The sequence below is a fragment of the Equus przewalskii genome, chromosome 1 (genome assembly GCF_037783145.1).
Source record: "Equus przewalskii isolate Varuska chromosome 1, EquPr2, whole genome shotgun sequence".
NCBI lineage: Eukaryota > Metazoa > Chordata > Mammalia > Perissodactyla > Equidae > Equus > Equus przewalskii.
The window spans coordinates 34,210,596-34,332,583 of NC_091831.1; the positions used below are offsets into that span (position 1 = coordinate 34,210,596).

General features: G+C 36.8%; 1 protein-coding gene across 2 annotated transcripts; it reads left to right on the forward strand.

Moving 5' to 3' along the window:
• The first annotated feature begins 37,080 nt into the window (after positions 1–37,080).
• On the forward strand, positions 37,081–74,066 carry LOC103559687 (cytochrome P450 2C19-like). 2 transcript variants are annotated; one of them, XM_070561412.1, is made up of 9 exons: positions 37,081–37,340; positions 38,836–38,998; positions 39,172–39,321; positions 45,524–45,684; positions 46,868–47,044; positions 60,624–60,765; positions 63,619–63,806; positions 70,540–70,681; positions 71,489–74,066. In XM_070561412.1, the coding sequence occupies exons 1-9, from the start codon at positions 37,173–37,175 to the stop codon at positions 71,602–71,604; spliced, it is 1,407 nt and encodes a 468-aa protein (XP_070417513.1). In that variant the 5' UTR covers positions 37,081–37,172; the 3' UTR covers positions 71,605–74,066. The 2 variants fall into 2 exon arrangements, with proteins under 2 accessions (XP_070417513.1, XP_008531624.1); XM_008533402.2 differs by having other exon boundaries at positions 37,091–37,340; positions 72,342–74,066.
• The last annotated feature ends 47,922 nt before the right edge of the window (positions 74,067–121,988 follow it).

Genomic DNA, 121,988 nt, shown 5'->3' on the forward strand with positions numbered 1-121,988 from the left:
CTGTGGTATCCACTGCAATTTCTCCTCTTTCATTTCCAATTTTATTTTTTGAGCTTTCTCTCTTTTTTTCTTTGAGAGTCTGGCTAAGTGTTTGTCAATTTCTTTATCTTCTCAAAGGACCAGCTCTTTGTTTCATTGATCTTTTCTACTGTCTTTTTGTTCTAATTGCATTTCTTTCAGCTCTGAGTTTTATTATTTCCCTCTGTCTGTTAACTTTGGGCTTTGTTTATTCTTCTTTTTTAATTCTGTTAGGTGTATTTTGAGATTGCTTATTTGAGATTTTTCTTGTTTGTTAAGGTGAGCCTCTATTGAGATGAATTTTCCCCTTATGACCACTTTTGCTGCGTCCCATATGAGTTGGTATGGTATGTTTTTGTTTTCATTTGTCTCAAGATTTTTTTAAATTTCTGCTTTAATTTCTCCAATGATCTATTGATCTTTCAGTAGCATGTTGTTTAGTCTCCACATCTTTGTCCGTTTCTCAGTTTTTTCTTGTAGTTTATTTCTAGTTTCATAGCATTATGGTCAGAAAAGATGCTTGTTATTATTCCAATCTTCTTAAATTTATTGAGGCTTGACTTGTTTCCCATATTATGATCTATCCTTGAGAATATGCACACTCCATGTACACTTGAGAAGAATATGTACTCTGCTGTTTTGGGATTGAGTGTTCTTTATCTATCTATAGAGTCCATCTGGTCTAGTTTTTCATGTAATTCCGCTGTTTCCTTATTGACTTTCTGTCTGGATGATCTGTCCCTTGATCTGAGTGGATTGTTGAGGTCCCCTACTATTACTGTGTTGTTGTTATTCTCTCCTTTTAGGTTTGTTAATAGTTGCTTTATGTACTTTGCTGTTCCTGTGTTGGGTGCATAGATATTTATGTGTTACGTCTTCTTGGTGGAGTGTCTGTTTTATCATTATATACTGTCCCTCTTTGTCTCTCTTTATCTGTTTTATCTTGAAGTCTACTTTGTCTGCTATAAGTATGGCAACATCTACTTTTTTTGTTTGTCATTAGCTTGGAGTATTATCTTCCATCCCTTCACTCTGAGCCTGTGGTTGTTGTTGGAGCTGAGATGTGTTTCCTGGCATATTTTTGGGTCTTGTTTTTTAGTCCATGTTACCACTCTGTGTATTTTGGTTGGACAATTCAACCCATTTACATTTGGAGTGATTGTTGATAGATGAGGGCTTAATGCTGCCGTTTTTTCACTCATTTTCTGGTTCTCCTGTATTTTCTTTGTTTCTCTTCCCTTGGATTTTGGACTACCAATTTGGTTACATAGTTTGTTTTATTCTGGTTTTCTCCTTATTTATTATTTGTATTTCTGTTCTACTTCTTTGTTTAGAGGTTAACATGGAGTTTGTATGCAAAATCTTGTAGATGAGATAGTCTATTTTCTGATAACCTCTTATTTCCTTAGACTAAGCCATTTTGGTCCCTTTCCTCTTCCCCTTCTAAGTCATTCTTGTCACATCTTATTCCTTGTTGTGTTGTGAGTTTGTGTTTAGAATAACAAAATTATATTTGGTTTTGATGTTTTCCTTCCCTTTATCTTTAAAGTTATGCTTGAGTGCTTGCTAACCTGTTCTGATGTATATCTACAATTTTTTAATTTTGTCTACCTATTAATCTCCTTACTCAGGGCTTTGTAATCCCTTTCTTCTTCTTCTTTTTTTTTCAGGTATGAGGACCTTCTTGAGGATTTCTTCTACTAGGTCAGGTCTTGTGGCAATGAATTCCCTTAGTTTTTGTTTATCTGGGAAAGTTTTTATTTCTCCTTTATATCTGAAGAATATTTTCACTGAATAGAGTATTCTTGGCTAAAACTTTTGTCTTTCAAAGATTTGAATATATATTCCACTCTCTCCTAACCTGTAAGATTTCTGCTGAGAAATCCACTGAAAGCCTGATAGGGGTTCCTTTGTAAGTTATTTTCTTCTGCCTTGCTGCCCCTAGTATTTTTTCTTTGTCATTGACTTTTGCCAACTTCACTGCTATATCCTACTATATACGTTTTATATATACTATATTTGTTTATATTTTATATATACCATATAAAAGTAGGTCTTTTTACCTTGATATAGTTAGGAGATCTGTTGACTTATTTCACTTGCATTTCCATTTTTCCCCCCAGGTTTTGGAACTTCTCTGCTGTTCTTTTTTTGAGCAAGCTTTCTGCTCCATTCTCCTGCTCTTTTCCCTCTGGAATACTTATATTCCTTATTTTGCATTTCCTAATTGAGTCAGACATTTCTTGGAGAATTTCTTCATTTCTGTTTAGTCTTAGTTCTCTCTCCTCCTCCATGTGAAGCATTTCTATATTCTGTCCTCAATATTGCTGATTTGTTCCTCCATAATATCAGCTCTATTGTTCAGAGAATCCATATTTTTCTTTATCTCATCCATTGTATTTTTCACATTTAATATTTCTGATTGGTTCTTTATAGTTCCAATCTCTTTTGAAGTAGGTCCTGAATTCATTGAACTGTATCTGCATCTTCTTGTAAGCTGTTGGATTTTTTTTATGATAGCTATTTTGAATTCTATGTCATTTAGATTATAGATTTCTGTGCCTTTAGGATTGATTTCTGGGTACTTGTCATTTTCTGTCTGGTCTGGAGATTTAATATTTTTTTTCATAATGGTATAAATCTTGGCTTTGAGTTTCCACATTGTGGTAATGTTTGATTGCTGCTTCCACATGGTGCCACAGGGTTGGTGCCAAGAGCTGTGTGTTATGAGCATGCTGAAATCCATGGCACAGCTCCCAGGTGCTGAACTGGGGCCCTGGGGAGGGAGGTGCTTTTTTTCTCCTGTGTGATCTTGGGGCTTCTTCACTCTACCCTCACTGTCTGCTCCCCTCAGGTGTTAGGTTGATGAAGATACCACCACGATAGCTAGTCACCTCTGTGTGGGGCTTTCCCCAAAACCCAAGGCTGTGAGGGATGTCAGAGATTGATGATATTCCCAAGGGGAGCCACCACCCTCTCCCTGCTTTCCTCTCAGAGCTTTTTGTGGTCTCTGGGTCACTGCCCTTTGGGGAGGAAGAGAAGCTTTCTCATACCTCATTCCATTCCAGCACCTCCACCTTCTGACATATGGCTGCCTGAGTCTTGCAGATGTTTTTCATGTTCTGTGGATTTCTTCTGTTGGAATATGAATGTCTTTTTCATTGTATTTTATAGGGGAGATTTTATGGGAAGAGCTTACGCTGCCATGAGGCAATATGATTCTCCCAGAAGAGGTCATTTTTAATTACACTTACTGCTATTTCAAAGAAACTCTATGATCATATTCCAAGAAATCCTAACTTTTTCAAGAACCGTAAGAAACTTCCACATAAAACTATAATCTACATATGAGACATATGAAAGCTTGCATGATGAAATAAAGCAGGAGGTAGGAACAGACCCCAGTGTCCAAACTTGGTGACAAGGAAAAGGGATTCAAAAGTTCTGGCACTTACATACTCGGTTGTATTAATCAGCTCAGGCTGTTGTAACAAAATACCATAGATTGGGTGGCTTAAACAACAAACACTTATTTCTCAAAGTTCTGGAGCCTGGGAAGTCCAAGATCAATGTGCTGGCAGATTCAGTTCTTGGTCACTACCTTCTTTCTGGCTTGCAAGTTGCTGCCTTCTAGTTGTGTCCTCACATGGTGGAATGGGGTGGTTGGCAGAGCATTCTATTCTGTCTCCATATATGTACTAATCCCATCATGAAGGCCTCACCCTCACAAACCTAATTAGTTCCCAAACTCCACACCTCCAAATACCATCACATTAAGGGTTAGGGCTTCAAAATATGAACTTTGAGGGAACACTAACAGTCGTCCTATAACATCACTACTTCAACTGCTGTAGGTGGTCACTTTGCTAAGATCATTGCCACTGACATCAAACACATCCTTGTTTATTACTTTGTCTATCTGGCTGGAAATGTTATTACATTCTTTGGACTTGGGTTTTCTCACATACAGATCAAGAGATTGGACTAAGTGACTTCCAAAGTTTCTTCTAGTTCTATAACTTCTTTATAACTCAGTTTATCTTTGTCTGTTCATGTCAGAGCATGACCATTTGCCATCTCTGACTTCTGTGCTACATGATGACAAATAATTCCCCAAAATAGAGATGCTTGACTCTGACCACTTCCTAGATGAGAGTGGCAATTTTAAGAAGAGCCATTACTTCATGCCTTTCTCAGCAGGTAATAAAAAGTCATTTTCATCTGTACATCAAGGGATAAGATACCATTATGGGATCAGTTGGAACTTGAATACTGCCTAATCTGGGACTGATAAAATTGTTCTTTGTACAAGATCAGTAGGACCACTCCCAAAACCCACGTGCTTTCCCACCTCAAGGTATAGCCTCATTTTGGAGCCATATCAGTGAGGCCATGCAAAACTGACCCAGTTGGTCTAAAGTAAATCTAGAGAATGAGTTGATTACATTTGTCTCCAGATACATCACTGCACTACCCAGCAGTTTTCAAAGATAGCAAAACTCATTTAAACTTTTCTCACATGCCCTTAGAAAAGTATCTAATGCCACAACTTTATTGAATACCTTCTATGTGGTGCCCCCACATTCTTGTACTGAGCTCTGGGGCACAAGTATCCATAACCACAGCAACTAGAAAAGAAAAAGAAATAAAGTCATCCAAATTGGAAAGGAATAATTAAATCTATATTTATTTGCAGACCATATGGTCATATATTTTCTATAAATCCTGAAGACTCTATGAAAATTTACTCTAATAAGAAATTTTAGCAAAGTTGCAGGGTACAAGATTAACAAGCAAAAATCAATTGTGTTTCTATACAGCAGAATGAACAATCCAAAATGGAATTAAAGAAGTAATTCCATTTACATCAGAATATAGAGAATGAAATACCTAGGACTCAATTTAACCAAGGTGGTGAAGACTTTCCTGAAAACTGCTAAACATTACTGAAAGATTTTAAAGAAGACCTGTATGAAAGGGAAGATGTCTCATGTTCTTGGGTAAGAAGGCTTATTTTGTTAAGATGTGAATACTACCAAGACAACCTACAGATTCAATGCAATATCTACCAAAATACCAACAGAATTTGTAGCAGAAATAAAAAAGTCAATATTCAAGTTCATATGGAATTGCAAATCAACCTGAATAGCCAAAAAATTTTGAAAAAGCAGCACAAAGTCAGAGACCTTACTCTTCTCAATTTAAAAGCTTGCTATAACTCTGCAGTAATCATAATAGTATAGTACTGACATAAAGAAAGATATAAAGACCAATGGAGTAGAATTGAGAGTCCAGAAATTAATCCACACATTTATTGCAGATTGATTATTGTCAAATGTGCAAAATCCATTCAGTGGGAAAGGACAGTTTCTTCAACAAATGGTGCTGGTAAATCTGGATTTATATATGCAAAATAATGAATTTAGACCATATGTCACACTATATAAAAATGAATCAATGACCTAAGTATCACCTAAAATAATGTAAACATAAATACTAAAATCATTAAAAAATTGGAAAAACATAAACTTTAGTTTTCATGATCATTGATTTAGTAATGAATTCCTAGATATAACTCCAAAATCATGAGCAACAAAAGAAAAAATATATAAATTGGACTTCATCAAAATTAAAAACTTTTGGCCATCAAAGAACATTATTAAAAAGATGAAAAAACTGCAGAATGGGAGATAATACTTCCAAAACATATATCTAATAAGGGTTTAATATATAAAGTACATAAATCACTCCTAAAGTCAATAACAAAAAGACAAACAACCCAATGAAAAAATGGATGAAATACTGGAACAGATTGTTTTCCAAAGAAGATATACAAATGAGCAATAAACAGACAAACAGATACTTAAGATCATTAGTCACCGGGGAAATGCAAATCACAATCACAATGAAATACTTCCTCACACCTCCCTGGATGGCTACAGTTTTCTTTAAAAAAATGGAAAAAAGAACATGTGTTAGGAATGATGTGGAGAAATTTGAAGCCTTGTACAACAGTGTTGGAAAGTAAAGCAAAGAAGCAAATGTGGAAAACAACTTGTTCATTCCTCAAAAAATCTAAACATAGAATTACCATATGACCCAGCAATTGCACTTTTGGGTATATACACAAAAGAATTGAAAACAGGGACCAAAACACATACTTGTACACCAATGTCCATTGTAGCATTATTCCTAATAGCCCAAAGATGTAAGGAATCCAGTGTCTATCAAAAGATAGATGTATAAAAAAATATGGTCTATACAAATTTTAGAATATTATTCAGCCATAAAAGGAATGATGTGCTAATACATGCTACAACATGAATGAATCTTAAAAACATTATGCTGAGTGAAATGAGCCAGGACAACATGAAAAATATTATAAGATTTCACTTATATGAGATATCTAGAATAGGAAAATTCATAGAGGTAGCAGACAGATTATTGATTATTAGGGTCTGGGAGAACAGGGACTTATAGCTTAATTGTTACTGAATTTCTTTTTGTGGTGATGGAAAGTTTCATCAATCAAAGGTGGTGATGGATAGACAGCATTGTGAATTCAATTAATATCATTGAATTGCATAGTCAAAAATTGTTAAAATGGACATTTTTGTAACATATTTTTCCACAATGAAAATTTCACAAAAAGAGAGAGGAAGGCAAAATCATGGCATATCAAACTGTGAAATGAATATGAAGGATCAGGTCATATAAATTGGAATTTATTACATAAGATAGGCACAGAGAGCCATTTAAAGTTTTAAAGTGAAGACGTCACATTTGCTTTTGAAACTGCATTAGGAAGAATATCTTTGCCTAATTTTTTCAGAGACAGAAAGGGAGTCTCCCTGTCTCAGTTATTTCTCTTTCAACCCACTGAGAATGTGGGTCTGTTCCTGGAATAAAACAAATCAAATGATGGAAACCTAAAAAGTCAAAAGAGTAGGTATAAGGTGGGATTCTTAACAAAATGATTGGCATAGAGCTGATATTCAATAAATATTTTTGAATGAATGGTGCTAGTTAAATTATTAGATGGATAGCAAATATGTCCATCCATTTATCCAACCATACTTCCAGCCATCCTGCCTTCCAGAAATGCTGTCTTTCATCTGTACATCTATGCAATCATTTTTCGAGTAATTGCTCTGTATTTCTTCTGTGATAGTTCAGAAACACATGTTCACGGAGTGTCTACCCTCTGTTATTTTCAGGGAAATGAATTTATGTGGTAGAGGCCATGGCCCACATGGACATGTTTTTATTCTTGACCTCCATTTTACAGAAATTTACCCTGAAATCTCTGGTTAACCCAAAGGACATGGACATCATCCAGGTTACCAAATTGTTTCTTGCCACCCTTCCACCAGCTCTGCTTCATTCCTGCATGATCATTCATCTGCTGCTGTGTTGTCCTCTGCTACTCCTTCTCTTTGGGGTATCAATCACCTCTTTCCCACTTCAACCCCTTCCCAGGAATGCCTTCTTTGACTTCTCCTCTCCTCATTACCCCATTTTCTGAAGACCCAACCTCCGCTAAATGAGACTTTCCTGAGTCATTGAAAAAAATATATCTGCTGTTCTCTATACTCTGCAACAATTGTAGTGGCCACCAAATATGTAAATACTTATGTAATCTGAATTATTGCTATGTTACCACTATGAAACAGAGCAAACAATGATTAGTATATAACACAGCCATTTCTCATCCGTGTGTTCAAAACAAAAAGCATTATTATTTTCTAGGTCAGTTCTCAGACTTTCCGTCTTTTATACATAATACAGGAAATAAAAGATAATAGAGTCGAAAGAGGCCATTTAGTTTTCATAATGATAAGCACAGAGACAGACAAAGAGGAAGAGGATAGAAAATCTCTCCTAGCTGAATGCCGCCTAAAGCTACTCAGGTCTGGATTTGAGTGAGAAAAATTGTGTCCAGAAGCAGCTCCAATCTGTAAGGAAATATTGAGAGGTTCAGTGAAAGGGAGGAATGAACTTAAGTGTTAGAATTCATGCTCCTACTTTGCTGTTAACACAAAATAAAGACTTGAAATATTTTTGTTACTTCATGTTTCCAACTTAAAGCATATATTCACACAGAATATTTTATGTATACTTATGCACACATTCATATGGAGTTAAAGTGAAGTATGAATATATGCTTTCATATTTCTAATCATGTGTTCTGAGTGCTATTCTATTCTCCCCAATAAAAACAAAGTCATTGAAGCAATTACCAGGTTTTATTCTTTTTCAGTTTATATTACATCATTTTACACTTAACATCAGTGTGATGGTAATTTGATGGTATGGTCCTGAAATCATTAGCCTTATGTCATCTGCAAAGTATAGACAATAAAACATATTTTACACATCAAATTGTAGTCATCTTTTCCCCTTTCTTCTCCTTGTAGTGTATATAATGAGAAATGACATCATTCATCATCCTCTCCCAACTCCTCTCCTATGGAAGCTACTTACACTTCTGTGTACATTTTTAATATAATATAAAGGGTAGAGACACACATTTATAGTACATGGGGGACTGCTTCCAGGATCTCTGCAGATACTCAAATCCATGGATGCTCAAGTCCCTTATATAAAATGGCTGAGTATTTGCATACCGCCTATGCATATCCTCCCATATACTTTAAGTCATCTCTAGATTACTTATAATGCCTAATACAATGTAAAGCCTATGCCAATATTTGTTATACTGGTTTATTTTAGAAATAACAACAGAAAAAAATCTCTGTGCTTGTTCAGTACACTCGTAGGCTTTTCCATCCACCCTTGGTTGAATTCATGGATGTGGAACCCACAGATACTGAGGGCTTACTGTATCTGTAAAAATATATGTACAGAAGGATACATTCACGCATAATATGCCATGTATATTTATGCATACATGCGTAAGCAGTTAAAAGTAGTTCTTTACTGATGTCATATTCAGCTCACGCTATACATACTTTTCTAAAACTTTTTGTATTTCCACTAAACAATATGCCAGGAAAACCTCTAACATAAGAGGTTTTTCTCATAAGCAAATGATTCAAATAGACAGATTACAGAAGAGGAAATAGAAAAGGCTTTTACATATAGGAAAAAGTCTAAAAAATAAAACTACATTACATGCCTTTTAAACCTACTTGATTGGAAAATGAAAATGTAAAAATAAGAGTGTTGGCAAATGTGTCAGCCAGTAGGCAATCTATACATATATTTAAAGTCAGCTTCTCAAGGAAACCTACCCTGATATCTTGCTGAGACTTTTAGTTTCCCTTCCATCACCACTTTCTACCATGGCTCGACATTTTGTTCCCCTTACACTGTTTTTGGCACGTTGAATGTTTTAAGTTACTTAATATTTCTCTTAAGTCTGTGAGGTACTCAATATTTGTATTAGTTTAGTATTTTGCCATAACAAATTTCCACAAATGTACTGCTTAAAAGAACACAAGTTTATTATCTTATAGTTCTGGAGATCAAAAGTCCAAAATCAGTCTCACATTGCTAAAGTCAGGGAGTTAGCAATGCTTATTTCTTCTGGAGGCTTTAAGTGAGAATCTGTTATCCCTGCCTTTTTCAGCTTGTAATGGCTACCTGCATTCCTCTTTTCATGAATCCTTCCTTGAATCACTCCAAATCATTGTTTCTGTTGTTGCATCTCTATCACTGACATTTATCCTCTTATTTCCTTCTTATAAAGACCCTTTACATTGACCCCACCTACACAATACAGAATAATCTCCTCACATCAATATCTTTAATCTGATTTGCAATATCCCTTTTATCAGGTAAAGTAACATATTCTCAGGTTCACAGGTTCTGAGGACTAAAACGTAGACATTATTCAGCCTAATACATGATTATTATACTCATTTTAACAACCAATCAACTGAATATTTTATACACATCAAATTATGTATATTATTGATGCTCTGCTAAGTACATTGTTCAAGATTGCACAGCTTTTTTTGGGAGGGTGGGAAGATTAGCCCTGAGCTAACATCTGCCACCTATCCTCCTCTTTTTTGCTGAGGAAGACTGGCCCTGAGCTAACATCCATTCCCATCTTCCTCTACTTTATATTTGTTACACCTGCCTCAGCATGGTTTGAAAAGTAGTGCGTAGGTCCGCACCCAGGATCCAAACTGAAGAACCCTAGGCTGTCAAAGCAGAATGTGCAAACTTAACCATTGCACCACCAGGCCAGCCCCTTGATCACACAGCTTTTAAGTGGCAGAATGAATTGAACCAGGGCCATATGTCTGGAAAGTAGAGGTTGCCAATCACTTTGCTAATTTATCTTATGTTTATTTTTATTATCTGTTTTCATCCACTAAAATACATGGTCTATATGAGCAAGGATCTTTGTTTTGCTCACTGATGAATATCAATCACCTAGAGCAGTGCCTGTCTCATATCGACTCAATAAATATTTGATAAATGAATGACTACTTGAATAAATGTAAGAATGAGGTGATTTTTTGCGGGAAGGTGAATTGATGCATTCACTTTGAAGGACAATTTGACTATATCTATTAAAATGTAAATTCACATACCTATCCTTCAAGCAATCCCACTTCTTAGGTATTTATTTCATAGATATCCTTGAATGTGTGCATTAGTCAATATATGTCCATGTTCATTTCATGATTATTCATAATAAATTTGAAAAAATCCTACAAGAGATGTTGAATAAATTATGGCACATCTTTACAATGGACAAGTATACAATACTCAAAAATGATTTTCACAATTATGTTATGTGGCAAACAGTATTCTAATCTTACAAAAACTTTAATTAATTCATTCCTTATAATTAAGTGAAGTTAGTACAATTAGGACCAACTAAAATAAGGACGTGAAGACATAAACATGTTTATTACAATGTCCAAAATCACAAGGCCATTAAATAATGAAGCTGGAGTAATAACAGAAGGTCTGGTTCCAGACTCTGGGCTCTCAAACTCTTCAGTGTTCTGGGTTCATTTCTCTGGAGTCTCCTCAATGTAATATTCCTGGGTTGTGGGTCTGAGAGGCATGTCCTCCCTTCTTTTACCTAAAAACATCCTGATGTCCACACCCCCTTTTCCCTTTTTCTTCTCTGCTATTCCAGAATCTGGGCAGAAAAGCCCTAGCCTCTCAGTCCTCAATACTAACTTTCTCCAATTTGGACTTCCTATGTCAAGATAAGCACATTTTTCTCCAAAAGTCTTAGAGAGAGGAGAGATTGGGTATCTTATGTTAGGTTTTTCCAGACCATCTGTGGCTTTTCTGCCCATTACTTCAGATATGAGACTCCTACATCTCTTTCAGGCTTTGGGTAATTTTTGAGTCCTTTTAGATTTTGAGGCAGTAATGTCCTTTGTTGTTGTGTTGTCTGTTATATTCTGTTTTCATGTTCACAAGAGATTTTCTGTGTTTTGGATGTTTTTTCCAATGATGTTATAGATTTTAAAATAAACATAGGTGCATCTGTGTTTGTATTTGGACATATATTTGTATACATAAATATTGTGTCATGCCTAGAAATCTATGGCAAGAAAAGGAGGCTATGATATGTTCAGTCCACCACATCAAAGATAAATCTGGAAGCAATACAGAAGAAATAACTTAGATATCACAACGGATCATAATGTCAAGAGATGGACTGGCCATTCTACTACACTTAGAAGCAAGCCTTAAAAGGAAAACGTCTTGCTCCTTGATCAGAAAGCTCCATTGGAAGAATCAAGTCAATTAGTAACAGGCAAGGTCAAGAGTAGACCCAGAACTGTAGATCTCTTTCAAATCCTGACCTCTATAGACAACCATATGTCAGCATTCCAACTACTGCTCTTCTCTTGTGTAATGCAGAGTTTGAAAAACTCTGATTCTACTGTGCAAGTGGGATACTCAAGGGCATGGGACAAAGAGTCTCATCCTGTGGAAGAGGTAGTTTCTGAAATAAATGCCGTGGTTCATGGTCTGGGCAGTCTGTGGAGGATGTCAATATATCTCTTGATCTTGTGTACAACATAATACTCATAGCATACTGCTCCTGTCCTGCATGTAGGGGCTCCAGTGTTTGACAATCACACAGTCAATCTCTTCATGGACATTAGCTAGCAGGGCACAAGTGAGAACTTATGAGAAAAGGAGAAAAAAATAATACATTGCTGGAGGAGATTCTGAAACTTGACTCAATGCTGCTAAAGCAAAATATGGATATCTCTCACTCTTTATGAGGAAAGGAGCACTGTAGTTTGTCTTTTTATGTAAACTTGGAGTTCATAAGAGCTATGAAAATCTCAAATTCTAAAAGCACAAAATTTAGTTTTTTGAAGCATAAAAGAGCGAGGGATAAAATCTTTGATATATGGAATGCTATGAAATTGGTGTGAATAAATTTTAAACAATGATTACATAATATATTTACACATACTTATATTAATATATACAGTAAGCATGTGTTTAAATATTTAAATCAGCAAAGCTCAACACAAGTGACACATATTTTAGTTACCAAGTTAGTGCACTCAAAGATAAAAGCAGAAATAGAGAAGTAGAATATGAACAAGATGAGTTTATTTTTAGGTTATAATTATAAAGAAAAAATATCTCCAAACGAATATTTGAAAAGGAGTTTGGTATCTTGAATGAAATTTCTGTTTGGAGTGACTTTTTTTGAAAAGAACAAACACACACCAGAAATAGAAGATATTTCTTTGTAAATATCTTTGTATCTTCTTTGTAAAGTTTTACTAAACTTTAAAAACCTTGAGAATTTATTGGCCTAGGAATTTTTCAAGACATTCAGTCTAAAATGTCAGACCAAACAAAGCTTTTTAGAGACAAAATATTACAATCTGAGTTTAAATCTCTACTCTAGTTTCCAGGCAATATGGAAAATTACACTATGAGGCTGCAATTACCCTTCTGCCTGAAACAAACAAACAAAAAAAAACTACAAAATATATGAAACCATTTTCAAGCACTGAACAGCAGCTGGAATGAGACAGTAGTCCCAGAGAGAGAATAAACAAAGAAGATGAGACCCATACTTGCCTCAACTTACAGCCTACAGAGAGTTTCCAAGCAGAGAGTTTGAACTGTGGTAGAACTTGGTGGTTCTCCCGAGCTGATGAAATTAAGGAGCTGGGAATCTTGGGAGGAAGCTAGAGTTCACAGGGAAGATTTCAGGAGCATAGAAAATTTCACAAAGAGAGAATTCCAAAGTTCTTCTGAGGCTGCCTTTAAGTCTTCAGCTGAGTATTGATCAGCTTATGTGTGTGAGGAAACTGAGATCAAAGAAATAACCACCTGAAAGGAGAACAGGGAACAATTCTTGAGCTAGATTGTTCCTTTAGCCAATATCAGAGTGAACAACCTCAAATTCATGAGACATCAGGTAGAGTACTCAGGAGGATATTGCCTCAGCAGTGGGACAAAATAAGCCTTAGGCTCACTGCTGCTCTGATACCCACTAATAAAGCTTAAACACAACCCTGAGAGGGATAAAACTATTTTCAAGTAATTTAACTATAGCTCCAAAGAAAGTATAGAAAAACTTGTAAGAATATACAAATATTCTGTAGTCTTAAGCTAAAACTACAATGTTTGGCATTCAAACAAAAATTACAAGGCATGTAAATAAGCAAAAAGACATGATCCAAAATGAGGAGAAAAAGTAATCAACAGCAGACTGAATTAACAGCAGACACATGATTGAGTTTGTGACAAGGACAGTAAGGCAGTTAGAACACTTATATTCCATATGTTTAGGAAAGCAGAGAAAAGATTGAGTATACTTAGAGAAAGGGAATATATGAAATAGACACAAATTGTAATTCTAGCAATGAAAACTACAGCGTCTGAAATGGAAAATATTCTAGATAGTCTTATCCGCAGATTAGAAACTGCAGAACAGACTAGTAAACTTGAAGACTGAACAATTGAAACTCTCCCAGATGAAATAGAGAGAGAAAAAGAGACCAAAATAAAATGACTAGAGAATAAATGAGCTATAGGACAATGTCCAGTGGCCTACAATATTTGTAATTATACTCCCCAAATGAGGGTGGGGGAAAATAAATATTTGAAGAATAATGGCGATAATTTCTCTACATTTGGTGAAAAGTAGAAGCCCACAGTTTCAAGAAGCTCAACAAACCCTAAGCACAAGACATATGAAAAAAAAAACTGCAGTAATGCACCCTATAGTTGATTTACTTAAAACCAGTCATAAGATCATCTTAAAACAATCGAGGAAAACAAAAACTGATTACTTTCATTGGAACAAAAATGACTTGAGAGAAGACTTCTTGTTGGAAATATTGCAACTGTGAGGAAAATGGAGAAACATCTTCAAGCACTTAAAGAAAAGAGAAAAGAATCAAACTAGAATTCTATATGGGATGAGAACATTTTTTAAAACCAAAGGTGAGATAAAGAGTTTTTCAGTCATGCAAAAGCTGAAAGAGAACAGCAGACCTTTGCTACAGCTGCCTTCCCTAAGAAATATTCAATGAAGTCCTTCAGACAGAAGAAAAATCATACCAGATGGAAATACGGATCTACACAAAACACTAAAATGGTAAATATGCGAGTGAATATAAATGAATTTTTCTTGTTTTAAAAATATCTTTAAAAGACAATTTATTACTTATTGCCAAAACAATTACAATGTGTTAGATATTGTGTGATCTATAACACATGGAGGCATAGAATATACAATAGTATAAATGTTGGTGCAAGAAAATTTAACTATATCACGACAAGGTCCTTATAATATTTGGGAAGTAGTGTAATATTATCTGAAGGAAGATTGTGATAAATTAAAGATATTTATAATAATCTCTCTAGTAACCTCTGTAAAAATTGCCACAAATGTAACAGGTCAAAGTAGCACAAATTTATTATTTTACAAGTCTGCTGGTCAGAAGTCTTACACAGGCCTCAGTGGGTTAAAATTCATGGTACTGGCAAGGCTGCATTCCTTTATGGAGGCTCTAGGGGAGAATAAGTTCTCTTGCCTTTTTCAGCTTCCAGAGGCTTCCCACATTCCTTGGCTTGTGGCCACGTTTATCCATCTACAAATCTAGCAATGGCAGAACAAGTCCTTCTCAAATTACATGTTTGTGACCCTTCTTCCATCATCTTTATCTGTCTACCCAGTGCCAGGAAAGAGTCTCTGCTTCTAAGGACTCATGTGATTTGATTATATTATCCTGTATAATCCAAGATAAACTCCCTGTCTCAACATCTATAACCTTAATCACATCTGCAAAATCCTTTTTGCTGCATAAGTTAACATATGTAGGTTCTGGGGATTAGAGTGTGAACTTCTTTGGGCGTCTTTATTATGCCCACCACAGAGTTGTAACTAAAAGCCAACAAATGAAATAAATGGGAAAGGATAGAAGGAATAATGGAAAACTATTCCTTACGTTAGAATGCCAACTATTGTATGTAGGAGAATTGATAGTGTTAGAAAATTGCCATTTTTCCACCATTAGACTAATAATCAATTTAAGCAAATATCTTTAATACCTCTTAAAATCAAGAAAAAAATTTCATGAGATATTTCATGAGATGCAAGATATTGATGGAATCTCAAATCCTCTCCTCATTAATCCCTAATTAATTCTTGTATTCATTATCTATTGCTGCATAACAAATTGCCTTAAACAGTGGTTTAATAGAACACATTTAATATTTCACAGCTTTGATGAACAGGAGTCCAGGCACACACAGCTGGGTCTTCTGTTCACTGACTTACAAAGCTACAATCAAAGCATTTGCTCAGGTTTGTTGTTGTATGGAGGCTGTCCTGGGGAAGAATATGTTTCTAAAGACATTCAGGTTGTTAGTAGAATTTGTTTCCTTGAGTCTATACAAATAAGGTTCCCAGGTTTTTGCTGGCTATAGGATGGAGGTTGCTCCCAGATGCCCACAGTTCCTTTAACCTACCTACAGTTCCTTTCAACTTGGGTTTCTCCAACTTGACCACTTAATTATGCAGGTACAGCAGGAGAGTGTAAGTAAATCTTCTATTAATACAGAGTCTTATATAATGTAATATGGTCATGGAAGTGACATGCCATCACCTTTCCCATATAAGCTATCAGCAAATTACAGATTCTGTCCACATTCAATATAAAGGCATGAATACTGGGAGTCAAGGATTATTGAAGGTCACCTTGCTGTCTGTCCGCCACAATTACAAAGAGTAGAATGGTAATCACATGGGTGAAATTTTGTAGACAGAACCTTAACTAAGTGATCAAAGTGAACATCACCCATAGTGAAGCAAATTTAAATCAAGTGCTTCCTCATACAAAGTGCTAGGGCCACTAGATAACTTACACAGTATTCCTGTCAAAAACGTATTCCTGGGAAATGCCATCATCATGGCACCGTGAGAAGGTCTCATTATCTCTCCCCTTCAATATACAACAAGTGAAACATCCGTTACTCAACAAAGGCTGCATTGCCCAACACACCAACACACTAGAGAGATCTCCCCAGAATGTGTCACCACCTTTCAGAAGAATTTACTTGTATGCAGCACTTCCAGTTTTGTACACATTTTGAAGGTATCAGGGACACTGTAAAGCCTCTTCATTATTTCCAGTGTAAGGAGGGCTCCAAGTCCTCTCATATATGAATTACTGGTGGATATCTCCCCAATACTATATTTAAATATAACTTCATTGTTCTTGGCAACTTTATTTTATTTTGATTATAGCTTAATTTTGATAGTCCAGGTGTAAGAAACCAATTAATCTCCCAATACACATGAACAGGTGAGTGTATTCACAGGAACGTGGACTATTGTTTCTCTATTTTGGGCAAATAATTTGTCAAATAATTGCATCTAATCACTCCTGGGGAAAATATAACATAATCTATGCTAAAAAATTTACCAATGACAACATGATAATGATTATATCTGATTTGTCTGGTGCTGAGATAAAATTATTGAACCCCACCCTGAGATTTGGACTTTTTCTTCTGTTGAAACATCCTTAGAGCACAGGTTTAATAATGAGGAGGATGAAATAGAATATATTATAATAGAATTCAGGAGTGGAAAGACATGTATAGCCCTCACCTTCATTCATTTGCTTTAAAAAGTTTCATGATCATTAAATTTATGTGTGCTTGGCTGTTCTCTTTTCAAATTTAGCAGCAGGACTGGAGAGAGGAAATAACACAAGGAGGAGAATGATAGGAAAAAGTGAAAGGCAGAGCGTGCAGTAGGAAATGTGATAATTTTCTCAACTATGTGCAGAATCCCAATTTCATGGGACTGATTTGGGGCAGGGACAGTCATCCTGAGTGTTCTTAGGTGTGAGGTTTTTTTTTTTCTTAAGTGGTGGCCACTTGTTTATCAATGTGCATTCTTTCAGAATTCATTCTGTATACTGAAATGTTCAGAGGAGTGTTCCAGTGCTGGAATTGGGTTATGGATGCTCAACTCTCAGTGACCGAAGAATGAAATAAATTCTAGAATTCTGTATGAAATAGTCTCAGAATATTTTGCAGTCTGAGAAGCATTCTAAAAGTGCTATTGGGGAGAAGGGAATTGCTATGAGTGACAAAAGATGTAGCTAAAGAAAATGATTCTGGTTATGTGCTTACCTTTACCAGCTTTCTGTATATTTTTGTGTATTCTCATGCTACTTACTATCATCCTTTCATTTCCATTTGAAGAACTCCTTTCAGCATTTCTTGTAAGGCAGAATTAGTAGTGATAAATTCCCTCAACTTTTGTTTATTTGGGAAGGTCTTTATCTCACCTTCTTTGCTGAGCGATAACTTTGCTGGCTACAGTATTCTTTATTTACAGATTCTTTCTTTCAGCACTCTGGATATATCATCCCATTCTTTCCTGGTCTGTAGGGTCTCTGTTTGAGAAATAGCCTAATAATCTTACGGGGGCTTCTTTTTATGAGAGAAATATGTTTTCTCTTTCAGCTTTAAAATTCTCTTTTGGTCTTTAATTTTAAACAACTCTAGTATATGTGTTTTGGAGGAGATGGTTTGGGGTTGAAATTTTGGGGTGAGCTGTTAGTTTCATGAACTTGGATGCTCAAATCTCTTTCCAGATTTGGGAAGTTGTCAACAATTATTTCTTTAAATTAGCCTTCTAGCCCATTTCCCCTCTCTTCTCCTGAAACTCCAGTGATACATTAATTATTCCTCTTGATGGTGTCCAATAAGTCCTTTTCATTATTTTGGGTTTTTTCGCTCCTCTGAAATTATAATTTTAATTGATCTGTCTTCTATCTTGCTAATTCTTTCCTCTTCTTGTTCAAATCTGTTCTTGAAATCCTGTATAGAATTATTCAGCTCAGTCATTCTATTCTTCAGCTCTAAAATTTCTGTTTGATTCTTTTTTTGTTTTCTATCTCTCTCCTGAACTTCTCATTTTCTTATTTTATTTTTTCCTGATATCAGTGAGTTGTTTATCGATGTTCACTTGTAGCTCTCTGAGCATCTTTAGAACAATTATTTATAATTCTTTGTTGGGATATTCCTTGATCTCCATTTCTTTGGGGAAGTTACTGGAGATTTACTGTAGTCTTTTAGTGTAGTCAATTTTCCCTGATTTTTCATGACCCTGGAGGCATGCATATGTGTCTGCACATTTGAAAAAAGTCACCTCTTCCAGTCTTAATCGACTGACTTCAGTAAGAGAAGACTTCACCTGTGGGTGGGGGCATGCTGGAGTATGCTGTGACCACAAATCAAGTAATGCAGGGTGCTAAGTGTGGGAGTGTGCAGCAGCACATTGGGGTGGAGAGTGTGACTTCTTGGCAGATTATGCCACAGGGGTCCACAGTATTGACAACTGTGTGAAACTTGGTGAGCACTGCCAGTGTCTGAAGTGACTGCAAAGGCTACAGGGATCCTCAAGGTTGCCTCCAGGACTGGTGGCTAGGGACCAAGGCAGGCTCAGGGGTGGCCGGAGCCAGTGGTGTACATACACACAGTTGTAGGGGTGAGCTGCAGGACCTATGACAGGTGTAGACACACATGTAGTGTAGGGGCCAGTGTAGGTTGTAAGGGTAAGGGTAAGGAAAACTAAGGGCTCACTGGCAGTTGCAGGGGTACTGGCTGTTAGCATCTCTTCCATGGGTGCACACTCTCGCCCAGGCTTGTGCAGCCCTGTGAAGTTTGGTGATGGGTATTAATACAGGGGTGTGCAGGAGCACAGCTGGAGGGGCTAGGTCCAGTGTGTGCCCAGCAGTGGATGTGTTCTGAGAAGTCTCTGTTGGTGTCTTTCACTCACACAGCAGCAGAGGCCTGAGCTGGCTTCCAGTTTGGGTTTTCAGACACTAGCCAAAGTTGGGGGCAAGGATCATAGAACAACTCCAGCAGCTGACATCACCAAATATGAGTACCTGTGGGACAAATGTTGGTGTAACCTGCAGTACATCTAAGATGGCTGTGAGGTCTGTTGGTTTCCTCAATGGCAAAGTCTGCTAGGATTGTCTGCTGAGCAGGTCACTGTCAGCTTCAATCACTTCCACTGTGTGGCTGCTATTAGTAGCCCCTGAAATTCTTCCTTTCTCCTACCCGTCTCTATGTATGTGAGATTTGCCAATCTGGGTGGGGTGACACCCAAACAGGACCTTTGTGCAGTGACCCCAAAGGCTAGAGACTCTATTTGCTCACTCACTCTTCCTTTCCTGGTGAGTAAAACTCTTTCTAGCTAGGAAGTACCCTCTTGACACTGAACAATGTCAGCTTAAGGGACGGGATGATCTTTGACACTCACTTATGCCTGTTCTCTACCTACCCACATATTAGAATCCCGGCCAGGGAACCTGAAAGGAGATTCTGTACTCTAATATTCCTATATATTTTTTATTAAGGATTTTGATGACGACCAAGGGCAAAAGGCAGGAGAATATGTCTTAGATTAATGGCTGAGTTTCTTTTTGAACCCTGATTGAGGGTTTCAGGTAAAAGAATTCTTCTCCCTAAACTTTGATGTCCCTACCATCTGGGGTAAGATAGGTTATCACAAAATTTCAGCTGTCTCATGTATGTATACAAAGGAGTTAAAATTTAAAAGCAAGTATTTCCTATGTTCAATGTTATGTTTAAAATTCCTTCAGATTCGGATCATTAAAGAAATCTCATATTTGAGGGAACAAAGACCCTTCAACTAGCTGCTTTGATATAAACCTACTGTGTGACTATATGCAAAGGTATTTGCCTCTCTGAGCCATTACTTCATTGCTTTTAAAACCAGAGAGTAAGGACTTTCATTAGATGATGTCTAAGATCTATTCCAGCTCAATTATTTCTATGTTTCCTTTCTTCTATGAAGAGTAAAATGGCAAGGCATATGAGCCACCAGAAAGATTGCATAGGCAGAACTAAGACACAAGTTCCTCAGGCAAAGGTATTGTTCTGAAGAGAGACACTGAGAGAGAGAGACAGAGAGTGTATGTGAGACAGAGATAGAAAATGTTTACATGTATATAGTTGTTTTACAATCTGCTCTTCTTCCAGGACCAGAAATGTCATGAGGCAGGGTACATCAGATATGGGATTGGGTAGCTAATAACTGCATTTCTGTGAAATCTAGTTCTTGAATCTTTGAACACTGACTTCCTGGTGTTCTAAAGATTGGAAAGGGACAAACTTTGCTGAACCTTCGTTTTTATTTACCCATGGTGAAATTATTGACTCAGTAACAAACAAATTGTTTAATGCCAAAGTGAGACTGCAAGATATGTAATAATTACTCAACACATGTTTGTGGAAGGTAATTGAACTGAAATACTTTCCAGTGCAGAGTTCACAAGTTAGAAAATCAGAGTTGGAGTCTTTATCCTGTCTTAGAAGTGGAAATTTTGGTGAATCCCTTCACCAAAACCCTCCCTGAGCCAACATCTGTGCCTATCCTCCTCTATTTTTTGTAGGTGGGACACCTCCACAGTGTGGGTGGTGAGTGGAGCAGGTCTGTGCCCAGGATCTGAACCCACAAACATGGGCTACCGAAGTGGAGTGCACAGAATTTTAACCACTTGCCATGGGGTTGGACACACAAAGAACTATATTAAAATGACTTTATTAATAAAGTAACACAACTATGAATATTATAAAAATAAGAAAATAGATTCCATCAAACTTCATTTTCTTCAAAGAACAGATCTGTCTATGAAAAATAGCACTTGGGTTCTTGTAAATGGTTTCTTCTTACTATTATACTTATTCTCTTTATTTCGTGTGTCTGATTTAAGCCTGTATGTTTTAGAATTAGACTTTTGTTCCTGGTTCCTTTAAGGTGTTATTTTCTAATTTTACCCATGATTATGATTATATGTTGGGACCTAGAATATTGAGAATAGTCTAAGATTAATGAGTAGTCACAATGAAATTGATCTGCATTTAAGATATTTTTTGATTTCTCTTTTATCTTCTTCTCTGACCCACTGGTTATTCAGTAGCATGTTATTTAGTCCCCACCTACTTTTGAATTTTCTAGTTTTCTTCTGTAATTGACTTCTGGTTTTATACCATTTGGCTTGATATATTTTCAATCCACCTAAATATATGAGATTAATTTTGTGGACTAACATATGACCTATCCTGTAGAAAGTTCCATGTGTGCTTGAGAAGAATATGTATTCTGCTGTCTTTGATGGAATGTTCTGTAAATGTCTATTAAATCCATCTGGTGTAACTTGTCATTTAAGGTCAAAATGTCTTTATTAATTTTCTGTCTGGATGATCTAGCCATTGAGGAAAGTAGGATTTTGAGATTCCTACTAATATTGTATTGCTATCTATTTATCCCTTTAGATGCGTTAATATTTGCTTTATACATTTAGGTGCTGCTATGCTGGACACATCTTTTTTGCCCTTTTTTTTGCTCTAACTGACTAATCTCAATTGTCTCACCTTCAAGTTTGTTGATTATTTTTTCTGCCTGATCCAGTCTGCCTTGAAACTTTCTGTTGCAATTTTAAGTTTAGTCATTGCATTCTTCAACTCCAGGATTTCTTTTTGGTTCGTTTTGATAATTTCTACTTCTTTATTAAACTTCTTATTTTGTTCATGTATTGTTTTCCTGATTTTGTTTAGTTGTCTATATGTGTTCTTTTGCATTTCATTGGGATTATTTAAAATGCTTATTTTGAATTTTTTTCAGACAATTCATAGATCTCTATGTGTTTTGACTGGTTATTGGAGCTTTAATAGTTTCCTTTGATGGTGTTATGTTTGCCTGATCTTCATGATCTGTGTCTCTTTGTGTTTGTGTCTGTGCATTTGAGTACAAACATATTCTAGTCTTTACATGTTGGATTCAACAGGGCAAAGTCGTCTTCTATTTGGTCCCTAGGCTGGTGGGGTTGCCTCTGTGATCTCAGGTGAATGGGGTTGGGGCTAATTATTGTGGTTACTGCTGGGTCTGTGCTGGGACCTATGATTTGTTACCAGGTACTCAGGGGTATGTGTACCTGCTTGGTCCCTAGGCATATGTGACTGCCTCCAAGAGCTTGGTCAGTGGGGCTGGTGTTAGGATAAAGGTCTGCTTCAGGTTCCACTCTTGATGATGTGTCTATTACCACATGCAAGGACAGGGGTGGCTCCTGTTGGTTCCTTGGGAACTTGGGCTCTTGCTGAGTCACTAGGTGGATCCCTTGGCAACACTACTCCCAAAACTGTGACTGAGAGGGACTGGAAACAAGTTACGGGGCTTCTTGAGGACCTGTCGTTGGACTAAGGTGGGTGGGCCAACATCTGGGAGCACAGATGGGTGTATCTCTTTCCAGATCAGTAGGTGGGCAGGAATGCTCCAGGACCATGACTGAAAGGGGCTGGAGGTGCATCATAGCCTACTTTGGGTCCACAGTTGAGCCCAATGTTGGATGGCCTGCTACCTAAAGCAAGGGCACACAAGTAGCCCACAAAGGGGTCACTCCTGGATCATTTGGATTGGTGACAAAAGGGAAGCACACTACTGGGCCTCAAAAGGCATCATCTCTTTTTTAAAAAAAAATTTTTGTTGAGTTAATGCTAAGTTACAATCTTGTGACATTTCAGTTGTACATTATTGTTTGTCAGTCATGTTGTAGGTGCACCCCTTCACCCTTTGTGCCCAACCCCCAGCCCACCTTTCCCCCGGTAGCCACTAATCTGTTCTCTTTGTCTACATTTTTAGATTCCTCATATAAGTGGAGTCATACAGAGATTGTCCTTCTCTATCTGGCTTATTTCACTTAACATAATTCCCTCAAGGTCCATCCATGTTGTTACAAATGGGATGATTTTGTTCTTTTTTATGGCTGAGTAGTATTCCATTGTATATATATACCACATCTTCTTTATCCAATCATCAGTTGATGGGCACTTAGGTTGCTTCCACATCTTGTCTATTGTAAATAATGCTGCAATGAACATTGGGGTGCATGGGACTTTTGGAATTGCTGACTTCAAGTTCTTCGGATAGATACCCAGTAGTGGGTTAGCTGGGTCGTATGGTAGTTCTGTTTTTAATTTTTTGAAGAGCCTCCATACTGTTTTCCACAGTGGCTGCATGAGTTTGCATTCCCACCAGCAGTGTATGAGGGTTCCTTTTTCTCCACAACCTCTCCAACATTTGTTACTGTTAGTTTTAGATATTTTTGTCATTCTAATGGGTGTGAAGTGATATCTTACTGTAGTTTTGATTTGCATTTCCCTGATGATCAGTGATGATGAACATCTTTTCATGTGCCTATTGGCCATCCATATATCTTCTTTGGAAATGTCTGTTCATGTCTCCTGCCCATTTTTTGATTGGGTTGTTTGATTTTTGGTTGTTGAGTTGTGTGAGTTCTTTACATATTATGGATATTAAGCCTTTGTCAGATATATGACTTGCAAATATTTTTTCCCAGTTAGTGCTTTGTTTTTTTTTCAATCCTGTTTTCATTTGCCTTGAAGAAGCTCTTTAGTCTGATGAAGTCCCGTTTGTTTATTCTTTCTGTTGTTTCCCTTCTCTGGGAAGTCACGGTGTCCAAAAAGATCCTTATAATACTGATGTCAAAGAGTGTACTGCCTACACTTTCTTCTAGAAGCCTTATGGTTTTAGGTCTCACCTTTAGGTCTTTGATCCATTTTGAGTTTATTTTGGTGAATGGTGAGAAAGAATGGTCAATTTTCATTCTTTTACATGTGGCTTTCCTGTTTCCCCAGCACCATTTGTTGAAAAGACTTTCTTTTCTCCATTGTATGCCCTTAGCTCCTTTGTCAAAGATTAGCTGTCCATAGATGTGTGGTTTTATTTCTGGGCTTTCAATTCTGTTCCATTGATCTGTGCACCTGTTTTTGTACCAGTACCATGCTGTTTTATTCTTCCAATCCATGTACATGGGATGTCTTTCCATCTCTTTATGTCACCATCTATTTCTTTCAGAAAAGGCTTGTAATTCTCATTGTATAGGTCTTTCACTTCCTTAGTTTAATTCACCCCCAGGTATTTTATTCATTTTGTGGTGATTGTGAATGGTATTGTGTTCTTGAGTTCTTTTTCTGTTAGTTCCTTATTAGAGTATAGAAATGCTACTGATTTATGCAAATTGATTTTATACCCTACAACTTTGCTGTAGTTGTTGATTATTTCTAAAACTTTTCCAATGGATTCTTTGGGGTTTTCTATATATCAGATCATGTCACCTGCAAACAGCAAGAGTTTCACTTCTTCCCTCCCTATTTGGATTCCTTTTATTCCTTTTTCTTGCCCAATTACTCTGGCAGGACCTCCAGTACTATATTAAATAAGAGTGGCAATAGAGGGCATTCTTGTCTCATTCCTGTTTTCAGGAGGATGGCACTCAGTTTTTGCCCATTGAGTATGATGTTGGCTGTGGGTTTGTCATATATGGCCTTTATTAGTTATATTATATTATTATTATTAAGATAGTTCCCGTCTATCTCCATTTTGTTCAGAGTTTTTATCATAAATGGCTTTTGGATCTTTTCAAATGCTTTCTCTGCATCTATTGAGATGATCATGTGGTTTTTATTCCTCAGTTTGTTTTTGTGGTGTATCACGTTGATTGATTTTCAGATGTTGAACCATCCCTGTGTCCCTAGTATGAATCCCACTTGATCATGATGTATGATCCTTTTGATGAATTGCTGAATTCGGGTTGCCAAGATTTTCTTGAGAATTTTTCATCTATGTTCATCAGCGATATCGGCCTGTAGTTCTCTTTTTTCGTGCTGTCCTTGTCAGGCTTTGGTATCAGCGTGATGTTGGCCTCATAGAATGTGTTAGGAAGTGTTCCATCCTCCCTAATTTTTTGGAATAGCTTGAAAAGGATAGGTATTAAATCCTCTCTGAAAGTTTGGTAGGATTCCCCAGGAAAGCCATCTAGTCCTGGGGTTTTATTCTTTGGGATGCTTTTGATTGCTGTTTCAATCTCTTTCCTTGTGATTGGTCTGTTCAAATTATCTGCCTCTTCTTGAGTGAGCTTTGGGAGATTGTAGGAGTCCAAGAATTTGTCCATTTCCTCTAGGTTATCCATTTTGTTGGCATAGAGTTTTTCATAGTATTCTCTTATAATCCCTTGTATTTCTGCAGAGTCTGTTGTTATTTCTCCTCTTTCATTTCTGATTTTGTTTATTTGAGCTTTCTCCCTTTTTTTCTTTGTCAGTCTGGCTAGTGGTTTGTCAATTATATTTATCTTCTCAAAGAACCAGCTCTTTGTGTCATTGATCCTTTCTACTGCCTTTTTTGTTTCAATAGCATTTATTTCTCCTCTGATTTTTATTATTTCTCTCCTTCTGCTGACTTTGGGCTTTGTTTGTTCTTCTTTCTCTAATTCAGTTAGGTGTAGTTTGACTGCGTATTTGGGATTTTTCTTGTTTTTTAAGATGTGTCTGTAGTGCGATGAATTTACCTCTTAATACAGCTTTTGCTGTATCCCATGTGAGTTGATATGGCATGTTATAATTTTCATTTTTCTCCAGGTATTTTTTGATTTCTTCTTTAATTTCTTCAATGATCCATTACTTATTCAATAGCATATTGTTTAGTTTCCACATCCTTGTGCCTTTCTCAGCTTTTTTCTTGTAATTAATTTCTAGCTTTACAGTATTATGATTGGAGAAGATGCTTGTTATTATTTCAATTTTTATAAATTGTAGAGGCTTGCCTTGTTTCCCAACATATGGTCTATCCTTGAGAATGTTCCATGCGCACTTGAGAAGAATGTGTATTCTGCTGTTTTTGGATGAAGTGTTCTATATATGTCTATTAAGTCCAATTGTTTTAGCTTTTCATTTAGCTCCACTGTCTCCCTGTTGATTTTCTGTCTGGATGATCTGTCCATTGATGTGAGTGGGGTGTTGAGGTCCCCTACTATTATTGTGTTATTTTTAATATCTTCTTTTAGGTTTGTTAATAGTTGCTTAATGATCTTTGGTGCTCCTGTGTTGGGTGCGTAGATATTTATAAGCATTATTTCTTCTTGATGAAGTGTCCTTTTGACCATTATATAATGTCCCTCTATGTCTCTCTTTACCTGCCTTATTTTGAAGTCTGTTTTGTCTGATATAAGAATTGCTACACCTGCTTTCTTTTGTTTGCTATTAGCTTGGAGTATTGTCTTCCACCCCTTCACTCTGAGCCTGTGTTTGTCCTTGGAGCTGAGGTGTGTTTCCTGGAGGCAACAAATTGTTAGATCTTGTTCTTTAATCCATTTTGTCACTCTGTGTCTTTTTATTGGAGAGTTCAATCCGTTTACAGTGAGGGTGATTATTGATGCATGAGGGCTTAATGCTGTCATTCTGTTGCTCATTTTCCAGTTTTCCTGTGTTACCTTTGTTTCTTGTCCTGTGTGTTTTAGCCTAACCATTGACTTCTGCAATTTCTTATGCTGGGTTTCTTAGATTTTTCCTTATTTATGTTTTGTGTCTTTGTTCTGTTTTTTAGTTTAGTGGCTACCCTGAAGTTTGTATTCAGGATATCCTGTATAATATAGTCCATTTTCTGGTGGTCTCATACTTACTTGGCCTAGACTGATTCAGTCCCTTTCCTCTTCCCCTCCTAAATTATTATTTTCATCTCTTATTCCAACTCATGTTGTGAGTTTGTGGTTAGAGTGATAAGATCGTTTTTGCTTTGGTGGTATCCTTCCCTTTATCCTAATTCTATAGTTGAATATTTGCTATCCTATTCTGATTCTATCTGTTTGTCTCCCTACTCTGTGATTTGTGACCCCTTTCTCCCTTTTTTTCTTTTTTCAGGTAGGAGAGCCTTCTTGAGGATTTCTTGTAGTGGAGGTCTTTTGGATACAAAGTCCCTTAGCTTTTGTTTGTCTGGAAAAGACTTAATTTCTCCATCATATCTGAAGGATATTTTTGCTGGATAAAGTATTCTTGGCTGTAGATTTTTATCCATTAAAGTTTTGAATATGTCATTTCAATGTCTCCTAGCTTGCAAGCTTTCTGTAGAAAAATCCACTGAAATTCTGATAGGAGTTCCTTTGTAGGTTATTTTCTTCTGCCTTGCTGCCCTGAGTATTCTTTCTTTGTCATTCATTTTTGCCATTTTTACTACTATATGCCTTGCAGTAGGTCTTTTTACATTGACAAATCTAGGAGATCTGAAAGTTTCCTCAACACACATTTTCCCTCAATCCCTAGATTTGGGAAATATTCTTCAATTATTTCTTTGAGCACTCCTTCTGTTCCATTTTCCTTTTCCATGCCCTCAGGGATTCTGATAATTCTTAAATTGGATTTCCTCATTGAATCCACTATTTCTCTGAGATTTTCTTCATTCTTTTTAATTCTTAGTTCTCTTTCTTCCTCTGTCTGGAGCCATTCAGTCTGTCTATCTTCAATTATGCTAATTTTCTCCTGTATGGTATCTACACGTGCATTCAGGGAATCTGTGTTCTGTTTTATCTGATCCATTTGATTTTTCATCTGTGATACTTCTGATTGATTCTTCTTTATCGTTTCAATCTCTTTTGTGAAGTAACTCCAGGACTCGTTGACTTGTTTCTCTATATTTACATTTACCTCATTGAGTTTTTTGATGATAGCTACTCTGAACTCATTTTCACTTAGTTTACCTATTTCCAAGTCCTCAGGGCTTAATTCTGTGTTTTTATTGTTTTCCTTCTGGTCTGGAGCTTTTATAAATTGCTGGATGGTAGAGGAGTGGTTTTTGCACATGTTGCTATTATTCAATGGCAGTTACAACCTGTCGCCACTAGACGAGGGTCAAGAGCAGCACAATCTGAGCCCTCCACCTTCAGCTGCAATGGTGGCACGCAGCATGGTTTGTGGAAGGAGGGGCACTTTCTCTCTCCCACAGACCTGGATTCTGATCAGCTCTCACTCTCTGGTTTCCCAGGGCCATGGCTTGATGGGGTCCCCACACGCAAAAGCTTTCCCTCATGAGTGGGTTTCTGCTGCATGGGCGGTGGGAGTCCTGGATGAACCTGGATGTGCAGCACCTCCCCCGCTCATTTCTTCACCTGCAGCAGCAATCCCAGTCTCTAGGGGAGGCAGCGAAGTTCTCTCCTACCCCATTCCAGATCCCCCAAGGGCGGCTCCAGCCTCTCTGCCCTCCATGTTTGGCTGCTGTGGGTCTCTGACAGTCCGTGCTTTATTAGAATTATTGGTTGAAATTCAGTGGTTTGTTTTTTGGTTGTACTTTGGAGGGGAGAGAGTCTCGGGTGAGCTCACTCCGCAATGTCACTGACATCACCCTCAAAAGGCATCTCTTACATAAGCCAACTTCTCCAAGATCAGGAGACATAGCCGACTCACCTAATACATAGATATAAGCACAGATAAAGAGGCATAATGAAGAACCAAAGGAATACATTTTGAGCAAGGGAACAGGACAAAACCCCCCAAAAAGGACTAAAAGAAGCAGAAATGAGCAACCTACTTGACAAAGAGTTGAAACAAAATCTCATAAGGATGCTCACAGATATTGGGAGAAGACTGGATGAACACAGTGAGCTCATCAACAAAGAACTGGAAAATATAAAAAAGAACCAATCAGAAATGAAGAATACAATACTGGAAATGAAAAAGTCACTAGAGGGACTCAATAGCAGAGTAGAAGATACAGAAGAATGGATCAGCGAGATAGATGAAAGACTAGATGAAATCACCCAAGCTGAACAGAAAAAAGAAAAAAGAATTAGACATAATGAGAACAGTCTAAGGGAACTCTGAGACAATATGAAGTACACTAACATTCATATTATAGGTGTCCCAGAAGGGGAAGAGAGAGACAAAGGGGCGGAAAACTTATTTGAAGAAATAATAGGGGAAAATTTTCCTAAGCTATGGAAGGAAACAGACATCCAAGTACAGGAAGCACAGAGAGCTCCAAAGACGATAAACCCAAAGACGCCCACACAAAGACATATTATAATTTAAATGTCCAAAATTAAAGATAAAGAGAGAATCCTAAAAGAAGCAAGAGAAGGGCAACAAGTGACATACAAAGGAAAGCCCATAAGGCTATCAGCAGACTTCTCAGCCGCAATCCTAAAGGTGAGAAGAGAATGCCATGACATATTTAAAGTGGTAAAAGAAAAAACCTACAGCCAAGAATAATCTCTCCATCAAGGTGCCATTTAGATTGGAAGGAGAGATAAAGAGTTTCCCAGACGAGCAAAATTTAAAGGAGTTTGTCACCAAGAAACCAGTTCAACAAGAAATGTGGAGGGGAGTAGTTTAAGTGGGAAAGCAATAAGTACAAATGGGGATGAAAAAATTATCAACCCCCCCCCAAAACACCAATCAATAAAATCACTGGTAAAGGTAAAAATATAGTAAAAGTAGCAGACCAACCACCTGTGAAGATAAGATGAAGATTAAAAGACAAAAGTACTAGAATTACCTGTTTCAATGAAAAGAGGGTAATGGATAGACACACAAAAACAAGAGATTAGATATGATTTCAAAAACGTAAAATGTGGGAGGAGGGGAGTGAAAAAGTAGAGCTTTCAGAAAGAGGTCAAGCTAAAGAGTCTAACAACTCAATATAGACTGTTTATATATATATATATATATATATATATATATATATATATATATATATATATATAGAATGTTATACAGGATCCTCATGGTAATCACAAATCAGAAACATATTACCAGTAAGCAAATAAGACAAAAGAAATCAAACATATTACTAAAGAAAGTCGTCAAACCATAAGAGAAGAGAGCAAGAAAAAAAGAAAGGAACATAAAAGAACTACTAAAACACGCAGAAAAAAAGGAACAAAATGATAATAAATACATATTTATCATTAGCTACTTTAAATATCAATGGACTAAATGCTCCAATCAAAATGCATGGGGTGGCCAATTGGATAAAAAAACAAGACTCACATATGTGCGGCATACAAGAGAAACACTTCAGACCTAAGGACACTCACAAACTGAAAGTTAAAGGATGGAAAAAGATAGTCCATGCAAATGACAAAGAAAAGAAAGTGGGGGTAGCAATACCTATATCAGACAAAATATACTTTAAAACAAACATTGTAACAAGAATCAAAGAAGGGTACTACATAATGATAAAGGGAACAATCCAACAAGAAGATATAACACTGGTAAATATCTATGCATCCTAACATAGGAGCACCTAATATCTAAAGCAATTATTAACAGACAAAAAAGGAGAAATAGACAGTAACACAATAATAATAGAGAACTTTAACACTCCACTTACACCAATGCACAGATCATCCAAAGATAAGATCAAGAAGGAAACACTGGCCTTAAATGACACATTTGACCAGATGGACTTAGTGGAAGTATATAGACTATTCCATCCAAAAACCACAGAGTACACATTCTTTTCAAGTGTACATGGAACATTCTCCAGGATTAGTCACATATTAGGCCACAAAATAAGTCTCAATAAATTTAAGAACATCGAAATAATACCATGCATCTTGTCTGACCACAAATGTATGAAACTAGAAAAGAACTACAGGAAGAAAACCAGAAAAGCCACAAAAATGTGAAAATTATACAAAATGCTACTGAAAAACTATTGGATCAATGAAGAAATCACAGGAGAAATAAAAAAATTCCTGGAGACAAATGAAAATACGACATGCCAAAAATCTATGGGATACATCAAAAGTGGTTCTAAGAGGGAAGTTTATAGAAATTCAGGTCTAACTCAACAAAGAAGAAAATTCCCAAATAGACAATCTAACAGTGCATCTAAAGGTACTGGAAAAAGAACAAAGCCCAAAATCAGCAGAAGCAAGGAAATAATAAAAATCAGAGCAGAAATAAATGAAATAGAGACTAAAAAAATATATAAAAAATTAATGAAACCAAGAGATGGTTCTTTGAAAAGATAAACAAAATTGACAAACCCTTAGCTAGACTCACCAAGAAAAACAGAGAGAAGGCTCAAAGCAATAAAATCAGAAATGAAAGAGGAGAAATTGCGACAGACACCTCAGAAATACAAAAGATAATAAGAGAATACTATGAAAAGCTATATGCCAACTAATTGGATAATCTGGAAGAAATGGATAAATTCTTAGAAATATACAACCTTCCAAAACTGGACCAAGAAGAAGTAGAGAAGTTGAACAGACCAATCTCCAGCAAGGAGATCAAAACAGCAATCAAAAACTTCCCAAAAAATAAAAGTCCGGGACCAGATGGCTTCCCTGGTGAATTCTACCAAACATTCACAGAAGACTTAATACCTATCCTTCTCAACTGTTCCAAAAAGTTGAAGAGGAGGGGAGGCTTCCTAACTCATTCTACAAAGTCAACGTTATCCTGATACCAAAACCAGACAAGGAAAGCACAACAAAAGAAAATTACAGGACAATATCACTGATGAACATCGATGCAAAAATCCTCAACAACATATTAACAAATCAAATACAACAATACGTGAAAAAGATCATACATCATGATCAAGTTGGTTTCCTTCAAGGGAGGCAGGGATGGTTCAACATCTTCAAATCTATCAACGTGATACACCACATTAACAAAATGAAGAATAAAAATCACATGATCATCTCAATAGATGCAGAGAAAGCATTTGACCAGATACGGCATCCATTTATGATAAAATCTCTAAATAAAATGGGTATAGAAGGAAAATATCTCAAGAAAATAAAGGCCATATATGACAAAACCACAGCAAATATCATTCTCTATGGAGAAAAATTGACAGCTATCCCTCTAAGAACAGGAACCAGACAACGATGCCCACTTTCACCACTCTTGTTTAACATAACATTGGAAGTCCCAGCCAGAGTAATCAGGCAAGAAAAAGAAATAAAGGAGATCCATGTTGGACAAGAAGAAGTGAAACTCTCACTCTTTGCAGACGACATGACTTTATATATAAAAAACCCTAAAGAATCCACTAAAACACTTTTGAGAAATAATCAACATCACTAACTATCAGGGAAATGCAAATCAAAACTACAAGGAGATATCACCCCTTCAGGTCAGAATGGCCACAATTAACAAGACAGGAAGCAACAAGTGTTGGAGAAGATGTGGAGATAAGGGAACCCTCAAACGCTTCTCGTGGGGGTGCACACTGGTGCAGACACTATTGAAAGCAATATGGAGTAGCCTCAGAAAATGAAGAATAGATCTACCATACGATCCAGCTATTCCACTGGTGGGTATTTATCCAAGAAACATGAAAACACAAATGCATAAATATACATGCACCTCTATGTTCATTGCAGCATTATTCACAATAGCCAAGACTTGGAAGCAACCTAGGTGCCCATCAAGGGATGAACGGATAAAGATGTGGTTGTTTGTTTTTTGTTGTTGTTGAGTTGTATGAGTTCTTTATATATTTTGGATATTAACCCCTTGTTGGATATATGATTTGTAAATATTTTCTCTCAGTTGGTGGGTTGCCTTTTGTTTTTGTTGATTGTTTCCTTTGGCTTGCAGAAGCTTTTTAGTCTGATGTAGTCCCATTTGTTTATTTTTTCTTTTGTTTTCCTTGCCTTAGTAGACATGGTGTTTGAAAAGATGCTGCTATGACTGATGTCAAAGAGTGTGCTGCCTATATTTTCTTCTAGGAGCTTTATAGTTTCAGGTCTTACATTCAAGTCTTTAATCCATTTTGAGTTAATGTTTTAGTATAGTGCAAGAAAATCTACTTTCACTCTTTGCATGGGGCTGTCAAGTTTTCCCCACACCATTTATTAAAGAGACTTTCTTTTATCCATTTTATGTTCTTGGCTCTTTTGTCGAAGATTAGCTGTCCATAGATGTGTGCTTTTATTTCCGGGCTTTCAATTCTGTCCCACTGATCTGTGTTTCTGTTTTTGTACCAATCTCATGCTTTTTTGATTGGTATAGCTTTGTAGTATGTTTTTAAGTCAGATATTGTGATGTCTCCAGCTTTATTCTTTGTTTTTCAGGGTTGCTTTGGCTTTCAAGGTCTTTTGTTGTGCCACATAATTTTTAACATTCTTTGTTCCATTTCTGTGAAGAATATTTTTGGGATTCTGATTGAGATTGCATTGAATCTGTAGATTGCTTTAAGGAATATGGACATCTTAAACTATGTATATTCTTCCAATCCATGTGCATGGAATATCTTTCCATTTCTTTATGTCTTCATCAAATTCTTTCAATAATGTCTTATGCTTTTCAGTATATAGGTCTTTCACCTCTTTGGTTAAGTTTATTCCTAGATATTTTACTCTTTATGTTATGATTGCAAATGGGATTACATTCTTGAATTCTCTTTCTACTAGTTTGTTATTACTGTATAGAAATGCAATTGATTTTTGTAAGCTGACTTTGTACACTGCAAACTTGCTGTAGTTGATTATTTTATAATAGCTTCTGATGGATTTTTCAGGGTTTTCTATATATATATAATCATGTCATTTGCAAATAGCAAGAGTTTCATTACTTCCTTTCCAGTTTGGATTCCTTTTTCTTGTGTAATTGCTCTGGTCAAAACATCCAGTACTGTGTTGAATAGGAGTGGGGAGAGTGGGCACCTGTTCCTGTTTCTAGAGTGGTGGAGTTTAGCTTTTCACTGTTAAGTCTGATATTGGCTATGGGTTTGTCATATTTGGCCTTTAATATATGATGTATTTTCCTTCTATACCCACTTTATTGAGAATTTTTATCATAATGGGATGTTGAATCTTGTCAAATGCTTGCTCTGCATCTATTAAGAGGATCATGTGATTTTTATTCCTCATTCTGTTAATGTGGTGTATCACATTGATTGATTCGCAGATGTTAAACCTTCCATGTGCCCCTGGTGTAAATCCCACTTGATCATGGTGTATGATCCTATTAATGTATTGCTTTATTCAGTATGCCAAATTTTGTTGAGGATTTTTGTATCTATGTTTATCAATGATATTGGCCTGTAATTCTCATTAATTTTGTTGTCCTTGTCTGGTTTTGCTATCAGAGTAATGACCTCATAGAATGAGTTAGGAAGGGTTCAGTCTTTCTCAATCTTTTCGAATAGTTTCAGGAGGATAGACATTAAATCTTGATTGAATATGTGGTAGAATTCTCCGGAGAAGCCATCTCATCCTGGACATTTTTTTCGGTGGGAGGTTGATTACTGTTTCAATCTCTACTTGTGATTGGTCTACTCAGATTCTCTATTCCTTCTTTATTCAGTTTTGGGAGGTTGCAAGAATCTAAGAATTTATCCATTTCTTCTAGTATGTACAATTTGTGGACATATGGTTTTTCACTGTGATTCTTTTTTTTTCACTTATTTTTTTCACTTATGATTCTTTGTATTTCTGCAGTATCTATTGTAGTTTCTTCTCTTTCATTATTTATTTATTTATTTATTTTGCTTGAGACTTCTCTCTTTTTTCTGGTAAAAATCTGGCTAAGGGTTTGTCAATTTTGTTTACCTTATCAAAGAATCCAATCTTACTTTCCTTGATATTTCTATTGTTTTTTAGTCTCCATTTCATTTATTTCTGTTCTAATTTTTATTATTTCACTCCTTCTGCTGACTTTGGGCTTTGTTTATTCTTCTTTTTCTTCTTCTCTTAGAACTAGATTACTTATTAGGTGTTGTGTAAGATTTCTTATTTGAGATTTGTCTTGTTTGTTGTAGTGGGCCTCTACTGCTATGGATTTCCCTCTTAGAACATGTTTTGTTGTTTCCCATAAAAGTTTGTATGTTATAGTTTCATTTCTGTTTGTCTCCCGGTATTTTTCAATTTCTCCTTTGGTTTCTTCATTGATTCAATGGTTGCTCATTAACACGTTGTTTGTCTCCACATATTTGTGACTTTCCCAGCTTTTCTCTTGTAGTTGATTTGCAGTTTCATAGCATTATGGTCAGAAAAGATGCTTGATATGATTTCAATCTTCTTAAGTTTATTGAGGCTTGCCTGGTTTCCCAGCATATGGTATATCTTTGAGAATGTTCTACGTGCACTTGTGAAGAGTGTTTATTCTGTTGTTTGGGGATGAAATGCTCTCTGTATCTATCAAGTCCATATGATCAAATTATTTAAATCCGCTATTTCCTTGTTGACTTTCTGTCTGGATGATCTACCCATTTATGGAAGAGGGGTGTTGGGGTCCCCTATTATTACTGTGTCCTGTTAATTTCTCCCTTTGGTTTGTTACTAGTCACTTTATATACTTTGGTGCTCCTGTGTTAGGTACATACATGTGCAAACGTCTACAAAGCTTTGAGCAAGGAGATAAATAGATAGACAAAAATCACAAAACTGTAGGTCTTTTTCAGAACAGGAGGAAATAATTATAACTTAAAAATAAAGGGAAGGAAAACATATAAAGTAACTATAAACATTTCAATTTAGTCACAAACTTATGACACAAAACAGAATAATTTGTAACAACAATGACTAAGAAGGGGAAGAGGTAGGAGATAGGACCTGCTTAGGCTAATGGAGATAAGAGGCTATTAGAAAAGGGACTACCTCATCTATGAGATCTTTTATACAAACCTCAAGGTAACCACTGACAAAAATCAGAGCAGGGCCACAATTCAGAAAAAAAAGAAAACTGAGAAAACCTCCAAAACAAAAGGATATTCAGACATGCAAAGGATGAGAAGCAATGAAAAAGTAGAACAACCAGAAAACAAGGGATAACATGGCAGTATTAAGCCCTCATATATCAATAACACTCTAAATGTAAACAGACACAGAACAGCTGGATATATTAAAAAACAAGATCCAACAATATGCTGCCTCCAAGAAACACATCTCTGTTCTAAAGATAAACATAGTCTCAGAGTGAAGTGATGGAAGATGATACTCCAAACAAATGGCATACAAAAGAAAGCAGGTATTGCTACACTTATATCAGACAAAGTAGACTTCAAGATAAAAAGGACAATGAGAGATGAAGAGGGACAGTATATAATGATGAAAAGGACTTCCCTTTAGTCATTTTAAAAATAAAATATAATAAACTCTTTTCTCCTGTGATTGTTAGGGGGTTAATGATAAAAGCTGTGTTTATTTCCTCAGTTATTTACTTGATATAGATATCTATCTGTCTATCATCTATCTATCCATCTATCTATCTATCTATCTATCTATCTATCTATACGTATGGTCATTCGAGAACTGAATTATGGTAGCTATTTTGTTTGAGTGGCTATAATGTTAGCACAGTGCATTAAAATATTTAAAAGCTTTCCATTTTCAAGGAGAAAGTATCTTAGTGTTTGATAAAACATTAAAAGATGAACATTTTTACATATAAGAGATGGAACATGCTGATTTCCCCTGAAGTCATAAATTTCCAACTGGTCATCACTCTGAGAATCCAGAATGTTTAGAAATATTTTGGAAGAAATCATTTACTTCAGTGATTCTTATCTTGGCTGAACTTGAAAGTACCTGAGGATTTTGTTTCTTTGTATTTTGATTACAACTTCCTGGCCCTATCCCAGTACAACTAAACCAGAATTTCAAGGATAAGAGATTGGAGAGAAGAGTAAGGCTAAAGAACACTTTGTTTTATCTTTATCAGTGGGCCAAAAGTCCACTCAGAAGAGATTAGAGTTGATTTACCTGGTTGATTGGTCACTTTATATGTCAGAGGCAGATATTGAATTGGCAACAAGTGTTATAAAAGCTTTGGATTTCAGGTCACAGTTGTCTAAGTAAAAAGAGACCATGGATCTGGTTGTGTTCCTGGGGCTCTGTCTCTCCTGCTTGCTTCTCCTTTCACTCTGGAAACGGAGATCCAGGAAAGGGAAGCTCCCACCTGGTCCCACTCCTCTCCCTATTATTGGAAATATCCTGCAGTTAGATGTTAAGAACATCAGCAAATCCTTAAGCAAAGTATGTATGTTTTAAGTTGGCTATGGCTTACAAAAAGTAAGTAAATTAATCTTTACTATTAAATAAAATGTATTCCCAGTGGCAAATGATTAAAATAGATCATTGTACAGAAAATACTCACTCTGGTGGGCTGGGTCGTGGCTGAGTGGTTAAGTTAGCACACTCCACTTTGGCGGCATGGGGTTTTGCCAGTACAAATCCTGGATTTGGAGCTACCACTGCTGGTCAGGCCATGCTGAGAAGGCATCCTACATAGCACAACCAGAATGACCTACAGCTAGAATATACAACTAGGTACTGGGGACTTCAGGGAGAAGAAGAAAAAAAAAGATTCCAGGCTCTGAACTCAGACAGTCTGGAATTTCATATTTAAAAAAAAAAAATACTCTGCATTTCCATGTTTTCATTGTTTGTTTTTTAGTTTGTTCTTGTCAGATAGTGGAATGAAGTGTTGCATTTTGGAGGAAGAGAAACATTTAAATTATCATAAGATAGACTCATAAAGTGGAAAAGTCTGTAGTGCTGCTGCTTGAAATTGTTTCATAGTCATTCATTGTGATTTTTATGCCTTCAGGCAAAAAGAGATTACAGATTTTATTCAAGATGTTACTTTCTTTACAAGCTATGGGTTTTGTTCATATTAGTTGTGAAAATTAAACTTCTCTGAAGAAGAAAATTATGTCTAATGTCAAGAAATAGCTATGGGCTCAGGATCAGCAATCTCGAGTGAAAGAAATAATCATTGAGGATCCACTGGGTGGTAACAGAGTCCTTTTGGATTCTGCACAAAGTTGCTGTCTATACCCTATGAATGATGCAGGATAGAAGAAATTGTTCTTCCATGAGACGCTGCATGTTCTGGCACTGCCTCTGTAATGCTTTCTCTCCTTCTGTATTAGCAATATCAGTGGTTTCAAACTGGAGTAGGTGTTAGACCATCTGGGTTCATTAAAAAAAAAAAAACAGATTTCTAGTATTCATTACAGGGCTACTAAATCAAAATTCCCATGAGAAGAATTCCACAAGTGATCCTGAAGCAATCAGCCTCATATTGTTCCAAAGATGGGAGGCATTGTGGACTGATAAATTGCTCAAGCATCAGATGTTGACAAAACATAAGTTCAAATTTGGATCTTTTATTTATTAGCCATCATGCACTGCAAAAGAATTTGTAATTCTTTGTCTTCAATTTCTTTATTTGCAAAACAGGGCAAATAAACTTGCTGAATGTGTTGATGTGAGGATTATATTTAATATGTGTGCCAATTGCCCAGGTCATTCCATGGCACATCGTAGGCCATCCATATGTGGCAGCTATAATAATCATCATATTTATGAATAAAATTCAGAAGTACTTAGAGCAATGATGACAATAAAAATATAAAATGCATCATGATAATATCAGTCTGAATCGTACAAATTATAGACTAAATTGTGACTTCTTTTGCTAAGAATATTTTGCTAAGAATATTTGAATTATCTTTCCGCTTTCCAGCTCTCAAAACTCTATGGCCCTGTGTTCACTGTGTATTTGGGCTTGAAGCCCACTGTGGTGCTGCATGGATATGAAGCAGTGAAGGAAGCCCTGATTGATCTGGGAGAGGAGTTTTCTGGAAGAGGCAGTGTCCCACTTCTTGAAAGATCTAATAAAGGATACGGTAGGTGTGTGTGTGCAAGTTCAGCATTGGTAATGGCAATGAGAAGATAAAAAACAGAGACTTAAAGAGCTCCTTAATTGAGTTTAGCCCATCCACAAGCCTACCACGTGTCGTGTCAGTTTCCTCTTCGTTACTGAGAACCTCCCTTACAGTTTCTGTTTACCCTCTGATAGGATTAGTGTTCAGCAGTGGAAAGAGATGGAAGGAGATCCGGCGCTTTTCCCTCATGACCCTGAGGAATTTTGGCATGGGAAAGAGGAGCATTGAAGAATGTGTTCAACAGGAAGCCCACTGCCTTGTGGAGGAGTTGAGAAAAACCAATGGTGAGTGATTCTATACTCTGTAAGTCTGACATTAACAGGCTGTTCTCTTTTCCAATAACATCCTTGAAAGTACTTTAGGAGTGGACAAATCTTTCATGTGGGTCATGGCTACCAGCCCTCAGGTGCAAAAAGAAGGGTGTGAAGCAGAAAGCCAAGGAAGCTCCAGTGTATGTCTGCTTGTTGTGTGTGTACACTCATGATTGTGCATACAGTCTGGGTATACAAGTTCATTTAATCTTATTCTGTCCCAGCTTTATTTGTTTATTGTCAAATCATTATATTACAAAAGTAGAAAGTTGAGTCTAATTTTTTAAAAGTTAAAGAGTATTGTTTGTCCCATAGAGTAATCATGGGTTACTTCTTCCAGAACATCTTGCCAGGGAACACTTGTCAAGCGTAAGTAACCTTTCACACACTTATGTTGCTGAACCAAGTGACATGTGCTCTCACTTAATTGGACTGTGTTTGTGCCATCATCCCCACTGACAAGCCTGAGGGTTTTTTTGCAATGTCCCTTCCTACAGTTCCCATCAATAATGTTGCTGTATATGATTTTTAATTAAACATACGGTTTTAATTGTTGTGGCATATCTTTGTGCAATTCTCCTCAATTATAATTTTCATATAAAAAGCATGATTTAAAAACTCTCAGCATGAATTCTCATATTACCCACTTCTTAACATATTGAGTTACATATTTCATGAATGTATATGCTACAGCATAATTCTGCAAAACACACAAGTGCCAAGTAGTATAATTATTTAACTAGACTTCAACTATTATTAATCCCCCTCCCTAACTATAATTGGCTCTGTTTTTGGTTTTGCTTATTTTCCTCCCTCTTTTATTGGATTTTGGATTAAAACTAAATGGTAATTATTTACCTCCCACTACCAACTCTAGTAACCTGTGAAGTGCTTTTCAGAATGACTCTGATTTTCCGTTTGGATTCCCAGTTGCCCTGTTTTAAAATTTATCTCCAAATGAAATGAAAGCACAGACTGAAAATTTGATTTTACATGTGGCTCTGTCTCTATAAATCTATGTGAATCCATCTCACACACATATCTTCTAGGTGTTGCAAATTACTGTACACCTCCTTAGCTAAAATAAAGCTCTTTTTCTGAAAGTTTAGAACGCTGGAATGTGTAAAGGAGCCTGGCATAGAAACAGATAACTCAATAGGTCTCCTATTATTCAATGCCCTGTTGTTTCTTCACATTATTTGTGATTCAAGTCACCTTTAATTAAATCTACAAAAGTGAGTTTGGGAGGATTTTGCATATAAAGTTTATTGGTCATTTTATTACAATTTCATTTTACAGATCACCACCAAGAAGAAGACCTTTCCTCTACTTTAATTTCTTTACCTACAAAATGATAGAATTAATAAAATGATGGTAAACTTGAAAATTTACTAAAATACACTATTCTGTTGATGACTATGCAGAATAATATCTCAGAGGTCCACAAGAGAGTGGTTTTGCACAAATAAATTAAATTTGGGAACTAATTGGAGACAGTGGATTCTGCTTCCTAATGTAGAAAATTATTTTTGTTTTCTATATATGAAATGAAGAAATAAAAGGACTCCATTTATCAATTTAAACTCTTTTGTTTGCCTTACCTGGGATTCAGTTTTAAATTAAAATTTCTCATTTTAATTTTATTTAAAGCAAATAAATCTAACATTAATTTTTAAAAATTATTTTATTGAGGATTCATTGGATGTAATGTTGTATAAATATCAGGAGTATATTATTATATTTCAGTTTTTTATGAACTACAATGTGTTCACCATCAACAGTCTAGCTGTTATCCATGACCATACATATGTACCCCTTTACCTCTCTTGCCCTCCCCTAACCCCCTTTTCCTCTGGAAAGCACTAATCTGTACTCCTTTATCTATGTTTTTGTTTATCTTCTACATATGAGTGAAATCACATGATATTGGTCTTTCTCTGTCTGACTTATTTTGCTTAACATAATACCCTTCAGATCCATCCATGTTGTCACAAATGGCACAATTTTTCCTTTTTGATGTCTGAGTAGTATTCCATTATATATATATACACACACATCTTCTTTATCCATTCATATACTGATGGGCACCTGGGTTGCTTCTAAGTCTTGGCTATTGTAAATAATGCTATGATGAACATAGGGGTGCATAAATAATTTTGAGTTATAGATTCTTTTGGATAAATTACCCAGTAATGGAAAAACTGGATGATATAGTATTCTTATTTTTTTTCCAGGCCAATTGCTGTGTAATCCTTATTTTTTTTCAGTTACTTTATTGATGTCATAATGGTTTACAACATTGTGAAATTTCAGGTGTACGTAATTATTTATCGCTTTCTTTATAGACTGCACCCTGCTCACCATCAGTAATCTAATTTTTATCTGTCACCATATATATGTACTCCTTTACCCCTTTTGCCCAACCCCCTTCTCCTCTGTTAATCATTGATCTGTTCTCTTTATCCATGTTTATTCAGCTTCCACATGTGAGTGAAATCATGCAGTATTTATGTTTCTATGTCTGGCTTATTTTGCCTAACATCATACCCTCAAAGTCCATCCATGTTTTTGCAAATGAGACTATTCTATTTTTTATGGCTGAGTAGTATTCCATTGTGTATATATACCACATCTCCCCTATCCATTCATCCATAGGAGGGCCCTTGGGTTGCTTCTACATCTGGGCTATTGTGAGTAATGTTGCAATGAACATAGGGGTGCATAAATACTTTCAATTGTTGATTTCAAATACTTTGGATAAATACCCAGTAGTATGATAGCTGGATTGTATGATATTTCTAATTTTAATTTTTTGAGAAATCTCCCTACTGTTTTCCATAGTAGCTGCATCAGTTTGCATTCCCACCAGGAGTATATGAGGGTTCCCTTTTCTCCATATCCTCTAAAAAGCTTGATATTTCTCATCTTGTAAATTATGGCCACTCTGATGAGTATAAGGTGCTATCTAATTATAGGGGTTTTTTCGTTTTTTGAGAAAGATTAGCCCTGAGCTAACTGCTGCCAATCCTCCTCTTTTTGCTGAGGAAGACTGGCCCAGAGCTAACATCCGTACCCATCTTCCTCTACTTTATATGAGGGATGCCTACCACAGCATGGTGTGCCAAGTGGTGCCATGTCCACACCCAGGATCTGAACCGATGAACCCCGCTCCGCCAAAGCAGAATGTGGGAACTTAACCGCTGTGCCACCCGACCGACCCCTAATTATAGTTTTGATTTGCATATCCCTAATAATTAGTGACGTTGAACATCTTTTCACATGCCTTATGGCCATCTGTGTGTCTTCTTTGGAACAAAGTCTGTTCATACCCTCTACCCATTTTTGATCAGGTGTTCATTTTTTTGTTGTTGAGTTGTATGAGTTCTTTACATATTTTGGATACTAATCACTTGTTGTATATATTTTCAAATATTTTCTTCCACTAGTGGGTTGTTTTTTCATTTTTTTGATGGTTTCTTTTCCTTGCAGAAGTTTTCTAATCTGCTGTACTCCCATTTGTTTATTCTTTCTTTTGTCTCCCTTGTCTAAGCAGACAATATATTTGCTAAGACCTATGTCAAATAGTATACTATCTATATTTTCTTCTAGGATTTTTGTGGTTTCATGTCTTATATTCAAGTCTTTAATCCATTTTCAGTCAATTTTTATTTATGATATAGGATAATGGTCTACTTTCATTCTTTTGTATGAGGCTGTCCAGTTTTCCCAACACCACTTATAAGAGAGACGTTCCTTTCTCCATTGTATGTTCTTTGCTCCTTTTTCAGACATTAGTATCCATAAATGTGTGGTTTTATTTCTGAGCTTTCAATTCTATTCCATTGATTTTTGACTGTCATGTAGCAGTACCACACTGTCTTGATTACTATAGTTTTGTAGTATATTTTGAATTCAGGGAGTGTGATACCTCCAAATTTGTTCTTTTTTCTCAAGATTGCTTTAGCTATTCAGAGTCTTTTGTTGTTTTATATAAATTTCAGTATTCTTTGTTCTGTTTCCATGAAAAATGTCATTGGGGTTGTGATTGGGATTGCATTACATTTGTAGATGTCTTTAGGTAATATGGACATTTTAGCTATGTTTATTCTTCCAATCTATGAGCACAAAAAATCTTTCCATTACTTCATGTCTTCTTTGATTTCTTTCAATAATGTTTTACTGTTTTCAGTGTGTAGGCCTTTCACCTCTTTGGTTAAATTTATTCCTAGGTATTTTATTCTTTTTGTTGCTATTGTAAATGTGATTGTATACTTGATTTCTGTTTCTTTCTGTTAGTTTGTTGTTAGTGTATAGAAATGAAATTTATTTTTTATGTGGACTTTGTACCCTGAAACTCGACAGTATTTATTTCTAGTAATATTTTGGCGGCTTCTTTAGGGTTTTCTATATATAGAATCATGTCATCTGCAAGTAGTGACAGTTTTACTTCTTCCTTTACTATTTGGATCCTTTTACTTGTTTTGCTTTTCCGCTTGTTCTTTCTGAAACTTCCAGTACTATGTTGAATAGGAGTGGATAGAGTTGGCATCCTTGTCTTGTTCCTGTTCTCAGAAGAATAGCTTTCAGTTTTCCACCATTGAGTATGATGTTGGCTGTGAGTTTGTCATATATGGCCATTATTATGTTGAGGTACTTTCCTTATATACTCATTTTATTGAGAGTTCTTTACCATAAGTGAATGCTGTATCTTATTAAATGCTTTCTCTTCATCTGTTGAGATTACCATGTGATTTTTATTGTTCATTTTGTTAATGTGATATATCACATTGACTGATATGTGGATATTGAACCATCCCTGCATCCCTGGATTAAATCCTACTTAATAGTGATATATGATCCTTTTTAATGTATTGTTGGATTAAATTAGTTAATATGTTGTTCAGGACTTTTGCATCTATGTGTTGTGTTGTCTTTGTCTTGTTTTGGTATTAGGATAATGGTGGCCTCATAGAATGAGTTAGGAAACTTCCCCTCCTCTTAAATTTTTTGCAAGAGTTTGAGAGGGATAGTTATTAAGCTTTTTTTGGATGTTTGGTAGCACTCACTGAGGAAGCCCCCTGGTACTGAACTTTTGGTTTTGGAGAAGTGTTTGATTAATGTTTCAATCCCTTTGACTGTGATTAGTCTATTCAGATTTTCTATTTCTTCTTGATTTTTGGAGAGGTTGTATGATTCTAAGAATTTATCCGTTTCTTCTATGTTACCCAGTTTGTTGGCATATGGCTTTTATTAGTATTCTCTTATAATCCTTTGTATTTCTGTGATGTCTGTTGTAATTTCTCCTCTTTTATTTTTGATGTTATTTATCAGAGTCTTCTCTCTTTTTTCTTAGTGAGTCTGGTTAAGGGTCTGTCAATTCTGTTTATCCTTTCAAAGTACCAGCTCTTAGTTTTATCGTTCATTTTTATTGTTTTTGTCTCTATTTCATTAATTTCTGCTCTGATTTTTATTATTTCCTTCCTTCTACCTACTTTAGGCTTCATTCTTTTCTGTGTTCTTTTAAGTATAGTGTAAGATTATTTGAGACTTTTATTTTCATTGAGGTTTTTATTGTTCTTGTATTTTAATTTTTTCAAAGAAATTATTAGTACATTCTCCATTTTTACATATGTTCCTTCAAATATACAAATTCACTCCTAATCTCTGTCTCTTTAGTCATCCCTTCTACTGTTGTATAAACAGTTCTTTCTACTATTCATTAAATACAAAAATTTGGAAGTCTCTAACAATTTTTTCTTCCTTTGTCAGTCCTTAATTGTTTATAGGCTTTAAAGATAGATGTATTCTGCACTGATATATTATTTGGTGTCTCAAAAAGAGGCCTCTTTGAATGTATTCTATATCCCTCCAAAATAAGAGGTACCTTGGGTTAGAATGATGTTAAAAAAGGTGGAGATATGAATAGAATATTGGGGAAACCATTATTTAACTAGCTAGGATATAATGGTCAACTCAGGCTTAACATAAAAGTGATATGTTGATTTTATGCATGATGAATTTTTCTTGTTACGGGAAGATGTTGTTTTAAAGTTTCTGAAATTAATTTTCTCTGATACCTCAAAGACAAACACTTTTATTTATATATATATATATAATGTATATGTATATATATATATAACGTAATGTTATTATTTAAATGTTTCCATTTCTTTAGCTTCACCTTGCGATCCCATTTTTATCCTGGGCTGTGCTCCCTGCAATGTGATCTGCTCCATTATTTTCCAGAATCATTTTGATTACACAGATCAGAATCTTCTTAGCTTGCTCAAATTAATGAATGAAAACGTCAATATTCTGAACTCCCCATGGGTACAGGTGAGAATACATCCTTTATTTCTGAAAAACCAGTGATACTCTTTTCTCTGGCAAGGCCTAAATTCCATATGGACTAAACTGTGAAGTGAATGTTTGAATAGGACAGTCCTACACAGAGCTTAGTGTTATGGAGCAAACTTCTGGGAAAGATGGCCAAGTTCTTTATTTTACACACAAGAAAATAAATGCCCAAATACAGTTCTTGAATTCAAGTCCATTTGCTCCCTGTCCAGTGGTTTTTCCACTAAATTTCAAAGCCAAGTTCCCATAAATTGTTTTAATGATTGTCCAAAAAGTACAGCTATAGCAATCAATGGGCATCCAAGCCCTTGCTGAAAGGCTTCTGCTACCCAGAAGTATTGCCTTCCAATCGATACGTTAAGGCATCCTCATCACATTACTTGGCAGAAATATCCCAATTAGGGTGTCAAGGAGGGAGAATATTTGGGAATACAGATGCTGCTGAGAAACTCTGAAGAGGGAGAGGATGTTTGATGCTTCAGCTGGGATCCTTGTTGATGAGATAACTAGGTTAGGAATGACAAAATGATTGAGTTTTATGGTGTATGAACCCTAAACAAACACAATTTCACCCAATGCTGAGCTGGCATGTGCTGTAATCTGTTTAAAAGATAATTGTTTGATTTTAGAGAAGTCACTTAACTGCTCTTGTACACAGTTATTTTATGCATAAAATGGATTTCATGGTATTTGAAAGACCCTCTCTATTCTAAAACATTGATTCTGTTTGTGAGTCTGCTTGATACAAGTGAGAAACAGTAAATACTAGCTGATGCTTCTTGTCAGGTTACTCAAACTCCCTTAACCTTCGTTCTCATCTACAAATTGGGAATCATAGGAATTCATGCCACTCTATATTTCCAGGTTGTAGGAAAGTGTTGATGTAAAATAATGAGAGATTTGATATAAATATGTTTAAAAAAATTTTTAATAATGATATGCGTGTAGGAAATGATTAGCATCTTTATCCTCTGGTCATAGTTCTCTCCCTGAAATCTTTGTAAGCATAGGGAATTACAATATATGTGCAGTGAAAATTCCTTCCTAAAGATAGGCACCGTATTTTATTGATTTTTATACTAAAAATTTCTAACCAGGACTTTGCATATGATATACATGTCTTCTTTAACTTTTTCTTATTTAATAATTTTTTCTCTTTCAGGTCTGCAATATTTTCCCTGTTTTCATGGATTATTTCCCAGGGATTCAAAACAAATACTTAAAAAATTCTGATAACATAAAAAGTTATCTTTTGGAGAAAATAAAAGAACACCAAGAATCCCTAGACATTAACAATCCTCGGGACTTCATTGACCATTTTCTGATCAAAGTGAAACAGGTAATAAAAGCTCAATTATTTGATTGTTTGTGCACTTTGTGGTTCATTAATGAATTCTGTAGTTACTAGAGATGTTTACATGGTCAGGCAGGAAATGCTTGGCAACCACTTTCAGTACTTATTGTGAGGATGGATCTGAACTAAGCATCAGGGGAAATTCAAAATTGAATTATTAAATGACTAGAACACATGGACCGTGTCCTTGGGTGCTAATAGTATTCTTGAGGAAGGACAGGATGTGCAACTCAGGTGAAATGGATAATTACAAAAAAGTTACAAAATACAAAATGTTGAGCCATAAAATGAAGATGGAAATGATCATTTGTACTCAGTGTATGGAAGAATGAGAAGGAAGACTTGACCAAGGTGGGCTTCCTGAATATTCTGAGGTTTGAGTAGATCTTGAAATTTTTTCAGTGAAGGGTAAGGGAGGGAATTTCAGGTGGGTTGAATGATGAATGCAGATGTTCAAAGGTGTGATTTGGCAGAAAAGATTAGTTAGGTTAAAAAGCAAACCTTTAACTGAGAGTAACCAAACAGGAATTTGGACAGATAAAGAGTTGGAAGTTGGTGTTTACCAAGTAATTGGTAAGCATGAATGCTGGCATGGAAAATTTTGATTTGATCAGGAAGAAATGTGAGATGGGAAAAGAATGGAATTCAGATAATTATTAGGAAAAATTATCCTGCACTTCCTGTAGAGAGATCTGTATGATGAAAACGGAGCTCAAAGACTAGCCTGGAGATTTTTAATTTCTTTAAACTGATGACTTGATGGTAGATTGGGTCATAGAAGTTCAGAGGAGTCTCAAGCAAAATCAAGGTTGTCCATCTTATCGTTTACTCAGAGATCTAGGAAGACAATCAGTTAGGCTGTGCCACAGAAGTCAAAGCAGAAGCAATAGGGATGGCTCAGTGGCATAGTTCTTAAGTTTGTGCACTCTGCTTAGGTGGCCTGGGTTCTGTGTGTTTGGATCCCAGGTTTGGACCTACACATTACTCATCAAGCCATGCTGTGGTGGCATCCCATATACAAAACAAGGGAAGATTGGCATAGACATTATTTCAGGGAAAGTCTTCCTCACCAAAAAAAAAAAAACAAAAAACAAAGAAAAAAACAAAAAAGGAGAAGCAATATTTTAGAAGTAACTTAACAGATAAAAAAACTGGAAAATGAAGAATGTTCTCCCTGGGAACATCCTTGGATTTGAGTAGACTTTGTGTCAGGAGTTCTATAGAGAGTGGTTTTAGTAGAGAAGGAAGGATGGGAGTCATATTTCAGGATCTTGTGTAGTAAATTTTAGAGATGAGACCAAACGTCCCCTATGGTAAGTTCAACCAAGATGGGAAAGATTTGAATGGTGAATTTAAATCGTGGAAGAGTCAAGTTGAGAAACTGAGTAAAAAAGCTAATATGTGTCATGGAGACACTTGTGTTGGTACAAGGTACTCATTGATGGGAAGTGAGGTAGACTCCAGAATAATTTGAAAGAAAAGCTAAGTTTAGAGAAGAAACTTCTTTCCCCCGAGGTCACCATTACCTTATTCAACCACTTTGTAGCACTAGCAAGATACGAAAAATCAGTTATTAGGGTAAGATGTGAAATCAAAGATGCTGAAGGAGATGATATTCAAAGTATTACCCATAGAATTTGAGCTAGACCTTCAAATCATGTGTTCTAGATGGAATAAAGTGAGAAGGTAAAATGATTTGAATAAATTGGAAGAGGTAAAAGGCAAATTTTTTAACTCTGTATTCTCTTCTTTTAGAGCAATGACTCATTCTTTTTGGGGTCCTGTTAATTTGAGAATCTGATTTAATATGTGAACACTTTTCCAGAAGAATGCACCTACATGAGTTCAGCATATTTTTACACAATTATTGGGGTTTCCTTGGTGCTGTGAAGCCTCTTCAGTAATCTCAGGTCAGGGAGAGCTCTAAGATCTTTGGTATTTATATTTCAAGTAGCTATTTCCTGAGTACTATATTTAAAAACAATGTTGTTTCTCTGGACTCACAATGTGTTTAAGGTTCTGGTTAACTTATTTTTTGTAAGAGCTGTATTGAGATATCATTCACATATCATAGCACTTACCAATTGGAAATGCACAATCTAATGGTTTTTAGTATATTTCTGGAGTTATGAAACCATCATCATAATCAATTTAAGAACGTTTTCATCACTCTAGAAAGAAACTCCATACTCTTTAGCAGTCATCCCCCATTTTGTCCCAAATGTCCCAGCCCTAGGAAACCACCAATCTACTTTCAGTCTCTAGTATCTGCCTATTCTGAATGTTTTGTATAAGTCAAATTTACAATATGTGGTCTTTTCTGACTGGCTTCTTTCACTTAGCATAACTGAAAGCAGAGCTTTCAATTAGCATGTTTTCAATATTTATTATCATTGTAGCATGTATCAGGACTTCATTCCTTTTTATAGATTAATATTCCATTGTATGAGTATACCTTATTTTATTTATTCATTCATCAATTAATGGACATTTCACTTTTTCCATTTTTTGCTGTTATGAATAATGCTTCTATAAACATTCATGCACAAGCTTTTGTGTAGACATATGTTTTTATTTCTTTTGAATATATACCTAGAAGTGGAAATCCTGGGTCAAATCAAAACTTTATTTTTAACCTTTTGAGGAATTGTGGCTGGAACAAAAATCTAAATGGAAGAGCTAAACTTGTAAAAGTCTTAGAACAAAACACAGGCAGAAATGCAGCTGCAGCATGCTCATATTCCCAGTGTATAATGGTTCTAATTTCTCCATGTCCACATCAACACTTATTACCTGTAGTTTTGATTATAGCAATCCTAATGAATGTGAAATGATCTCTCATTTTAGTTTTGCTTTGCATTTTTCCTGGTGGTTAATGATGTTGAGCATCTTTTCGTGGTTTTATTAGCCACTTGAACATACACTTTGGTGTCATATCTCTTCAGATTATTTGCTTGCTTACTCCGAGGTTATTTATTTTTATTGTTAACTTGTAAGGGTTCTTATGTATTCTAGATAGAAATCCCTTATCAGATATTTTGCCAATATTTTATCCATTTTATGGGTTATATTTGGTTTCTTGGTGTTGTCATTTGAAGTGTCAAATTTTTAAATTTTGATGAAGTCCACTTTACCTGTTTTTTCTTTGGTTGCTTGTGGTTTTGGTGTCATATAAAAAAATACCTAATATAAGATCACAAAGACTTATGCCTGTATTTTCTTCTAACAACTGTATAGTTTAAGCTCTGTCATTTAGGCCTACAATCCATTTTAAACTGATTATGTATATGGGAGGAGTTTCAAGATGGTGGCATAGGAAGATCTTGAACTCACTTCCTAACCTAGACACCAAATCTACAACTGCATTTGGAATAATTCCCTCTGAAATGGACCTGAATATTGGATGAACAGAGCCTCCACAACAAATGATAAAAGGACTGAGTCAAGATAAGTACAAGAGGCAGAGTCATGGGCTTGCCAAAGAACAACACCACAACCACAGCAATCCACAATCAGAGAGATCTCAAAAGTATGAAATGTTTCCCTGAGGAGCAAGGGGTTCAAGCTCCACGTCAGTCACCACAATCTTTAGATTCTACATAGGACAAGTTCCCCAAACACTGGGCTTTGAAAATCAATGGGAATTATGTCCAGGGAAATCATAAAACTATAAGAAATGTAAAACTCACTTTTAAAGTGCTGGCATGGAAATTCACTTAACCTGGAAAAAAGTACAAAAACACTAGTTTGAAATGCACAGAACATAGGTAAAAAAGACTCATTTCTGACTTTAAAGCTTTGGCCACAGAGGCACAAATCAGCTGAGACTCCCTTCCAGGGACTGAGACACTAGTAGGAGCCATCTTTGTGATTTCAGTATATCTTTCTAATACCAGCATTGCTGGGTGCCATTTTTCAACTCTCCCTCTAATCTGCTAGTGCAAGTGAGTGCATCCCACTGAAAATCCCACCTGCCAAATCACTGCTGCAGTAAAAGACATGCCTCTCAGACAGGCAAGGAGCCAGTCCTTCCCACAAATGCGTTGTAGCAGTCACTGATGCACCTGGCAGATGGCCATGGGCTATCCCCATCAACCAACATGCCAAAATAGTCACATAGGCACCTAGCAGCAGGCATGGGGCCAACCCCACTTGCCAATGTGCTGGAGCAGATATGGGTGCAACTAGAAGCTGGGTCAGGGGCCTGTCCTGCCTACCAATGCATCACGGTGGTTGCAACTCCACCCTGAAGTGAACTGAGACCAGACCCGTGATCAACATGCCACAGTCAAGGCCCAGACACAACAGGAAGCTCATGCCTTGAATGCCTGGAACAGATGGTCAGGGAAGACTGTGCTTCAGTATCCCATAGGAAATCTATATAAGGACACTCCTTCAAGACTGGGAGAGGTAGGTGATTTAGCTAATATATAGAAAAAAAAACTCAGTGAGTTGGGCAAAGTGAGGAGACAGAGGAATATGTCCCAAACAAAAGAACAAGACAAAACATCAGAAAAAGAACTAAGCAAAATGGAGATAAGCAATCTATCTTATAAAGAGTTCAAAGTAATGGTCATCAGAATGCTCACTGAACTTGGGAGGAGAATGAATGAATACAGTAGGAGCTTCTACATAGAGATAGTAAATATAAGAAAGAACCAGTCAGAGCTGAAAAATAAGATAACTGAAATGAAAAACACACCAGATGGAATCAACAATAGACTAGATGATACAGAAGAATAGATCAGTGACCTTGAAGACAAGGTAGTATAAATTAATCAGAATAGAAAAGAGAAAAAAGGATTAAGAAAAATAAGAATAGTCTAGGAACCTATGGGGCAACATCAAGTATACCAACATTCACATTCTATAATTGGTTCCAAATGAGAACAGAAAGAGAAAGGGGCAGAAAAGCTATTTGAAGAAATAATGGTGAAAAAGTTCTCTAACCTGTGGAAGGAAACAGAAACCCAAGCACAGGAACCACAGAGAGTCCCAAACAAGACAAACCCAAAGAGATCTACACCAAAACAAATTATAATTAAAACATCTAAAGTTAAAAATAATCTTAAAAGCAGCAAGAGAAAAACAAATAGTTACATACAAGGAAACCCCCATAAGACCATCAGCAGGTTTTTCAGCAGAAACTTTACAGGCCAAAATGGAATGGCATGACTTATTGAAAGCACTGAAAGGAAAACCTTACAACCCAGAATACTTTACCTGGCAAGGTTATCATTCAGAATTGAAGGAGAGATAAAGAGTTTCCCAGATAAGCAAAAGCTGAAGGATTCATCACCACTGAATAACCTTACAAGAAATGTTAAAGGGACTTCTTTAAGTGAAGAAGAAAAGACCGTAACTTGAAATAAGAAAATATGTGAAAGAGAAAATCTTGCTGATAAAGGCAAATATAGAGGAAAGGTAATGGGTAAATCACTTATAAAGTTAGTAGGAAGGAGGAAAGACAAAACTGGTAAAATCAATAATAGCTACAATAATTAGTTAATGGACACAAAAAAAGAAAAATATGTACAGTATGACATCAAAAAAGACATGGGGAGAGTAAAAATGTAGAGCTTTTAGGATGAATTTGAACATAAGCTACCTCCACTTTAACATAGACTGCCACATATATAGGTTGTTATATGTGAACCTCATGGTAATCACAAACCAAAAACCTATAATGGATACACAAAACCAAAGAGAAAGAACTCCAAATAAAACTAAAGGAACTAAAGAAGGTCATCGACCCACAAGAGAAAAGAGCAAGAGAAGAATAAAGGAATAGAGAAGAACTACAAAAACAACCAGAAAACAATTAGCAAAATGTCAGTAAGCACATACCTATCAATAATCATGTTAAACGTAAATGGACTAAATGTTCCAATCAAAAGACATAGGGTGGCTGAATGGATAAAAGAACAAGACTCATCTATATGCTACCTACAAGAGACTCACTTCCAATCTAAGAACACACAGATGAAAAGTGAAGGGATGGAAAAAAGATACTTCATTCAAATGGAAATGATAGGAAAGCAAGGATAGCAATATTTATATAAGAAAAAATAGAATTTAAAACAGAGACTGTAACAAAAGACAAAGAAGGGCATGCCATGATAAGAAAGGAGTCAATCTAACAAGAGAATATAACATTTATAAACAGTTATGCATTCAAAGTAGGAGCACCTAAAAATGTAAAGCAAACAGCCAACATAAGATAGAAATTGACACTAATACAATAATACTAGAGGATTTTAATACCATACTTACATCAACAGATAGATGATTGAGATACAAAATCAATGAAGAAATGGTGACTTTAAATGACACATTAGACTTAACAGATGGATTTAACAGGTCTGTACAGAATATTCCATCCCAAAACTGCACATACATACTTTTTCCAAGTGCACATGGAACATTCTCCACGTTAGACCACATGTTTGGCTACAAAACAAGTCTCAAGAAATTTAAGAAAATTAAAATTACATCAAGCATCTTTTCTGTCACAATGGTATGAAACAAGACATCAATTACAAGAAGAAAACTGGAAAACATACAACATGTGAAGACTAAACAACATGTTACTGAACTACCAATAGGTCAAAGAAGAAATTAAAAAATACATTAAGACAAATGAAAATGGAAACAAACCTTTCCAAAATTTAGAAGATGCAACAAAAGTAGTTCTAAGAGGGATATTTTTAGTGATACAGGACTACCTGAAGAAACAAGAAAAATCTCAATCTAACCTTACACCTAAAGGAACAAGAATAAGAACAAACAAAGCCCAAAGTTAGTAGAAGGAAGAAAATAATAAAGATCTGAGTGAAAATAAATAAAATAGAGACTAAGAAAACAATAGAAAAGATCAATGAAACTAAGAGCTGACTGTTTGAAAAAATAGTGTTGATAAACTTTTAGCTAAACTCATCAAGAAAAGAAGAGAGGCCCTACATTAGTAAAAAGCAAACGAAAGGGGAGAAGTTACAACTGATACCACAGGAAAACAAAGGATCATAAGACACTACTATTTGACAATTATATGCCAACAAATTGGACAGCCTGGAAGAAGTGGATAAATTCCGAGAAACATGCAATCTCCCAAAACAAAATCAGGAAGAAATAGAAAATCTGAACAGAGTGATTATTAGCAATGAAATTGAATCAAAAAGTTCCCAACAAATAAAAGTCTAGGCCCAGATTGCTTCACAGGTGAATTCCACCATACATTTCAAGAGGATTTAATACCTATCCTTCTCAAATTATTCCAAAAAATTGAAGAAGCAATACTTCCAAATACATGTTTTTGTTGAGTTCGTGATAGTTTACATCATTGTGAAATTTCAATTGTACATTGTTTCTTGTCCATCACCATAAAAGTGCCCCCATCACTCCTTGTCCCCACCCCCCAACCCCCTCCCTTGGTAATCAATGAACTGTTCTCTTTGCCCATGTGTTTAGCTACCACATATGAGTGAAATCATATGATGTTTGTCTTTCTCATTATGGCTTATTTTGCTTAACGCAATACCCTCCAGGTCTATCCATGTTATTACAAATGGGATTATTTTTGTCTTTTTTATGGCTGAATAATATTCCATTGTGTGTTTGTGTGTGTGTGTGTGTGTGTGTGTGTATACCGCATCTTTATCCCATCATCAGTTGATGGGCATTTGGATTGCTTCCATGTCTTGGCTAATGTGAATAGTGCTGCAATAAACATAGAGGTACATAGGTTACTTTGGATTGTTGATTTCAAGTTGTTTGGATAGATATCCAGTAGCGGGATAGCTGGATCATATGGTATTTCTATTTTTAGATTTTCAGGAATCTCCATACTGTTTTCCATAGTGGCTGCACCAGTTTGCATTCCCACCAGCAGTGTATGAGGGTTCACTTTTCTCCACACCTTTCCAACATTTGTTATTTTTAGTCTTAGTGATTATAGCCATTTTAACAGGTGTAAGGTGGTATCTTAGTGTATTTTTATTTGCATTTCCCTGATGATTAGTGATGTTAAACATCTTTTTATGTCCTTATTGGCCATCTGTATATCTTCATGGGAAAACTGTCTGCTCATATCCTCTGCCCGTTTTTTGATCAGGCTGTTTGGTTTTTTTGTTGCTCAGTTGTGTGAGTTCTTTATATATTATGGAGATTAACCCCCTGTTGGAAGTATGATTTGCAAATATTTTCTCCCAATTGGTGGGTTGTCTTTTTGTTTTGATCTTAGTTTCCTTTGCCTTGCAGAAGCTGTTTAGTCTGATGAAGTCCCACTTGTTTATTTTTTCTTTTGTTTCCCTTGTCTGAGAAGACATGGCATTTGAAAAGATCCTTTTAAATTCAATGTCAAAGAGTGTACTATCTATAATTTCTTCCAGAATCTTTGTGGTTTCAGGTTTTATCTTTAAGTCTTTGATCCGTTTGGAGTTTATTTTTGTGTATGGCATGAGATAATGGTCTACTTTGATTCGTTTGCAAGTGGTTATCCAGATTTCCCAGAACCATTTATTGAAGAGACTATCTTTTCTCCATTGTATGTTAAATATATTTTACAAACCAGTATTACACTGATACCAATACCAGACAAAACACTATTAAAAAATAAAAGAAAATTAAAAGCCAATATCCTTGACGAATATGGATGTAAAAATCCTCAACAAAATTTTGGAATATCGAATTCAACAATAATTAATTGATAATTGACAATTAAAATGAACATACACTATAGTCAATTGGGATTCATTCCAAGAATGCAAGGAGGGTTCAACATCTGCAAATCAATCAATGTGATACACCACATTAACAAAATGAAGGACAAAATGCTTATGATCATCTCAAAGGATTCAGAAAATGCATTTTGCAAAATTCAGCATACATTTATGATAAAGGCTTTCAACAACATGGGTATAAAGAAAACATACTTAACATAATTAAGGCTCTATATGACAAACCCACAGCAAATATTGTACTCAACAATGAAAAGCTGAAAGTCTTTCCTGTAAGTCCTGTAAGATCAAGAACAAGAGAAAGATGCCAACTCATGTCACTTTTATTCTACATAGTTTTACAAGTCCTGGCCAGAGCATTTTTGCAAGGAAAAGAAATAAGAGGAATTTATTTTGTAAAGTAAAAAGTAAGGCTGTCACTATTTGCATATGACATGATACCATATAAAGAAAACCCTAAGAAATCAGCCAAAAAACTATTAGAACTAAGAAATTAATTCAGTAAACTTGCAGGACATAAAAATAACATACAGAAATCTGTTGCATTTTATACAATAATAGCAAACTGTCAGAAGGAAAAATTAAGAAAAGAATCCCATTTACAATTGCAACAAAAAGAATAAAAGACCTAGAAACAAATTTAACTAAAGAAGTGAAAGAACTGTACTTTTAAAACTACAAGACATTGATGAAAGAAATTGAAGATGACACAAATAAATAGAAAGATTTACCATGTTCATGGATTGGAAGAATGAAGATTGTTAAAATGTTCATACTACCCAAAGCAATTTACAGATTTAGTGCAATCACTGTCAAAATACCAATGGCATTTTTCACAGTAATAGAACAAATAATTCTAAAATTTATATGGAACCACAAGAGACCCTGAACAGCAGAGGCAATTCTGAGAAACAATAACAAACCTGGAGTTATCACACTACTTTATTTCAAAATATGCTACAAAGCTATAGCAATCAAACAGTATGGTACTGGAAAAAAATCAGACACATAGATCAACGACACAGAATAGAGAACCTAAAAATAAATCCACACGTGTATAATCAACTAATCTTTGACAAAGGAGGCAAGAATATATGATTGGCAAAAGACAGTCTCTTCAATAAATGGTGTTGTGAAAACTGGGTAGCCACATACAAATAATGAAACAATCTTACACCATCTACAAAAATGAAATGAATTAAAGACCCAGATGGCCTATAATTATGTCTCATTATTTTTTCTTGAGCCTGTGCCCCTGACTGTGAACTTCACCAGAACTTCTCAGTTTTTCTTCTCTCTCCTTAGGTGGAATAGAATGGATAGATGAGACTGGGATTGTGTATTTCTTTTCTCTCTTGTGGAAGCCTATAGCCAGCTGGAGTTGGGTATTCCCTCTCCCAAAGTATAATAGGCTCTGATAAAACCCAAGCAGATGAGGCTGTGGTGAAGCAGTTTATTCTGAAAGCAGACCTTGTGAAGAACAACAGAATGCTCTGGCATATTTCAAAATGGTTCCTTTTCTCTTCTTGCCAGAAATGAGAGGATACTTTTCCCTACTATACTTTTAGAGTTCCTGAAAGTAAAACTGACAGAAATGTGGGTCCTTATATGATTGGGTTCCCCCGGAGTTTTTAACTCTCAGACTTGTCCACACTAAACCTCCAGCAATTTGTAATTGCAGTTTAGGTTTTGCAGTTTAGGTTTTCCTACCCTTGTGCTGGTTCCCACAGAGGTTTTGGCTCATGGGTTTCTGTTCTGCTAAGTCATGGTTCTTTGTATCTTCTTGTCTGTCCCTCCAATTTTGGAAGCAGTGGTTTTCCCTCTGATTTCGCTTATCTGATGGATCTAAAAAGAGTTGTTTATTTCCCAGTTTGTACAGATTTTTATTTGTTGTTAGGATGGAGTGGCAATTTCTAAGCTCCTTACATGCCAGGACAGAAATTGGAATCTTATTAATATTTTTGATGATCCTTTGACATGATAAGTCATTTTTCTGTTGCTGCCTTAAATATATTTTTCCCTCTGTCTTCCGGCCTCCACTGTTTCTGATGAGAAATCAGCTCTTATGGTTTTTATGATCTTTTGTACATGATAAGAAAATTTCTCTTTCTGCTTTCAGAATGCTTTGTGCATGTTGTTATTTCTCATGGTATCTCTTAATCTCTGTTCATTATTCTTCATTCTTTTGTCTTTATGCTATTCCAACTGGGTAATTCCAGTTTCACTGTCTTTACGTTTGTTGTTTCTTTCTTCTACCTGCTTAAATCAGCTGTTGAACCATTCTAGTGAATTTTTAAAAGTTGTTCAGCTATTATACATTTTATCTCTAGAATTTATATATGTATTTATATTTATATTTTCTATCTCTTTATTCACATATTCTACTTGCTCATTAACATTCTCCTAGTTTCCTTTAGCTCCTCTCCCATGGTTTCTCTCAGCTCTTTGAGCATATTTAAGACATTTAATTTAAGGTTTTTATCCAGTAAATCCAATATACAGGCTTCCTCAGGGATGATTTCTATTTTTTTCCCAGTTACTGGGGCATACTTGCCTATTTCTTTGAATGCCTTGTGATTTTGGTTGAGAACAGAGCATTTGCAATATTGTAATATGGTAACTTTGGAAATGAGATTCTTTCTGCTCCCAGGGATTGCTGTTACTTGATGAAGTCTTCGGTAATCTATTTCTTTAGTGATTTTTCTAAACAGTTTTTCTCATCTTATGTGGTCACTGAAGTCTCTGATCTGTGAGTTCCACAGTCAGTGACCTGGCAGAGATTTTCTTAAATGCCTGAATCTAATACAAATAGAAAACAAATTCTCTCCATTTAAATTATCTTAGCCAATGTCACAGAGGCAGTTTGTTCAACCTGTGGGAATTTGTACAATGGCCAGCCTCTGTGCTGGCCCCTCAGTGATCAAAAGCAAGCAATCAACACATACTCCTGATTTTTGTAAGACAAGGTCCTTATTGTCCACACTAGGACTAGCAACCTGCAACAGTTTTGTGGGCCACTGTCCTCAGGGCTGCCTGCAGGGGAGCTGGTGTGTGAAGAATAGTAGTTGGTATGCCAGATACTGAAATTTATCAACTTCATTCTGATCAAGCACTCTCATGCATTCTGTAAGTGTTCAACTAGACTCCAGATTCCCAAAATAGTTTTTTCAGACAGTTCATACAAGGTCCATGGTTGGTTCGGTGGAAGGAACAATTCTTGGTGCTTACTACTCTGCCATCTTTGTGGCATTACTCTAGTAAATCCAACTTAACAATAATAAGTGTTTTGATTCATGACATGGAATTTGTTTCTATTATTTAGGTCTTCTCTGATTTCTTTCAACATTGCTTTATATATTCTAGCTTACTTTTGATTGGATATGTGCACATAGCCATTAAATACCCAAATTCACATCAACAGATAAAACATTAATATTGGTTTATGAGTACTCTGCTCTTCTTACTGATTTTAATGTAGTTTAGATTTGACAAGCTTAGAAAAGTGTGGAAAGCCAATGTTAATAAGGGAGGTGACTGTCTATGTCTAGGAAGTACACCTGTTCAGAAGGTTAAGTCTTTCTTACTGATGTTGATTACATAATATTAGACATTCCACAGGTCACCTGGAGATTATAAGCACAACATCAAATTAATGCTGACATAGGGTCTGATTAGAATATATATAAGAGAGAGAGGGAGACAGAGAGATAGATTTTTTGACCGTCTAGTCAAAATTTAAAATTAACCCTTTGTTGTCAGTTCTGTGTCACATAATCCCATTAGTCCTAAACCAAACTTAGTTGTCCTTATCAGGTGCTTTCCCTCTTCCAAAAACCAGTTAATGAGAACTCCATTTAGTCAGTTCCTTGTCCTGCTCTACCTTTACCCTCAATTTCATCTCTTCTGAGAAATTAATGCCCAAACTCTCTGTCTTCATGTTTGTGGTGTTCCTTGTATTTTTAATTCCTATGCATTCCTGCACCTATTTCCTGGAACAAATTGCCTATCACCTCACAGATGAAATATAATGGTGGTCAGCCCCTTCTTGTCTTTGTGAATCCGTTCTCTTTGCCTATAATCTGCCTTAAGATGTGCTGCCATATTAGCTTTGGCACAATTTCAACTTCATAATGAGTCTGTAGGTAATACTGAGTCCAATTAAATTCTTAACAGAGAAGAGAATTGCATACTTTTGATTTATTCTTATTACATCTTCCATGGTATGGCCTTAATTGAGCCATTTATCTCAAATAATATTATGTTTGTTTGCAAATAAGAGAAAATTCAACTAATAATGTCTTAAACAAATAGCTTGTTTATTTATCTTACCTAAAAGGAGTCTTGTGGTCAGCCAGTATAAGGTTAGTGCAGTAGCCCTGAAACATCACAGACTCAGACACTTTACATTTTCCTTCGCCATACTTAGTATACAGGCCTTCATCTTTATGCTTAAATACTGCTGTAGCAAGATGTTGTCTACCTCACCTCCACTTTCACATCTGTATTTTGAGTAAGAAGCAGGAAAGAGAAGTGGCTCCTCCAGGCTTTTGCATAATCTCACTCACAAGAAACATATATTACCTGGCTGACCAACTGCAAAAAGGATGGTGAATATAATTTTTAGGCAAGAAAGCAGCAAGGGGGTAAGAAATGAAGACTGGCTCTACTATTCTGCAGTCTATGATACCATACAGCAGCTTTTTATAATACTTCACTATTCAGCTTCAATCATGGCTTGATTTTATAACAATCTAAGTTATTTTATATTCATTGTAAATAAATATGCTGGCAAACTAATTTGTCAAATAATTGTACTAAATCATTCCTAGGAAAAGCACAATCTACATTCTGAGTTTACTATTGAAAATTTGTTATACACTGCAAGTGATTTATTTGCTGCTGGGATACATACAACAGCAACCACCTTGAGATATGGACTCCTGCTTCTAATAAAGCACCCAGAGGTAACAGGTATGGCTACACGTGATGAACAGGGAGAACTTCAGAATAGAAATCTGGCAAGGCACTGTTAGTGTCCTCTATCTTATTTCTCTTAGAGAAGCTTCATTATTGAAATTTCTATGCAACTTTTTGTAATTTGTCCAAATTGAATGAAGAGACAAAAATGACGCAACTTTGCACAACAGAGGATGGTGACTGAGAGAAGTGAAGGACAGTGTAGGTAGTAGGAAATCAATAAAGTTTTGGTGAACTGCCTGGATTCCATTGGCGGGGGGTGATTTGTGTCAGGCAACAGCCATCATGAATTGGCCTAACATTACATATTAGTTTTCTTAAGAAGAGGCCACTTTGAATGGTAGATATGTTCTTGAAGAACTCTTTCCTTATTCTGAAAATACAGTGTTCTGATGCTTGGGTAGGGAAGATGGAATCTCTTTTTATAGAAGCATAAGTGGAAATTCTAGAAATCGATTGAACTTGGGAAAATTTGTACAGTCTGAAAATATTCTAAAAGTTTAGATAAATAAGAAAAGTGTTATTATTTAGGGAGAAGGCACACCCAAAGGAATTTTTTTATTTCAGAAGTCTGTTTCCAGGAAACTGGGCTTGACAAAATAAGAATTTTAGGGAGCAAATAATTTTATCTTTTATGAACAATGTTATTTTACAAATTTACCTCAAAGGAGTTCTAGTCGTGCATAGTAGACTAGAAGCATCCATTATCTTTTCTTGTGTCAGGATCTCATTGAAATGATTATAAACTAGTTACAAATGAGAATTAATTAGTCCATTGAAGGTGGAGAAGAGGAGTACAAAAGCAGCCAACAAGTCTTCAACGAATTTCTGAAACACAGAGAGCAGAAGGGAGGATGATTACTCCAGCAGAGATGATGAAATGGTAACTTAAATGTCAGAAGAAGATTTATCAACAGGGAAAACCTAATTTTTGTCCCTAAAATCCCCAAAATTTTCACTATTTGGAAATACCAAGTGTCTAATAAATTAGGGGAGAATGAGCCAGAAGGTAAGAGGCTTCCCTCTACAATGTGAACAGGTTTGTACAATTGTACAGGTTCTCTCTACAATTTTTTTGAGCAAGTAATTGTTTTCCTCTCACAGGAAAGAGAGACTTTCCAAAGGAAAGACCTACATTTTCTACCATTGAGATAGAACATTTTCTCCAAGTGTTCAGCAGAGTAAACAAAATAAATCATTGGGCCAGCCTGGTGGCACAGTGGTTAAGTGTAAACATGTTGCTTTGGTGGCCCAGGGTTCACTGGTTCAGATCCCGGGTGCAGACATGGCACCGCGTGGCAAGCCACGCTGTGGTAGGCGTCCCACATATAAAGTAGAGGAGGATGGGCACGGATGTTAGCTCAGGGCCAGTCTTCCTCAGAAAAAAAGAGGAAGATTGGCAGATGTTAGCTGAGGGCTAATCTTCCTCAGAAAAAAAAAAAAAGTTTCAAAAAGAAATAAATCATGAATCCCAAGAGACAGGGTCATGAAATTTCAGAACATCAGTGAAAAGTTAAAATCATGAAAATTTTCAGAGATAAATCAGGTTCTCTATATATAAATGATTAGGAATCTGAATGGTATCAGAATTCTCAAGTGCAACTATCATCTTGTGTGTTAATAGAAAAGGATAATTTCAGATGCGCATGTTTGCCAAAAATTTAACTCCCTTTTTCCACTTTCTCAGAAAGATGCTGGAAGATATGCTCTGTCTAAATATTAGAAACCAAGTCTGTCATAGTCATGGGCTCCAGGAATCAGAAGACCTCATGTAGGAGGATGGAATTTTCAGGGAGGGTACTCAGGCCCAGACCTGGGAAACAACCAGTTTACATTGTACTAGATAGACAAGAAGGTGTGAGAGAAGTTAAGTTAATAAAAGCGAAGTGACTGATAATGTGAGGTTTGAGTATTTGGAAAATCATTACTAGGAGTTTAAAACCTCTGCCTGAACATTTGAAAATAATTCTAAATAGTCAACTAGAAATTTAGGAATTGATATAAATTGTTCAAAGATAAGTTTAAAAATATGTAGAATGAATAATAATCATGATTATCTTACCAGTGAAGAATATTTATGTGGCTATAGTGGTGTAAACAATGCACATTGATATAATCAAAATTATGATCAAAATATATAGACAAGAGTGGATTGAAGGGAATTGTGTGTCTGTGTGTGTTTGTGTGTGTGTGTGTATCTCTTCATGTGTATTTTGCATGGACTGGAAGTAGAGATGTATATCCTCATCTCTCATACCAGGACTTCATTAAATATTGCCTAAAATTAGATAAATGAATAAATAGAGGCAGAAATGGAGTCATTATTTAGAAATACGTATATGAATTTGAGAAGAAACTGTAAGAATGATTTAAAGAGGCTGAACCTGGGGAGTTGGAGGTTGAAGGGGGTACCACTGCAAGTTGCATACACACACATGCAAGCAGGCATACACAAAGAAATACATATATGTAGATCAATTAGTAGAATTTAATGTATTATTTTGACATAAATTAACATTTATTTCTATTTTTCCTTATGTAGTGACAGTAATTTCTTGAGTTAATTATGTGATAAGTGTTCATATTTTGAAAAATTTAATCATTTCTGTTTGTATTAATTATACTTCATGGTATTATATAGGTATGTAGAGATATATATAATACCTAGATTGTAGGAGAGTTATATGTTTCTATATTATAACAATTCTCTATGTCTAGTTGCACTTCTGGACATATATGTTTATAATGATGTTCGGACACCTTCGTAATTCTTAATGTAACACTGAATTGCTGTGGCAAGTGTGTCATTTTACTCCTTTTCCATCAGTCTTCCTTGTATCTTATCAGCTAAAGTCCAGGAAGAGATTGACCGTGTGATTGGCAGACACCGAAGCCCCTGCATGCAGGACAGGAGCCACATGCCCTACATGGATGCTGTGGTGCATGAGATACAGAGATACATTGACCTCGTTCCCACCAACTTGCCTCATGCAGTGACACGTGATGTAAAGTTCAGAAACTACCTCATCCCCAAGGTAAGATTTCTTTCTCTTATATTGACCTCACTGCTCCTGAAGTTCCCATAGCCACAACATGGTTCCACTCTTCTACCAATACAAGGTGAGAGAAACGCAAAAATCATACATTTGGCAGGTTGAAGGACTTTGTGTTGTATCCACTGGGCTATAAAGCTTTATAACAGGTCTTGGTAGCTGGCAGTGTAAGTCTTCCAAATTTCTTCTGCTTCTTCATTATTCTTTTGCTTACTCTTAGCTGTTTACGTTTCCAAATACATTTTAGTTTCAGTTTGCGAATTTCGCAAAACACTTTCCTGGGATTTTATCAGGGTGACATTAAATCTACAGATCAGTTTGAAAAGAATTGGCATCTTGAAAATAATTGACATGTTGAATCTTTCAATTCATGAATATGGCATGTGCTTCCAACTTATTTGAGCTTTCTTATTTTTTTCAATAATGTTTCCTTTTCTGTGCAACAGCTTGCACATCTTCTGTTAGTTTTTTTCCCAGGAATTAACATTTTTGACACTATTATCAATTCTATAATTTTAAAAAATGCATTTTCTATTTCTTCACATCTAGTATACAGAAATGTAATAAATTTTATTGTTTTGATGACCTTTCCTGTAATAACCTTGCTAAATTGACTAATCACTGCTAAGAATTTGTGTGTAGATTCATCTGGAATTTCTATGTACACAATCCTGCTGGCTGGGTTAGTACTTTTTTAATTGCGGTATAATTGACATACAACATTATATGAGGTTCAGGTGTACAACATAATGATTCAATACTTGTATACACTGTAAAACCATCACCACAATAAATCTAGTTACCAACTGTCACCATAAAAAGTTAACAAATTTTTTTTCCTGTGATGAGAGTTTTAAGATTTACTCTTTTAGCAATTTTCAAATATGCAATTCAATATTATTGACTATAGTCACCATGCTGTGTATTTTATCCACACGAGTTATTTATTATATAACTGGAAGTTTGTACCTTTTGACCCCCTTCACCCATCTCACCCACCCCACAGGCCCCCTACCCTTTGGCAACCACCAATCTGTTCTCTGTATCTATGAGTTTTGTTTGCTCATTGGTTTTGTTTCATTTCATATTTTCTAGTACTCATGATTTTAATTCCTTTTTATTGAATTACTACATTGGCTAGAATTTCCAGGATAGTGTCCAAAAAGTGGTGCTCGTGGACCTCCTTATTTCAATTTTGAATTCCAGGAGGTGGTGGAGGTTTAACACTGCACGATAGATAATAACGTATTATATACATTGTGGTAGATATTCTGTATATAATAAGAAACTTCACTTCTCTCATTTTTGCATGACATTTTGTCCTGAATGTGTGTACAATTCTGTCAGATGGACTCTGTGTCTATTGATATATTCTGTATTTTGGCCTCCCTTTCTCCACTACATATGCATATTCTAACTATAAGCACATAGCTTGATTTAATCTGCTATATTTTGTTCTGGACTTTTATATTTATATTCATAAGACAGATTAGCCTGCAATTTTGCTTTCTCAAAATTTCCTTCTGAGACTTCTGATATGAAAGTAATGCTGGCCTCAAAAAATGAGGTGGGAAATATTACCTAGTTTGAGTCTGTTTTTATTGCCGTCTCCTCTCACTTTTCTTTTTCTAGCCACTAGTTGCATCCTTGGAATGCCTAATAAATTTTGGTTGAATACAAAATACCATATAGGAAAAAATGGAGTGTTTCAAGGATGTTTATCTTCTTCTAGAAAGAGCTCTTCTCTCCTTCACTAAGCAGTCAAAATGATGTAATGCTTCCGGCTCTGATTCAGAATTGAAAATGAAGACAGTCTAAAATCGACTATGGGTGTCAGCTGACTTCTCTGAGGTTGTCTCCTCTCTGGAATTTTGAGGACACTTTTCATCTTAACAGCTTTCCAATGCCTTCTAACACGTGGTTTTTATATTTATCCAGACTTTATAGTTGCTGCGCTGCAAGCTACTTCATTCCACTTGAAGCTAGAACATATTACTAATAAAATGAAAAATAACATAACTAAAAATTCTATTTCCATGAGGGAAAAAGAGCTGTAAATTTGGTAAGGTTGCAATTACTATCACTATCTTCTGGGGAAGAGGGACTTGAGGACTTTACCAGGAAGTAGTGGGGCTTGCCCTGAGGGTCACAGATCTGATGCAAAGGTTAGGACTTCAACTCCAGTGTTTTATCAACCAACAACAACAACAACAAAAAACGCTACCAGGCAAAGGCTTTTCTTTTTTAATATTGGAACATGAGGGTAAAAATTAATAAAGTTTGTTTCTCCTCCTATTACTAACGAAATGAGAAATAGACTCAGGAATCAGATAAGGATTGCCAGCCTCCCCCATCTACTGTAATATTTGTGGACCTGCTTGAGGGGAGCATCGCATCTGCTGAGCACACCCATCAATTTCTCTGCGGAGCAGATCACCTTGTGCCTGGTGGCTTTTGAGCCTGCACAGCCGAGAGCCCAAAGGAATGACCCATTCCATTCTGCATGGGGCAGCCCAGTATAAAAATATGTAACACTGAGAATCTGATTCTATCTACCCTCTTTCTAATCAGATAAATGATTTCTTCTACCATGGAATGGAGTTACTGAACTAAGTAGAGATAATGGTCTAAGACAGGAGTTGGAAAACATTTTCTGTAGTGGGCTAGATAGTAAATATCAGGGCATTGGGTCTCTGTCGCCACTACTTAACTCTGCCATTGTAACACAAAAGCAGTCATAGATTGTACATAAACGAAATAAGATTATGTGTTCCAATATTTATGGACAGTGATACTTAAATTTCTTGTAATATTTACCTGTCACAAAATATTGTTCCTTTCTTAATTTTTTTCAATTTTAAAATTCTTGGTTAATGGGCTGTACAAACACAAGTGGCAGGCTGGATTTGAATGGGCTGTGCTTTACTGACAACTTGCCTAAGACAGCCCTGTCCAACAGAACTTTCTGCAGTGATGGAAATGTTCTATATCTGTGCTATCCAATACAGTAGCCAGTAATCACATATACCTATTGAGGCCTGTAACGTGATTAATGCAATTGAGGAGCTAAATTTTTAATTTTATTGACTTTTAATTAATTTAACATAAATGTTAAGAACAGTGTGTAGCATGTAGCTTCAGCATTGGGTAGCATGGATCTAAAATTTTTTCCTAATACCAAGTTAGACATCCTTCATCCTCAACTTTGCAATACTGAAAGTCCTGAAAATACAAATAAAATGTAAGTTTGGTGCGATATCACTGGGTAGTCAAAACCTGGCTTGAATTGAAGTGAACTATTTATATGCTTACTTATCACACTTTGTGTAAATATTCATATTTTGCTTAAAAAGTATGAATATGTTTAATTATATGGTATTAATCTACAATCTTTTGGGAGTATTGTAAATTATACAGTGTATACATCATAATCCTTTGTAAAATGTCAAACAATTCCAAAATTTGAAATACATTAGGATCCATCAGTTTTACTTCCAGGATTGTGTATTTATACCTTGAGGGAAGACAAATGTTCAAATTTAATGGGCTGAAGCAGAAAAATAGGAAGAAGATAAAATTATCTGCCTAGAGGTAATTTTATGATGGATGATGAAGCATTTTGGGGGAAGGATAACTTCCCCTGAGTTGTAGAAAGTCCACTTGTATTTCATGTGCCAAACTTATACCTCTTTCATTTTTTTTTCTTTTTTTTTTTTTTTGAGGAAGATTAGCCCTGAGCAAACATCTGCCACCAATCCTCCTCTTTTTGCTTAGGAAGACTGTTCCTGAGCTAACATCCGTGCCCATCTTCCTCTACTTTATATGTGGGATGCTTACCACAGCATGTTTGCCAGGCAGTGCCATGTCCACACCCGGGATCTGAACCGGCAAACCCTAGGCTGCGGAAGCAGAATGTGCAAACTTAACCACTGCACCACCAGGCCGGCCCCCCTCCTTAATTTTTTAAGTTCTTATTTCTCAGCCAGGAAAATGCATGATCAGAATTATTATTTTTTTCTTTTTGGTGAGGAAGATTGGCCCTGAGCTAACATCTGTGTCAATCTTCTGCTATTTTGCATGTGGGACGCCTCCACAGTATGGGTTGATGAGCAGTGTGTAGGTCTGCACCTCGGATCCAAACCCCTGAACCCTGGGACATTGAAGTGGGGCACACGAACCTAACCACTATACCACTGGGCTGGCCCTGAGAATCACTGTTATTTTTGCATGTAACAACAGTTCCTTCCCTTTTATTGCTGAGTTGTATTCTGTTATGTGGAATACCACAAATTGATGATCCATTCACCAGTAGTGGATATTTTAGTTGTGTCAGTTTTTTGGCTAGCTGAATAAAAGTACTATGTTCATCTGAATACTTATCATTCACATAGTATGAACATTGACATGCAGATATTTGTATGTACATATATTATCATTTCTTTTGGGTAAATCCCAAAAAGTGGAATTGTTGCATAAGTGTTTAAATTTATACAAAACTGATAAACTGTTTTCTATTGTGGTTTTGCCATTTTACATTCCCACCAGCAATGTATGAGCATTCCACTTGCTCAACATATACTCTATCACTTGCCGTGGATAGTCTTTGTAAATTTTAGCTACTGTAGTGGTTGTGTAGTGATATCACATTTTGCTTTAACATCCCATTCCTTGATGAGTAATAATGTACAGCTTCTTTTCATGTCCTTATTGGCCATCTTGTATCTTCTTTGTTAAAGTGTCTGCTCAAATTATATGCCTATTTTCTATGGTATTGATTTTTTGTTGTTGTTGAATTGTTGTAACTCCTTATATATTCTGAATATGAGTCCTTTATCAGACATGTGCTTTAAAATGTTTACTCCCAGTCTGTGGCTTTTTCTTCTTTCAGTCTCTTAAGATCATCCTTCAAGGAGTAGAAGTTTTTACTTTTAATGGAGTCCAACTAATCAATTATTTCTTTGATTATTCTTGCTTTTGTGTGCTATCTAAAAAATACTTGCCAGCAAAAATTCTCAAATACTTACCCCTATCATTTTCTAGAAATTTTATACTTTTAATTGGTGTATTTAGATCAGTGATCCATTTCAAGTTAATTTTTACTTAAATTATAAGGTTATAGTCATGCATCATTTCCTTTTTTAGTAAATGTCCAATTGTTCTAGCACTATTCATGGAAAATATATTTACTATTGAAACTTCAAGAAGCATTTTCACATAGTAATTGTGTGAAAACATAGAAGGGAAAACTTAAAATCAAAGTTATAGACTTTATATATGATAAACTCAGGGGATGGAATTTTGCCCAAGTTTATATTTAAAAAAATTAAAACTATATAAAATTTTAAAAGATATGTGTACATATATATGTGTTATATATATGAAAGTGCATATATGTCTACTTTTATGTCTAGATGTCTATCTATCCCATTTAACGCCTCAATACTTCAGTATGTATCTCTTAAAAAGAACTTTCTCCTACATAACAAAAATATCATTCACATTCAAGGAATTATTATTGGTTATAATATTATCTATTACACAGCCTATATTTAAAGTTTCCCAGTTTTAAAAAAAAGTTCTTTATACTTTTTGTTCTTTTCAAATATAGTTTTCTGTCAAGGAAGAATCATATAATTTGATTTTCTTATCTCTTTAGTTCCCTGTAATCAAGAATGGTTCTCTTTCCTTTGTTTGTTACTTCCCTTTCAATACAATGACATTTTTGAAGAGTCCGGGCCAGTTGTCATATAAAATGTTCCTCAGTCTAGTTCTGTGTGATTGTCTTCTAGAGATTATATTCCAGTTATGATTTTGGCAAGAAAACTACATAGTTAGTGCATACGTCCCATTGAATTACACTGAGGAGGCCGGAGCCCATAATGTCGCTTATCCCATTATTGGCGATGCCATGTTCAGCACTTAATATAATTGTGTCTGCAAGATCTCTCCATTGCAGAGGTTCTGTTTTAATATGTAATTAATAAAAATCTACAACCTGGTATTTTAAGACCTTGTGAATATACAGCTTCCCAAATCATTCACCCAACAGTTTGAGCATTAACTGTAGATATTTATTGTTGAAAAATGATAATTTTTCTAATTTATCATCCCTTCTACCTTTTCTCCTTTTTTTCCCCTCTGGGAATCATCTATAAATAAGAGTTCCTCAACATTTTTAAATGAAAAGAAACAAATTTCACGTCAATGATAAACACTCAATGTTTGTTGTTGCGCTTGTTGTTATCATCCCAGAAGAGATCATTTCTAATTAGATCAGACCTCTGTTTTAAAACTCCCTATGAAAAGATACCTAAATGGTATTTCAAGAAGCTAAAGAGATAACCGCTTTAAACCATAATTCACATATAAGATGTGTAAAAACAGGAATTATTAAGTAGAGCAGCAAGTGGGGACATACACCACTGTCCAAATGTGATGTAAGGAATGTAGATGGGGTTCAGAAGGCTTGACATTCAATTCCCCAAGTACATAGTACTTCAAATGTAATTGGAGGCTACTTAGCAAGATCATTGGTACTGACCTTAAAATTATACCTGTTTATTGCTTGTTATGTCTGCCTGGAAATGTCATTGCTCTTCTTTGGACCCAAGTCTGCTGCTCTATAGATCATAAGGTTGAACTAAGTAATGTCCAACATTTCTTCTCGCTCCATGACTTCTTTATTATTCAGTTCATCTTCCTCTGTTCATTCCAGGGAACAACCATATTAACATCCCTGACGTCTGTGCTTCATGATGATAAAGAATTCCCCAACCCAGGGGTGTTTGACCCTGGCCACTTCCTGGACGAGAGCGGTAACTTTAAGAAAAGTGACTACTTCATGGCTTTCTCAGCAGGTAATAAAAATTTATTTCTTTCAGTATATCAAGGGACAGTTACCTTCACAGGATCTGTTAAAATTTCAGTGTCTACTCTTGGGTTCATAGGATTTCTTTTTGTATGTGATCAGGAGTACCACTCCCAATGCCCATGCACTTTCCCACCTTTTGCTACTGCTCATTATTGGCCCAGATTAGTGTGATTTAAAGAGGTGACCTAGTTCTTCCAAAGAAAGAAAGATATAGAATGGTTTGACTGAGTTCCACCTCAAGATACATCACTGTGCCACCCAGAATTATTTCTAGAAAGTTAACCTCATCTAGACTGTCATCACATGCCCTAAGGAAGATATCTAACTTCACAACTTTTAGTATCTCCTAGGTAGTTCCTCTCACCGCTAGGTTGAGTTCTAGGGATACAAGTACTCACAAGCACAGAATGGACACCCAAAGATTTTACACCCCAGTTGGTGATGTAGATGAATACACAGATAATTATAATCCGGTGTGACTAATGATGTGAGTTAAGGAAAGACAGGCTGTTTGTGGAGGAAGGATGGGGTGAGGAAGAAGCTGCTCCCTCATACCACACGCAAAGTGAGGCACAACATGGATTAAGTGACCTTCTAATAGAAGAAAGGACATTTGAGCTGCCTCATGAGAGACACAGGAAAGGGAAAGAAGAGAGGCAGGACATTTTAACAGAGGTAATGGATCACAGGAGCAGGAAATTTGCTCTAGTTTGAGGATGTGAGAGCCCCCTGCCAGTAAATATGGGTCAAGAAAAACTTGAGAATGTGACAGATTATCCTTTAATGATTCCAGATCACCTTGCTCTTCCTAAAATCAAGGTCTCACCTTTGGATATTGGAACCTCTGCACCAGAACTTGTGCTGAGTTTCTGGACATGGTGTTGCCTTCATTCGTTCTTTGGTGTTTGATGCCTACTTTTGGGTCTGGCATTATACATACTAAGATGATAAGAACTGAGACCTCCTTTCAAGAATTCATATTTTAGCAAGCTATAAAAATAGAGAATTATGATTCAAGTTGACCTATGCTTAATTGGAAACATGAATGTGATGCTGAGGAAACCCAGAGAGTGAGAAAACACCTCCTGAAGGAATCACTAAGATTGCAATGAGGAATTGAAATTTGACCTAGTTTTGAAGAGAAATATAAGTTAACTGCATCTTAGCCAAAAGGGACATATCAGGTAAATCTTGAAACTTCATAGTATGTTGAAGATTAATGAAGTGTGGATGTAGACAGAACTGAGAATAAAAAGTGTGAAGAATGCAAGAAAGATCATGGAACATCAGCCTGGGAACAGGGAACACAAGCTGTATGGGTGTGTTTCTAGGAAAAGATTGATGGAACCCCTAATGTCAGAATAGCAGTTATAAACTGGGGATATTTAGTGAAATGCTTGGCATACAGCTGATACTCAGTAAAAATTTGTTGATTGAAGGGTGCCTCCTAAGAGAAGATGTTAAGGTGGATAACATGAGTCCATCTTTTATCCATCTGTCTATCTAACCATCATTCCAGCCATCCTGCCTTCTGTCCATCCATCCAATCAATCTTTCCTCAAATTGCTACTGTTTATTCTTTGTTCTTTTTGTGCCAATCAGAAATATACTGTCCAAGGACTGTATACTCTCTGTGTTTTTTTCAGGAAAACGGATGTGTGTGGGAGAGGGACTGGCTCGCATGGAGCTGTTTTTATTCCTGACCATCATTTTACAGAAATTTACCCTGAAATCTGTGGTTGAGCCAAAGGACATCAATATCACTCCAGCTACCAGTGGGTTGACTTCTCTGCCACCTTCTTACCAGATCTGCTTCATTCCTGTCTGAAGAAGGGCAGACCATCTGGCTGCTGATGTGCCATTGTCTGCAATTTCCCCTTCTCTGGAATATCATTCACCTCTTTCCCTCTTCATCCCTTTCCCAGGGATGCCTTCTCTATCCTCTCATCTCTGTATTACCCCATTCCCTCAACATTCAGTGAACATCCAGCCTCATTAAGGAGAGTGTCTTGATTTTCACGGCATGAATATATTTCGCCTATTTCTCACACTGGGTAGCACTTATATTGGCCACTACATACGTTAAAACTTATATGAATTATTACTATGTTATCAATATTAAACAGTAAAATGATTTTAGCCAGCTTTATTGAGATTTATTTGGCATATAATATTGTGTAAGTTTAAGATATACAACATGATGATTTGATATATGTATGTATTGCAAATAGTTTACCACAATAAGGTTGGTTAACATATCTATCACCTCACATAGTTACCTTTTTTGGGTGGTGAGAATGTTTAACATCTATTATCAGCAACTTTCAAGTATATGATATACTATTGTTAACTATAGCCACTCTGCTATATGTTAGATCCCCATATATTATGCATCTTACATTAGACCTCCTTGAAGTTTGCATTGGATCAACATCTCCCCATTTCCTCCACCTCTTCTAACTCCTGCCCATCTCCAATCTAATCTCTCTTTCTGTGAGTTTGGCTTTTTTAGATTCCACATTTAAGTGTGAATATATAGGACTTGTCTTTCTCTCTCTGACATTTAACATAGCGTATGTCTTTAGAGTTCATCCATGTGGTTTCAAATGGCAGAATTTCCTTCTCTTTATGGCTGAATGATATTCCTTTGTATATACATATCACATTTTACTTACCCATTCATCCATTTATAGACATCAATAGATGATGTCCTTAAGTTGCTTCCACATCTTGACTATTGTGAATAATACTGCAGTGGCATTGGGATGCAGTTATCTCTTCCGGATAGTGATTTCACATCCTTTTGATATATTCCCAGAGGTGAAATTGATGGATTATATGGTAGTTCTATTTTAACTTTTTGAGGAACTTCCATTCTGTTTTCCAAAGTGGCTGTACCAATTTACTTTCCCACCAACAGTGCATAAGGGTTCCATTTTCTCCAAAATCTTTTTAGCTCTCTCTCTCTCTTTTTTTTTTTGGTCATAACCACTCTAACAAGTGTGAGAAGATACCTCATTGTGAATTTGATTCGCATTTCCCAGATGATTAGTGGTATTGAGGACCTCTTCCTATACTTCTCTGCCATTTGTATGTCTTCACTAGAAAAATGTCTATTCAGGTCCTTTGCCTATTTTTAATCATGTTATAGTAGTTCCCTCCTATCTGTGAGTGATATGTTCCAAGACTCCCCACTGTATGCCTGAAACTGCATATAGTACTAAACCTTATGTATACTATGTTTTTTCCTATACATACCTATGATGAAGTTTGATTTATGAATTAGGCACAGTAAGAGATTAACAACAGTACCTAATAATAAAATAGAACAATTATAACAATATACTGTAATAAAAGTTATGTGAATGTGGTCTCTATCTCAAAATATTTTTTTGTACAAATGTAATGCCTTTTCTTTCTTAACTAAGCACTTATGACACTGTGGCTCTAACTTTTGAAGTTTGAGGTGTGACAGCAAAACTAACATGAATTTCTTTTTCCTTCTTCACAATTTCGTGGATAGAAGATTGTTTTTTACCATAGATCTTAGCAACCTCAGTATACCACTTATTTTCTTTCCTTAAGTCAAGAACTTTCACCTTTTCATTTAAAGGAGGCAATTTATGGCTTCTCCTCAGCATATTCAAATTGCCAGCATCACTACTCTTGTGTTTTGGGGCCATTTTTAAGTAAAATATGGGTTACTTGATCACAAGCACTGCAATACCACAACAATCAATCTGATAACCAAGACAGCTATTAATTGAATAACAGGCAGGTTGTGTATACAGCATGGATATGCTGGACAAAAGAATGATTTATGTGCCAGGAGAGATGGAGCAAGATGGAACAAGATTTCACCACACTACTCAGAACACTGCACAGTTTAAAATATATGGATTGTTTATTTCTGGAATTTCCAATTTAATATTTCTGGACCACAATTGTTTGCAGGTAACTGAAACTACAGGAAGTGAAACCATGCATAATGTGGGAACTACTGTAATTGATTTATTTCTATTGAGTTTTGTGACCTCCTTATATATTTTGGATATTAACCTCTTATTGGACTTATGGTTTGCAAAGATTTTCTCCCATTTTGTAGGTTGCTTTTTCATTTTCTGAATCATTTTATTTGCTGTGCAGAATCTTTTTAGTTTGACTTAGTACTGATGTGGAAGGTCATCAGGAAGACATGATTGCCAGTTTGGCCCATGAGTTGGACCCAAGCAATCGGAGGCTCCTCTCACCCTCCCCGTCCTTGGAATTTGATCTTTGCTTGCCTTCCTCGTGCTTGAAATAGTAGTGTGGTGTTGAAGGCATCTGGACTAGGTACATGACTAAACCCAGTTAAGGCCTTTCTGTAAACTTTTAAGATTTGGAGGGTGGGTGCAGAAAATTACTCATCTTGTGTCCACCCTAGACAAGCCTAATAAGTGAGTTCCCTTCCTTATTGAACTTGCCACCTATAACAACGAGTGGTCTGCCTTTTTCTTCAGTCTCTCCTTGCCCTCCATGTACAGAGGCCAGTTTCAGATTACATCTGGGAAGCTCCCAGGCAGGTTGTGTACCAACAAATCCCTCTTGTTTATTTTTGCTTTTGTCACTTGTGCTTTTGGTGTCATACCTAAAAAGTCACTGCAAAGAACAATGCCAAGGAGTTTTCTCCCCATGTTTTCTTCCAGGAGTTTTATGGTTTCAGGTCTTAAATTTAAGTCTTTAATCCATTTTAAATTAATTTTTGTGAGTGGTATAAAATAAAGATCCAATTTCATTCTTTTGCATGTGATTCTCCAGTTTTTCCAACATCGTTTATTGAAGAATTTTCTTTTTCCTATTGAGTATTCTCAGCTCCCTTGTCAAATTATAATTGACTGTATACGGGCTTTCTGGGCTCTCAATTCTGTTCCATGGTCTTTGCATCTGTTTTTATACCGGCACCATAATGTTTTGATTACTATAGCTTTGTAATAGAGTTTGAAATCAGGAAGTATGAGGCCTCCAATTTTTTTCTTCTTTCTCAACATATCTTTGATATCCAGGGTCTTTTGTGGTTCCCAACAAATTTTAGGATTTCTTTTTCTTTTTCTGTGGATACTGCCATTGGAATTTTGATAGGGATTGCAATTAATCTATAGCTTACTTTGGATATTATGGACATCATAACAATATTAATTTTTCGAATCCCTGAACATGAGGTATCTTTCAATTTATTTGTGTCTTCTTCCATTTGTTCCATCATTCTTTTACAGTTTTCCATATACAGATCTTTCCTTTCACCTCCTTGGTTAAAGTTAATCCTAAATACTTGATTATTTTTGCTGTTATTGTAAATGGGATTGTTTTTTTCATTTCCTTTTCAGGTATTTCATTGTTAGTGACTAGAAATGCAACTGATTCCTGTAGGTTGCTTTTGTATCTGCAACTTTACTAAACTCATTGATTAGTTCTAACAGTTTCCTTGTGGAGGCCCTAGGGTTTTATATGTATAAGATCATGTCATCTACAAAGAAAGTTTTACTTTTTCATCTCTAATTTGGAAATTTCTGATTTCTTTTTCTTGCTGAATTGCTCTGGCTATGACTCCACTAATATCTTGAATAGGAATGGTGAGAGTTGGCACTCTTGTCTTGTTCCTGATGTTTCACCAATAAATGTGATGTTAGCTGTATGTTTGTCACATATGGTCTTTATTATACTGAAATATAATCCTTCTAAATTGGATTTGTTGAGAGTTTTTATCATGAAAGGGTGTTGAATATTGTCAAATGTTTTTTCTGCATCTATTGAGAGGCTCATATAATTTTTATCCTTATTTATGTTAATGTGGTGTAATGTCATTTTTGGATTTGTGTCTATTCTTGCAGCCTAGGAATAAATCCTTCATGATCCTGGTTTGTAGATGATGTTTTTAGTGTCCTGTTGAATTCAGCTTGCTAATACTTGCTTGATAATATTTGCATCTGTATTCACCAGAGATAATGGTCTCTCATTTTCTCTTCTTGTAGTGTCCTTATTTGTCTTTGGTACCAGGATAATGTTGTCCTTGTAAAATGAATATGGGAATGTGTCTTCCTTTTCAATTTTTTTGATGATTTTGATAAGGATTGACAGTAATTCACTCTTTAAAGTTTTGGTAGAATTCACCAATGAAACCAGCTTCTCCTGGGGGTTTTTTCTGTTGTTGTTGGGAGGTTTTGATTATGGCTTCAATTGCCTTAGTCATTATTAGTCTGTTCAGTTTTTCTATTTCTTCATGATTCAGTTGTGGTATGATGTGTGTTTCTAGGAATTTATCCATCTCTTCTAGCTTATTCACTTTGTCAGCATGTAATTATTCAGACTACTCTCTTATGATCCTTTGTAGTTCTATAGTATCAGTGGAATGAGCCTCTTTATTTCCATATGCTTGAGTTTTATTTCTTTTTTCATGGTTAGTCTAGCTAAAAGTTTATCAATTTTATCTTTCCCAAAAAACAACTCTTAATTTCATTGATTTTTTTTTCTATTGTTTTTCTGGTCTCCATTTATTTATGCTCAAATAGTTATTATTTCCTTCCTCCTGCTAACTTTGGGTTTAGTTTATTCTTTTCTTTCTAGTTCCTTCTGTTACAAAATTAGCTTATTTCTTTGAGACCTTTCTTTTTTCTTAATGCAGGCATTTATTGTTGTAAATTTTCTGTTAGAAGTGCTTCTGCTGCATCCCATAAGTTTGGCTGTGTTGTGTCTTTGTTTTCACTTTTTTTGAGATATTTTATGATTTTCCTTTTGATTTCTTCCTTGACCTATTAGTTGTTCATGAATGTGTTATTTAATTTCCTCAATTTGATGATTTTCCTGGTTTCCTCTGGTTATTCATTTCTAATTTCATATCATTGTGGTCATAAAAGATACTTGAAATGTTTTCAATGCTTAATTCCTATCTCTTTCTCTTTTGTGTATGTACCATAGTATTTTTTCTTTGTAGTTACCATGAGGCTTACAAAAAACATCTCTTAGTTACAATAGTCTATTTAAAGCTGCTATGAACTTACCTTCAATGGCATACAAAAGCTCTACACTTTTACTTCCTCTCGTCCCACATGTTATGCTACTGATGTCACACTATAAATCTTTTTATATTATGCATTCATTTGTATATCATTGTAACTATAATTATTTTTAATACAAGTATCTTTAAAATTTTATATTAGAGATAAAATTGATTAACGCACCAGCAACAGTTTTAAGGCATTTTGAATTTAACTATATATTTATCTTTACCAGTGAGATTCATGCTTTCGTATGTTTTCATGTTGTTACATAACATACTTCTGTTTCAACTTGAAGAATTCCCTTTAGCATTTCTTTTTCTAGTTCTAGTTCTTGTTCTAGTTTAGCATGTCTAGTTCTGATGAACTCCCTTAGCATTTGCTTGTGTGGGAATATCCTTATCTCTCCTTCATTCTTCAGGCCAGTTTTCATGGGTATAGTATTCTTGGTTGGCATTTTTTTCCCTCAGCACATTGCATATGTCATCCCACTCCTTCCTGGCCTTTGTATCTCTACCAAGAAATCAATTGATAGCATTATGGGGGTTCCATTGTATGTACTAAGTTATTTTTCTCTTGCTCCTTTCAAACTCCCGCCTCTATTTCTGACTTTTAATATTTTGATTATAATGTGTCTCAGGATAATCTTTGCGTTGATCTTGCCTGGGTTCCTTTGAGCTTCCAAATGTGGATGTCCATATTTCTCCCATGATTTTGTAAGTTTTTGGGCATTATTTCTTTAATAAAATTTTTGATCCTTTCTTTCTCTCTTCTCTTTCTAGGACTCCCATAATGAGTATATTAGTTCCTTGAAGTTGTCCTGTAATTCATACAGGCTTTTTTCACTCTTTTATATTCTTTTCTTTTTGATCCTCTGACTAATTTCACACAACTTCTCTTCCTGTTCGCTTATTCTTTCTTCTGTATAATTGAGTCTGCTTTTGAAGTTCTGTGTTGAATTTTTCAATTCCAGTCTTTGTAGTCTGATTTCAACAGGTAAATACCTTCTGCTATTGGTTCCTCAGGCTTATGGAATTATCTCTAGAATCACAGTTGTATAGGGTAGAACCTGTTTATAAGCCTATTTCTGGGTCTGCAGTGGATTCTGTAGTTGTTGGGTTTGTTGCTAGGGACTCAGGCAGGCATGGAATCTGTCTGGTCCTCAGGGGTATGGGACCACTTCCAGGAACTTGTTCAGTATAGTGATGATGAAACAAGGGTCTGCTTCAAGGTCCACAGTCAGGTCCTCTGACAGGGGGATTCTTATCAGATGCATGGGTGGGCGTGGGGCCTGCCAAACCTGCCAAACAGAAGGAAGTGGTTCTGCCAAGTGCCTGGGAGGGTCACTGAGATTTTTCCTGGGTGAGGAGGGCTGACTTTGGATTGTGGCTGAGAGAGGCTGGAACTGAGTCTCAGGGCTGCTTTAGGATCTACAGAAAAGATTATAGTCTCCAGATATGGTTCTGGAGGCATGGATAAGCATGTCTTCCTCCAGGACCCTGGGCAGGTTGGACCATTCCTTTACCGTGGCTGGAGCAGTTGAAACTTACTATAGGGCCCTTTTAGGATCTCGGTGGGGAACAAACAGAAGCATCTCCTGCTGGGTCCCTTGGCAGTCTGGTTTTCTCTCTTACCATAGATGGAGGGACTGGAGCAAAGTATAAGGCCCTTTTAGGGTATCTGTGGGCACAGGTAGTTCTTTTCTGGATCTGTATGCTTTCAGGACTTGACTAAGAGAGGCTAGAGCTCATCTTTAGGGCTGTTTCATAATCTACACTCAGATTGGGTTTGATGGGCTCAAATCCAGGGTCTTCAAGTTTGGAGCCAAGATGAGCTAAAGCTGGTTCATGGGCCACTTCAGCATTCACAGCCAGGACAAGGGTCTGTGTGCCTATCACTTAAGGCATGGGTAGACATGACTGTTGCAAGGTCCATTGGCATATGGTGCTGGTGACAGGATCAAGGCTAAGTAAGGCTGTAGCCAAATTCTTGAGGCATGGAGCTGTTTTTGTGTCTGTAGCTATGACCATAGTCAGGCAACTAACCTCCTGGGTATGGAATTGCCTTCTCGAAATGGCTTTTCTCAATCTTGGATTCCACCAGTGTTTTACAGTCTCCTAGCTAGACCCCAAACTTCACACAAAGGGCCTTTTATCTGTGGATAAAGTTATTGTTGCCAAATTATTGTTGCTGAGGGAGGATATGAAGAGGAGACTTCATATTCCATCATCTTACTGATATCCATCATCTTACTGACATAACTCTATCAATATACTCCAATTCACAGTCATTTCTCCTCTGCATGTTCTAAAGAAAAAGTGTTATTATTTTCTGGGTCAGCTCTCAGACATTCCCTCTTCTGTATATGATGAAGGTTAAAAAATTGAAGAGGAGGATTGGCAGTAGTTAGCTCAGGGCTAATCTTCTTCAAAATAAATAAATAAATAAATAAATAAATAAATAAATAAACTGTGGTTGGTAACTTCCCCAAACTTGGGAGAGATTTAGACATGTAAGACCATAAAGCTAACAAGTTATCCCACTTTTTTCAATCCAAAATAATCTTTTCCATGCCATACTATAATAAAACTGTCACAAATAAAAACAAAGAGAAAATTCTAAAGGCAGCAAGAGAAGAGAAAATTGTAACCTAAAAAGAGCCCCCATCAGAATATCGGTAAATGTCTCAGCAGAAACTTTGGGTTAGGAGAGAGTGTGATAATATTTTCAAATTGGTCAGAAAAAAAAATGTCACTGTGAATACTCTATCTGCCAATGTCATCTTTCAGAAATTATGGAGAAATAAAGATTTTTCAGACAAACAAAAGCTGAGAGAATTCATCACCACTAGATCTGCCTTACAAGAAATATTGAAAGGAGTTCTTCAAACTAAAATGAAAGGATGCTAACTAGTAACATAAAAGCATGAAAATACACAACACAGTGATAAAGGCAAATATATAGTCAAATTCAGCAAACTCTAATACTGTAATATGATAGTGTGTTAACCACTAAACTGTAATATAATGGTTAAAATGGAAGAGTATCAAAAATAACTATAGTACTATAATCTGTGAAAGAATGCATAATATAAAAAGAGGTAAATAGTGACATTAAAAAAAGAGGGAACTAAAAGGGTAGACTTTTTGTATGCAACCAAAGTAAAGTTGTTATCAGCATTAAAAGAATATTGTATCTATAAGATATTTTATGTAAGTCTTATGGTAACCACAAAGAAAACACCTATAGTAGAGTCACAAAAGATAAAGACAAGGGAATCAGAGCATACCACCATAGAAAATCACCACTTCAGAAAGGAAGACAGCAAGAAAGTTAAAAAGGAACAAGAAAACTACAAAACAATTAGAAAACAATTAATAGGATGGGATTAGTAAGTCCCTACATATCTATAATTACTCTAAAGGTAAATGGATTGAACTCAGCAATCAAAAGGCAAAGAGCTGCTGGATTAACTTTACAAAAACAAGACTCAAGTATATACTGCCTATAGGAGACTCACTTCAGCTTTTAGTACACCCACAGGCTCAAAGTGAACGGATGGAAAATATTTCAGGCAAGCATGAAACAAAGGAGAGCAAGATTTTTTATACTTCTATCAGATACAAGTTAAGCCAAAAGTGATAATGAGAGACAAAGAAGGCAATTATATAATGATACAGAGGTAAATTCATCAAGAAGATATATAACCTCATCACACTCAAAAAAATTATTAATATGGGTGGTGATGGATGCTAACTGACTTAGTGTGATGCATTTTAAAATATCTGCAAGGGGTCAGCCCCATGACCAAGTGGTTAAGTTCACGTGCTCCACTGCAGGCAGCCCGGTGTTTCATCGGTTGGAATCCTGGGTGCGGACATGGTACCACTCATCAAGCCACACTGGGGCGGCATCCCACATGCCACAACTAGAAGGACCCACAACTAAGAATATACAACTATGTACCAGGGGGCTTTGGGGAGAAAAAGGAAAAAAATAAAACCTTTAAAATATATGCAAATATCAGCTCATTATGTTATACAACTGAAACCAATATAATGTTATATGTCAATTATATCTCTATAAAAAAGAAGCTATAACAATCATAAATATATACTCACTCAACATTGGAGCAGCAACATCTATTAAGCAAATACTAATAGACCTGAAGAGAGAAATAAACAACAGTACAGTAATAGAAGGGGACTTCCATACTCCACTTTGAGCAATGGATAAATCATCCAGACTCAAAATGACAAGAAAACATTGAACTTGAACCATACGTTAGACCAAATGGACCTAAGAGACATACAGGACACTCTATCCAAAAGCAGGAGAAGACACATTTTTCTCAGTTATACACAGAATATTTTGTTGGATAGATCATATGAGTCTCAAAATGAGTCAGTCAATTTAAGAAGATTGAAATCATATCAAGTATCTTTTCTGAACACAATGGTGTGAAACCTGAAATCAACGACAAGAAGAATCCTGGAAAATCTACAAGTAGTTGGAAATTAGACAACACATTTCTGAACAACAAATGGGTCAAGGAAGGAATCAAAATGAAAATAAAAAAATTTCTTGAAACAAGTGAAAATGGAAACACAACATACCAAAAGTTGTGGGGTAGTGAAAAATAGTTCTAAGAGCAAAGTTTCTGGAGAAAAATTACTATGTTAAGAAATAAGAAAAATTTCAAACAAGCTAACTTTGAACCTCAGGAATTAGAAAAAGAAGAACAAATTAAGAACAAATTTAGCAGAAGGAAGGAGAAAACAAAGGTCAGAGAATAAAAAAGATGAAATAGAGAACAGAAAAAGTAATAGAAAAGATCAATGAAACTAAGAATTGTTTTTTTGAAAAAATAAACAAAATTGACATACCTGTACCCAGACTAAGAAAAAGAGAAGATTCAAATAAATAAAAACAGAAACAAAAGAGGAGATATTACAACTGATGACATAAATACATAGGATCATAATAGACCACCATATACAATTATGTGCCAAAAAATTGGATAACCTAGAAGAAATGGATAAATTCCTAGAAACATACAATGTACCAAGACTGAATCAGAACAAAATTGAATATATGAACAGACCAATAATGGGTAAGGAGATTGAATCACTGTAGTATATGCACCTGACATGAAGCTATTGATTGCTGAGGCATCCATTTCAAGATCCATCCATTCAGAACATATTGCTGGCTATATGACACAGGTACTGGCAAAACAACCAGTACCTCATGATCATGATCATTGGTTGAATGCTCAAGTGGCTGAAAGCATCCTCATGATCTCCAGACAGAAGGCTGCAGACGAAAAATAGACAATCACCTAAATAACAATTAATCGTGAGCTTCCACAACTGGATCCTCAGGCATTTGATGATTATGGGGGGGGGGGGGGCATTTGTCAGTAAGCATTGTTTCCTTATCTCTCTGTAGAAAATGCTGCTTCCCCTGGACAGGAGGATTCCTTGCCTCTCTCCTCAGACTCTCCCCTTGGCTACCAAGATCCTTCTCCTCCTCCATTCCCCACATACATTTCCCATGGATCTAAGGAGAGTTCCTGGCAAGAGGATGTGATATATTCCTCAGTTCCCCAAGAAGCCTGGGTGCATCCGTGTGGACCTGTGTCCCAACCAAGGGGTCCTTGCCCTCCTTTGGTCCTTTGGACCTGAGTTTTTCCACGTACACCCTTTCCAGAAAATGGTAAAGAGGCACCTCTAAAATTCACTCAGCCGGACTTCACCTAGTCATCAAAATCCTGAAATAAACCGAGCACCTAAATCAATAGGTATCTACTTCATGAAACATTAGTGAAAGATATTAACTTTCAATTACAATTCTTTTTATGTGAGTTGTTTTCCTTTTGCTCATTTTGCATCTTGATAGAATTGTTAATAAGCAACAGGCTCATTCTGCTTGCTGTGAGACTAGCCAATAAGTCAGGAGGAAGGTCAGTGGAATAGAAAGGGTTTATTCATGTTTACAAGCAAAAACAGAAGACAGCGGACTAGCATCCTCAAAGCCCATCTCTTCAGAATAAAGACTACAGGCCAGTTATATAGGGGAGAGGACACACTGGCATACTCAAATCTATTTTTGGAATGCAGTTTTTTTAGACATCTGGTTTCCAGGTGGGCCTCCAAGGTCTGGTCTTGATACCGACTGACTCTTATATCAGTTTCCCCACATTAAACCCAGCATGTATGAGGTTAAAACCAAAACACTCTGTCCCTGCTTACTCTCTGGCTTCCTGGTTCCAGAATACACTATCCTCCTTGGAGACAGACACCACCAAGGACAAGCACCTGGATTCACTATCTCCTCCCTGCCAAGGAGATACAGGCTGGTGGGAAACCTGCTGACCAGCAAGGTCATAGGCTCCCTCTTCTCTGCATGTAGTCTCAAGGCCAAAGACAGACTGGTGGGAAAGCTCCAACCAGCAAGGCCATATGCTCCCCCTCCCCTACCTAAAATCCCAAATAAAAACCCTTCATTTTAGCTTTTCGGGGAGTTTGGGATTTCAGTGTTAGCTCCCCTCTCTCCTTGCTCAGTGCTGCGCAATAATAAAATTCCTACTTTCTTCTACCATACCCAGTGTCAGAGATTGGCTTGCTGTGCAATAGGCGAGCAAACTCACCTCAGGTTCAATATCAGTCTTATTTCCTGATGCTCTGTTTTTCCTCCTCTGTGACAAATGATCCTGTTTTTGAGGGACCAGGCGTGTGTCCGAGGCCGGTTCAATGCCATACAATCTGATTTAGTTTAAAGAAAATAAGAACAAAAGCTTTAATATGTATAGTAAAGATTACCGCTTTCATGTGTTGCACCAACAGTATTATAATTTTCTGGCTAGTTTTACTAAATAAACCTCATTTAAGTTATTCTCATTCTATCCTACATACTAGATAATATAAGTGGTAAATTTTAATTTGAGGAGCCTGTACACTCCTCCCTAGGCAGTTCAGCCACTAGAATTATTTGAAATATCAAAGCATGCTTCCCTCTTATCCTGTTTTCTGTACCACTAAGAGAAAGCAGAAGGTACTTCTGGGTTTTCATACATGGCAATTGATTTAAAGATTTAAAGTCTTTGAATTGTTGATTTCAAGTTCTTGGGATAAAACCCAGTAGTGGGATAGTTAGGTCATATGGCATTTCCATCTTTAATTTTTTGAGAAAACTTCGTGCTGTTTTCCATAGTGGCTACCCCAGTTTTCATTGCCATCAGCAGTGTATGAGGATTCCCTTTTCTCCACACTCTCTCCAACATTTGTTACTTTTAATCTTAGTGATTATAGCCAATTTAATAGCGATTAGGTGGTATCTTAGTCTAATTTTGATTTGCATTTCCCTGATGATTAGTGACACTGAACATCTTTTCATATGCTTATTGTCCATCTGTATATCTTCTTTGGAAAAATGTCCGTTCATATCCTCTGCCTATTTTTTGATAGGATCACTTGTTTTGTTGTTTTTTGGTTGTGTGAGTTCTTTGTATATTACAAGATAATGGTCTACTTTCATTCTTTTGCATGTGGCTGTCCTGTTTTCCAGACACCATTTATTGAATTGACTTTCCTTTCTCCATTGTATATTCTTAGCTCCTTTGTCGAAGATTAGCTGTCTGTAGATGTGTGGTTTTATTTCTGGGCTTTCAAATCTCTTCCATTGATCTGTGTGCCTGTTTTTGTGCCAGTACCATGCTGTTTTGATTACTATAGCTTTGTAATACATTTTGAAGTTAGAGATTGTGATGCCTCCAGCTTTGTTCTTTGTTCTCAGAATCGCTTTAGTTATTTAGGGTCTTTTGTTGCCCATATGAATTTTAGGATTCTTTATTCTATTTCTGTGAGGAATGACACCAGGATTCTGGTTGGGATTGCATTGAACCTGTAGATAGCTCTAGGTAGTATGGACATTTTAACTACGTTTGTTCTTCCAATCCATTTACATGGAATATCTTTCCATTTCTTTGTCATCATCAATTTCTTTCAGTAATATCTTATACTTTTCATTGTACAGGTCTTTCACCTTCTTGGTTAAATTTATTCCTAGATATTTTATTCCTTTTGTTGCTATTTTAAATGGGATTGTATTCTTGAGTTCTCTTTCTGTTAGTTTGTTATTAGAGTATAGAAATGCAACTGATTTTCATATGTTGATTTTGTACCCTGCAACTTTGCTGCAGTAGTTGATTATTTCTAATAGTTTTCCAATGTATTCCTTATGGATTCTATACATAAAATCATGTCGTCTGCAAAGAGCAAGTGTGCCACTTCTTCCTTGCCCATTTGATTTCTGTTTATGTCTTTTTCCTGCCTAATTGCTCTGGCCAAAACCTCCAGTATAATGTTGAATAAGAATGGTGAGGGAGGGCACCCTTGTGTTGTTCGTGTTCTCAGAGAGATGGCTTTCAGTTTTTCCCCATTGAGTATGATGTTGGGTATGGGCTTTTCATATACGGTCTTTATTAATTTGAGGTGCTTTCATTCTATACACATTTAATTGATAGTTTTTGTCATAAATGGATGTTGGGTCTTCTCAAATTCTTTCTCTGAGTCTATTGAAAGGATCATGTTGTTTTTATTCCACATTTTGTAAATGTGGTATATCACATTGATTGATTTTCAGATGATGAACCATTTCTGTGTCCCTGGTATATATCCTACTTAATCATGTTGTATGATCTTTTAATCTATTGCTGTATTTGATTTCCCAATATTTGTTGAGGATTTTTGCATCTATGTTTATCAGCGATATTGGCCTGTAATTTTCCTTCTTTGTGTTGTCCTTGTCAGGCTTTGGTATCACAGTGATGTTGGCCTCATAGAATGTGTTAGGGTGTACTCTGTCTTCCTCAATGTGTTTTGTAATACTTTGAGAAAGATAGGTAATAAATCTTCTTTGAATGTTTAGTGGAATTCATGAGAGAAGCTGTCTCGTACTGGACTTAAATTTTAGGGGAGGTTTTTGATTACTGTTTCAATCTCTTTGCTTGTGCTTGGTCTATTCAGATTTTCTATTCTTGATTCAGTTTGAGAACTTGTAAGAATCTAAGAGTTTATTTCTTCTAGATTGTCCAATTTGTTGGCATATAGTGTTTCATACTATTCTCTTATAATCTTTTGTATTTCTGTGTTATCCATTGTAATTTCTCCTCTTTCATTTCTAATTTTATTTATTTGAGACCTCTCTTTTTTCTTAGTGATTCCAGCTAACGGTTTGTCACTTTTGTTTATCTTCTTGAAGAATCAGCTCTTTTTTTGTTGATCTTTTCTCCTGTCTTTTTTGTTTCAGTTTCATTTATTTCTGCTCTAATTTTTATTCTTTCCCTCCTTCTACTGATTTGGAGCTTTGTTTGCTCTTCTTATTATAATTCTTTTAGGTGTAGCTTAAGATTGCTTATTTGAGATTTTTCTTGTTTATTAGGATGGGCCTGTATTGCTATGAATTTCCCTCTTAGGACCACTTTTACTGTCTCTCATATAAGTTGATATGGTGTGTTTTCACTTTCATTTCTCCCAGGATATTTTTTTATTTCTCTTTTCTTTTTTTTTTGGTGATTCACTGGTGGTTCAGTAGCATGTTGTTTAGTCTCCATAACTTTGTGACTTTCCCAGCTTTTTTCTTGAAGTTGATTTCTAGTTTCATAACATTATGGGTGGAAACGATGCTTGATATGATTTCAATCTTCTTAAATTTATTGAGTCTTGCTATGTTTCCCAACAAATGGTCTCTCTGTGAGAATGTTCCATGCACACTTGAAAAGAATGTGCATTCTGCTGTTTTTGGATGGACTGTTCTATATATATCTATTAAGTCCATCTGGTCAAGTTTTTTCATTTAATTCCACTATTTCGTTGTTAACTGTCTGTCTGGATGATCTACCCATTGATGTAAGTGGGGTGTTGAAGTCCCCTACTATTATTGTGTTGTTGTTAATAGCTCCTTTTAGGTTTGTTAATAGTTGCCTTACATACTTTTGTGCTCCTGTGTTGGGTGCATCGATATTTATATGTGTTATGTCTTCTTGTTGGAGTGACTCTTTCATCACTTTATACTGCCTTCTTTGTCTCTCTTTACCTGTTGTATCTTGAAGTCTACTTTGTCTGCTATAAGTATGGCAACATCTGCTTTCTTTTGTTTGCCATTTTCTTGGAGTATTGTCTTACACCCCTTCACTCTAAGCCTGTGTTTGTTGTTGGAGCTGAGATCTGTTCCCTGGAGGCAGCATATTATTGGTTCTTGTTTTTTAATCTATTCAGCCACACTGTGTATTTTGGTTGGTGAATTCAATTCATTTACATTAAAAGTGATTATTTATATCTGAGGGCTTAATGCTGCCATTTTATCACTTGTTTTCCAGTTTTTCTTCATTTCACTTTGTTTCTTGTACTGTGTATTTTGGACTACCGGTTCAGTTACATAGTTTTCTGTGATGGTTTACTTAGCTTCTCCTTATTTATCATTTGTATCTCTTTTTTAATTATTATTTTACTAGTTACCACTAGGTTTGTATAAAAATCTTGTAGATGAGATAGCCCAATTTTTGATAGCCTCTTAATTCCTTAGACTAAGCTGATTCCATCCTCTTCCTCTTTCCCTCCTAATTTATTATTGTCTCCTCTCATTCCATCTTGTGTTGTGAGTTTGTGGTTAAAATGATGAGATTATATTTATTTTTGGTGTTTTCTTTTGTTTTATCTTTAATGTTATAATTAAGTGTTTAGTCACCTGTCTTGATAGAGAGCTGCAATTTTCTGACTTTGCCTACCTATTTATCTCCTTGTTCAGAGCTTTGTAACCACTTTCTTTTTTTTCCCCCGGTATAGGGGCCTTCATGAGGATTTCTTGTACAGGGATCTTATGGTGATGAACTCTCTTAGTTTTTGTTTATCTGGGAGAGATTTTATTTCTCTATCATATCTGAAGGATATTTTCAGTGGATAGAGTATAATAGAGTATTCTTGGTTGAAAGTTTCAGTCTTTCAGAATTTTGAATATATCATTTCACTCTCTCTCTCTTATCCTGTAGGATTTCTGCTGAGAAATATGCTGAAAACCTAATAAGGGTTCTTTTATAGGTTATTTTCTTCTGCCTTGCTGCCCTAAGTATTTTTGCTTTGTCATTGATTTTTGCCAGCTTTACTACTCTACGCCTTGGAGGAGGTCTTTTTATAGTGATATAGTTAGGAGATCTATTGGCTTCTTTCACTTGTAGTTCCACCTCCCCAGACAGTTTTGGGAAGTTCTCAGCTGTTATTTCTTTGAACAAGTTTTCTGCTCCATTCTCCTTCTCTTCTCCCTCTGAAAAACCTATAATCCTTATGTGGCATTTCCTAATAGAGTAAGGTATTTCTTGGAGAATTTCTTCATTTCATTTTAGCCTTAGTTCTCTCTCTTCCTCCATTTGAAGCATTTCTATATGTCTGTGGTCAAGGACGCTGACTCATTCCTCCATAATATCTTAGAATATAATGGACTCCCTATTGTTTAGGGAGTCCAGATTTTTCTTTATCTCAACCTTAATGTTTTTCATCTCCAACATTTCTGATTGTTTCTTCTTTATAGTTTCAATCTCTTTTGTGAAGAAGTTCCTGATTTCATTGAACTATCTATCTGTATTTTCTTGTAACTCATTGAGTAATTTTGTGATACCTATTTTGAATTCTCTGTCATTTAGATTATAAATTTCTGTGCCTTCAGGATTGATTTACGGGTACTTGTCATTTCCCCTCTGGTCTGGAGATAATATATTTTTTTCATACTGCTTGACAGCATAGATTTGTGTCTCTGCATAGTGATTGTATCTGGTCACAGCTTCCACCTGTTGCCACTGAGTGGGGGTCAAAAGCTGTGTATTCTGAGCCTGCCATGGCCCACAACTCCCTTGCTTTAGCTACTGGGTGCTGTCTGTGCAGTGCTCTGGACAACTGGCTGAGCTGGAATACCAGGCAGAGGAAGCAGTGGTTTCTTTTGTCTGTGAAATCCCAGGGATGTTCTCACTGGGCCCTCACTGTCTGCTCTCCTAGGATGCCAGCTTGATGAAGACACCCCCATGATAGCTTAGTTGCCTCTGTTATCCACAGGCTGTGAGGGAATTTAGAGAGCAATGGTGTTCACATGGAGGGCCACTCATCCCTGTTTTTCCTCTCAGAGCTGCACACAATCCTAGGGTCACTGCTGTCTTTTGGGAGGGAGAGACGATTCCCCTTACCTCCTTTCACTTCCTCTTGGGGGTCCAGCACCTTCACCTTCAGGCATATGACTGTGTGGGTCTCTCAGACATCTTTTGTATTGTGTCCTCTATTGGTATATGAATGTCTTTTGGGTTATATCTTAGAAATAAGAGTCTAAGGAGGGATCTCACTCTGCCATGATGCTGACATCACCCATACACTGCTTATTTTTAAGAAACAAAAGACCCAGAAAGTTTATCTTTTTATCTTCCCCATAACTACCTAAAAGAATTCAGATTAAAAAAAAAACTGTCTCAGGAAGGGAGCTATTATCTTAGCATAACATGAACTAGGTAGACAGGGAGAAATCTAGAAAGCTGGTTTTTGGGCTGCTCTCTATGTCATTCTGTTTCTGTGTGGCAAAACAAGTGCTTGTTTTCCAAAAGTTTGCTTCTTTTCATCTCCCTGTGAATTGTCTTCCTTCCTTTTGAAGTCCCTGACTTTCTCCACCCCTAACATCTTGTTTTGTCTTTAGCTGAAAATGATATTTAAGGTGAGAGCTTTGGCCATTTTGGTGGGTTACTTGTTTTTCCTGGGTTTGTATCATGTGTACGTGTCATTAAATTTGTTTTTGTTTTCCTCCTGTTAATCTCTCTCACGTCAATTTAATTCTTAGACCAGCCAGAAAAACCTAGAAAGGAAGAGGAAAATTTCTTTCTCTTCTACAATACCTACAGACACACATGGTATGACCTACTACATACCTAGGCTATATGGTATTCATCTTGTGAAACTACTATAACATATATGGTCTATCAACCAAAACATTGTTATGTGGCATGTGACTGTACAAACACAGTAAAGGTTGAGAATCCCAGTGAACTGAATGCTCCCTTGGAAGGAAGCCTACAAGACTCAGGGTACACTGGGTCCAACTGCAGAAATACCATTTGCAGACACTATAACATTGGGCATGGTGCTGAATTTCCAAGGCTCAGCTGTTTCATCATTAAAATGGGAATAATTTTAACTTAGGCAAAGATAATGGAGGGAATCAAAAGACGTAAGATGAGTGTGGAAATTCTGTGTAAAATGCAACTCTCCCTGTAAGCATGAGAGATAAACATTTTGTACCTGAGGTCTTGACAAAAACTTAATTTTTCCCTTAATACTTTAAAAGTAACCTTACCAATCAACTTGGAATAAACATGATGATATCTTTCAGGACACGCCTCTGTACAATCATTATTATTATAAATCAAGTAATTTACCTCATTCCAGAGATGTTCATATCCTCATGACTACTACATATTGTCTCCTGTTCAGGTCTGCATGTTGTAGTGATTCTGTGCTGTGTATCTGTTTCATGAAGTCCCTGCCTTCCATCCTGCACTGCTTTCATACCTGTTGTTCTGTCTATAATCTCTCTTCCCTGTTGTGCATACATTATTCACCTATTTCTGACAATGATAGGCCAAAAAAGTAACATAAGGTACTGTGTCTGGAGGTGACTGGGAGGTGGAGGAAGTCATCTGTTTTTCTTTATTTTGAGAACCTAATGCCCTTTTATCCTTAGAATGAGGTAAGGGACATCTACTTCATATGAAGCCTGTGGCTTTGTGAAGAGTCAGTGAGAGTATACATTCAGAGTAAACAGTGTTTGAGGAGTTTCTTTTGTTTTCCTAAAATTGTTCTGAAGCAGCTATGGTGTGCGCCATTGTGTGCCACAATAGGCATCAGGAGGTCTCCATTCTAATGTCAGTTCTGCCACTTGTGAGTTGTGTGATACTAGACAGATCTCCCATTTTCCTAGAGTCTCCCTTTCCCCATTTGAAAAATAAACAATAATAATCTCTGCTTTCTAGTGTTTTAGTCTGCTTTTTGTGTGATTATTTTCTTGAGATTATATTCCAGTTGGATATTTTTTTACAAGAAAATCACATAGGTGATGTTGTGTATTTCCCATTGCATGGCATTGGGGAGGTGGGGGAACATAATGTCAAGTTATCTCTATACTGGTGATATCGAGTTTCTTGCTTATTAAAGAGAATGCTCCAGAAACCTCCATTGTAGGGATACGATTTTTCACACGTAATCAATTTTTAAATCTATGGCATGGTACTCTAAGCCTTGTGAATATTTTGATTTCCAAATAATTTACCCAATAGTTTTAGCATTAATTAATGATAGCTGCCTGAATTTATGATCTTTGCCAGAACTACTGTAAAATGATGATTTTTCCAATTTTACCATTCCTTACTTTTTAATCTTTTTGTTGTTGTTGTTGCTGCGAAATATTTGCTCTGAGCTAACATGTGTTGCTAATATTCCTCTTTTTTTCCTCCCCTGAGCCCTGGTACATAGTTGCATTCTCCAGCTGTAAATCCATCTATTTCTAGTATGTGAGCTGCCACCACAGCATGGTTACATCAAGAAGACCCCACTCTCATGAGCTTATATAAACATATTTACTTCCCAAACACCACATCTCCAAATACACTCACATGGGGATTTAGGGATTCAAAATACGAATTTTGAGGGGACACACACATTCAGCCCATAATATCACTACTTCAACTGCTATAGGAGCCCACTTTGGTAAGATTGTTGGCACTGACATCAAACATATCACTGTTTATTACCTGGTCTGTCTGGCTGGGAAAGTTATTACCTTCTTTGGACTTGCATTTTCTCATATACAAATCAAAGAGATTGGATTAAGTGACTTCCAAAATTTCTTCCAGTTCTATAACTTCTTTATATCTCAGTTTATTTTTGTCTGATCATGTTAGGGCACAACAGGGCATTTTGCTATGTCTGAATTCTGTGCTATATGATGAAAACTAATTCCCCAATCCACAACATTTGACCCTGGACACATCTTGGATGAGAGTGGCCATTTTAAAAAGAGTGATTACTTCATGCTTTTCTCAGCAGGTAATGAAAGTCATTTCCAGCTGTACTTCAAGGGACAAGATACCATTATGGGATCAGTTGGAACTTGGTGCCTAATCTAAGACTGACAAAATCATTTTTATACATGATTAATAGAACCACTCCCAGTGTGATGAAGTGCTTTCCCACCTCATGATATATCCTCATTATTGGGCCAGATCAGTGAGGCCGCGGGGAATTGACCCAGGGTCTAAAGTCAGAAAGCTATGGGATGAGATGATTGGATTAGTCTCCAGATACATCACTGCACAACCCTGAACTCTTGATAGTCAAATTCATTTAGACTTTTCTTGCACGCCCTTAGAAAAGTATCTAATGCCACAACTTTACTGAATATCTCCTATGTGGTGCCCCAACACCCCCAGACTGAGCTCTGAAGCACAAGTATCTATAATCACAGAATGGGCACTGAAGCAGCTCACACTCTAGTTAAGAAAGTCGATGAGTGAACAGATCATTATAATTCATTATGACTAGTGCTGTAAAAGGGGGAAGCACAGGCTGCTCTGTAGCCTAAGAGAGTGAAGCTGTCTACTTCTGTTCATTTATACCCCCACAGTGAGGCACAAAATGGAATAAGCAACATTATAATAGAATAAATACCTTTGAGGAGCCTCACAAAAGGCTACAAGTAAGGAAAGAAGAGAGAGAAGGGCACATTTACAGAGGTGTTGGGATAGTAGCAAGACATTTCTCTAGATTGAGTAGGTCAGAAAACCTGCCAAGGGACCTGTAGGAATGCGACAAACCCTGAAATGATTACAGAGTACTCTGGTCTCCTAAAATAACAGTTCTTTGTCTTTGACATCAGGCTCTCCACACCTGTAGTGTGTGCTGAATCTCTTGCAAAGTAGTCACCTTTATTTATCCTCTGGATTTTTATGCCTGATTTTGGCCTACAGTTTAAATACTCAGATGACAAGGACTAGGCACTCTCTTCAGAACTCACATTTTAGCCAACTAGAAAAATGAACAGAGAATTATGACTGAAAGTGTTCTGTCCTTCAGTGGAAGCATAAATATTATGAATATGATGCTGAGGAAACCAGAATGAGATTCTACTGAGGGAATTACAAATATTTAAAGAGAAAATGATATTTGACCTAAGTCCTTGTTCATAAATTATTCTGTATGTTCTAATATCTCTGAGTGCTACTTAAAGAACTGACACAGAGTGTTCATCTATGTTCTAACCACTCACAACTCAGGCTGGAAAGTTGGTAGGACTGCTCAAAGACATTGTGATCTAATTAACTTCAAACATCTGGGGCAAAAGATTACGGGCAAAACATACAGTAGACCACATAGGGCTCATCCTTTTTCTCAATGAAAGTCTGGCCAAGTGTTAAAAGAATAAACCAGGAAAGAGTTTTTCTGCAAAGACTGGGAGAGATGAGGGTTTTTTGTTGTTTGTTTCATTTGCCTTGTTTTTGTTTCTTTAAATTCTTGGCATTCAAGGAAATCTCTCTGTTAAAACATTAGCTGAGCACAAGGTAAGAAAGGGAGACCTTCATGACTATATACAACAAGGAATATAATCACTGCAAAATGGTTTGCAAAAGTCACTAAAAAGACTGCTAAAGCCTTTAACAATCAATAAAACAACAAATCCTGGTGAAGGGAAAGAATATGATTTCCACGAGAACATTATGATATTAAAATGTTCAGTTTTCAATAAAAAATCACAGGGCATGCTGACAGAGAAGAAAGAGGATGGTATGGTCCTTTGAAAAGATGAAAGTAAGTTAATAGTAACTGTCCCTGAGGAAGTCTAGCCATCAGAAATACAAGACAAAAGCTTTAAAATAACTGACTTAAATGTGCTCAAAGAGGTAAATGATAACATGGGCAAAGAACTAAACTAAATCAGAAAAACTACATATGAACAGAATGAGAATATCAACAAAGAGAAACTATAAAAGGGTACTAAGAAATCTGAAGCTGAAAAGTGCAATAACTGAAATAAAACATTACTGAGGGGTTCAACAACAGATTTGATCAGGCAGAAGAAAGAATCAGAGAAGTTGTAGATAGAAAAATTAAAGTTATTGAGTCTGAAACAGAAAATAAATTTTTTAAAAAGTGAACACAGTCTAATACCCCTATGGAATACCATGAAATGGACCAAGATATATGTCACGGGAGTCCCAAACATTAAAAAGAGAGAGAAATAGGCAGAAGGAATCTTTGAAGAAATAATGACCAGGATCTTCCCTAATTAAATGAAATTCATGAATACAAAACCAAGAAGCTCAACAAATGCCAAATGGTACAAACTCAAAGAGATCTACACTGATCCACATTATAATCAAACTATTGAAAGACACAGACAAACAGAAAATCATGAAAACAGTGAGAAAAAAGTGACTCATCCTGGACAAGATCAACATGGAATTTCTTTTCACAAACCGCAGAGGCAAGAAGGCAGTGTGAGGATACATTTAAAATACTGAAATAAAATAAAAACTTATGAAACAAGAGTTTTATATTTGATGAACCTCTTCTTCAAATATAAGGGAGAACTTACATTCTCAGATAAACAAAAGTGAAGAAGCTCATTACTACTAGAATTGCCCTAAATAAATGCTAAAGGGAGTCCTTCAAGTTGAATAAAAGGGCACTAGATATCAACTCAAAGCCATATGAAGAAATTAAGATGCCCATTCCTTGTAAATACATGGGTAATTTTTTTGTCTTTTGTTTTATTTTATTTATTTTTGTTTTGGTGAGGATGATTTTCCCTGAGCTAACATCTGTGCCGGTCTTCCTCTACTTTTTCTATGGGATACCTCCACAGCATGATTGATGAGTGGAGTAGGTCTGCACCCAAGATCTGAATTCGTGAATCCCAGGCCACTGAAGAGAGCATGGAACTTTAACCACTTGGCCACGGGGCCAGCCCCAATACATTGGTAAGTTTTAAAAACGAATGCTATTTTATTTTTAGCCTGTATCTTCACTTTTATTATTTAAAAAGTTAAGGCACAAATGGATAAAAACAATTATATGTCTATGTTTCTGGACATACAATGTATAAAGACATAATTTGTGACAAAAACAACATAAAGAGAAGGATGGAGCTGTAAAGGAGAAGAGTTATTGAAACTAAATTGGTGCCAATTCCAAATAGACAGTTATAGATTTCTGATGCTAAATGTAATCCCCATGGTAAACACAAAGCTTATAGTGAAATATATATACAAAAGGAAATTAGGAGGGAATTAAAACAGTTCACTACAAAAAACAACTAAACGCAAAAGAAGACAGTAACTAAGAAAATGGAGAAAAAAATGAATGAAATATACAGAAACCAAATAGTAAAATGGCAGAAGTAAGATCTTTCTTACCTGTATATTAATTTAAATATAAAGAGTTAAACTTTCCAGTCAAAAGCAGAGACTGGAGAAACAGATACATTTTTTAAAACACGATCCAGCTAAATGCTGTCTACAAGACACTAACTTTAACATCAAGATGCATTATAATCAAATTGCCAAAAGTCAAAGATAAAGAGAGAATATAGAAAGCAGCAAGAAAATGTGACATGTCACATACAATGGCATCCTCATAACACTGTCAGCAGATTTCTCAGCAGAAACTTTGCAGGCCAGGAGAGAGTGGGATGATACATTGAAAGTGCCGAAAGACAAAAACTGCCAAACAAGAACATTATACTGGGCTAAATGATCCTCATAAATGAAGGAGAGAGAAAGACTCTCCCAGACAACCAAGTTGAGGGAGATCATCACTACTAGACCTATCTTACAAGTAAAAGCTAGGAGAAGTTCTTCAAACTGAAAAGAAAGGATGCTAAATAGCAGCATGAAAAAATATGAAAGTAAAAAACTCATTGGTAAATGTAACTATAGAGTTGAATACAGAATAATGGAATACTGTAATGGTGGTATGTAAATCAATTTAAGCTGTAGTATAAAAGTTGAAAGACAACAGTATTAAAAATAACCATAATTACAATCATGTGATAGAGGACACACAACATAAGAAGGTATAAATTGTGACATCAACAACATAAAGTGTAGAGGGGAGGAAGAAGTAAAATTGCAGAGATTTTGTATCTGATTGAATTCAAGTTATCAGCTTAAAATAGAGTTATAAATGTTTTTTGATATAAGCCTAATAGTACACATAAATAATAAACTTGTAGTAGATACAAAATATATAAAGGAATAAAAGCATGTCACCACAGAAAATTCATCAAATTGCAACAGAAGAAAGGAAGAAAAGAAGAAAAGAAAAAAGGAACAAAAAAAAACAGTGAGATAGCCACTTTTTTGAACAGTGACAGTAAGTTTTCAGCTATCAATACTTACTTTAAGTGTACATAGATTAAAATCCCCACTCAAAAGACCTACATTGGTGAAAGGATAACAAGATACTACCATATGCTGCCTATAAGAGACTACTTTAGCTAAAGCTAAAAAAGGACACATATAGGCTGTAATTGAAGGAATGGAAAAAGATATTCCATGCAAATAGCAATCAAAAGAGAGCCAGAAAGGCTTTTCTTACATCATACAAAACAGACTTTAATTCAAAAACTGTTACAAGAGACAAAGAAGGTCGTTATAGAGTGGTAAAAGGATCAATTCATCCAGAGGATAGAACAATTGTAAATATATATGCACCCAACGTCAGAGCACAAATACATTAAGTAAATATTCACAATTGTGAAGGAATAAATAGAAAGCAAACCACACCAGTTAGGGAGTTCAATACCACACAATCAACAATGGACACATCATCCAGACATAAAATGAGTAATATTCCATCTTGATAGTAGTAGAATATACATTCTTCTCAAGCGCAAACAGAACATTCTTCAGAGTAAATCATACATTAGGACATGAAACGAGTTTTAACAAATTTAATAAGATTGAAGTTTATCAAGTATCTTTTCCAAACACATTGGTATGAAACTAGAAGTCAATAACAAGAGAAAAATTGGAAACTTCACAAATATGTGGAAATTAAACAACACACCCCTGAACAACCAATGGATCAAAGAAGAAATCAAAAGAGAAGCAAAAAGTATCTTGAGACAATGACAATAGAAATGCAGCACTCCAAAATTATTAGGATGCAGCAAAAGCAGTTTTAAGAGGAAAGTTTATAGCAACAAATTCCTACAATAAGAAAAAAGATAGATGATGTCATCAAGATGGCAACATAGGTTGTGCCCAACTACAGTTGGCCTCACAAGAAGGCCAACTAGCAACTATCCGTAGACAAGAAACCATAGTGAAAATCCCAGAACCCAAGAGTGAGGCTGAAGCACATCCCTGGACCACAGAGGCTGAGAAGAACTGCACTAGAAGGTAAAGAGGGGCAGTTTCAGTTTGGCCCTCCATAAGACCAGCACAATGCTGCACCAACAGGACCTTTAGTTTCTCCAGTGGGAAAAAGATGCCCCAAGCGGACAACCAACACACCCAGCCTTGTGAGACACTTCCCAGGAGGCCCACTTGGGTCTAAACTCACAGGGATCTCTGGGGAATCTGCAGGGTTGGCACACTGGGGATAAGACAGAGATGAATAAGGAGCTGGGCTTGCAGTAACTAATGCTCAGATCTTGGCGGACCACTTTTCTGCCTGAAACAGAGCCCAGGCAGAAATCTAAGCTAGGGGGTCTGCCCATCTGTAGAGCCAAGCTGGTTGTTCAATTTGGCCAGGGATATGGGTTGGCATTTCTGCCTTGTTTGGGTCCCAGCCATGGGATATACCAGCCATTGTGTTAGCCCCAATCAGGTAGGAAGGCAAGTTCACAATCACGCCCCACTGGGAAGCCTGGCCATAGACACCCAGCAGCTACACAGCATATCCTATGGCCTGCCTTGGTAAGAAGCAAATTTGCAGCCACATCCAAAGCAAAGAAAAATGTCCAGTTCCACCCCACTGAGAAGTGTGGACACAGGTGTCCAGCAACCTCAGAACACATGCTACTGTCCATCCAGGCAGGGAAGCAAGCTCACTGCCCCACCCAACTACACAGGATACTTGCCAGTCATGCTCTACCAGGAATCCTAGCCACAGGTACCCAGCAGCTGCAGAGCACATCCTATGGCCCACTCAGGCAGGGAAGCCAGTTCAAAGCCCTGCTCAACTGCTAACCATAGCCTCCAGTCCCACCCAACTGCGAAGCCTGTCTACCAATGCCCAGAAACCTCAGAGCACACTCTATGGCCTGCCTAGTCAGGAAAGCAAGTCAGTAGCTCCACCCAACCGCCTAGCACAGCCTCTAGTACATGTATATCAAAACAGTATTTTGTACACTTTAAATGACAAAATTTTTATGTGTCAAATTATGCCTTAATAAAGTTTGGAAACAATTATTTTTCTTTTAATTGTACTGGAAGATTTAGTCAGAGAAACTAGGCAAAAAACAAAAGAAAGAAAAGGCATCCAACTTGGATAGGAAGAAGTAAAACCACGTCTATTTTTAGATAACATGAATCTGTTATACAAAATCCTTCAGAATCCACAAAAAATTTCTAGAGATAATAAATTAATTCAACACAATTGCACGATTCAAGACCAATGGAAAAATCAGTTGTGTCTCTATTCAACAGCAATGAAGCACAAATATCAGTGTGTCTCTATACCAGCAATGAACATCTCAAAATGAAATGAAGGAAATAATTCCATTTACAGTATCATCAAAAAGCATAAGTAACTAATAGTCTTTTAAAAAGGAGGTGAAAGTCTTGTACACTGAAAACTAAAAACCATAGCCAAATGAATTAAAATATACCTAAATAAATGGAAGACTATCCCATATGCAAGTATTGGAAGATCTAATATTGTTAAGATGGCAATACTTCCTAAAGCAATCTAACAGTTTAATTTTATATCTTCCATAATGCTTAGAGTAGATTCATGCATACAATGTGTATTTAAAATGCTTGTCAGCATTACTTGCCTGACCATTGAAACATCCCTGGTAAATAGAGAACTATTTAATGAACCACAAAATGCACAAAACATCAAATAATTGAGTTGTGGTTAACATTTTACCTGGTCCTTTTTGATCAGGAAACAATCAATAAAGTCCCAAGGATTGTTAATGTCCAGAGATGCTTGGTGTTCCTTCACTTTCTCCAAAATATAACTTCTTACATAAGCAACATTTTTAAGTAATTTGTCTTGACTCCCTAGGAAATAATCAAGGAGAACAGAGAAATTATTGCAGATCTAGAAGAGAAAGCAATAGCTTATTAAATAAAAGACATTTAATGAAGACATATACCATATGCCAAGCCCTGGTTAGAAACTGCACTATAAATATTAATAAAATATTGTCTCTGTCTTGAAGGGAAATTTTTATTTGACAAATACATAATTGTCTATGCTGATAGATGCATTTGAGGGAGAAAATTCTGCCGAGAGGATCAAAGATGATAAATATTTCCTATACTCATACATCATGTTTACAGTATAAAAACATCTTTATTTCAATTCTCTCTTTTTGCATAAATTCTTCCCTGAAATCTTTGCATGCAATACTTGATTCACATTTTGCAGATGCCACACACAACTCAACATTTTCTGTATAACGTAACTGTGCGCCAGAGCAGTCAAATGACTTCTCTAAGATCACACCATTTTCTTTTAGGCAGAATGCATAACATGTCAGCTCAGTCTAACTAAAATTGTGATGTTTGTTTATGAATAGAAAACAATAGTTTGTTAAATAGAAGACATTTCATGAAGACTTATATACCATATGCCAATCCCTGTTTAAAAATTGTATGTAAATACTAATAAAGTGTGGTCTCTGTCTTGCAGTGAAATTTTCATTTAATAAATACATAATGTCCTATGCTGATAGATGCATTTGAGGGAGAAAATTCTGACCAGAGGATCAAAGATGATAAATATTTGCTCAGACATCATGTTTATAACATAAAAACATCTGTATATCAATTGTCTCACTTTTTACATCAATTCTTGCTCCCAATCTTGAAAGATGGAATGACAAAATATTACAATTCACATTTTGTAGACGACAACACAAGTTAAGGGAGTTTGGGCAACCTGATATAGAACACAAAGCTAGTCCCTGCTGTTTCTATTTCTAGAAGCCTCAAACAAAGACTTGGCATTCTAAAATGAAATACAACACTACAGATTATGTATAAAGTAACTGTACACCAGCGCAGTTAAGTGACTTCTCTAAGATCACACCATTACCTTTTAGGCAGGATGCAGAACATGTCACTTAAACACAGGTAAAATTGTGATGTTTATGATTCATATACCATAAAATCAATCATTTTGTCATCCCCAAAGCAATTACCTTGTCAGTTAGGATGCCAGCTGAAGCATCAAACAATCCTGCTCTAGTCAGTGTTCCCTGGCAACATCTGTGGTCCCAACATTCTCCCTCTTTGAAGAAGACATTCTCTTCCTTCCTAAATGCAGGTATTTCTGCCAACTAATATGTTGAAGAAGTCACTAAGTGTTGATTGAATGACAATACTTGTGTGTAATGGAAGCCTTTCAAGAAGGGCCTGGAAGTCCATTTAGTGCCTTGGACATGATTTGGGGAAGTTATCAAAGTACTTTATGGAAACTGGGCTTTGGAGTTTAGTGGAAAAACCATTGATCAGGGTAACAGGATTGAATTCCAGTTCTGAATTCTGGGCTTGTATTTTCCTGTCTGACATTAAAGATCAGCCATCTTCCTCAGATATTCACTCTATGGCACTAAGCTCTGGGCAGGACTGTGGCATTCACACATTCACTTCACAGTTTGGCGTATATAGATATTTGAACCTCTTGGAGAAAAAGAGCATAAATTATTCCTCAGGAAGAAAGAATCTTGTCCTCATCTGCATCCACGGAGAGCTACTAATCCTGGTGTTTTCATCAACATTTTTCATTATGTTTAGAAAATTCTGATCTGTATAATCAAAACAATTCTGGAAAATAATGGAGCAGATCACATTACAGGGAGCACAGCCCAGGATAAACATAAGATCACAGGGTGAAGCTAAAGAATCAGAAAAAAATTGAAAACACCTTTAGAAAATATATGTGGAACACTTTGTCTGTGAGATAACAGATAAAGATAATTGAGAAACTCTAAAGCAATATCTTACCTACAATTTCCCTTAACAGCAAAATATTCAACATGCATAAAATCAATGCATCACTTTTACCTTAACCTGTGCAGACAATTTCAAACTAGCTAGTTAAACAACATTTTTTATTAACGTTCAATTCACATCCACTGTCTTTATTGGTACGCTTTCACCCAAGATACCTGATAATTTAGAGGAAAAAAGAAAAAAATAAATAAAGAGACCATTTTTAATATCACTTAATAATTAAAGTTATCAGCGCTGAATATTATCCATTTGCAAAGCCTGTAGAAAATTAAGCACTGATATGGAAACAGAGAGAATAGTTAGGAACCTGAAAATGTTTTATACATCATGAACAGTTGAAAGAATCATGTGTAGAGAGACTGTGGGTGAATTCATGCATTTGAAGGAATAAGCGTTAAAAAGCAGGAAACATCCATGTTGTATGAGAAGAAAAACTAATACAAATGAACAACAATTATAACACAGACTTTTTTGTCTAAAATAAAATGAGAAATTTTAAGTCAAAAATAAACCCCAGGGGGCCTGGCCCCGTGGCCGAGTGGTTAAGTTCGCGCGCTCCGCTGCAGGCGGCCCAGTGTTTTGTTGGTTCGAATCCTGGGCGCGGACATGACACTGCTCATCAAACCACGCTGAGGCAGCGTCCCACATACCACAACTAGAAGGACCCACAACGAAGAATATACAACTATGTACCGGGGGGCTTTGGGGAGAAAAAAAGGAAAAAATAAAATCTTAAAAAAAAAAAAAAAAACCCCAGGAAAACAAACAAGAAAAGGTAAATTGATAAAAGCAGTTCTTAAATTTTTTTCATTTCAATATTCAAGAAAAAATCCTCCGTAGGATGTAAATGTCCATCATTTCCAAACACCACGAAAAATTAATTTATTTGGGCAAAGCTGCCCCACACAGACTTCTTGTGTATTGTTCTGTATAGCCTTCAACAGAATAGTATGTCTTAATACATTTTAATTTTTTTCCATCATTTAAAGCAAGGTTATCATATTTCTGGTAAAGAAATTTCATTAGAGGAAAACTTTTCTTCCTTGGTAGAGAACCTGTAAAATGAAATCATTGCGATCAAATGATCAATTAAAGATCATTACATGTAAAAAGATTCAAAATTCACATGCATAGATGTAATTAAGGATGACTTGAGTCAACAATATTGTGGCAGAGTGACATCAAGAAGATAATGGAATAGGAAATCCATCCCTTGTTCCTCCATAGAAACTCTTATTTGGCAATGATATATCAACTAAAATTCCTCTATGAGATTTTCAGAATCCAGTAAAGAAGTTGCAGTACCAGAGGGGAGCACAAAGCTGGGAACAGCTACATTAAAACTAGTAAGAAAAACAATGTCACTTTACCTGCATCAGCACCTCCCCCAAGATGGTACAACTAAATGCTGGTGGAGAATGCCCCAGATTGTGTTTACTCCATCACAGGAAAGAGAAGCATGAAGCATGCATTCCATGTACCAGCCTGAAGGGCTGATGTCTGTCTTACCTCACTTGGAGTTCAGACAGAACTGGCATAGTCTGGATGCCTGAGACCACTGAGAATAAAGGAGAGCAGGGAGTAGTGGCTTGCTGTGGCCAGCATGACATGGTAAGATCTGCAGATGATCCACAACTTGAGGCTCTTCCTTCAAGGGGAAAAGGAGAGGAGTGGAGCATGCATCTGGTGTTCTGGCTTTTTGGAGGGCTACTCAAGAGATAGGTATCTATCTCCCCTGACTCAGGGCACATGGGGGAGCCTATGAACTTTGGATGCCACTGAGATAAAGGAGAGTGGGGTATCTTGCTTCTCTTGAACCTGGGAACTTTCAGTACTACAAACATATACCAAAAAAGGAACAAAATATTAGTAGCTCCTGATAAAGAAACTGGCAAGTCTCTCTAATCATGAACTTGTATGCACAGGCCCAGAGAAGTTGCATCCACCAAAAGGAAAAGGCTTCAGAGTCCCCCAGAATCTCTAGCCAGGATAACTGGTGAGGGTTTTGCCCTATACAAAGCCAATCCATAAAGACTGGGAGAGGTGTCTATTTTTTCAAATTAATGAATTCCAACGCAAAGTCATGAAACACACAAAGAAGCAGATAACATGGATCAAACAAAGGTAGAAAATGAGTCTCCAGAAACTAATCACAAAGAAATGGAGTAACATCACTTCTCTGAACAAAGAATTTTTAAAAAGTGATAATGATGCTTTATGAGCCCAAGATCTTCCTATTTGTGCACAAAGTAAAGCAGAGACTTTAATGCAAGCCTTGTTTTGGACCATGTACCCTACCAGCTAATTCAAAACAATACATAAGCTTTTGTCCATTAAACTACAGGCATGGTCAGTGTCCCATAAAAGTAAGAACAAGAAAAAAGGATTTAGTGACTAGTTATACATAAAAGTCAGTATGTGAGTTCCAATAATTTGCATAAAAACAATAACACCAAGACCATTTTTTCCCCATACAACGTAACACAGACGTATCTGTAAGACTAGCGCTCCAAAGTGTTCAAGTCATTCTTTAGTGGATTTAAATAATCTTACTACTAATGAAAGTATTATTTATGATTGTCCACTCATAAAAGCTGCATTATCTCTGACTGTGTTCTAGTAAATATTTTACATGTCATTAATACTTGCAATGGCCTTGACAACATTCTCCATGTGAGGCTTGAGTTAGGAACACTTCCACTGACCATCACACTCACCTTAGTTTTAAATTTTCAAAGTCTCTTGTCTAGATTGGATCTCTGCAAAGTGTCTAAATCAATGTGATTTCGTGGACAAAAAGAGTAAGCTGGAAACTTCAGAGTTCTGAGGTTTTATTGGTGTCATCTGGGACTTTAGTGGAACTTTAATCTTGCAACTTTTCGGTGTCTATATCTTTGAAACAGGACTAAACCTTGTTTTCTAAATAATGAATTTGTTCTACTTCTCTATTAATCCAAGTACTGTGGTCATCTCATCGTGCAAAAAGTGTTTGTTTCCCTGACTTGGTCAGAGATGAAAGGCTCTGCCAGATACAGAGAGCACAGAAGTCAGGGTCAGATAGAGCTGGCTTTGTTTCCAGGGTCCATCATGCACTAATTGTGACCTTAGTCAAACACTTCACCTCTTCAAGCTCCAATTTGCTCATTTACAGAATAGAGACAACAATGGTCTTGCAGGGAAATGATGGGAACTAAATAAAATAATCTAAGCAAAATGCCTGGGGTAAGAGATCTCAGGAAATAGTTTTCCTCCCTACTCCATCATGTAAAATGTTATTATCAACAGTTTCTCATGATTTTGAGAAAAAATTTCTCCTGTTTCATGGGGATATTTCAATAACATATGAAAGATTGCTGCTTTCTTGGCTCATATATAGCAAATAGAGCAATTCTTCTTCTTCTTTCCTGTATTCCTTCTGTTCACCCTTTTATTCATTTATTCACCAGACATATATTGATTGCCCAATATAGGAAAATTTGAGAAAAACTGATGTAGGGATATAAGAGGGGCTGGTTGTAGGATTGGGGGATTTAGCTTTTTCTTTATTAAATAAATATGAAAGTAAATATAAAATCTAAATGTCTAGGAAACACTGGCAAAAGTCTGGGCAGGTGACCTGGATAGCAGAGAGGGATGCATTAGTTTAAATCCCTCACTTTCAAGAATGAGTTTTATTACCTTTAATCAGTTATCAGTGTCGTCTGACTTCTTGGTTAGTGGGAGATTTTTTTTAAAAAGTGGTGGGAGCAAAGAGTAGACAGGGCAATTCTTCTTATTTTCACTCTAGTAGGTGCCAAAGTTAATGATTAGGATGGTAACTTCATACAATCCCTAGGTCGTCATTAGAATAAACATGATCCCTCCATATATGGTTCCATGTCATTTAATTTATTAATTAATACTTTTGAATGTTGTTGAGCCATTTTCAGGATGACCCCACTGAAATTGGTGAAGGCCTGTTTTGGGAGAATGGCTGAAATTGTCAATGAGAAACAAAAGAAGTCACCAGTGTGCACAGGGAAAACTGGTCCTTAGCTGCACATCTATGATTACTATTCCTGAGTTTTGGAAATGTTCTAACAGTTAGAACAAACCCTAGGGACTAGAAGGGATATAATTTTACTCTTTATTCATTGCTGTCCTATCAAATTGGGCAATGTCTGTCATGGTTTTTAGGTCAAGGAAGAGCCAGCAATGGCTTTGCTTAAGCCTTTAAGAATGTTCTGCCATCCGTCTTTTGCATTCTGAAGAAACAGCTTCAAGCCACCTCTGTTTAAAGGACAGATTGGTTCTTCCATAACTGAGAACATGTTCAAGACCATTCATGTCACAGGGCCAATTTTGGCTGAGATGTGAGACCAAACAGTCCTCTTTGTGGGAAACTGTTCTGTTGTACTTCTTGCCTTTTAAGGTCATTAATATGGGGGCCAGCCTAGTGGCTTAGTGATTAAGTTCTCACACTCTGCTTCAGCAGCCTGGGGTTCACCAGTTAGGATCCTGGGCATGGACCTACACACCGTTCATCAAGCCATGCTGTGGCAGCATCCCACATAGAAGAACCAGAAGGACTTACAACTAGAATATACAACTGTGTACTTTGGCTTTGGGGAGAAAAAAAAAGAGGAATATTGGCAACAGATGTTAGCTCAGGGCCAATCTTCCTAAAGTAAGTTGTTAATAGCACACTAAGCAATTTGGAACATCCTCCTAGTGATTCAGCTAGGTTTCACTATTTTGTTTACTTAGCTCCTTATCTTCAGCTTCTTCATATTTGTACTATTTAAAAGTCTTCTTCCTAAAAATTTAGACACTTCAGTTCCATATAAGCAACCTACAAAATATTTCCTCAATTTGGGTAAGATCCATCTGACCATTTGTTAATATTCTTGCCTATCTGTAAATGGGCATTTTTCTGTATGTTGGGTCACACCCACACTCCACGGGAGCTGGAGGTTGATCACTCCAAAAGCAGACGTACATTGTGTTAGACATGACAGGAAACCTGGGAAAGTGTCCACAACCTTCAAAGTTTTGATATCTGTCTTTGTCTCTTGAGTGTTAGGATCTATCAAAATCAAGTGGGGACAAACTGGCTGGGGATGAGTGATGCTGAGAAATACAAGTCTGAGTGGAAAAAATAGGATTTAAGTCTTACAGACTAGAGGCCCTGGAGCACTGTCACTAATTATCAATTGAATTGGAACACATCATCTCTGGGGTTCAGTGTCCTCATGTGATGAGAGAATTGGTCTAGATCAGGGGTCAACCAACTATGGACTGGGGGCCAAATTAGCCCACCACACGTTATTGTAAGTCAAGTTGTATCAGCACACAGCCATGCCAATTGCTTAGGTATTTTCTATGTCTGCTGTCCCACAACAAAGGCAGAGGTGAGTAGCCACAACAGAGACCTTATGGCCTGCAAAGCCCAAAATATTTACTCTCTGGTCCTTTACTTGAAAAGTTTGTTCAACCTCGGTCGAAAGGATTTCTATTATTCAAGCTCTAAACTCTGTAATTCCTCTGTATCTTGAACTAATCTTTTTGTCTAAGCACACTATGGGGAGTACATATTTCTCTGTGTCTTATGAATTGGATAAGTATTTATTTTCACTCTGAAGGCCAAGACACATGCACTTGATAAGAAGTGGAACTGGAAAGTAAAGAATCAGATCCTCGAGGAAAAGGGAAACAAGATGGAAGACGATGGGAAACATGAGGACTTGGAGGAGTTTTGTGGGATGGGGAGGAGGCTCTGCACACACTGGGCTGTGTTACAGTTGCATAACGAAGACATTCCTACTCAACAATGGTAATGGAATGAGGCTGGATTAGCTGGTTGGTGGAGGGGGTTCCCTTTTGGGAGATGCTACTGTGATTCACACATGTGGGTTGCCTGGAAAGAAGTTCTGAATTGAGCGGGAAGAGGGAAAAGATAAAAAGAGAGAGGAAGGGAGGGAAGAAAGAGATAGCAAGTTAAGACACCAAGATGCAGGCAGCATTTATCATGACCAGTGCTTTGTGCTAGGCACCGTAAGGAACACAAAGGAGATGGGTCATAAACCCCACACTGGGAAGCTTAGCTTTAAACCAGGGGCTTAAAGACAAGGACAACAGTTTCTGGTGGAACAAAAAAAGGACCATAAGAAGGGCAGAGCAAGATGGATGGAATTCATTTTTAAGAAAAATACATAGGAAAATGTTTAGACCATCCAAGTCCCACATGTTTTATTTAAACCCTAGCGAGGCTTGGAAATATTAATGATAAAAATTTATGCTGAAAATAGGCACATTTCTCCACACTTCTCAGCCCAGTAAACAAGGTCCTTCATGATCTGTTCATTTCTGACCTCTCCAGCTTCATCACTCTTCTGTGAACCATTCCTGGTCCATGTCCCCGCTGCTCTGAGCTTTTCCATTTCCTCTAATACGGCACATTGGCTCTTGCCTCCGGGTCTTTGTTGTGCTGATCCCTTTGAGGAGAGTTCCCTCCATGCTGGGTCAGCCCTGCCTACTCCTACTCAACAAGCTCTACAGACCTCATGCAATCCCTGCATCATCTCTGACCCCCAGGTGAGGTCAGCATCCCTTCTTATATGATATCTCAATATTAGGTATTTTCCCTATCACACTGCCTGGTAATTTCCTGTTTATTTTTAAAATTAGTTTCAGTTCCCTCAGAAGCAGACCCTGAGACCAGGATTTGAGTGCATATAGTTTAGTTGGGAGGTAATCCTAGATAAAACTAAAAACCAAAATTTTAGGGGAGTAGGGAAGTGGGACAAAAAAAGGAAAGCGGAAAATAAAGGAGTGTTTATGAAGGAAGTTATCACTGTGGGTAACAGAAACCTGATCCCTCTGGGGGATCTGAGGGCCAGTTTAGAACATGCGGCATGGAGTCATCTCACCTGAGGGTGAGGGAGCTCGGGTACTTATATACCATGTGCATTGGCCATGGATAGAGGCCTTCTCTCAGTGCCGGGCATGGAATGAGTTCCTTGGCACCTCTGGCCTGCTGAGTGTGAATGTAAGGTGAGCTTTGGGGATCAGAGAAAGCCCCCTAGTGAGGAAATGCAGATGCTGGCAGTTGCAAGTAAGGTTGATGTGCTCTGAAGTGGGAAGCCAAGAAGTTGTGGGAGGGGCACTGAAACGGTGACATTTTTCATGTCTTCTATTGGACTCTCAGATTTGAAAGGAGCTGGGGCTGGACCAGCTGTGGGTGGGGAGAGAGTTGCAGAAGCAGCTGAAGGCTGGCGGTACATCTCCCCTTTGTGGAGTTTTACTTCGAATCTCTCCACGTGATCTCTCCACCTAGGCTAGTTTGGGCTTTCTCTCCCAGGGTGGCTTCACAGCCCTCAGCCTCTTATCTGGATGACCAGAGATTCAAAGGCAAGTGTCCCAAGAGAACCAGGAGGAAGCTGTGTTGCTTTTTGTAATCTAGCCTCTGAAGTCACATGGCATTGCTTCCCCTGTAGTGGCCAGATTCAGGGGGAAGGAACACAGACCCCACTTCTCTGTGGAAGGAGGATCAAAATCATATGTTAAGAAGAAAAAGGGGCAAGGGATGTATAATTGTGTCTGTCTCTAAAAATACGTTCTGCCACATCAGTGTTTCAGTAACATTTAATAGATACATTGTAAAGAGTTTCTTCAGTGTAAAACTATACTGTCTCTGGGTACCTCTGAGTATTCCTGGGGCTCTTAACACTCAGGATCTTTGTTCTAATTCTGGCAGAAATCCCATGCCTTCTTCTGCCAAAGCTATTTCATACATTTAGAGCTGAGCCTAGCATCTGAATTGACTTAGGGTAAATATTAGCTCATATTCCATCTGTGAGATATACCAGAAAATAAGCCACCTCAGTCAATAGTTTAGCAAATGTCACCAATGGTAGAAACCATAGAAAAAAAAAAGAATGATGACTTTGACTAAAGTAAGATTAAAACTTCAGCACATCAAAAATATACAAACCAAATTGAGAAAAATTAAAACTGAGAAATGTTTACAACTTTACTAAAGACAAATAATTGGTATTCTAAACACATGAATAACTTTTACAACTAAATTAGAAAAGATAAATAGTTTAACAGGAAAAAACTTGGCATGTAAATAGCTAAAACTCAAAGAAGAAACAAAAATTATGAAAAATGTTTAGCTTTTCTAATAATTTCTTTAATAAAAGTAATGCTCACCATTTTATATTTGCCTATTAAATAAAAACAAGACACCATTTTATTTCTGCCTATCAAAATGGTGAAGATTTAAAAGAATTATAATACCAGGCTTGGCCAGAAAATGGGGAAATGTTCACACTCTGCTGGAGGGAAGATGGATTGGCAGAATTTTTCTAGAAGGCAATTTGGCAATAGGCGTGGAAAGCCTTTGAAAAGATATGCTTTTGATCCAGCAGTTCCTTTTGTGGGAGTTTATCCTACGAAAATGCATCGACAGGAATATTATCTCCAAGGCTGTTTATATTAGAAAATTTTGGAATTGACGGTGGTGGGTAATAACAGAATACTCTGCCACCTTAAAAATGATTATGTATATATAAATTAATAAATGGAAAGAAGTTCGTACAATATTTTTAAGTGAAAATGCATAAGGTGGTTCAAAGAGTAAAAATAATGTAATTTTATATATATATATGTATGTGTGTATGTATATATCTCTGGACGATATCTCCATTTGTGTATATATCTCCAGGAAAAAGAAAAGGATGAAATGCTATACATCCAAGTACTATCAGATGTTACCTCTGAAAAGTATGATTATGAGTGGACTATAATAGAGTCTTTTTATCAGTGTATCCTAAAGTTTCTTTAAAATGAACATATTCATACCATTTGTTTTTAAATTCTAATGTAAATGTGACATTTAACCTTTTAAAAATGCATTTTAGATTATACAAGAAAACATGGATATATTCTAATTGTAAAACTTCAAGTAATATAGTAAATACAAGTAAAAAGTATAAATAGAAATATATAATGTATATAATTATATAATCTGTGTAATATAAACATGTAATACAAAGTAAAATCCCCCTTCACTATTAAATTATTTTCCAAAGAAAAAATTAGGCACCATTCCCTCGCTCACCTTCATAAACATCATCCAGATGAGATTAACCACCCACACCAATGGACTTAGGATCTGAACACAACTTAATAACCATCTGTTACCTCAGTTTAATGAGCCCAAATACAATTCAGGAAACCACATAGTAACAGAAGCAGGCCTGGCTCACTCCGACCAGCGTGAGAAGCACCTAGAAGCGTGGCTGGTCACATTTTCACCTGGAAACTTGTGGTTCCACACAGAAAGGCACATTGTGGACAGAATGAAAGGAAGATAATGTGAGGCCTAGAGAGCTCAAGCACAGGGCTTGGCCCTTGGCCCTGCTATTGAAAGGCTGGCTGTGGTTCTGAAGCCCAAAGCAAGGGGCACTGCTTATATTGAAATCTTAGGAGTGAAAATCTGCTCTCTCAAGGCTGATGGGTCCAAGATTCAAGTCAAATTTTACATTACATTAGACCTGAGATGCTTTTGTAAAGCTCTGATGAAGTCAATACTTTTTCCATCAGTAAGCAATGCTTTAAGAAAGTTTTTATTTCCTCTCATTTATTTTGCCTTCACTTTTACAGAGCTTACCAGGAAAAAGTCTGCCAGCATGAATTTCCTGAGTGTTTCCATGCTTGTCTGTGAAAAGCATTTTAGGTTTGCTGAGAAGAATCTGTGTAGATGATCACTTCCTAGAAACTTGGAATTTCCCTGCCTACTGATTGCAAAGGGATAACTTGAATCTCAAAGATGATAGAAGTTTGATCATCAGAATCCTCACCCTGTTTCTCCCCTTGGTCCTTTAGTGCACATCCAGGACATGTTCAATTTCTCTATCCTTCGTTCTCCTTGAGTATGAAATTAATGTAGAAGAAGAAATACTCTAATGATAGTATTCAGGGAAAAAAGACAAATGTTCTAGATGTTTCTATTATATTACAAATTACCAATAGACAATGGGGCTGTTCGAAAGAATGAACACATACAGGGGTTTACAACAGTTTGGGGAAACAGTAAGCTATTGGGTGGAAAGGACTGGGTACTGTGAAGCATTTTTATTATGTCCTGCTGGTGTAAGAGAAAAGGCTATTCCTGTTCATACTATTAGGTACTTAAATCTGTTGCTTTAGCTCATATCTTCCAGCACTGCCTGCCAGACTATAATATTTGTTTTCAAGAATCTAACTTTCCGCATTTTTTTTTTAAAGATTTTATTTTTTTCCTTTTTCTCCCCAAAGCCCCCCCGTTCATAGTTGTGTGTATTCTTCGTTGTGGGTTCTTCTAGTTGTGGCGTGTGGGACGCTGCCTCAGCGTGGTTTTTTTTTTTAAGATTTTATTTTTTTTCTTTTTCTCCCCAAAGCCCCCCAGTACATAGTTGTACATTCTTTGTTGTGGGTCCTTCTAGTTGTGGCATGTGGAACGCTGCTTCAGCGTGGTCTGATGAGCAGTGCCATGTCCGCGCCCAGGATTCGAACCAACGAAACACTGGGCCGCCTGCAGTGGAGCGCGCGAACTTAACCACTCGGCCACGGGGCCAGCCCCTAACTTTCTGCATTTTAAACCATGTCTATGGTAGAAACACATAAGCTCCAACATGGCCCAAAGCACATTGCTCTCTAAATTCATCCACTGGTCTGTGTCTACCTAGATTATGTAATGTTTTTAAATGCTGGACTGTGTGTCTGGCCATATCTGCAATTAGAAACCAGTAGTGTGATGATAAAGCACGTGGGGCTTTGGAGCAGAGACTCACATTTGGGTGCTGGCTCTGGTGTTGATGAGCTTTTCCTCCTACTGAGCTCCCTGGCCTCTCTGAGTCTGTTTTCTCATCCGTTAAATGGGGGTGATGATAATAACAGCTATCTCCGAGGACTGCGTGAAGATTAAATAAAATCATGCATATTAAGTTCTCAGTATAGGGCTAGGTAGGTGAAAAACATTTTATAAATGTTAGGTCCTGAAACCTCTTTCCCATACCATGAGACAATGACATTGCTCCCTCGTGGTTGGCAATGCCACCTCCCACTTATCTTTGCTTCTTGCCATCTTTCTGCAGCTCTCTGAAATAGTCCCTCAGAACATGACCCAGGCAGTAAATCTCCCCTCTTCAGTTTTTCCCTGCTATTTTGTCCTTTATACTTTCTCCCTCCCAGGAAATAAGCCCCATGCAGGCAGAGAACTGTGTGTTATCTTTATACACATAAGCATTGGGGAGCATGCCCTGGATCTCTAATAGGACACAGGATTGGGGTTGTAGAATCCATTTTATATAAATCTCAAAGGGAAGGGTTTCAAACAGAGATGGAAACTGAGGCCCAGAGAGGAAGAATAACCTTCCTGAGGGTACAGAGCCTCCTTTTGCTGAAGCTGGAATGGTGTCCTCTGTGAGGCAATGGAATCTCATTTTGCCTCTCTAGGTCCCTTCCTCAGCTGCCATCTCTGCCCCTGTGCTCGTTCTTCACCTGTTTGGTCCCCTGAATGGTTAGTGCTTAGATGGATTTGCACTCATCTCTGCTTTGGGGTTTGGCTCTGGGTGACTGGTCTCCATAAGCAGACCTGGCCCCATCTGAGGACCCCAACAAAATGATTCTGGCTTGGCATTTGGTGCCTGCAGGCTTCTTAGGTGATGCTGACAAGTGATACAAGAAGTTAGATGTGCAGAATATTCATTGTCCAAGTCTCCTGGCCATGTAGGTTCTGGGACATGGTCAGCCCTTGGCAGACATTGCTTGGCCTGCTGCTTGAGGCCATGTTGGTGCCATGTTCTGTTTGTCAGTCTCCTGAATAGAGAAAGATTCAGGACAGCTTCTGTTACTGCCAGTCAGGGCTTAACTTTCCATCCTGCATGAATGAACCTTGGTCTCACTGCTCCCTTTTAAATTAAAATAATCAAGAGGTTAAGTATTCATGCTTTGCTTATTTCAGTATATTTAGTTTATTACGTATCATTTGTCTTGGGTTTTATATAAACTGGCCTGAGGACTTTTCTTTTCAGTTCAAAGTCTGGCAGGATGTTCCCTTTTCCTTTTCCTTGGCAAAGTGTTGACTGGTTAAAGAAGACAAAAAAGTCTGCCTAGCTAAGAAGATAATACCTTCTTTTTTTACAGATTGGTCTTACACTTTGATGAAAATGATATTATAGTCATTATCGCCACCATTAAGTAATCTTGCATAATCATTAATGTGGTACTTGTATGAGGTGTCATGAAAACATCTGCTTCATTTATTCCCAAGGCTGGAAACCATTGCCTCCAGGTTTCTAATGAGCATTTCTATTTGTTTAGGATAGGGAAGATGAAATCGAGATTAGTTGCTTTTTTCTCTCCATTTCTCTCACTGGTAAAAATGAAATCAGAACTGCCCTTCTCTCCATCTTCTTGCAGAGCAAGTCTTTGTCAGATTCTGTCCTGTAACTGTCTCAGTCTGAAGGGTCTCATGAGAGAGCTGAGACCTGAATAGTTGGCTAACTCTTCTCCTTCTAAAGATTTTCTCGTGCCTGGTTTTGAGGAGCCAGATTATTATGCAAATATAAAACATTATTGAGGATGAGTTGAGGCTCAGAACTCTATCGGTGCACAGGAGAATTTTCTTCCCATATCTAAAACAAAGGCATGAAAACGATTAGGATTCAAGAAAGTCTTTGTAAGAGAGCTTCTAAGTATGGCTCTTGGAGACATACTTTTCTCTTTTTAATAAGTCATCGGGCTCTGTTGTACCCTATTTCAAAATATGTGAGCAATAATCCCTTGATTATTGAGAGCTAATTAAAAATTACAGGCCTTGTTGTCCGCCCTACACACATACACCATAAACTGCACTGCCTCTTGCTACCACTCACACGGTATCTGCTAGAACCTGAAAATGAGTTTCAGGATTAGCCTAAGAAACTAACAAAACAAAGTCAGAAATTTAAATTATCTGCCAAAGAAGAAATCATATGTCACTCCTCTGCTCAAAAACGTTACATAAGCAGCAACAGAAGAAAGAAAAGAGAAAGGAGGAAGTCAGGGAGGGAAGAAAAGAGGAAGGGAGGAAGGACAAATCATGCTGAAACTTAGGAAATGTAGAGAAACTACGTGAAGGAAAATTTGAGAGTTACTATAGGACATGAAACAAGAGTTTTAATAATAAGAGAATGGGCATGGGAATAAGTGATATCTTAAAAAGGTAATTTCTCTCCAAATTAATTTGTAAATTTAATGCATTTAGTCTTTAAATAAAATTTTTTGGAGAACTTGAAAAAAGTTATTCTGAATCTTCTATTGACTGGAAGACTAATTAGTTAAGAATAATAAATGCATTTTTTTAATTTAATAAAGTGATACTTATATTGCCAGACGTGAAATTAAAAAGACATGATAAAGTAGTGTTTACTGACACAGGAATAGACTCATGAATAAAAAGAATAAAAAACTCAGAAACAAACATAGGACTATAAACGTTGTATGTGATAGACATGACATCTCAGACAAGTAAGAAAATGATGGATGTTTATTATTTTAGGAAAACTGTTTGGTGGGGTTTTGGTGGGGTTTTGTTAGTTTCCTGTCACTGCTGTAACAAATCACCACAAATTCGGGGGCTTAGAACAATAGAAATTTATTCTTTCACAGATTTGGAGGCCAGAAGTTGGAAATCAGTTTCACCAAGTCAAACCAAGCTGTTGGCAGGGCCACACTCCCCCAGGAAGCTCAAGGGGAGAATCTGCTCCCAGCCTCTCCCAATTTCTGGCGTCTGCTGGCATCCTTTGGCTTGTGGCTGCCTCACTCCAAACTCTGCCTCCACTTTAACATCGCCTTCTCCTCTTCTCTGTGTCAAATCTCCCCCTGTCTCTCTTTTATAAGGACACTTGTGATTGAATTTAGGGAGCACCTAGATAATCCAGAATAATGTCCCCATGTCAAGACCTTTAAATTAATCACAATTGTCAAGATCCTTTTTACTTATAAGGTAACATTTACAGGTTCCAGGGATCAGGTCCTGAAGTCTTTGGGTGCTGTTATTCAGCCTCCTACTAAGGTAAATTAGATTCTTATTTCTCTTCGTACATCAAATATAATTATAACGTGTTAAATATTTAAACAGAAGAATATGAAGGTAAACAGTTATCTGATCTCAGAGAAGGAATGGCTCTTTTAAGTATAAACGAAAAGATTGATGGTTTTGCTTATGTAGGAAAACAAAACTCGTTTAGGTCTCAAATTACCAGAAACAAAATGACAAAGAATTGATAAATTGGAAAAATCATTTGCAACAGACAAAAAAGTCCTATCATTAATGGATGAGATTTTATAAATCAGAAAAGAAAAATCTCCTAATAGAAAAATGGTCCAAGAACAAGGACAGGAATTTCACAAAAGAAGAAAAATTACAAGGTCAGTGAAGATAAAAGAAAATTTACCTTTGAAGTAATCAAAAGCAAGTTAAACACTGATGATATATTAGTTTTAGCCAACAAATTGGTAAAGGTTATAAAAATAGCAAGATCCAATATTGGCAAGGAAATGAGGAAATTTCCTCATTTAAGTTAATTCTTCATGTTAAGTTAATGGTACAGCTTTTCTCAAGAGATGTTTTGCAATAAATACAAAAGGACTTAAAATGTGTATTCACTTTGAATCAGGAATTGTGATTTTAAGTTATGGCAATAAATGAGCAACCACACAAACAGAATTGTGCGTGCATGCTCTTTATATCTTCATTAAAGCATGGCAAAATTACAAATGGTCTAATATCCCACTAAAGAAGACAGAAAATATTCACAAGATGTGGTTAAATGGAATGAGCAAGTTACAGGACCCCCTGCACATCTGGTCCCATGTATGTGTGTGTGTGTATCTGAAATGACAAGTGATAATATTAACAGTTGTCCTCTCTGGAGGTGGGAATATGGGTGATTCTTCCCACCACTTAACAATTTTTGAATTTTCTTATTGAGCATGTATTACTTTCGTAATTTGGAAGAAAGAAAAAATAAATGCATATATTTAAAAATTATCTACAGAATAAAGCTGAATCTTTCCAATGTGGCAAATAATAGTTTATTTCCATCTAACTTTCCATCTTTACCTCCCTTGACTCCATCACCTGCCTAATGTTGCTCCAGCACCATGGAATCTCCTGGTCTTCTCTGAACTGAATCCTATGTTCTCATAAGTCTATGTCTTCTTACATGTTGTTCCTTCTGCCCCAAATCCCAGGGTACCTTTAACACTCATGAAAAATCCAGCCCTCTAAGGAGGGTAGAGAATCTTCATGACATGATGCCCCAGGCAGAACAAATCACTTCTCTGCTGCCACAGCAGCACACTTCAACACACCGTGATTGTGTTTCTATTCTGCTCATACGTCACAGCTCTATTTCCCTCACTGGACTGTGAGCTCAGCGCAGGTGAGTCAGAATCACATGGGGACCCTCAGTCCCCATTACTGAACATGAGGTGGGGATTAGTTTGGCCCCAGAGAGCCTAAAGAGGAAAAAGCTACCCAGATGATAGTGCTAGTCGGATAGGTACCCAAAGATGAGGGTCAAATGTGATCTTTTTGGATTGGTCAAATGTGAAATTTTAAATTGGCCATAATTATTTCAACCCATCATTTGATGTTGGTTGAAACAAAATTGATGCATTTCAAATTGGGTCTGAGTTTCCTGCTTATTTCAGATTTTTAGTGTGAAGAAAGCTGTTTTGTTGCTGCTGCTCTTTAGCTTATGATTGGTGTGCTAAATGGTGCAGTTTTATATAGCATGTGCTCGTTGTGTTTCAGAACATCTCACCTCTTTACAAAATCGGATTCCTGAATTGTGCTGAATCATTTGCTCTGCGTCTTCGAAGATAATTAGAAGCAGCTGGGGGCAGGGAGGTCTCAGCCACACCTTTCCATACCATGCAAAGATCAGGTGAGAAACAAGAGTCAATTGGGGATTAATGGGCCTTGGGCTGGTCAGGTCACCTCTCAGAGTCATAACCCTCTCTGCTTTTATTTAATAAGAAAAGTAACTTCCACAAAACTTGGTTGATACCACCTGCTAGACCTGAGATGTTAGAAAGGAAAGTGCAGGTACCTTTAGGAGCTGGTGGAGCTGGTGGCAAAGCTGAGCTCTCAGCTAGGAAGCAAAGGAACGGTGCCATTTACTTCTAGGAACTTGCTAGACAGGGACTAAGCAGGGAATTGTCTGAAGAAGGTCATGGTTGTGTTTAGAATTAAGTAAACAAATATATAGAACCAAATTTTATTGGTGTAGGAGTAAAGACGACGTGCTGGATGGCTATGCACTTTTTCTTTCCAGTTAGCTGGTGTTCGTTCGGTGTGCTGGCATTTGTACATATTAGATGTAGTTGTTGTGGAATAATTTCTCTCCAGGTTTTAGATTTTTTTTCATATTCCCAAAGAAGGTCTCAATTGCCTACTCCCAGATAGGAAGCAGAGTACAGGAGTGGATTGGAAATACATGTGTGTCCAGAAGCAGGAATGTGCATGGAGAGACAGATGGATGGCAGCAAGCCTGCCCTAGGGTTTGTGCTGGCTCAAAAACTAGGAAGCTGGACCTTGAGCAAGTCACAGACTCCAGGGCTCAGTTGACTTTTTGATAAAACAAGGGTCAAGGACTAAATCATTGTTTTTCAAACTTTATTTTAGCAGAAGACTCTTTTCCACAAAGAAAGCCTTATACTGAATCCTGTTTTATCTACAAAAAAGATTTTTTAAATGGAGCGATCCTGGGTGAGATATAGGAGGAACTCATGCTCTGTCCTCTGCCTTCTCTGGCTCCCCTTCTATCTGGACACCCCAGGGAGGCCCAGACCTTCAGGGACATCATGTGAATCTGGAGGCAGCCTTTGCTCCTGCTCCTTCATCTCTAAGGTTGTGGAGTTTAAAAGGAAATGAAGCCCTAATAAAATTGCCTGTGGCTCATCTCAGCTCACTGTCTCCTTGGGAGACATCAATCCAATATGGAAATGAGTTGAAAAGCAATTTAAATATTTACTGAGGTTTTTAAAAAATGAAACAAATCTAACAATGAAAAAATAAAACTAATCAAACAAAACACATATGCCCCCCCTCAAGTTACCAAAAGAATATTAGCCTCATCACTGAAGCATCACTGCTCTCTCGCCTCCTCTCACACAGGCAGCAGCTTCTTCCTCTGTTCTTCCCTCCCTCCCTTCCTATCTGCAGACTCCTCAGCTCAGCTGTCAGAGCGGGTGTCTCTTCCCCTTCCTCCCTGCCTCTTGTCCCTCCTTATCAGGTCTGTCATCTTGTTCAGTCCCTCTCTATCCTGTCCAGTGGGAATCTGCCAGCTTCTCATTCTTTTCCAGTTGCGTTTCATTTTGTCCATTACAACCCCATTAACTGTGTATAGCCCCAGGCTGGTAACAACAGCTGGGTGTAAGATCCATGGATTTCTTCTTTTTAGAGTGTGTAGTGAGGAGGGGTTAGGAGGCGATCGCAAACACTTACAGTTGAATATCTTCTTTACACCTTCTCTCCTCACTAGTGATCCTAGTGTCCCACTCCTGGAACCTCCTCCCTGTCTCCTGCTTTAACTCAAAATCATTAAAAACAGTCAGTATATAACTGGGCCCCTGGGCCAGAAGCAGTGCACACGGTTTGCATTTTGGGAGGTGGTTTGCATACTCATTTCCTCTTCATTGTGCATCTCTCTTGTTCTTTTCCTTTTTCCTAATCACTAGCCATTCTCAGGACCTCTAACCACTGCCCCAATATTGCTGTGCCATGGAATGTGGTTGAGAATGGAAGGTCTTCCTGTTCTCTTGAGGTTAATGGGGCTCTTTAAGGAAGCTCTGGATCTTTCCAAGTGAGTTTCCCAATAGGATTCATCAGGCTTTGTGTGGACACAGGGGGACCTCCAAGGTGGTAGCTGCCCAAGGTGAGGCAGGTCCCAGCTGAGGTCCTTTGATCATCGTGTGGGTGTGGGTGCTGCTCTGGGGCTGCAAGTGCAGCGCCTCCTGCCGCTGCGCTATGCTTACCTGTGTCCCTGTGACCAGGCCTTTCTCAGGCACGATCAATACAGGCTTAAGTTCTTTTTGGGTCAACATGAAAGAGAATCATGATCTCTGCCCCATTTCAGAATGGCTGTTTTCCTAATCAGCGTGCCCGTATTTCTTGCCTTCGATTTATGTGGCTCCATTTCCGCATGCTTTACTTGCTCCTCTGGTACCATGTCCCTGCTGCAGCCCCTGCACATGCACATGCACACTCACACTCACACCCTCGGGAGAAAACAACTGTGCTGCCAGGCTTGTCACAGTGCCAGGGTCCCACAGAGTGCACCCTCTCTTCACTGCCTGCCAGCAAACCTGCCCCTTTGGCAGCTGAAAACCAACGCTGGGTCTTTGCTTGTTTTCCTCCACTGGCAGGGCTGTTTGTAAAGATGGGTGTTGGAGGAAATTCTAACATGCAGCAGGTGAGCATGTGTGTGTGAGAAAGTACAAATCTCCCAGGCATCACTCAGCTGGATCCGTATTTGTACAACTCATTGGTTGCCCAGAGAGTTATGAGGCCTAACTCCTTGCCAGTCCTAACTCCTTGCAGATCTGTGCACCTGCCACAGAATGCACGCGCCCAACATACTTTCTCCTTCTCTTCCGTTATTCATCCCCTTGGGGTGAAACCTAGGCTTTGCAAAAGAGGCATGGAGAGCACAGGACTTAGAGTCAGATGACCTTGTCCAAATCCAGCACCACAGGAGAGGCAGAAAAAGGGTCCTGGTTGAGTGATTAATGGCATATGGACTGTGGACCCAGGTTGTCTGGATGTGAATCCTGAACTTGGTTCCTGGTAGCTGCATGAACTTGAACAAGTTACTTAATATCACTGTGCCTCAATCCCTTCATTTGTAAAGTGGGGATGATAATACAAGCACTCACCTCACCAGGGTGTTGGAGGGCTGAATTAGTTAACATACATCCCCGTCATGGTAAACTCTATGTAAGCACTTGCTTTCTGTTATTTACAGAAACACTGGAAGTAACCCTGTGCAGCTGCACAAAGCAAAGGCCCAGTTATTATTACTAGTTGGGTGGGTTTGCGGTAAATGAACCTCCCCAAACCCTGTTTTCCATGTCTGTAAAATGGGGATGAAATTAGATCACCCCACTAGGCTGTGCCTTATCATTAAGCACAAATTTGTTTGTTTGCAATGGAAATCTGCAGTTGATCATGCCTTTGCTGCAGAAGATTCTGCCAGGCTCCACATGTCCTGTTCTACAAACTTTGAGGTTGTGGACCGAAACGTCTCAAATATTTAAAATCCAAGAAGGACCAAAAATAATGGAGGAAAGCTATTGCTCATTCTTTGGCGCCATAGGTCTCATACCCCAGAGTTCAGGAGGAACTTACCTCTTCTGAGTCCATGTACATTTGATTGTTCCAAAGGGAACTCTTTTGATCATATCAGGAGAGCTAAAGGGCTGCAAGAGTTTCAAGGAGCAGAGGAATGCTATACAAGCCTGGGATTCACGATGGAGCAGAACATATCGATTCCATCTTTCCTGATTCGGGTCACTTCCCTGCTGTGTAAACTTTGGCATGTTACTTAACCTCTCTGGGTCTGAATTTTCCTCTCAAAAGTAAGATTAAAACAGAGATCATAAAAGAGTGTGACATGGAGTAGACAATCTTCAAATGTTTGTTCCTCTCTTTCCCTTGGAAAAAAACAATTAGCATCTGGGTTTATCAGGCCAAACTTTGGATCTGGGTTTGTTCTTGGGACATGGTTTATGAGATATAATATGTGAAAATGCTATGTGATTTAAAAATTCTAAAGGTATTTTTGTGAAATAATAATAATAATATATATTTTTTAAAACCCAGCTGAGTTGACAGAGGGCTTTCTAGATTTGGACTTTGGTAACTCTCCCACAGTTAGACAGCTTGCTATTCAACCTATGAGCAGTCC

Excerpts from the sequence above, each read along its gene's own strand:
- LOC103559687 (XM_008533402.2), top strand. The coding sequence starts at position 37,173 with ATGGATCTGGTTGTGTTCCTGGGGCTCTGTCTCTCCTGCTTGCTTCTC. Across the intron at positions 45,685-46,867 it reads TGAACTCCCCATGGGTACAG|GTCTGCAATATTTTCCCTGT; the intron begins GTGAGAATACAT and ends TTTCTCTTTCAG. Across the intron at positions 60,766-63,618 it reads AAAGCACCCAGAGGTAACAG|CTAAAGTCCAGGAAGAGATT; the intron begins GTATGGCTACAC and ends GTATCTTATCAG.